Below are 144,179 nucleotides of genomic sequence, written 5' to 3'. Positions count from 1 at the left end.
GAGCAATGGAGGGCTTCCTTCCTTCCACCACTAGGACCGTATGTCTGCTATCTAAGTCGAGTTTTTGGGCACTTGGTCTCACCACCATCAACACAAAACCACCGATGCGTGAGGGGAAAATGTTTCTCACCACTCAATCTTCCAACCATGGCGCACTACGCCACCAGGACAAGATTACCCTAGATGAAGAACTAGTGAGGGCACCAAGAATAGAGTCTCTCCATGCCCGAACACGCACCTCCCTACCATAATTTCTCGGTATAAGAATTCCCCACCCTCTATTGAACCACCATTGCTCCAAGATAAATGAATTATCCCATCAGCTACTCCGACCCACTAAATGTATGTGCAGGCTTAACCAATACTTCACTAGGATATACCCTCGTGGGAGATGGAAGGACCGTCAATGGTAAATCCGCTACCTTTCCCCCGCTAGTCACACTCACGACTTAGCATTTTCCCTCTCCAACCTCACACATTAGGAGTCGTAATAACACCATTCACCATGCATGATTTCGAAATTTAGCCAAGCCTTGTCCGAGCTATAACGAGCCTCCTCGCTGACCATGAACACTCCCCTAACGCCACCACTTGCAACGTACCCTTCGAGCGAATGTTTCACACACTCAAGGTTTAGTGCCCCCGATCTCAAGATACTTGGAGAAGGCCTCGGGGCAGGCCTTCGTACCTACATCCACATGTCCATCATCAATCCCCACGAAATCCTTTAGGGCTTGCAATCACGTTGTTCAAAACCCCCATCGGGGAAATTTTCCAAACCTATTTATTTATTATAAACATCTTAAATACAAATTTACAATCATTCATTATCAATAATAAAGTATTGATAATTAAATTCTTCATATGTCTTTCAAACATTAAACATTCCAAAATGGAAAACACATATACAATTAATTACCTAAAAACCTCAAGTTAGGGCATGTCATAACAAAAGTGGTTCAAAATGTCTAACAATTGGATTTTTGTCATGGAACAATATATCGTAACTTTCTTCAAATAAATTTAAATTAAAATGCAAATAGATTTCCGTTCTTGTCTTTGTTCAGAGACTTATCAGAATTTTTAGTTAATTTAATAACAATTGTATACAAAATATGTCCCCCCATAGCCCTTGTTATTCCACAATCATAGAATTTGAAGCTAATTTTGTCATCCTTTCCAAATAAACATTTGGACTATTTATACCATGCATCTCTATCAATTCATCTATGTTCAATTCATGTTGAGAAGATAATATTGCTTCAACGTTCCATCCATAAAAACAATTTCTGAAATGTTTAATCATTCCTTCTCATAATTCTATTGATGTGTATCTAAAATGCAATAGAATTCACATATCATCAAATAGACAATCTCTTACAACATATGCAAAATTGTTTAAACAAAATAGATTATGCTGGCATAGAATTGCATTTGTATGCTCTCTTTTTATAGCAAACAAATGCTTTTCCATTGATGCCTTAGCAATCACACTTCAAATATGTTCTAAATTTACTATGAGCTATTGTTCCACAATAAGAACAACATAAAAAACAATTAGGGAAATGAACAACACAATATAACTATACATGATAAAGCCATAAGATAACAAAGAATATACACATTAATAGCATATGCATATATCCACATTGATGATGCAAATTTACTTGGAAAACAGTGGTAAAACTCTTTTGTAACAACCATATTTGGAAGTTAATTGTAACAAACTAAGTCACGGATCTAGTCAACCCACTTACTCTTATGTATATTGTGGAAATGCTCTAAGGGCTTGCATTCAAAATAAAGGAACCACAACATACCTAATAAATATATTGTAGAGTTTGTCCCTTTCTTTGAAAACAACTTCTCTACACATTTCTTATGCTAATAACCAAAGCACACAACACTACTTACAACTCATTCTACCAACTAGCAAAATAACAACCTAATAGAGCACGTAATAAAGCACTTTGGAGAAAACCATTCGTAATAAGCCCCCTCGAGAATTAATCAAGCATGCATTGGTAATGTGCATGCCAAAAAATGCATGATGAACACCTGGCCAATGCAATTATGAACACATTACTTTTTGAAATTTCGTTGGGTTCTCTATGCTAATTTGGATTTATGTTCATCCATAAATATAGTTGGATGTTATAGCAATCATAAGTATAGTTGTTGATACATTTTGCAGAGTGGTGAAGTTGCGAAGGAAGAAAACTTCATAAAACTTAGATTTCTTTGAGCATTCGTGAATTGAACATGTAATTGTCCAATATTAAATGAAAAGTGCTTTTAATCCACGTGAGAAAGAAGTGTTTTGCGGGAGAATAAGTCTTCGAAACAAGAAACACAATCTTTCTCCCACAATGTTTTGCACTTCCACATGCATTCTCCCTCTACACTATTATTCTCCCTCTACACAGTTATTATATTTGAAAATCATATTGTTCCCAGTTTTAAAAGGATCAAAGCCATCGAACATAGTTTTGAAAATCACATATCGGATCATTGACAAAGCATAAACGCCACAACTCCTTTGCATCTCGATATCAAATAAAATGAGCCCGCCCTTATTTCACACCCAATACACCCCTGAGCAAAGAGAAACGAAAGCAAAGCCAACTTTTACTATTTTCATTATCAAATCTTTGTAGTTCCTTTTACTATAAATTTTGTAACACATTATATATATTAATTTTTTAAAGTCATGCGAAGTGTCGAGGTACAGAACAAGCTTTCATTTTCTTTTGTTTGTACCTCCACACAAAAAGCCACTAAACATAATTTTGAGAACTAGACATTGGACCACCCACAAAGCAATCTTTCCATAGCTCTTTTGTATCCTGATATCAAATATAATGTGCAAAGTTGCTATAAAGTTTGAAAGATGTTATATGTTTTAATCATTTAAAGTTATGTGGAGTGAATAGGTGCAAAAGAATATTTTATTGTGCTTCCTTTGTACCTGTGCTCAATTACACCTCTGAATGCATAGCCACTTGAAAAATAATGTCTAAGCACAATTTATTGCCCACCCTCTTCTTGAAAGAACTGTGTGGGGGAGGGAGGATGGACTTATGCAAAGGTCCAAACATTGCGGATTCAAGTTTTTGTTGTTTATTTCACATACTCGTTCTCCCGCACAACACTTCTTCCTCACATGCATTAAAAAGACACTTCATTTAATATTGGATAATAAGTACTTAATTCACAAATGTGAAATCACACTTAGTATTGGGGAAGCTCAATGAAACAACCCCACATAGACACAGTAGTGGTGACAGTTAATCGCCTACCCTCATCTTACACCTGATATACACGTAACCTAAACTTTTCATGCCTCAAACTTTTATGGTTCATTTTACTATAAAGATTGAAAGATGTTATATGTTTTAATCGTTCAAAGTTATGCATAGTGCAGGGGTGTGGAAGAAGCTTTCATTGTGCTTCTTTCACGCCCTACACTTAGAGCCACCTAACATAGTTTTGAGAACCAAACATCAAACTAAACAAAAAATTACATGCCCCAAACTTCAATACGCACCGATGCCCCTAAGTGAAGGGAAAGGAGAGTAGAGCCAACTTTTATTATTTTCATTATTGAAGCTTTGCATTTCTTTCTACCATGAGTGGGCATAATGGTTCCATCATCAAGGATTTTTTGTCATATGAATTATCCGAGAAATTTTCAATTATGTGATGTAAAAGGAGGTTTCCCCCTCGAAGAGGCTTATTTTCAAGTCGTTGATGTATTTTTTCTTTTGTTTTGTGATCTAGTTACATAGCATTTGGTATTAGGGCTTTGGATCTTAGGGTTTCACTGCTTCAAACATGGCATCTTGGGGCTTTCGCTATAACTTGTTTTCTATGAGGCTTCAAAAGCAAAACTTGTTACCACGTGGAGGCAAAATATCGATGAACATTTGGATACAATTTCAAACCTTGGTTCGTTGAATTTTCGGAGATATGGTCTAAGGAAGTTAGGGTTTTCGTGTGCTCCAGAATTCAACTCAAACAATTGTCTAAGGAAAATCATCATAACTTTCTCTTTGAGCATTGGATTTGAATTTCGTCAAAAGTGGTGGAAAGGCCACAGACCGTAGCATTTTGGGTATGGTTTTAGAGCCAAGTTTTACATACAATTGTCCATAAGTGCATAACGTGTTATAAGTATTAATATTTTAAATTTATGCAGAGTGTGGGGGTACAAAGCAAGATTTCATGTGCTTCACACGCCCCTGCGCACATAGAGTCATTGAACGTAGTTCTGAGAATAGGACATCAAACCACTCGCAAAGAAATTTTTCTAGACCTCTTTTGCATCCTGATATCAAATAAAAGAAGCCCATGTTAAAATAGTAGTGCTCACAATTTATCTCCCACCTTTATATCGAAAGAACTATGCGGGGGGTTATTTTGCACCCGATATACATATGACCCAAACTTTCCATGCCCCAAACTTTTATAGTTTTTTTTGCTATAAAGTTTGAAATATGTTATATGTTTTAATTGTCTAAAGTTCTGCGGAATGCAAAGGTGTAGAAGAATTTTTCATTGTGATTCTTATGTACCTGCTCACAACCACATCTCCGCACTCAAAGCCACCCACAAAGAGATTTCACCAGAGCTCATTTGCATCCTAATATCAAATAAAACACACCCACATCGACATAGCATTGTGCACAGTTCATCACTATTTCAAAGGTACAAACTTAATTCACAAATGTGAAATTACACTTAATATTTTAAAGTCTCAAATAAAATGAGCGACAGTTAATTGCCCACCCTTATGTCCCAATCTTTATTAAGCCAAAAACGTTAATTATTAATTGATTAATATGTGGTGTTGTATAGAGGGATGTATGAAAGAATGTTTGCAGAGATACAAAACATTACAGAACAATGTTTTTGTTCCTTACTCCGCATAACCGTTCTTCCGTACAAAAAAGACACTTCACTTAATATTACATAATAAGTATTTAATTCACAAATGTATGTGAAAATGTAGCAAATTGAAAATGAAAGCACCATATTTCCTCTCTTGCAAAACTTAGCTTCCATCCTTTAAGGTTGCGTATCTATTGTATGTGAAGTCTTGAATAGCTTTGCAAAACTTCAGTTCAAAAACAAGACGTATTCTCTGTGACAACACAGTTACCTTCACCTTTATAAATGTGGTAAATATTTTTGAAAGAAGAATATATGCACATGGGATAAGGAAAAGGGACGATTGATTCCAGGGTTGAGAAGATTTTTTTCTGCCTAATCATATTTTACCTATTTTGTGGAGGATGACATATGACAGGCAAAGGGGGAAAAAGGCCAAATGGCATGAGATTGATTGGCCTACAAAATTGATCAGTGGTGACAGGGCCAAATTACTACAAAAATCTAAGTAAAATGGACAGGTGGGACATTTTGGTTGATCTATAGGGTTGGGTCAGACTAGGGCCTAACTAACCTTAGGCAAAGTTTAGACAGTAGAAAATAAGGAGGAAATCGAGCTAGAAAAGAGAGAGAGAGAGAGAGAGACCAAGAAAAGAGAGTAGTATGCAAAGCGGGGGTCAAACAGAGAAATGTGGAAGTTGTTCGAAGAGTGAGACCGCAAATCAATTGGGAGATAGAAAGGAAAAATTTATGGGATCATGAGACTGTGGGAAAGTATTCTTGAACCTGACTATGTACCATGTTGTTACACAATATTTTGACACACCTCTTGTACTTCCCTGTGTCATACCTCGGAGTGCCAAAACCTTGACAACTATGTAGTGTACCCATCCTAATATGTAGTCCAAATCCTCCTAAAGAACTAATGAAAAGTTGCTTTGAGCCTTTCCTGAGAAAAATGAGCTCAAAACCCTAATTTCTGGGTTAGCACGACTGTGACACTGCCCTCTCGCGTTGATGGTAGGTTGCACCATATGAGCCTTGCGCTTCTAGCGCGGATTTTGCCTGGATACTCGTCTGAACCCTAAAAGGCAAGTTTTCCCAAAATGGAGGAGAAGCTTCGTGATCTAGAGGTTTCTAGAATGATGAGTTGGATGTTGTTTGTTGTGGATGTGGCCAAATTCTCCCAATATTGCCCTTTGATATTATCTCGATGAGCTTCCTCCTTGAGATGAGGACCTTCCCCTATCTTTGGTGAGATCCTAACTCCCTCTCCCTGCCTATATATTCATCCTTCTCCATTCCCAAATGGTTGGTCTCTAATTATTTGCACCCTTATGCTGCGACAATGCTTATATGTTATTCACTTTGGCTTGGAGAAGGAGTGCTTGTAGAGCTTAAGCTCAGACTTGGACATTCACTCAAGGAGGGCTACTAACATCAAGGCCTGGGTTGTATGCTTCCTCTTTTGTATATTAATATATACAACTGTTGGTTCACTTTCCATAAATGCTTGTGTCAATGCTTCATTTATCTTAAGGATCTGTTGATGCCTCAAAAATCGCTGCAACAACATTGGGGGATAACCACCCGGTCTGGACCTTAAAGCAGCTCCTTTTCCGTTTGGTGTGGTGGCTCCGACTGTTCAACTAGGTCCAGTTACCTTCTCCCTATTGCTATTGGTTTATAATATATCTTTAACTACCAATAGACAGGGACATCATATCACTTCTTCTTGCTGATCAGGCAAGAGAATGACCCTTAAGCTGATTTGGGTTCAGCCAAGCCACAACTAAAATTTTACCTCTTTGAGGAGAGGACTTAAAAGAATGTAGAATTTACTCTAAATGCAAGCTTATTCTATGATGCAAGCAAAAGAAACTAATCTAAATCCTATCTTAATTAGGCAGATATAGATCTAACCCAACTAAGAGCAAGATAATTAAAGTATTGAGATTTAAATATGTCTTGTTTATAATGAATATCAAGTTAATGAAGTAGTTCAATTAACTGATATTATGATTACCAAAACACATCCCATTGAGACCTCTTAACTGAAATAATAAACCAACAAAATTCAAGAAGTAGTTCATAAAAATGATATTAATTATCAAATCAGTAAATCCAATAATTGAATAATGATATGTGGAAATAGTTCACAACACATTACCATTCAATAAATCAGTTTTATAAGACAGATTTCTGAGTAAATAGTTACTTAGAAATCAGATTTTAATTCATAAGAACAGAGATACCTAATAACAAGATTGAGACAAATTACCCATATTGACAATAGTGTACAAACATGAATAAAATGAGACATTCATGTTACCATAAAAATGAAACTGATATTTAAAACAGTAGTATTAAAAATACCAATTTATTGCATCCATTTCTCTGATCTTGGTCTCCAACAGTCATTTACATTGCTTGAACTTCTGTCTTCAAAGCTAAAGCCGAAATAATGAAAACTCTGCCCCTCATACATAATTCAAGATACAAAGGAAAAATCCTCAATAATCCCCAGATCTGAGATTTTCTCTCCTCTCTCCTACAACTCTAAATTCCTATTACAGTAGTGCTTTTAGAAGTCTAGCATTGCAGAGGAGAGTCGCGCCTTTATTACATTCTGCAATCTATTACTTATACTATCTGTGAAGGAATTCTTGAGATGAAAGTTTGGTGAAGAGAAATCTGCTAAATCCAATTGCTGGAGCATTTTCATTGATTGAGATCCTTTTCTCCATATTTCTTCCACTGTTTTCCTGCAAAAAGAAATCAAAATAAATTAAAATGCAACAATAAAATCAACATGGCATTGCTGGCATTTAAATCAAATCCAATCAAATTCTATAAAATATAAATTCTCTATTGATGCCTGGGATGATTTAATTGGCCAAGAATATCATTGACGAGTGAATCTGCAATTAGAAGAGGCCTGGACCAATGAAAATAAAACTCAGAAAAATGATTTTGTTTTCAAAATTCGGAGCTTGATCTTCTGCCTGATTTTTGACCCAATAAATGACCAAATCTGTCAATGAAATCTCCTCAGAAATATTCTCCTTGATTTTCTCTTTCCAATGAGCCGTCCTGGGCCTCATTTGGCCAAGTAAAACTCATTCTATGAGCTTCCAAAGTTGATGAGTCAAATCTGGCATGAATCTGGAAATTTTGTTGCTGGGCTAAAATCAGAATTTGAATTAAAAATCTAATCCTAAATTAGTTTCTAATTTAATTGTTAATCATTAATCTAACTAAATAATATCTAATTAACTATTTATAAACAAATTTAATTTAATTAAAAACTAATTTTAAATGATATTTAAATCTAAATTAATCAAATTAATTAAATATCATAAATTAATTAATCTGATTAAATTAAAATTCATTAATTAATTAATATATATTAACTAATTTAAAATATTGAAAAATTAATTTAATATATTATATTATATCTTTAAACTAATATACCTACCTTATATTACTTACCTTTCCTCACTTCACTCATACGTATGAGTGATTCGAAAACTTGAAATCAAATACCAAAGTTTTAATGCGACTTGAGTTAATGCGTCATGCTCCATCGCATCGGCGAATCGGAGGATGGACGGGATATCGGGGGTCTATAAAATATGTTGCGAATAAAACTTGTGACCCGATATCGCATCGGGGGTGGCTTATGGGGTTTTTAAAATATGTTGCGAACCAAAACTTCCGATGCGATTAAAAGCCCCGATGCGATCGGAACAATTTTTATTATATATTTTTTTTTGTTTTAAATTTTAATTTAATTAAATTAATTATATAATATATTAATTAATTTAAAATTTAATTTTAAACTTAAATTTTTATTTTTGTTTTATTTTTATGAACATAAGTTTCTAAACTACAGCCACTTGGAAAATAAATGAAAAATAAACTGCAGCCACTTGAATGTTTAGATTTTTGAGATTAGGATTTGATTTGGAAATTGGAGTAAATTTCTTAAATCTCGATAATTAATGATTTTGTCGCATAACTAAAAATGAAAAATGTTAGTAAAAACTCGCTACAGGTTAATATTTAAAATGAATGTCTTATTGAACTAATTTATTTACAAAATGTAATATTGTACATTTTATGCATTTTTAACCCAGGCTAGATAAATGATGAGACTTCAAAGGAGTGTCATTTTCAAACCATTTGACCAAATGAGGCAAAACAAGCGTCAATGGGAAGCTTGTAAAAAATCGATTCTAAGAAAACAATCAAAACAAGAATCCAAAGAAAACTAAAAATTAACAAAAGCGTAGGGCAATCAACTAAAATAAAAATCCAAAAAGGTGTTTAGCCAAAAATTTTATAGAAAGGGTCCCCATTATTTGAAGTGAACACATCAATAATGGGGGGGTTGTGTTTTTACCACAACAATGGCGACACGCGGGAGAAGAACCAGTTATCTCTGTTATGAATGAGATTGTCCTAAAATTAAAGCAAAAATAATTAAAGAAGAGAAAATTATGCTTGAAATGCTTGACTAAGTTTATTAATCTGAATAAAAACAGGAATCATCTAATTGTAATTTTCCTCAAAATTTCTCATAAATTAAAATATTTCAAAACTCTATATCAGTCCTCAATTAGTTATAGAGATAAAGCAGGGGTCACTTTACTTCTTAGCTTTTAAAATATACTCCTTTGTCATAGGTAGAGCCGCTGCTGCCAACAAACATCTATAGTTTCGACAGGGTTACCTTTTAATCATAAATGATTCAGAATCCCATCTGTTTAAGAATTATTGATCTAGAGATAAATCCATTTATATATGTTTATTTTTTTTTTTTTTTTTTTTTTTTGTTATAAATCTTAAAAGCCATTGTCCTGGTTTGGTGGCCAGATAGTTGACAATGCCACTCACTGGCTATAATCGGACTGAACAAGCTGGCTCGTGATGAGACCCCTTGTCTTATAATTGTTTGCAATCATAAGCCATTACCCTGGTTTGTTTAGCAGTGTTGGTAATGTCAGCCTATTTTTCCCCTATGATCATGGTAAGCAGGCTCATGATGAGACCTCTTATCTTTTAAGGTTTTGAATATATTTTGGATTATACTCTAGAAAAATAAGACTCTTCGGGACAGGGAGAATCATTGACTCCTTAAGAGTTAAGAATGACAATTTCAGAGTTGAAGGTGCTTTGCTGTAAAGTGTCTTTACTTGGTTAAAATTACTTTTCTTGACTGATAATAGAATTTTGAAAGATCTTAATAAAATTTTGAAATCTCAAAATGATTATAATTTTGATGAAAAAGAAATTTCTCCAGATTTTATGATACTTTGCCAACTTCTCTTGATTGGTAATCTCTTCCTTAAGTATGTCTACCTCTATAATAAGAAAATCAAACTTCATTAAGAGATTTAAGAAAAGCTAATAGGTGACTATTAACAATTTTTTCCATGTATGCTGACCATTGTTAGGTAACAAGTAGGCCTTCCATATAAATCATGGCAAAGTTACCAAAATCAAAACTGAAAACCAAAGTAAAAGAATTCTTATGCTAAAATGAGAAGGAAATCAGCAAACAAAAATAAAAATGAAGAAATCTTAAAAATGGAAAGGAAAATCTCAGTTTCGAAAGATAAACTCAAACAAGAATGTTTATACCAATGTCTCAACAATATGAAGAAAAATAAAGTAATCACGTAATCATTTCTTCCTATGTCGAGATTTGGGCAAATCATACCTTGCAGGGTTGTGAGTATTTTAGGCTTTTTCCATAGCAGCGATGATAAAATTCAGACACAATGAAAACTTTTCTGTCTGATATTAATCTTCTTGTTTCAAAGCATCGTCTTAATCATTTTCTAATAAAAGGAATGCTTAAAGAAACAAACTAAAGGTTCAGAAACTTCCTGGTGTAGCTGTTTCAACGAAGATTATCGCTGCTTCATGAAATTAAGCCAGGAGAAGAGTATGGACTTCGAAAATATGATCTGGCAGAGGATTGAAAGCTTTAAATGGAGAACTGCAAAACAGATTTTTTATATCAGCAAAAACAAAACTGAAACTAAAGTAATGAAATGGAAATTAATGAAAGTGGGTACATGAATCTTACCATTGGATAGTTTCTTTTGATCTTACCTGAAAGGTATCAGTTTCTCCAAACTAGCTGACTTCTTATTTTAATTAACATTAAAAACATGAAGAAGTCAAACTAACCAAAATCATATAACCCAAGATCATTATTTATTTTATTTACACTAAAGCAAGCAGTCACATATAAAATGGAATGCTTAGTGTTCAAGAGAAAACAAATGCATCAGAAATAAGAATGAGAATTTGCAATAATGATTGTTTCTCAAAATATTATTAGTTTCATATACAAAATCAAGACCAAATCCAAGATGATAAAATTTAAATATGAAAATAGAGAGGTCTTGAATTCCGTTTTTAATTATGGACTTATATATTTGAAACTGAAATATATCAAAATGATTTAAATGTACTGCAAATTCGTCATTAACCGCTTTCTTACCATAATTATTACCCAAGCTTGCTTTTAAAATAACACATCGCCTCATCGGATGATCCACACAACATGTTTCTTCACCATGCTTGAATTTTAATTTGCAAAACTTCACTTTTATTGCTATGCCATATATTGATTAAATGTTAACGGCTTAGAGGCATGCATTGGAAGTTCTCGCATCAAAGGTTGCAATGGCGAATCGCCGATATGAAAATATGCGAAGAGAAGTTGTGCTATGAGATGGAGCGATCGCATCATTAAAGAAATATTATATCGGGGATTGGGGAATATTGACACTGTGCTTCCCACATCGCGCATCGCACATCGCAGAATCAGAGATTTGATGTAAGCATAAATAACAATGCGACGAAGCGATTGCGATATCGGCGATTGGCAAACTTTTGGTACCCGATGTAACACGATATGATTCTTGCGATGCCGATATGCGATGAATGACGTGGCTAGTCGGCGATCGGCAATTTTAAGCACATGGTGTAACAATATTTGATATGCCGATATGCGATGAAGAGCGGACCCGATAATTTTTTATGATGGGATTTTAATAACATATCGGATCCGAGACATCGGCCCCTTTTTAAAGTTATGCTCCTACCATTATTGCGATTGAGCGGACGCGATATTTTATGAATTTGATTTGAATTTCATATCGGGTCCAGAATTATGTGGTTATCGCAATGTCTGTAAAGTTGTTTATCGGAGATCAGTGATTCATGATCATGGAAGTATACTTCACTTGGAAAGCTCCGATATGCGAAATGCGATATGGCATATGAGTAAGATAATACATTGGAGGTATTTTATGAACAATTTGTTATCAAAAGAAATGCTAAGAACTACTTCCGATGAAATCTTATGATGCGAATGGTCTTATGATATTCCTTGAAATTTCAATTGTGTTTTCTAAGTGAATAAAAGCAAAATTAAAAATGCTTAAATTCTAATGCATCACAAATAAAATTTCCCTGAACCTATTGCAAATTTAAATTGGGTTTGCTGATTACTTCAAGTTTTGAAAACAAATGAAAACCTGCAAATAAAACCAAACACAAATCAAAAATAAACTAAGGAAAATATGAACTAATAATGGATGAGAATAAACTTGTAAATGCGTACCTGAAAGGAATTTGTCTGTAAATTTTTACCTTATGAATCTTCAAATTCTTCCTGTGATTTATCAAATTTTCCCTTCGTTTAAAATCATCTCATTATTTATTCTAAATCTAAGTGTGCAATCAGCCTGAATAAAATCTGTTTATTCATGTTCAGGAAATATAGAATTTACCAGAAATAAATTTGAAAATAGTCTTCCCTTTTAAATTGAAACAACAATTTATTACCTCTGCTCATTCCGAATTAGCTTGAAAAAAATCTGTATTGCTATAGTGACTGTTTAATAATGCCTTTAGTAAATAAATATGATGCGTATTGTAGCATCAAATAATAAACTAAAGATCAGAAAGGAATAAAGCCACTAATTGAGGCAAAATGTCAAAACAGATTTGAATGTGTGCATACAGCAGAATGAACATCCTTAACAAATTCCGAGAAAGATAATATGAACTTCATATGATTACCGTGAAAGGTTTGACTGACTAATAATGATTGAATTAGAATTAATCTTATCATAGACAGTCACACATTTCATGGGATAATGAGGTTATGAAGCTTTCTATCCTCAAATCCTTATCATATAAATTTCAAAAGAAAATCTTAGAAGGAAATCCCGAAATGAAGAAAAGTGGCTTTGAGGCAATCGATACCAAGTGCAACTTTAATTGAATTTAATCAAGACATTATTCAAAATAGGCATAGTAGAGGTATTGCTGTAAGAAATTTAAAAGAAAGCAAGAATTAAAATTTTCTGATAGGAAAAAATATTTTCACTGAACATGTATGAGAATGACTGATTGCTTTGTTTTATTTTTAATCTACAGAACTGTTAAAAATAAATTATCTATACAAAACAAACTAACTAAATTAATTCTACTCCTATTCTAACCATATACATGAAAATGACTAGGTATAGTCATATTTCCAGTGTAGCCATTTTCTCATTTTTATTCCCGCGTTTATGTACAGTTCAAATGTTAGTAATAAAAATACAAATTTGACTAAACTAAGGAAAATAAATATGAAATCAGAATGTACAGTTATTGTTAGGAACTTAATTAAAATCTCTCTCTCCTGAAATTTCCTTTCCAATTGACTACCTATTGGATCATAAAAATCTGGATGGATTTCTATTAAGGATTGAGAAATGTTCAAAGGAAGCGATAACATGCCAGATTGTGAAGATGAGCTTTTAGATTCTTTGACCTGAAAAAATTTGTTAGTGTTATGTACAAATATTTTTTACTTGAAGGAAAAATTTCCAAACAATTTTCAAATGAGTCAATGAAAAATGGATGGAAGCCTTTCAAATAAAATGGCAATTTATTAATTGAATTGAATTGCTGGCCAAATTGCAAAAATACATTCTCTTGTTGACATTGCCTTTGAAAAGATAGAAGCTTTTGATGAAACATTAGCATTGATATAAATTGGAATATTAATATCTTTCGATGTTGATGATTATAATATGAAACTTGAATTTCCCAATTGGGCAATGCATCAATTGAGTGTTTGATAATAAGGTATTCAATATGCCAGCTAAAAGTGTGAAAAATTTGAAAAATTAAATCTGATTTTATACAAAATAAGTGGGGAAATAAAAATAAAATGAAATTACTATTTTTACAACTAATGTTACAGCACATTTGGGATCGTTTTGAAATGATTTCATTTTCACAAGGAATGGCCAGAATTATGGAATTTGAATAATTTTGAATTCCAACTTGTGAAATAGAAAACGAATTATGATTATGAATAGGAATGGGAGTTTTATCCTCATATGAATCATAAATTGGAATGTTTTCTTGAATGGTGAAATCATGAAGATAATTTGCTGCTCTAAAATGAGGATTACTTGGAATAATTTCTAAATTGAAGCGTTCCTCATTCTCAGATGTTATTTGAATTTTATCATGAGGATTCTCTTGAGAAAAATTGAAATCAACATCCTCAATATCAGAGTAATCATCATAAATGACCTCACAAGACTCTCTAGAATTCCCTTCAATCTCATCCAATATATCCAAACAAGGAGGAACAAGAATTTCATGTTCATTAATGGCAAAAGAATGATCATTAATTGCTTCTCTATCTTGATAAAAACTTAATGGTAATTTATTTAAATCATCCTCTTTAATTTCTGAAATATCATTAATACCAGGAGGAAAAATATTACCATTATTGAAAATATCAGGATAAAGGGAAAAATGTGAACCTGAAACAATGCATTTAAAACTGTCTCTGTTTGAGAGCTCTTGTGCATTATGCTCATTGTAAATTTCAGATTGCAGATCATTCCTTTGCGTGCATATGCTTTCTTGAAGAACGCTGCTTTGCTTCTCTGATTTTGGCATTTGCTCATCATGGAGAAATTCATAAATTTGTACAGCAGTTTGCATTTTATTTACTTTGATTGCTGCTTGTACTTGCTGATTTGCGATTTGATTTTCCGAATTTACTTCAAAGTAGCTTTCAGATTTCAAGGCGGCTTTTTCTCCAAAATTGCTATTGTTGTCTTCTTGCATTTGAATGGAAATATTTTCCAAGCTTTGTGAAACCACTTCATCACCATTTATTTGCACATCCATATTGGAATTCTCATTTATATTAGAAGGGGATGAAACAAAACTTGAATTAATTTCATATGGATTGGGAATGGGTGGAAGAGAACAAATATATTCAAACCAATCTAATGATTATTCTTCCGTAGGCTTATCTTCATCTTTAAATTTTAAGCAATTCAAATGAAATCGAATATTAAAATTATTAACAGACTCATTTTCAAACCTACGTAGATATTCAATTTCTTCACATACCTGTTCATAATCATAGCTGTCGAATTTACAAATGAAAATTGTAACAAATTGATCCCAGCTGTGGATTGAAGCAACTGGAAGAGTTCTACACCAGCTTCTGGCTTTTGCCGCAAATGTGAGAGTAAAAATTATGCATAAAATGCCTTCATCAATCCCTTGAAAATCATATTTTAAAACATTTTGAAGAAACCGAAAGACATGGTTAAAAGCAGAAGAATTTCCCTTACAATTGAATTTTACCTAAGACAAGAGTCTTACCACTTCAGGTGGGGTATTGGAGGATGCACGTCCATGGATACAACTCCAAATTGGGAGCTTAAGAGGAGCCATAAACAAAATGTTAAAATTGAAAAGACTCCAATAGACAAATTTCTCAGGCCCTCCTTCTAGCGCCAAAAATGTTGATGCCTCGAAAATCGCTGCAACAACATTGGGGGATAACCACCCGGTCCGGACCTTAAAGCAGCTCTTTTTCCGTTTGGTGTGGTGGCTCCGACTGTTCAACTAGGTCCAGTTACCTTCTCCCTATTGCTATTGGTTTATAATGCATCTTTAACTACCAATAGACAGGGACATCAGATCACTTCTTCTTGCTGATCAGACAAGAGAATGACCCTTAAGCTGATTTGGGTTCAGCCAAGCCACAACTAAAATTTTACCTCTTTGAGGAGAGGACTTAAAAGAATGTAGAATTTACTCTAAATGCAAGCTTATTCTATGATGCAAGCAAAAGAAACTAATCTAAATCCTATCTTAATTAGGCAGATATAGATCTAACCCAACTAAGAGCAAGATAATTAAAGTATTGAGATTTAAATGTGTCTTGTTTATAATGAATATCAAGTTAATGAAGTAGTTCAATTAACTGATATTATAATTACCAAAACACATCCCATTGAGACCTCTTAACTGAAATAATAAACCAACAACATTCAAGAAGTAGTTCATAAAAATGATATTAATTATCAAATCAGTAAATCCAATAATTGAATAATGATATGTGGAAATAGTTCACAACACATTACCATTCAATAAATCAGTTTTATAAGACAGATTTCTGAGTAAATAGTTACTTAGAAATCAGATTTTAATTCATAAGAACAGAGATACCTAATAACAAGATTGAGACAAATTACCCATATTGACAATAGTGTACAAACATGAATAAAATGAGACATTCCTGTTACCATAAAAATGAAACTGATATTTAAAACAGTAGTATTAAAAATACCAATTTATTGCATCCATTTCTCTGATCTTGGTCTCCAACAGTCCTTTACATTGCTTGAACTTCTGTCTTCAAAGCTAAAGCCACAATAATGAAAACTCTGCCCCTCATACATAATTCAAGGTACAAAGGAAAAATCCTCAATAATCCCCAGATCTGAGATTTTCTCTCCTCTCTCCTACAACTCTAAATTCCTATTACAATAGTGCTTTTAGAAGTCTAGCATTGCAGAGGAGAGCAGCCCTTTATTACATTCTGCAATCTATTACTTATACCATCTGTGAAGGAATTCTTGAGAGGAAAGTTTGGTGAAGAGAAATCTGCTAAATCCAATTGCTGGAGCATTCTCATTGATTGAGATCCTTTTCTCCATATTTCTTCCATTGTTTTCCTGCAAAAAGAAATCAAAATAAATTAAAATGCAACAATAAAATCAACATGGCATTGCTGGCATTTAAATCAAATCCAATCAAATTCTATAAAATATAAATTCTCTATTGATGCCTGGGATGATTTAATTGGCCAAGAATATCATTGACGAGTGAATCTGCAATTAGAAGAGGCCTGGACCAATGAAAATAAAACTCAGAAAAATGATTTTGTTTTCAAAATTCGGAGCTTGATCTTCTGCCTGATTTTTGACCCAATAAATGACCAAATCTGTCAATGAAATCTCCTCAAAAATATTCTCCTTGATTTTCTCTTTCCAATGAGCCGTCCTGGGCCTCATTTGGCCAAGTAAAACTCATTCTATGAGCTTCCAAAGTTGATGAGTCAAATCTGGCATGAATCTGGAAATTTTGTTGCTGGGCTAAAATCAGAATTTGAATTAAAAATCTAATCCTAAATTAGTTTCTAATTTAATTGTTAATCATTAATCTAACTAACTAATATCTAATTAACTATTTATAAACAAATTTAATCTAATTAAAAACTAATTCTAAATGATATTTAAATCTAAATTAATCAAATTAATTAAATATCATAAATTATAATCTGATTAAATTAAAATTCATTAATTAATTAATATATATTAACTAATTTAAAATATTAAAAAATTAATTTAATATATTATATTATATCTTTAAACTAATATACCTACCTTATATTACTTACCTTTCCTCACTTCACTCATACGTATGAGTGATTCGAAAACTTGAAATCAAATACCAAAGTTTTAATGCGACTTGAGTTAATGCGTCATGCTCCATCGCATCGGCGAATCGGAGGATGGACGGGATATCGGGGTCTATAAAATATGTTGCGAATAAAACTTGCGACCCGATATCGCATCGGGGGTGGCTTATGGGGTTTTTAAAATATGTTGCGAACCAAAACTTCCGATGCGATTAAAAGCCCCGGTGGGATCGGAACAATTTTTATTATATATTTTTTTTGTTTTAAATTTTAATTTAATTAATTTAATTATATAATATATTAATTAATTTAAAATTTAATTTTAAACTTAAATTTTTATTTTTGTTTTATTTTTATGAACATAAGTTTCTAAACTACAGCCACTTGGAAAATAAATGAAAAATAAACTGCAGCCACTTGAATGTTTAGATTTTTGAGATTAGGATTTGATTTGGAAATTGGAGTAAATTTCTTAAATCTTGATAATTAATGATTTGGCCGCATAACTAAAAATGAAAAATGTTAGTAAAAACTCGCTACAGGTTAATATTTAAAATGAATGCCTTATTGAACTAATTTATTTACTAAATGCAATATTGTACATTTTATGCATTTTTAACCCAGGCTAGATAAATGATGAGACTTCAAAGGAGTGCCATTTTCAAACCAGTTGACCAAATGAGGCAAAACAAGCGTCAATGGGAAGCTTGTAAAAAATCGATTCTAAGAAAACAATCAAAACAAGAATCCAAAGAAAACTAAAAATTAATAAAAGCGTAGGGCAATCAACTAAAATAAAAATCCAAAAAGGTGTTTAGCCAAAAATTTTATAGAAAGGGTCCCCATTATTTGAAGTGAACACATCAATAATGGGGGGGGTTGTGTTTTTACCACAACAGGATCCTTGATATGTTAAGTGGATTACATTCGATTATGCTTGTTGCACTTTTATGCTTTGTTGTGTCTTTGGCCTCTTGTGCAAGTATTCAAATGCTGTGAGCAGTAAGGACTAAGCTTGAGGAGCAAGCGATCAAGATATTCAACAAAGGAGTGCATTATAACATCAAAACGAGGTAGGTCTCCTTCCTCTTCTCTCATTTCGATTGTAATTTAGGAAAGTGTCTTGTAGATTGTCTCGTTTGTTGCTAGACCCACTCATTGGGCTAGAGGGATCGTCTTTATCCGCAGAGAGGATTTACCTAGACAAAAAAATGGCGACTCCACTGGGGAAGCTATAACCTTTCCATCCATTCCTTCGATTTGATCCTCTGATGAGTTTGACCAACCGTCGATTTCTTGGCTTGTGTGCATCACTGTAGGTTTATACAGTCACTGGTTTTTTCTTGAGAGTGTTGAGTCTGGTCTGATTTTTGAAAAACTTTTAGTTTTTCCTTCTTTTCCTCGCCCAACGTGTTTTTCTGGTCTTACAGAAGTGCCGTCAGTGCTGATTTTGGATTAATAGTGGCGTTGACCCAAAAATTAAGGTTCTGAGCTCATTTTTCTTAGGAAAGGCTCAAAGCAACTTTTTATTAGTTATTCAGGAAGGTTTTGGACTGCATATTAGGATGGGTACATTGCATACTTGTCAAGGTTTTGGAACTTTGGGGTATGACACAGGGAAGTGCAAGAGGTGTGACAAAATATTGTGTAACAGATGCCCCCTAAAGCATGAAGGCAAAACAGGGAGTGATGGTTGAGATGCTTTACGAGCTAGTGCAAGGACTAGAACAAACACCGTTAGGAGACCTGCAAATCAAGGACGCATATACATATACATATCTGATACCTCTATCATATATATCAAAACATGAATCCACGGTATGGACGCAACCATCCAGATAGAAAGGACCATGTGAAAAGATCCACGATATGGGCGCAACCATCTGAATGAAAAAGGATCATCTGGAAGTCTAAGATCCATGGTATGGACGCAACCACCTGATATAGAAGGATCATCATCATCATAGATATAAGGTCCCACGGTATGGTCACAACCATTCGTATAGAGGAAACATGTATACAATCATGAATAATACATAACTCCACGCAACCTGAGTTATATCAAACAAAACTCAGGGTCTTGCGCTCCATCCCAACCCGATCAAAGTACAAATTCTAACATGCGAATGAATGTGTCAAAGTCGAACATGCTAGAAAACCACCTGATTACCAGCCAATGATGTGAATTGTTAACAAGCACGAGAGAAACCACCAATAATGACAATGGCTCTCAAGGTACGACAACACAATCTCTGAATGTGAAAATGAAGTTGAAGTCAAACACTCACAAAATCATCCGATCAAAGGCCAATGATGAAAACCTGTCGTAGAATGTGAAGAACTTGCCATTAAGGCAGGCAAGCTCCAAGGTACTAAAAGGGAGTTTGTAAGTCATCTTCCTGGATAATGGGCTGAAGTCGACAAGAAATGACCCGTCGAAGGAGGGCCATAATAATTCCCTCATCATCAACACGAAACAAGGAATAAAGTGGAATAAATGAGTATGATCTAGGATTGTGGTAAAAAGGCCAGACAATGTATAGGTAGTAAACTACAGATAGGACTTCTCTTGAACATATCGGCGACATGACTCTGGAGTGTGACAACATTTGACTCAACATAGGACCAAGGGTCATGACGACGAAGTGGAATAGTTAGATGAGAGGAAAAATGGATTACCCAAACCAAGAAGGACAAGTCACTGAGTGTAGATATCCCAAACCTGACACGAGAAACAGATGAGTGTCATGTTCAAGAGCGACATGTTGCGTATACAAGAGATGTTTCACTTTCACTTTTTCCCTACTATTTCTAATGAGTGCCCGAATTATTTTTAATCACAAGCTTGAAGGGGATATCATATTCTTGCCATATAAGTTCATTCTTCGAATGAATCCATCCTAGTAAGTTTTACGAGTCCTAGGAAGGAGAAACTCGGTCTTGTCATGGTGACAATTCTTTTGTCCTTTAATTTTTACGGGTCCGACAAAAGTGAAACTCGACATCTTTTTCATGTTTAGAGAGTTTGAAAAAGAGACAAAAAATAAAACTCCATCAAGTCCCTTTTCGTAATTTATCTCCCGAACTCAAAAAGGTAGAAAATATATTCGAGAGAACCTCTTACCCAAGTTTTACTAAGGTGTTCCTTTTTCGTACAATAGTCTATCTCAGTCTGGAAACGGGTTAAACTTATACTGAGCAGATGTCATTTCATTTACTTTTACGAGTTTGAAACAACAACCTTTTCATTTTTCGAGACTCAGAAAATGGATGAAAGAGGAATCGACCTGGAGGAACGAGTGCTATAAAAGGATAACAACTGGTTCTAGTCTTGATGGAACCATTCAACCATAAGGGATCCTTCCTAAGTTACCTATTACTTTGGGAGGAAAGATTGTCTATATAGACATGATGGTTGTCCAAGGCCCTTTAGGTTTTAATCTACTCCTTGGTCGTGACTATGTTTATGTCATGGGAGCACTTGTTTCTTTCCTCTTCCCAGTGATGTGTTTCCCACATGAAGGAAGCATTATGATCATTGATCATATTACATTCATTGGTCCTTAATCAACTCCCAATAAACCATCATCCCTAAATGGTTCTTATATGCAAGTGGTATCATCCTCGCCACAAGTTAATTACATGGCCACCTGTTCCATGCCCACATCTATTGATAATTTAATAAGTGATGTACTACACCATGTATTGGGGGCATTTGAGCCCAATTTTTCCATTGGATCCCTAGACATGTATCCCTTCCAGAGTGTTGTTCTCCCATCTGATGAGAACCTCTTGGAATCCATGGCCTCTTTTGGTCTGTGATCAAGGGTTTGGAGTAGAGTTCCTTGTCTTGTGTCAAGCTCATTAAAAAATGAAACAAGGGCCATGAGGATAGTTCTTTTACTATGTCAACCTCATTAAAAAATGAAATAGGTCCCATGAGGATAGTTCTTTTACTATGTCAACCTCGTTAAAAAATGAAATAGGTTATGAGCATGGTTCCTTTACTTGTGTCAAGCTCGATAAAAATGAAACAAGGTGTCATGAGCATGGTTCTTTTCCTGTGTCAAGCTCATTAAAAAATTAAACAAATCCCCTTCCAATTTGAGTCTTTGATTAGATCTCGTAAAATCCCATTCGAGTCTTTCACTTGATCTCGTAAGTGAAAATTCATTCCATCCACCTGTTAATAACCAGTATTTTACTTAGGTGAATGAAATGAAGCTTGGGGAGCATGTACCTCGAATTGAGTCATTATGCTGGGGGCATGCAAACTTATTTCAAGCATAGTTTATCTTTGTTTCAAGCTTGTGTAAAAATGAAACCAAATCTCAAGCATAGTTTGTCTCCATTTCAAGCTTGTGTAAAAATGAAACCAAATCTCAAGCATAGTTTGTCTCTGTTTCAAGCTTGTGTAAAAATGAATCCAAATCCAAGCTTCAAGCTTGTGAAAAAATGAAAGCATTTTCAAGTATCATCAAGCATAGTTTCCCATGTTTCAAGCTTGTGTAAAAATGAAACCATTCCCCCTTTACATCTCGTGATTTTCGTTTTTATCAACTGATTTTTGCCAGATGAGCCTTGGTTTGCCCATTCCATCACCACCATCTCTTTGGCCGATCATTCACTTTCACTTGGTTGTTTTACCCTTGCCCAGGGAACATCTACAATGAGTGGTCTTATTAGCTAGCCTCTTGACCCTTACATGTTTTGAGCAGTTCCATCACGACCGAAACCAGTTGCTATCCTTTTATACCACTCGTTCCTCCAGGTGGAGTCCTCTTTCAGCTCTTTTCTAACTCTCGAAAAATGAAAAGATTACCAAGTACTTATCATTTCGAACTCGTAAAAGTAAATGAAATGACATCTACTTAGTATAAGTTTAACCATTTTCTGGACTAAGATAGACTATTGTACGAAAAAGGAACACCTTAGTCGAACATGGCTAAGAGGTTCTCTCAAATATTGTTTTCTACCTTTTCAGGTTCGAGAGATAAATTACGAAAAGGGACTTGATGGGGTTTTATTTTTAACCTCTTTTTAAAACTCTCTAAACATGAAAAAGATGTCGAGTTTTGCTTTTGTCGGACTCGTAAAAATTAAACGACGAAAGACTTGTCACCATGATAAGACCGAGTTTCTCCTTCCTAGGGCTCGTAAAACTTACTAGGATGGATTCATTCGAAGAATGAACTTATATGGCAAGCATATGCTATCCCCTTCAAGCTTGTGATTAAAAATAATTGGGGTACTCACTAGAAATAGTGGGGAAAAAGTGAAAGTGAAACATCTCTTGTATAGGCAACATGTCGCTCTTGAACATGACACTCATCTGTTTCTCGTGTCGGGTTTGGGATATCCTCACTCAGTCACTTGTCCTTCCGGGTTTGGGTGATCCATTTTGCCTCTCATCTAACTATTCCACTTCGTCATCATGACCCTTGGTCCTATGTTGAGTCAAATGTTGCCACACTCCGGAGTCGTGTCGCCGATATGTTCAAGAGAAGTCTTATCTGCAATTTACTACCTATACATTGTCTGACCTTTTTCCACAATCTTGGATCATACTCGTTTATTCCACTTTATTCCTTGTTTCGTATCAATGATGAAGGAATTATTATGGCCCTCCTTCTACGAGTCATTTCCTGTCAACTTCAGCTCATTATCCGGGAATATGACTTAGAAACTCCCTTTCAGTACCTTGGACCTTGCATGCCTTAATGGCAAGTTCTTCACATTTGACGACATGTTTTCATCATTGGCCTTTGATCGGATGATTTCGCAAGTGTTCGACTTCAGCTTCATTTTCACATCCAGAGATTGTGTTGTCGTACCTTGAGAGCCATTTTCATTAATGGTTGTTTCTCTCATGCCTGTTAATGATTCACATCATTGGCTGGTAATTAGGTGGTTTTCTAGCATGTTCGACTTCAACACATTCATTCGCATGTTAGAATTCGTACTTTGATCGGGTTGGGATGGAGCACAAGACCCTGAGTTTTGTATGATATAACTCAAGCTGCGTGGAGTTATGTATTATTCGTGATTGTATACATGTTTCCTCTATACAAATGGTTGTGACCATACCGTGGGACCTTATATCTATGATGACGATGATCATTCTATATCGGGTGGTTGCATCCATACCATGGATCTTCAACTTCCAGATGATACTTCTCGTTTATTCCACTTTATTCCTTATTTTGTGTTGATGATGAGGGAATCATTATGGCCCTCCTTCGATGGGTCATTTCCTATCGACTTTTTCTCATTATCCAGGAAGATGATTTAGAAACTCCCTTTCAGTACCTTAGAGCTTGCATGCCTTAATGGAAAGTTCTTTGCATTCAACGACAAGTTTTCATCATTCGCCTTCAATCAAATGATTCCTCGAGTGTTTGACTTCAGCTTCATTTTTACATTCATGGATTGTGTTGTCGTACCTTGAGAGCCATTGTCATTATTAGTGATTTCTCTTGTGTTTGTTAAGGGTTCACATCATTGGCCGGTAATCAGGTGGTTTTATAGCATGTTCAACTTCGACACATTCATTCACATGCTAGAATTCGTACTTTGATCGGGTTGGGATGGAGTGCAAGAGCGTGAGTTTTTTTCTTTTTGATATAACTCAGGCTGCGTGGAGTTATGTATTATTCATGATTGTATACATGTTTCCTCTATATGGATGTTTGTGACCATACCGTGGGACCTTATATCTATGATGATGATGATCCTTTTATATTGGGTGGTTGTGTCCATACCATGGATCTTAGACTTCTAGACGATCCTTTTTCATTTGGATGTTTGCGCCTATACCGTGGATCTTTTCACATTGTCCTTTCTATCCGGATGGCTGCATCCATACCATGGATTCATGTTTCGATATATATGATAGAGGTATCAGATATGTATATGTATATGTATATGTGTCATTGATTTGTAGGTATCTTGACAATGTTTGTTCTAGTCCTTGCACTAGCTCGTAGAGCATCTCAGCCATCACTCCATTTTCTACCTTCATGCTTTAGGGGGCATCTGTTACACAATATTTTGTCACACCTCCTACACTTCCCATTGTCATACCCCGGAGTGCCAAAACCTTGACAACTATGCAGTGTACCCATCCCGATATGCAGTCCAGATCCACTTGAAGAACTAATGAAAAGTTGCTTTGAGCCTTTCCTGAAAAAAATGAGCTCAAAACCCTAATTTCTGGGTCAACACGACTATGACACTGCCCTCTTGTGCTGATGGCAAGTTGCACCATATGAGCCTCACACTGCTAGCGTGACTTTTGCCTGGATACTCGCACTGAACCCTGAAAGGCAAGTTTTCCCAAAGTGGAGGAGAAGCTTCATGATCTAGAGGCTTCCAGAATGGCGAGCTAATTGTTGTTCGTTGTGGATGTGGTCGAATTCTCCCAATATGGCCTTTTTGATCTTATCCCTATGATATTCCTCCTTGATATGAGGACCTTCCCCTATCTTTGGTGAGATCCTAATTCCCTCTCCCTGCTTATATATTCATCCTCCTCCATTCCCAAATGGTTGGTCTCTGATTATTTGCACCCTTATGCTGAGATAGTGCCTATATGCTATTCACTTTGGCTTGGAGAAGGAGTGCTTGGAGAGCTTGAGCTTGGACTTGGACATTCACTCAAGGAGGGTTACTAACATCAAGGCCTAGGTTGTATGCTTCCTCTTTTGTTTATTAATATATACAACTGTTGGTTCACTTTCCATAAATTCTTGTGTCAATGCTTCATTTATATTAATGCTCCTTGATCTATTAAGTTGATTACATTCGATTATGTTTGTTTCACTTTTATGCTTTGTTGTGTCTTTGGCCTCTTGTTCATGTATTCAAACGTTGTGAGCAGTAAGGACTAAGGACGAGGAGAAAGTGATCAAGATCTTCAACAAAGGAGTGCAATATAGCATTAGAACGAGGCAGGTCTCCTTCCTCTTCTCTCATTTCAATTGTAATTTAGGAAAGTGTCTTGTAGATTGTCTCGTTTGTTGCTAGACCCACTCATTAGGCTAAAGGGATCGTCTCTGTCTAGAGAGAGGATTTACCTAGACAACGCATGCACATTAAGAATGTAGGGTACACACGCATAACCTCCAAGAAGATCATTATAGAGGAAATAAATCGTGACCGAAGGCCAATGCAGACTTATACAACTACATGAGACTCCCTAGATAGAAGACTAATTCAAAAAATTGAATACCAACATAGAGGTGAACATTGTCCACAAGGACATTTGTCAGACTGGTTGAAAATTAATAATTGCTTCAAGAGATTCGTACCCAATTTCGTGATTGTTAATGAAGGTTTAACTAGAAGGTCATCGAGGTCATCCATTTAATTCTGGTATAAGAGTAATTGTACTAGCTTTCATCGTTGGTATTACAATAGGCTCTGGGAATTTCTTTTAAGTAGGATCATTGTGACAACAAATTGGGGTGGAGGTTAAACCTCTAGAGCCCCTAGTAATAATTGAGAGTGGAATTTCTTACTTTTGGAGTCCCTCATAGGCTGGTGGGTGGAGGTTGCATGCCTTTGGAGCCTTGACCTAGCCATTCTTGTTGGTATATCAATTTATAGTAGACTTTGGACTCCCTTCACTGGGTGGAGTTATTGTGGTAGCAACTTCAAGGTGGAGGAAATACCTCTAGATTCCCTGGTGTGGATTGAGGGTGGAGTTTATATCTTTGGATTCCCTCAATGGATGGTTGGTGGAGGTTGCATATCTCTAGAGCTCTGAACTAGAATGTGCTTGAATATTCTCTGCTTGAAGGTTGGAGGTAGGGTAAGCCTGTGAAATCCCTGGGACATCTGACAACTTGGTTCTTGAACAATCTTCTCTAGTCCTGGAATTAAGCTCAAGGGTGACAACTTCACGAGAAGTTGGGTTGCAAAAAGTCTATGATTGGGAGGTGAGTATTGTCCCAAGCTCAATTGCCCATGTGCATTTAAAGAAATAAAATCATGTGTACAATAAGTCCTTGCTAAATCTAATCATCCTGAATTAATATGGGTAATGAGATGCACAAGAATGACCATGCATAAATAACTGTGGATGCTGAAATTTTAGTTGCATATGAGGTATTATGCCTAGTTATGCATGCTTGCAAACACATGGCTATCATAGTATGATGTTGGTATAACATGGTGTATAGGTTAATAATATCTTATTTATAGTTACGTTAATGCAATATGGTGAAGACTAGTCCCAACCATAACTTGATATTGACCTATAGGAGGGACACACTCCTAGTTCCCAATCTATCACTTAGACCTTAACATATGATTGTCTAACATACATTTTGCTACTAGAAATCTCATACCATAAATAGACCAACAAATCAAATATGCATATTTTGTATGATGTCTGTTCCCCTGTTGGATTAGGCATAATCTAAGGATGTTGCTTCTAGACCCTCTTTCAGGAGACATATACCCCTGGACCTACATCATATACAATAGTGTACATTTGTTGTAGCAAAATAAGCAAACCTCAAAGTTTATGGAAGACAAATTGAGTTGATGTATTACGCCACCTACTCTTCTCCTTTAATGTCTCTAGTTATCACCACATATTGACTACATGCACAAATTTTGGGATTTGAAGAAAAACTATCCCTCATATTAGCTAGATACAAAAACAAACCTCACATATCCATCCTCTCCTGAAAAATTGAATGAAAATTGAAATGGAAAGAGGTAAGGCATTAATGGAAGTACCAAAGGAATCCATTGTGAAGTTGAAAAACAAGTTCAAGGAAATTGACAATGGATTCAAGGCATGGATGAGTAGGCAAATTGCATTAGTCTATGTGGTTGTGACCACTGCCACAAGTGCAATACATGGAGGATTTATTGGGACTATAATGGGTATTCTTACTTCAGATATATCATCCACTCTACCAACTCAACCCAATGGGGTTGATCCTCAAACTGTGGCTTCACTCAAGCAGGAGCATGTAGAGATCAAAACACCTTGTTTTCCTTATTGGGCATCGAGTGCTTTCCTTTTTCCTTGCATATTGATGGATTGTTTTCCATAGTTTATATATTTGTCTTATTTTGATGAATGGTGGATTCTGAGAAATTTCTTGTTAGATTAAAAGATAAGTTTTCTATCTTTATTTATTGCTTGAACTCAATTCCATTGAGAAATTGTTTTGAGATAAGACACAATAAATTCAACTAAAATATGCTTATATAACGCTACTGCTTAAGGTAGAAAAATGATTGATGAATTGTGGATTGATTCTAGTGGCTCAATATCTTCTCACAACAAGTTTTTTTTTATACATCTCAAATTTTATCGTTCTCTTTGAAGAAAGATTACTTGATTTATAACTTGATTGCAACTCAACGTAACATCTCAATTTTGCATCATTGCTTTTTGATGTATTCATTTGATTAATGGTTGGCAAAATACTCAAATCATTGACATAATGTAGAGCCAATGCATTGAGTGAATGTGATACAAACATATTAGGCAAAACATTTTCATTAGAAGAGAGCTAAAATGGAATACAAACCACATATCCAGAGCATTATAATATACTTATCCGATGAAAAATAATCCTAATTGGAGGTGTTATAAAAATCAAACATTCATGTAGGAAGATATTCTAAGTTGATCGTGTTTTCAACTACTATTGCTCCCAAGCACGATGAAACATAAAGAGTTTGGTTCATGAACAAATTTGTTGGAAAAGGAATGCTTGAATAATGTAATGAATGAATATATGCAATTTGGGACTTATTAATTTCAGCATCTTCCTCTTCTTTATGCGAGCATGCATTCCTCGATTTTCACTATTGGTTCACTAGTGTGGACCTCTCATGCCACAGAGAGAACATAGGCACTATACACAATTTTGCTTGGAAGAGGCACGACTCAAAATCAAAATAAAGTATTTAGCTTTACCGTGGGGTGCAATGGTATCGAGATTAATTAACTTGAAGAAATGTGGTCTGAAATATGACAATTATATGCCATATGATTGTCTAACTCATAAATTATAACTAAAACTTTCTATGCATGTATTGAGAATCTGGGATTTCTTGCAAATGGCTAGCTTGGACTTCGACATCGGTGATTAAATGATATACTCTTGCCTTCCACATTTGTGACTAAATATACACTCACTTGAGTTGTTTGATTTAGAAAGTCGTAATTTAAACATGAAATAGTCATATTAATGTAGAACAAAATGTTATGCCACTTTGATTTTTAGTAAGCTTGCAATTAAATAATAGTATCAATGTTTGTTGCATTATGTTTTATCTTTTAGATGCTAGTCCTTTTAAATGAGGGGATCTTGTGAATTTAGTCAATGCCCTATAATGTGTTTGGGTTAAGTCGAAAGTGAGATGGTAATACTGAATAACATGTGCTGACACACATTTATTATCATGACGTGATATGTATTATGCATATAAACAATTGATATGGTGTTTACATTAGAGAAAGAAAAAAAAACAATTTACGATCTATTGTGCTTGGTTGAGGATTTATATAGGTTTCCATACTTACTAACTTCCTTTGTATCATTAAAATTCGACACCTAATCATTTCATTTTCATGGTGTATGTAACTCTTTAGAGCCTTTTTGTTCTTTGAGCCGGAGTTAGTTGAGTGAAGGTGGCCAAGAGTTTCAACTTTTAGAAATTCACATTTGGGCCTAAAGTCTCACAGTAAATATGGAGAGTTATTTTTCTTCATTTTGATTCCTATCCTAAGGTCTCTTAAAGAGTTATCATATATAAATAATAGGTGATTTTTGTTTTCCTATGGCCACTTATAGACCTCACATAATTTATCACTCCGTTAACTGGTCCATAATACAAGTTAGCCCTTCAGATAACAAAATGAACAACAACAAAAAGGAGACAAAATATAAAAATAAAATATTCACCCCATTCTTGTTATTGTACCACGAGATTCAGGTGAATTAGTAACCTCCTCTGGCCAACAAGGGGGTGTGTTACAATCTCAGTGTCTCTTGAACAATTCTCCACAAGTACTTCATCCTTTGAAAGCCTTGCCACTCCAAAGGTTGCACCATCTCCTTCGAACCTGCTATATCTAGTTGCTCTACATATATCAAATAAAACATGGATTTCCTTATCTCTGCACATACCCCCTTTGTTGCACATTCTTCATTCTGCATAGATTTACTTGTTCTCCTGCACAACTAAATATGTAAAGGTTTAAGATGATTTTTTTTTAAATGAATTAAGAGGGAAATGCACTAGCAATACCTGTGATAGTGTCAGTGTCAATGTTAGTGTCAGAGCACTCATTGACGATGAAACACCTCCTTTTGCATACGTAAAGGACTTGCTTAGAGCATTGTGTAAATGTAAGTGTCAAAGCACACACCGACGAAATGACCGTCACAAAAATAATTTTTTTTCAATGATTTGTCAGACACTTACAAATACCAAAAACAAATCACACTCCACCAAGGGAATTATGTCATATCAAGGCTCACTTAGCTAATAAAAAGTGACAAATAAGATTTCTAAAAATTAGAAAATTATTTTTGTATTGCGGGAAAATAGAAATATTTAGCATTTTCCCGAAACTTTGATTTTTTATTTGTAAATATTAGTACTTTATATTCAATATCAGAAAAAAACAGAGGATTACACTGTCAGATCCATGTCGATATTCATACAAGGCAAAACCCTCAAAACCACATATCCAGAGCATTATAATATACTTATCCGATGAAAAATAATCCTAATTGGAGGTGTTATAAAAATCAAACATTTGTGTAGGAAGATATTCTAAGTTGATTGTGTTTTCAACTACTATTGCTCCCAAGCACGATGAAATATAAAGAGTTTGGTTCATGAACAAATTTGTTGGAAAAGGAATGCTTGAATAATGTAATGAATGAATTTATGCAATTTGGGACCTATTAATTTCAACATCTTCCTCTTCTTTATGCGAGCATGCATTCCTCGATCTTCACTATTGGTTCACTAGTGTGGACCTCTCATGCCATAGAGAGAACATAGGCACTATACACAATTATGCTTGGAAGAGGCACGACTCAAAACCAAAATAAAGTATTTAGCTTTACCATGGGGTGCAATGGTAATGAGATTAATTGACTTGAATAAATGTGATCTGAAATATGACAATTATATGCCATATGGTTGTCTAACTCATAAATTATAGCTAAAACTTTCTATGCATGTATTGAGAATCTGGGATTTCTTGCAAATGGCTAGCTTGGACTTCGACATTGGTGATTAAATGATATACACTTGCCTTCCACATTTGTGACTAAATATACACTCACTTGAGTTGTTTGATTTAGAAATTCGTAATTTAAACATGAAATAGTCATATTAATGTAGAACAAAATGTTATGCCACTTTGATTTTTAGTAAGCTTGCAATTAAATAATAGTATCAACGTTTGTTGCATTATGTTTTATCTTTTAGATGCTAGTCCTTTGAATGAGGGGATCTTGTGAATTTAGTCAATGCCCTACAATGTGTTTGGGTTAAGTCGAAACTGAGATGGTAATACTGAATAACATGTGCTGACACACATTTATTACCATGATGTGCTATGTATTATGCATATAAACAATTTGATATGGTGTTTACATTGGAGAAAGAAAAAAAAAACAATTTACGATCTATTGTGCTTGGTTGAGGATTTATATAGGTTTCCAAACTTACTAAATTCCTTTGTATCATTAAAATTCGACACCTAAGCATTTCATTTTCATGGTGTATGTAACTCTTTAGAGCCTTTTTGTTCTTTGAGCCGGAGTTAGTTGAGTGAAGGTGGCCAAGAGTTTCAACTTTTGGAAATTCACATTTGGGCCTAAAGTCTCACAGTAAATATGGAGAGTTATTTTTCTTCATTTTGATTCCTATCCTAAGGTCTCTTAAAGAGTTATCATACAGAAATAATAGGTGATTTTTGTTTTCCTATGGCCACTTATAGACCTCACATAATTTATCACTTTGTTAATTGGTCCACAATACAAGTTAGCCCTTCAGATAGCAAAATGAACAACAACAAAAAGGAGACAAAAGATAAAAATAAAAATATTCACCCCATTCTTGTTATTGTACCACGAGATTCAGGTGAATTAGTAACCTCCTCTGGCCAACAAGGGGGTGTGTTACAATCTCAGTGTCTCTTGAACAATTCTCCACAAGTACTTCATCCTTTGAAAGCCTTGCCACTCCAAAGGTTTCACCATCTCCTTCGAACCTGCTATATCTAGTTGCTCTACATATATCAAATAAATCATGGATTTCCTTATCTCTGCACATACCCCCTCTGTCGCACATTCTTCATTCTGCATAGATTTACTTGTTCTCCTGCACAACTAAATATGTAAAAGTTTAAGATGATTTTTTTTTTAAATGAATTAAGAGGGAAATGCACTAGCAATACCTGTGATAGTGTCAGTGTTAATGTTAGTGTCAGAGCACTCAACGATGAAACACCTCCCTTGCATACGTAAAGGACTTGCTTAGAGCACTGTGTAAATGTAAGTGTCAAAGCACACACTGACGAAATGATCGTCACAAAAATAGTTTTTTTTTAATGATTTGTCAGACACTCACAAATACCAAAAACAAATCACCCTCCACCAAGAAAATTATGTCATATCAAGGCTCACTTAGCTAATAAAAAGTGATAAATAAGATTTCTAAAAATAAGAAAATTATTTTTGAATTTGCGGGAAAATAGAAATATTTAGCTTTTTTCTGAAACTTTGATTTTTTATTCGTAAATATTATTACTTTATATTCAATATTAGAAAAAACAGAGGATTACACTATCAGATCCATGTCGATATCCATACAAGGCAAAACCCACAAAACCAATGTACTCTGTATCAATTTAAGTTCAGAGTTGAAGCTAGTTCATCCAAGTAGTAAACAATGCTACAAAGAATTACAAATCTTTTAAAACACGAAAGCACTGAACTAAAAAGCCATAAGTCTAGGCGAACTAAAACCATCAAAGAACTAAGCACTGGAGAGGACATAAACCACAGGAATTGAAAAAAGCGCTGCACCGTCCAATGACCAATATTGACATCAAATCTTTGTATCCCCATCTTCAGAGAAATACCGACACCCAGAGAAACAATCATGATACACACCAAAAAAAAGAGGAACCAACATGCCCTACGAATGTTGGAAGCAAGACACTTTCAAAGTCATGAGGAAGAGATACACAACACCGACCTCCAAAAAACAAGCACTCTAAAGTTGCGTTCAAGAGACACAGGTATGACCCATGATTTATAACTATGCCAACTAGTTGGAGGCCATACGCAATTCATAAATGCTCCAAAATACTTATCAAAACGAATTGTTGTCTCGTAAAAAAGAACTAAAGCCATTTCATCCATATTATGAACCATAATCACGAGCATATCAAAAGTCACTGAAACCTCATGACCCACTTCACTTGGAGGAGATGACAACACACTAAATATCCCCAAGCAATAGACTTCAGTCTGATTGTAACAAATAGACTACGCAGAATAAACTAGACCGGAAGAACACTTACAAAATTGATGACAAAATTACCCAAGATCATCGTTATAGTCATGGTCAGAGGAAATCAAAGTAGGTGTTTGGACACTATCAGCTAGAGGATTAGTGAGATCACCAAAGGCATAATCACTCACAAAGAAGCTTTCCACTCGAGCCAAGCAAGAGTCCACATTATCCAAACATAACCTTTGGTTGCAGATCATGTGTTTAATGTCCTCTAATGAAGAGAAAACATTATAATTTTCCACTTGTTTATCCTTAAAGATGAGATGCAAGAAAGTCGCCATTTGTTGATTTAATTCCAAAGAACTCATAAAATGAAGCCTCCTTTTCCTAAATCTACCACGAGATGGAACCCATTTTACATCCTCCCCCACCAATTAAGAGTGTAAATAATAAGCGTGATCCCCTGCCTCCTTATTTTCCAGCAATAGGATCTTGTTCCTCACCTCCAAAAGAACATCATCAAAGAAAGTAGCAATAGAAACATATGCAAAAGGAGAACCCTTTTGTGCCCAATGTTACCTCCAACACCTCTCCTACTACTCATTCCTCTGTCTAGGAAGCATGAGCATCGCTGCAAATGAACATTGAGGACAAAGACTAGAACTTCTACTTATAAAACATGAAGAAGGATGATAAGGAGAACCTTGAATTCCTGACCTGAATACAATTAAATCATTGCCTAATGACCACACCACTGGAGAAAAACCCAAAAGATTTTCAAACTCACCATATTTTAGGTGCATGACACAACCCAGAAAAAAACCCTTAAAACTCTCTATGACAAAGACTTGACATTAAGAAGCTATAGCAATGCCCAAAACTTTGAAACTCCCTAGAAAATAAGGAAATCAAGATGCCTAGAGCAAATTGTAATTGACAAAGTAAATTGAATTCCCAAGCTACAAACACCAATTTTAACGTCTTTAGAGGCAGAGAGTATGGATACCTCGCCTAAATAACCTCAATTACCCACAGAGATTGAGAATTTTTCTTCACACACTCAATTAAACAAGAAAACTGAGAAATTCCCCCCAAAGACCCAGACGAAGAAATGAACAGAGTAGACACACCAAATGTATGTCCTAAAACTAACAATAGAAAGTGTAAGCCCATGACAACCAAATTGAAACCCACCAAAACAAAGTGAAGCTCGACACATACTAGAAGAGGTACAAGTTGGAAATGCCACCACAAAATGCGAAAAACAAAATGAAATTCTGTCAAGAAGAAGCAGATAATGGAGGTTGAGGAACTTTCCTTGCCTCCTCTCACATTACGCTTATACCACCACTTGTCCATCCCCTTAACTTACACTTTAAAACAACAAGTCCACACACTTGCTAACACACACATATTAATTACCTCTTGCCACACCGATATGAGGAGAAACCAAGTGTAAGGATGACAACTTCATCGATGCAGCCTTGACGACCATATTAACACCCACCTTGGGGTTTCTAAAACTTGGTTAAAATTGCAAAAACACAACAAAATAATTAAGAGTCAACGATCTTTGACTACCCAAGCAAGGGCTATAGTCTCTCACAAGGCAAAGACTAATAAAAATAACATAAAAATGATAACATTATTACCATGTAGATTCACCAAGAGAATTGCTTATTTTGAAAATCACATTAATAAAACATTGAAAATTTTGATAAGTCAATGTAAATTTGCAAGATATCAACATAGGCGAGTAAAAGCATTGTATTGCCCATTAAGAATGTTTAGATGTGATATTAATACATGGACTGTAAGTTGAAAGCAATTAAATTAAACTAGTTTAATCTTGGAGTAAATTTTTTAGCCAATAGCCAATGACCGGTCGAAAGCCACGAGAGTGGGTAGACTCTTCGATAAGAGGCGAAAGTATTTCGAAGGAAGCACTTTGAAATGGTGACTAGTTCAGAGGGAAAAGACAAGAATGCTGATGTTAGTTGACAGCCGGTTATAAAAGAGCTCAACGTCGCATGAGGTATTTTTGTTCTTTACATGCTTTTGAGTATAGGAGTCTAATTCCAAAGCTGTCATGTGGCGGAAGGCATTCTTTTGATTTATGAATCTAATTGCCGAAACCATTTGTGTGAATCTTACCTACATGGATTAAATCTTTCGATTTTCTGTATTTTTGGATGCCCCTCTTCTATTTTTTGAGGAGGTTCCGTCCAGCCGATTTAATGGCAGCACTACCATTTTGTCTTTATGTAATTTTCTGAGAGTGAAATCCATTTCCCTTTTCCTGGATATGGATATGGCCTTTTAGTTGTATATATTCTAGGCCCCGCTTGATAGAAACAGAGTATGATCGTTTCATGCATTGCATTGCCTCATAGAAAACATGGAATGCGTCTCATGCCCTCTCTGATCAACGAATTAAAATCTGGATTAACAAGATCATCTGATTCGCAGCCAGTTAAACAGTCGCTAATAAACGATACCCGACCGGCAAAATGGAGATCCAGAGCCACCAAGACAATGGACAGGCAGAGGGTAATTGCCCTACTGACAGTGCCCTCATTGAAGACCTGCAAGGACTCGATATGAAGCTCATCCAGCTTTTGGACTCCACGGATGATTATATCAAACTTTACTATTCATTGTCTCAGACTATGCGCCAGGTATGCTGATTTAGCCCATTAATTTTAACTGTTTTTTAAGTATACTCACTGCAAAATGCAATAAACAAACAATTCTTCGTAATCCTTGACACTCACTATAAAATACTATTGGCCAATAAAGGATTCTGTTCTTTGGTGTCAGGGGACATTATTTGATTTCTCCATTGTTTGTTCATGGAATGTTGGAACAGCGTTACAGTGAAATTTTTTATTAACTTGACGCAGTTTAAACGGGGTTTAGGATTTCCCCGATGAAGGGAGAAAGTGTGGCCCAAAACGTCTGAACATTCTAACAACTCAACTTAGTTTAACCCCAAAATCCATGGATAACTCAATGAACTACGAAAGCCTACACATTTCAAGGTTTAGGGTTTATTGAGACCTCACTAGCTATCTATTTTTTAAAAAGCTTGGTATTGTTCAGTGATTTTTTTTTTCGTTTAAAATGCGAATAGTTATTTTCCACCGGGTGTCTGTTTGGGCCACTTCTCTTTCATGTCAAATTCACCTGGCCTCTGTGTTTTAGCGGCTCCTTCTCATGTCAAATTCCACCTGGCTTCTGTGTTTGAGTTGTTCCTTTCCCATGTCAAATTCCACCTGGTCTCTGTGTTTGGGCTGTTCCTCTCTCATGTCAAAAATCATCCACTGCATTTAGTGCGGACTGGAGATAAAGTTGCAATCACATGAAACAACACAAGGAGAACGGAGTATTTCTAGGAAGGATAACCGTCTGCAAATTTTAAATGTTTTGGTTGATCGGAAGACAGTCTCCTCAATCCATACAACGTGCACATAAGATAATACACATTTGATCGTTTCAAAGATGGTTACAGATCATTCTTGGATTGCCAACGGACAACATAACTGTCTCTGCAACTTGTGGTTACATGACTTTTCACTTTCACCGCTTGCATCTGTTCACGTGCCTGCGTCTGCAAGTGCACCAACACTTTTGCATGTACAAGCTTCTCTCCTTTGGAGAATAGCTGGAATCTGGAAACCATCTTTGTGGCACTCACAAACTTATGGTTTCACCATTTGCAAACCTGCTTGTTGCAATATTCTCAAATCTCCCTTTGTGAAATCCACAGCCTGAAAACACCCATTGCTGACTCCCAACCTTCTTTGCAGTACCAAGAAACTTGCTTTGCAGAATGGTAAACTCTTGCAAACTTCCTGCAAGTTTAGCTTTCGGCAACACAGAAAAATGCTTAAAGTGAGCATTGTAAATATCGACACTGCCAAACGGACAACATAACTGTCTCTGCAACTTCACGTGGTTACATCACTTTTCACTTTCACATCTTGCATATATTCACGTGCCTGCGTCTGCAAGTGCACCAACACTTTTGCATGTACAAGCTTCTCTCCCTTGGAGAATAGCTGGAATCTGGAAACCATCTTTGTGGCACTCACAAACTTATGGTTTCACCATTTGCAAACCTGCTTGTTGCAATATTTTCAAACCTCCCTTTATGAAATCCACAGCCTGAAAACACCCATTGCTGACTCCCAACCTTCTTTGCAGTACCCAGAAACTTGCTTTGCAGAATGGTGAATTCTTGCAAAGTTCCTGCAAGTTTAGCTTTCGGCAACACACAGAAAAATGCTTAATCTGAACATTGTAAATGGCGTTGTCTACTGACACCACAAATTCATCCGGACGGCAGATTTCTTGCCGGAATCCGGTATTTTTTTTTTCTTCAAAAAATCAGAATGCTGGAGTGTTTGAAGCATTTTGTTTGATGGTGGAAATGGATTCAGCACCATCAAGAACCCCTGGGGCACCCAAAATCCTGAAGTTTGACAGCTGTAACCCAGATTTTCAAAATTTTCTGCCGGATTTTGTCATAATCTTGCTGGAATTTCCATCATTTTCCGGGCTAATTTGTGGGTTTTTAGACTATGCTATTGTAAATATCCAGACTGCTCTATTTACAACATCTGGCTGCTGAATTCAAATGAAGCAATAAACTGTTTTTTTTGCCTTCCACACAAATCCATTTAAGATTCTGTTAAGAATAATTTCCAGTAAAGTCAATCAGGCTGTAAAGGATTTCTTTTGCTTGTACAGAAATAGTTCTGTAATTGTTGAAACCCAGTTAACCTAGACAAGTGTAGTTCACAGTCCATGTAAAGCAACTCTTAGCATACCATTGGCATTTGACCATGGACAGTTTTTGTTTGGTATACAGTCATTGGCACACAGGCTATTGGTAAAGCTATAACTGCCCATAAATCTGTTGGTTTGTGCATGATTACCAAGAAATTTTTCATCCAAAACGTATTGGGGTGCTTTATTTTCAGTACCATTCTTCATTTCTTCTGTTTTTTGTCTAACCGGATGATAATAAGTTTATTGAATAAATTGCAGTGCTTTTAATAAAGTTGCTATACGACTTGATATTTCTGTTATCAGATTCCCTCAAGTGAGATTATCTTCTTGAGTGGCTGCTGTAGTGTATGAGGTAATTGAATTATGTAATCACTGACATCCAGAGTATGCAGTGATAAGAGATTGATCTGTCACTAATCAAAAGGCCGAACATTCTGCTGGCATACATAGTGAAAAAGAGACAAAATACTAATTAAATTGGTTTTAATAGTCATCCTTCAGTGCTTATATATACCAGAAACTATTGAATGGAACACTGCTGCCCGTTGAAAACCTAGATTAATTTCTGACTGGAATTTGCATTAAATCAAAGTAAATATTTCCTCGCAGAAAAGACACGATTTTTCATCATTCTGAACTGGCTGGACTTCCTTGCAGAAAAAGACACGATTTGTCATCATTTTGAACTGGCTGGACTTCCTTGCAGAAAAGACACGAATTTTCATCATTCCGAACTGGCTGGACTTCCTTCCAGAAAAGACAATTTCTACCTCTTTGATTTAATGCAATTTCTAGTTAGAATTTACTAATTTAGTCAAGGTTTCAACAGGGAGTGGTGTTTCATTCAATAATTTTTGGTGCGTACATGATGGACAAAGGTCAGTCAACACTATCTAACTCTGTGGAAGCCCTGTGTTGTCCTTGTTAGTTTAACCTGATTTTTTGGTTACTTTTCTCCCTCACAGCAGCTTGGTGCACTTCCACCTGGATGTGTGAAGAGAGGTTTCCATGTGATGGCACAGCAGCATTTTTGTAGGCATCCTAGTGACAGAGGTGCATGCATGCTTGGGCATGTATGTGGCATCCCTATTTAGAAGTGCCTTTCCGGGTTTGCAAGTACTGGTTTTTCTTATTTTAGACTAGCTGTTAGTTCTAGTTAGTTGCCCTTCTATTTTTAGACTGGGTTCCTTGCATGAGAAGGTTCAGATTTAGATAGGGCACAGATCCTGATAAGGCCAGTGCAAGCTCAGTTGATGGCCCTTTATTCTAGGAAGTCACTCTTGCAGGACTGGGTGTGTTATTCTAGGCAGCTTTTCAGATACAGGCTGGTCACACTTTTCTAGGAAACTCAGGTTAGGTTTTTGGCACCCTAGTTGGTGTTTATACATTCATTGTATTTCCCTTTTTTCAGTTAATAAAACCAGACTTGTCAAAGGCACTTCGTGTTTAAGTACTTTTGCTGTGTAAATTTCTGTTTCTGGATTAATAGACAGATGATTTTCTGAGTGCGTGTTGCAATTTCTTATTACTTGCTGTTAGTACTTTTCAGTTAGCGTATATGTTTTCAGATCTGGCATATAGAAGTAGTTTTGAGAGCTACTTATGTTTTTCAGCTTTCTAGCAATAACGATTTGCAGGTCTGCTTACCATATAATGAAATTTTATTAGTCCTTGGGTTTTGCAGTCTCCAAATCAAATATTCTGCAAGGCCTCATGCCAGCTATGTTTGGTTGTTTCCACCCTCTTGTGATCAGAGTTCATTCTCAGTCACACGATGAGCTTCTTGTAACTCGTGTGAATTGGATATGTGAAACATTATCTGGATTCTGGTTTGTGAATGCTGTCTTATTTTTTAGTTACCTATTCTGTTAGATTACTGATTTTTTTTGTTACTAATTCTTATTTTTATTTTTTTTGGGCTGGGGTACAGTCAAAGTTATGTTTTTCCAAAGCAGTTAAAGCACTGAGACGTGGTATGATGTTGCTGGGGAAGATGAGAATTAGATGAACATAGATCATGATGATCAGATGCTAGCATCAAGCAAACCTGCAACTAACTCAGAATCCCTCAACTGGATCTGAACCCGAATGGTCATTTGGAAAATATTGCTGTATACTTGGGATTGGGTGTTGTCATGAACTAGGGTTTTGGGTTGTAAGATGGATGAAAATATGAACTAGAGTTTTTGGGTTGATTAGTCGAACTTGGAGGAAGCATGTCACAGCTGAATGCAGTCTTCTCCATGGAAGCCTGACTGCAAGACAAGTGTAATATGTTTCATGTTTGCAAATCTTCAGCTAACCAGCAATGAAGAATTTGATTCAAGTGAGTTTGAGCTTTCACAGAGGATCCAATTTTCCCTGATTGTGAGTGGGGTGAACGCTAGTAGTGATTGTGAGTGGGGTGAACGCTAGTAGTTAGGGTTCCATCGGCTGTTATTAGGGATTCATATGAACCATTATTTGCATTGAAGCAAGCTGTTAGGGTTTTGACATTTTGAGCCATTTTTCAAGTTATTGAGGATTGGTTTGGACTCTGGTGTCTTTAACCAGGCTCATGTAGACATGATTTGGGCTGGTGTTCAATTATTCAATTATCTAAAGCAGCGAGACAAATCTATACACCAAATCTTTGGATGAGATTCAAGAGATAAGGATCAAGGAATGGAGGTGTTTGTGACATTATTCTATTTGTTTAATATGTTAAAACATTAGAGATTTGTATAAATTTGTTCCAAGCTGATTATCAGATGGAACATGGATCCCTATAATAAAGATGTACAATTAGTTGATTATTTGGAAGATCCAATTGATTGAGGGCATTCCTATTTTCGAATATACAAGTTTAGTTCCAATTTTTTTTTGCTAGAGTATGATAATGGCTCACTTTTGGACTGTTAAAGAAAGGGTGGAGGGGAGCTGTTAGGTAGTTTGCAGAGCCAATGATTGTTTTGTAGCAGAGGCAACTGAGCATCCATTGTCTAAAGTGGGGGGATTCAATGTGCTTGACACTTCCTGTGGAGAAATTAGGACTAATACTTGTGCAGAATTTGTTGCTAAAGAATTGCTGGATAAGAGTGTTAGACGAAAGAAGCTTGTGAACAGGCTTAGGGTTTTTGGCTTTTTGTTTAACAATGAGGGAGGTCAGTGTTGTAGAGGAGAATGAGGTTGGTGCCAGGTGGGGGTGGTTGTAGGTGGAAAACTAGATGTGGGATGTTTAACGGGTTGTAGGGATTTTGTTTAGTAGGAGCTTGTGTCTTAAGGTGTGAATATTTAGAGAAAACATAGGAGGGTACTTCAGAAGAAAGAGGGAGGTGTTAGGATGTTGGTTGGAGTTGATATCTGTGTGGATCAGATCCTGGCTTACTCTAGAATGACCCTAGTTAGAAAATTTTAGGGGAGGTAGATGGTTGGGATGCCTTGAATGACTAGTTACAAGCCAAATGGGAATTGGTGGTTGGCTATGGTTCAAACTTCATCTTTTCATCTCCTTACTGGGGGTTGGATTCTTTTTGCGTTTTGCTCATAGGTAGATGCTGAAGCGATTCTTAAAGGATTTTGGTTCTAAGGTCCGTTGTTTTTTGACCCTTAGACCTTGGTAGCCATCTTTTGATTCTAGATCATATATGGTTTTGGTTATCCCTATAGGGGGCCAAATTCCTAGGATTCACAATGGAATTTTGGATTAATGAGGTGCTTTGTGCAGGAATTGACGTGGCAAGATTCTTTTGGTTGACCGATCATACAAAATTGATTGTAGGCAGTTGGTTGCTAGAGCTTTGGTGGAAATCTATACTTTAGAAGATCCATTCGAGAGTTTGGATCAATGTTGCACGAAGCGGGAGCGAAGCGGAAGCACGGAGCGCGGAAGCGTCATTTTCCAAAAATCTAGGAAGCGAAGCGTCCGCGGAAGCGTCTGCTATATATATATATTTTTTTATATTTTTTTGCATTTATACTCAAACCAAACATCCCAAATACCAAATTAATTGTAGAAGACATGAAAACATGCATATTTTTGCATAAATCAAGATAGATATGGCATCCATGATTCCATTGTAGTTACTAGTATGTACAACAATCATCTATATTCTAGCTATTACAAACATACATCAAATTTTTAAGCATATTATAAAACATAAAACATTTAAGCATATTATAAAACATAAAACATAGAGCATATTATGATTTATCTAGCAAGTGAGCAACTGTCAACATTTGTCATGTCCAAAATTCAAATAATAATGTTTACAAAATATGTCACTTGGTCACCGCCAAGCCAAAAAGGTTCAAAATTCAAATTCACAAGTCTACAAGTCTAATGAGTAATCTATGACAAAAAGAAGTAGATTGTGAATATATCTACTAATCTCTCCTCCTTCCACCACGAATAGAACGTGATGGCGGGCCTCCACGTGGTGGCAATGAAGAAGATGGTCCCTGTGTAAGTCGTGGCACTGGAACTGATGAAGAAGAACCCCCTGCCGTTGGTGTTGAACCATGGAACCTAGAAACCAAGGGACCAGATGGGGGTGGGGGTGGTGGCATATCAACACCCGTGTCATCATCCTAGAATCGCTCAAAAAATTCATGCAAAAAAAAAACACTAGTTAACAAAAAAATTAAAAACATGAATTAGAGAAATGCTTTATAAGGGAAAATTGGAAAATTCATACCACAATGGACATACCTGGATAAGAGAATCCTCTAATTGCTCTAGTCGCAACACTCCATCCTCCAAATTGGGCTCCTCTGGATTCTTGTCCCAAGTCAACAAGTCTTTATTAGACTTTGCATCTTCACAGTAATGGGACAACAATCGCAAGTTGTAATGAACATAAACCAAGCTCTCTGCCCGGTCTAAATTCAACCTGTTCCTTTTAACACTGTGGATGAAAGAATAAGAGCTCCAACACCTCTCTGCAGAAGAAGTGTTTACCACCTGTGATAGCACCCGCAATGCCAAACTCTGTAGAAGTGGAGTAGGCCCTCCATGCATGTTCCACCACTCAAGAGCAGAAAAATGCTCTCGATCTTGAATTGCATGCATGCTCCCAAATGGACCAGTGTTGCTCGTATAGTTGCTCACCTGTCTCCGTACCAATGCAGCCTCCTCATTATCAGGGATTAATCTACTCAATGCAGCCATATATTTTTCGTGAACCTCTTTATCTTGGTGTGGTTTTTTCCTGACTCCCCCCCCAGGTGCTGGTTTTGAAAGCCATGATGGATGATAGTATTTAGGTGTCAAAACATATGCTAATGCATGCAATGGAACATTTAGCATATCCCATCGTTTTTCCACCTCTTCACGAATATAATTGTACAAGGTGGTATCTCTAGGCTCAACAATGTCTTTAATCTGCCCCAACATGCTATCCATTTGCTCATACACCTCCCCAATTACTGGTCGATCTGAATCTGCAAACTTGATCATGTAATAAATTGGTTTGGTGAATTGCAAAACATATTTAACCTGTGACCAAAAGTAACTGTCAAGAACAGTGTCCTTGACTTCATTAGCACCATCTGTGTCAGTGTTAATTTCATCCCATGTTTCAGCACACACCAGATTAGTTAAAGCTTGTCTCACCCTCACTAGCCGCCTAAAGGTGAGGTAATAACTAGCAAATCTTGTCTTTGCAATTTTAAGCAATTGCAACTTGGAGTAAGTGCCATAGAAGTAGTTTACCCTTGTATGCCCTGTGATGAATTTAATGAGCTGCTTCCCTTTCCTGTAAACCTCAGCAATCCACCCACAATCTTTGTGTTTCACAATATCATGCATCAAAAGGTTCAATGTGTGAACCAGGCACCCAGACCAAAAGATGTGTGGATGAGTACGCTCAATAATTTTTCCTGCTAACTTACAATTTGCTGCATTATCTGTGATCACTTGAACCACATTATTTGGACCAACATCTTTGATTGATTTCAATAGGAGATCTGCAATGTTTGGTGCAGTTGCACTGATGGAGGAGGAGTCATGAGATGCAATAAATACTGCACCACTAGAAGAAACACCAAGAACATTTATCAAATGTTGGTTTCTAATATTTGTCCACCCATCTGATACAATGGATACCCCAGAATCCACCCACTCATGTGTAAAACGTGTCAAAGCTCTTTGAACCTTAGCTTTTTCTCTTTCTAATAACACTGTTCTAGCTTTCTCATAGTTGGGGGCCTTGTATCCTTTTGGGGCTTCATTGATGGCCTTTACCATTTCATGCCAATAGGGAGAGCGAAGCACATTGAATGGTACACCGCAAGCACAAAGAAAACGGACTATCTTTCCATCCACATCATCCCTCCCAGCAACATTAAGGAAATCCCCTATTGTTTTTCTACCTCCAGAGGTTGCAAAAGTACCATGAGGAGATGGGCAACTACCAAATTTAGAGGTTGCACTTGATTCAGAATGAGTTTTTTGTTTCTTGTTTTTTCGTTGTGCAGCCATCTCTATTTTGATGTATTTTTGTCTTTGTTCACTTGAAATGTTTGGGCAAATGGTTACCCCCACAGAACCCTTTTTTTCATCACTGTCTAGCACCCCACAAAGATGCCTCCTCAGACGGGTATATGAACCCGTATATGGTTTTCCTCCATGACAACCATGAGGGCACATCCATTTGTAAGATCCACCACCCTTTCCCCCTTCAAGTTTGGTCACATAGTTCCACAAGGGATTTGATGTACCTTTCCCATCTTGTGCTTCAGTGTCCTCTTCAAGTTCATCCCCTTCCTCTTCAAACCCTTCCTCCTCATCATACATTGGGTCACTACTATTAGGACCAAGTTCATCCCCTTCCTCTTCCCCTCTATTCCTCACCCTTGCCATCATTAAAACCAAGAGTGGAATGATACATAGAAGCCAAAAGAACACCATCTTGGAATATGGATATAGGTGGTGGACAACCTGTAAATAAAGGAGCAAGTAGAAACAATGGGAAAGAGTAGGAGAGGGAGGAGAAAAATACATTTTTTTTTTCAAAAAAACAAGGGAGTTTGGGGTTTGAACTTACCTCTTTAGCTCTTGTAGATGAAGTCCTCCAAGCTCTTGCTCCAAGCTCCTCCTCCTTCTCCTAGCTCCTCCTTCTTCACTCCTCCAAGCTCTCCTCTCTTCTCCTCTCCTTTCCTCTCTTCTCTTCTCCTCTCCTCTCTTCTCTTCTCCAACTCTCATAAACTCAAAGTGAGAAAATGAGAAGAGAATGGGGGCTTTATTCTTTTCTAAAGTCACCCTAAACTCACCCTAACCCACCCCCTCATGCTAGTTAAGTTAAATTTTAAAAGAAATTAAAAAAAAAATATGTTTAATTCGCTGCCTCCGCGGGTTGCGTGCGGGTTGCGCCTGGGTGGCGTGCGGGTGGCGTGCGCTTCCTGGCAGGTTGCGTGGCGCCACCCCTTGCCCGAATCGCCTCCCGAACCGCGATTCCGGGGGGCCGCAACCTCAAATGGCAGGAATCGTTTTTTTAACCCGGAATCGCGCCACCTCAAAAACGGAATCGCGCTTCCTGTGGGGATTCCGGATCGATTCCGTACGATTCGCGATTCTGCCTTTGGATCCGGGGGGGGGGGGGGCGATTCCTGCAACACTGGTTTGGATATCAGTTTTGGTGAGAGAGTTTATACACAAATATTGGATTATTCAAATGCGTTGTTCAAATGTATTCATAATCTTCAATACAGTCATTTAGCATAGGACTACCCTCAACCCTTTAGGAAGTTCATTTGGAGGAAGAAGTTGACTTTGAATTTCGAAGATCTAGCGACAAAGGCACCACAAAATGAGCTTGCGGGAGGGGTTTATTCATACAAGGGTGCATAGGCTATTGGAGCCTCTAGGTTAGAGGACTATGGAGGGGAATGGGTCCCTGATATTCCTCCCAACCTAAGGGCTCTACTTGGCTAGCTATTGTTGACACCTTGGTATTCCGGTCTTGATTTGTCAGTTCATAATTTGTCGACCATGATAACCACTTTGGGCAAATTCCCCTGTTATATACATTGTAAATATTTCATGAATTTTGATTATAAATTAAAAAAGATCTGAGAATTGAGACACGAATTCTAGAGTTTGAGGAAGGAGATTGCTTGGGATTTGAAGGACCCTTGACTAGTTTCATGACAACCATTGAAGGGTTGGCAGGTGTTCCTTAAATGGACTGGTGTTACAAATTAATTAAGCAGGAAAGAAGGACAACAAATGCCATGACTACCTTGGATAATTCCACAAGGAAGAGAGGACAAAAAATTAAGAAGGATGGGTTGTGCTGGTAAAAGGGACAGTTGAAGTCAACTAATAGGAGAGTGGGGCAGGGAGTTGACACAACAACATCCCCACCACCACTCAGAAAAGACAGAGCCACCTTGGCCAAGAAGAAGTCAGAGGCGACAAAGAATGTATGCTCACACAACCAAAAATGGTTGCAACTACAATTTCTTAGTTTTAGTAGCTTGTGGAGGTTTCCTTGTAAGTTTTTCAAAGGAATGAGAAGGTGATTTGAAGGAGTAATTTCTTGTGTGAAATTGTTTTCATGCTTTCGCTATTCAACTTCCACCAATTTTGTGATTGCTATTGTGGCCTTAAATTTATTTCTGCATTAATTAAATCCAACAACTGCTTGCTTAATTGAGATCATAAGGACATTAGTCACATAGGGCTTAGAATTTTTACATTTGATATCTAGCCCACCTTTGTCCTTGGATGATGTGACCATTTTCCAATTAACCAAGTGGAATTTTCTTGGTATTGATTTTCCCCTTTGCCATAGAGACTTGTGGAGCTCCTAGGCTATATGTTGGATAATGTTGGATGGGGCAAGCATAGCTAAATATTGGTTAGTAGGGAGGGCTGAGATGATTGACTTAAGAAGCACAATCTTCCCCTCTAGGTCATTGGGGCCCCCATTGATAAAATTTATTCTTAATCTTGTTGATTAGATCTTCTTAGATTGTTGTCATTGGATTGCTAAGAGAAACTGGCATTCCAAGATATTTGAAATTCCTGAATTCTTCTATATATGGGAATTGCAAGGTTCTAGAAATGGATTGAGGGAGATGGGTATTGATATTCTAGTTGAAAACTTTGACTTTTTCCATTGTTGACCTTCTCACTCATGCATTGAGAAAATGATCTAGGATGTCTTGGAACTGTTTTTCTATCATAGGCGATGCCCCCTTGAGGAGAATAGTGTTGTCCATGAATTGTGAATGGTTCATAGGCTCCACCCCTTTGGTAAAACAAATCCCACAGAGGTTGCCAAATATCCTTTCTGCTTCTAGCTTGCTACTTGTTACAACAAAATCGAGTACTCCACGTGATGTAAAGTCCCAAGCATCAAAGGACTAGTTTGTGGAATTAAGGAAGGCTACCCACTGTCACCTCAATGACTCTTCCTCTCTCTTTAGGTTCACCCTTCTCCAACTCTAGGGGGGCTTCCCTAAAAGGTAGGATTTCTCGGTTGTAGTATGGGAGATGTTGTTGCCCAAAGTGTACACCTAAGGCGCAATACTCAGAGCAGGGGTTGTCACCTATTCCCTACTCACTCTGTTTAAGCTCTCTCCTAGACAAGCTAAGGGGGGTAGTTTCTAATGGAAGGAAAATTAAAGGAAAATTTGTTGGAACAACAAGTTCTAGAAGACTGAGGGCAAGGCAATTACTTCTCTAAACAACTTGATTTAAAGTTAATTGGCAAGTGTGATTATTAATGAGCAATGTAAGTGTTGAAGATAGATTTAATTAGATCAATATGACACTTCGTGAGATAAACAATGAGAGATCAGTGCCTTAATAATAATGCTCAAGATCAATGTTACACGTAGCGGGGACGTTTTTTGGAAGCGGGGACGTCGAAGCGTCATTTTCCAAAAATCTAGGAAGCGAAGCGTCTGCTATATATATATATTTATATTTTTTTGCATTTATACTCAAAACAAACATCCCAAATAGCAAATTAGTTGTAGAAGACATGAAAACATGCATATTTTTGCATAAATCAAGATAGATATAACATCCATTGTACATTAATGATTAATTATTCGAGCATCAACCATTTAGATGCATCAACCATCTAGAATCTAGATTCTGTCTAGCCTTTGCCTCTACCTCGATTGTCTAGGGATATTAGTCAACATTGCCCAATTTTGATCAAACTACCTAATTCAAGACTTAAAATATGGTAGAAAAAGCTTAACATGCTTGATCGATGATTTTGACTTGATTGAAAGGTAATTTTTTGCTAAGGGCGTGTCGCATGACAAAGGAGTTCAACAACTAACACCACCAACACTAGGGTACATATAGGGCTTGGTGCTCTTGATTAAATGCGAATCGCATACCTTCATACTTGATATAATCTAATGAAATGCCACAATCCCATTGATCTTGAATTCCTGAAAATTGTTAAGTCTGTTGAATTTTGAATAGGATATGAAATTCTATTTTCTCCATATGAAGTCCAATGAGGGTGGAACCACTCTCAAACATCCTGAGTCATTTCAAGTGACATTCTCCTTTATTTTTCATTTTCATCCTTTTACTTTAAGAATTTAACATTACCATGAGGGAATCTGCTATATATATATATATTTTTATAGATTTTTTGCCTTCATTCCTCACCCTAACCCAAGGTGGACCCACCCCCAACAAGCAAACCCACCTAAAATTAAAAAAAATTGAAAAAAAGACGATTTTCTAAACGCTTTTCCGGAATCGTACGGGAAAGCGTACGCTTCTCCCTCCGAAGTGCCATACTTCGTACTGCCAAAGCGTCGTACGAAGCGCGCTTCCGAGCCACGCTTCAGAAAATTCCAGGAAGCGGCAAAATCAAGCGGAAGTGCGCTTCCGCCGAAGCTTCCTAGACGCTTCTGCACGGGACGTGCTTTCGGGCTTGGAACCAGGGGGGGCGCTTCGTGCAACATTGCTTAAGATGTGAATTAAAGTACTTGCAGAATAATAAATGATATCTCAAGTTATAAGATAAGCAATGTTGCAAGACAAGGTTAGTACAAGAGATCAAGAGATTAAAACAATTAGATATATGAGCAATAAGAGATAAGCTTGCAATATAAATAAGACTTGTACTTCAAGTAAAGATGATATTCAAGAGACAATAAACTTGAAAATGACAAGTACAACAATGTAAGACTTGCAAGTATGAAATGAGCTCACAATCCCAATTACAATAATCAATTGAAATGCAAGATGAATGAATGCAAGATCTACCTATGTGTGATGCAAGATCTTGGTTAATTTTAATTATATGCCTATTCTAAGGTGAAGGCCTTCTCCTCAATTATTGAAGCAAGTCTTAGAACAAGGTTATTGGGAGAAGTGTTGGGGAAGGAGGCTAAGGCCTCATTAACGATACCTACCTAAATAGCGAGGTAAAAGAATCGAGAAATTAGAATGGATTCGAACCAATGGAATTGGAGAAGATAGATCAATCCGTTCGGGAACGAACCTGGGTGGGGATAGAGGGACTTGAACCCTCACGGTCTATAAAACCAACGGATTTTCCTCCTACTGCAATTTGCATTGTTGTTTACATTGACATGTAGAATTTGACTCTATCTTTATCCTCGTCCAACCATTTATTCCAAAAAAGAATTCAATTCTCCATCTAGAGTAGATAAGTTCATAATTGGATTACTTAATGTCAAATCAGTACTTCAACTCGAATCTGGCATCTATCTTATGAATAAAATGCTTGGAACGATTCAAGTTCTGATCGCCAGTTTTGTCTGATGTTATATAACATCTCTCTCCATTTTTGAGGTGTAAATAGATCGTTCTATAACTACAGTATTGGACCAAATGAGATTCATTCGTTAGAATAGCTTCCATTGAGTCTCTGCACCTATCCCCTTCCTATCTTATAAGGGCTTGGCCACAAGAGAATTGCAAGGTTACTCTTTTTAATTGTTGTTCAAGGGTCAAGCTTCTCAAATTGGATATGAAGAAGGTTGTCCTATATTAATGATACCTCCCCTGGAGTTCTAACCACCCGATGCCTCTGGCGCTACAGAGATTGTGGCTTTGACGACTGCAAGGTCACCATGTTAACCACAAGTGAGGGTCTAAACTTCGCAAGCTGGGTGAGAGAGGTGGTCCTATTGTCTTTCAACCAAGCTTATGCTTGGAGGTAAGTTAATTAATGCAAGGCTAATCCTAAAATGCAAGTGCAAGATGAGTGATTATCTTTAAGTGAGATTGTTGAACGTTTTAAGTACTTTGAGGTAAATTATCAAGAAATATTCTATTAAAGCAATGAAGAAAAGTACTTAACGATTACAAAGACAATCTTCACCAAAAGAAGTGCTCAATAAACCAATTGGATTATTCAATGACAAGAGATCTCAATTGGACAATTGCTTATGACAATAAATGCACAAATCCAATGCTTCTCTTAACAATGTAGATGTGCCAATTAAACAATACTAATATTCAACAAGATATCACAATTTGCAACTCAAGAGATTATTTAGATGCCAAAATTACTCTTATCACAATATGATAATCAATTAGGTGCTTTAAGAGTGAGTTGATTTGCAAGATTATGAACTTAGATGTGATGCTCACTTGCAAAACACAATGTTAGTACACTTGTTTACAATGAAAATACAATGTAACCAATTACCCAATAGCTTAGCAATGATAATAGTGACAAGTAAAAAGAATTCCTTTAAAGACCAATGTAACAACAATGCTAGCTATATCAATGCTTTTAAACGTGTAAAAGTACTTGCAATTAGTACTTGGCAATTTAGAGAATAATGATATGCTTCTAGCTTGATGTTAAGAGAACAATAACAACTAATGAGGGCAACAAGCTTATCTCATGCAACAATTGCCAATTCAATGAAGAATGCCAATCAACCTTTAGAGTAATTATCTTCTTTTCCTCTTTGTTAGGAAAATGAGAGCACTTATACCTGTTTAATTAGATGAGGATGCAAACAATGAACTACTTATGCATGTAAAGATGCAAGAGGTGGACGCCCAATGCAATGAGATGACTATCAACAACTTTTCATACCACTGTCATGCTTATGATAAGACCTTATAATGCATATATCAAACCTCCAATTTCACTTATATGACACCAATGCAATCACAAGACCAATGTTTATTGCCTTAGGTGAATGATTAATGAGTTTAGGAGTGCTTTAGGTGTGCTTATGCTATAGATATACCACTGTAAACAATGTATTCAGAGGCTGCAAATGAATCAACGATGAAGAGAAGAGAGTTATAGGACAAACTACTAGGCCTTATGGCCTTGAATGATGGCCAGTGAGACCTCTAAGAGTCCTCCAATGAACTTGACCACTCGCAACCACAATGTTAGCTCCAAAACCAATTGAGATGCCTGCAAAACAAATTGTTAGAGACAACAAACCAATGCAAACCCAATTAATGACTGAATGAGGGGTAGAAGAAGCCAACGCTAGGTTTGGAAAGGACAACGATGAGGGTAAAATGATAGAAGAGGGGCAACGAAGGGGATTAGAGGCTAGGAGAGGGTAGCAGCCAAGGGAAAGAGGCCTTATAGGCCTGCGGTTAGGGCAGAGAAGGCCTAATGAGGCCACGACAGGAAGGAAAAGAGGCCTTTAGGCCCGCGACACTCCAAAATAACCCTCTTAGGGCTGCCGTCCAAGGGAAAGGAGGTTGTCGAGAAGGATTCAAGGCCTTAAGGGCCCACGACACAAGAGGTCAAGGCCAAAAATGTCCTGCAACTGCTAGAGGAGCCCTAAAATAGGGCTACCGCAGGGGAAACAAGGGCAACGACTCACCAAAGGGAAGATAAGGAACTATGACAAGGGTAATGGAAGCTCCAGCTAGGCCCTAAAGGCCTCAAAAAGAAATCGAACCCTTGCTAAACCCTCAAACATTAGCTGAAACACCAAAAATTTACCATAAGAAATACCAAAATCACCTCTTTAAGGTTAGCGACTCCCTTCCTTGCTTCTGCGTTGAGCTTGGAGGAGGGCTAGAGTCTACATCTTGCCTTCCTATGCCTAGATCTACTTCAAAACTGCAATGATTTAGCTCAAGAAGGCTAGACATCTTACTTGGAGGAGAGAAACCCTTCAAACCCTAGCATTTAGGGCTAGTTCCTCCACAAAATAATTTGATTTCTTTGAGGGCTTGAAGATTCACTTGCACAAATGAATAGAAAGAATTCCCAAAACCCCAATATATACAAAAAATAAAAAAATCCCAAAACCCCAAGTGCTACAAAATTAAAACAAGGGTTAGATTTATTTACAAATATATAATATTTACAAAATACAAATATTAGCTCTCATTAGCAAATTAAATCTTTGTAGCCCAAGATTAAATAATTTTTTTTGAGAATTTTTTGAATAAATGTTATGGATGAATAATTTCGAAAAATATAATTGGCCAAAACCCTCATGCAAAATAATTTGTCACAATGAAAGCTCAGAACTCAAACAAAGTTAGTCCTTCCCCACAATCTATGAACTTGGAGCCCAAGGGTTAAGGTACTTGTAAATCTGTATTCAATCTTAAGAATAACTGGTAGATCATATGGTGAATCCGATCAACTAAGATAACTCGTACAAATAGAATGTTCTTATCTCTAACAAATGAAATAACAGTTGTAATATTTGGCACAATATAAAGCATAAACAAATAAACTAGCACATACCAAATTTTCTTAAATTATCCATTTTTCCATTGGTGGAGGACCTCCAAAAATTGACTTCCTTTTGACCAATGGATTTTTGATTATTTTGCACTTCGAGAGAAATTAGTATCTCTATAATTATTTTTTGACTCTAAATTAATTAATTTTTTGGCTTAGGATTTTCTATTTAATTTTGTCAGAAAGTTTTAATTAATTGACTCTAGAGGGAATGAATTATTTTTTCCACCCTCAAATATTTTAGCCATGGTGTCCATCTATGAGGGACCGCGCACTAAAATATTTTTTACATCAAGATATTACAATATCAACCCTTCGAGGGGGAAATACACATTTAGACAAGACCGTCAAGACATTACCCAATTCTGCGACACAATATGATCTAGTGTGAAACCAAATGTGCTTATAATAAAATAATTTAGCCATGGTGTTCTAATTATGAGGAACCATGCACTAAAATTATTTCTAAACACACTTTTACAATAGAATTGATAAACACTAGGACTCACCTAAGACCTTTTCGACGAATTCCACCCTAGCTTTGGGGTTTTAGCTGGAAGAAAAACTTTGTCGTTTATGCGTGTTTACAAACACACATAATTCAGGGAGGTTAAAAAACTTCGTAAGATGAAATACTTTGATAAATCAGAGGCTTACCTAGGTGTTGTTACATAATTAAATGGTCATACTAGCATCATTTACAATAGACCTTGCAGACATTTGGTTTACAATGATGAATTCATGCTGACTGATGACTTTGATCTTTGAAAAAATTTCTCCACTTCCTTGTACACTGCTTTCTCTGATTGTTGACAAAGTGTGGTCAACAGTGTTGGAAAATCAAAGTAGTTATATTGGGGTTTGATTCTCCTTTCTTGAAAATTACTTGTGAGTGTGTTGGCTTCTTTTACTTATTTATTATCTTATCTCTCATCAAGTAATTACCATATTATGTGTGTATGAAGATCACAAAACAGGAGACACAATATATATGCACTATGCCAGGGCAAAACCCCCCTCGAGGGGAAAACCCAGTCAAGATAATTCTTCCTTTCAATGGTAATCTTTGAGACTCTTCACCTTGGACCAAGACCAGACCTTCCCTCCACACCAAATCAACCTTCCAGATCTTCGACCCCTTCCAGCAACTTCGACTAGGTAGTAGCTTCCTGCAACAACGAAACTTAGGATACTTCGATCTCCCAATCCAAAACACGAAACAGAGAGAGAGATGCACCAAAAGTTCAATTTTCTTCCTCTCCTTAGACTTCCCCAAACTCGCACTTCTTTTGATCTCCTGGCAACAGACTTCGCACTTCTCTAGCTACTCTTGAGATATCGAACTAGCTTGAGAGTTGATGCTCCAAATGACTTCGACTAGCTTGTATTTATAGGCTTCTTGTGGGTCGAATTAGGGTCCTTTAGGCCGATTTGATCTCTCTTAGGCTGACTTGATGTGGAGGATACATAAATCATATTTGACTTAATCCTTTCTACTTGATTCAAAAGCCCAAGAAGGGTCTCTTTGAATGTACAATGACTCTATAAACTCAATATTAATCCTAGGAGTCCATAATGGGGACTTTGACTAATATAATAATAACCCAAGCATGAAACCCATGCTTTAATAAGTCATTGCTACAGTGATATTTTTTTTCTTTATTCTTTTGACAAGTACATTAATGAAGACTGAACATAGTTACATTTTCCAACACTCCCTCTTAACTAGGGAGGTATTCATAATGTACAAATACAATGGAAGATCTCAAACTATATGAACCAGTGTTACTTGGGAGCGGGAGCGGGAGCGGAAGCGGGAGCGGGAGCGACCATTTTCAGAAGCTCCCGGTTTGGGAGCGAATCGGGGAGCGATTTTTTAAAAATATATATATTTTTTATATTTTTTAATTTTTGATACATATATGTCAACAAAAACATGTAGAATGATGAAATAGACATAAAAAACATAAAAAAACATAAATTGATCATTGAACCATATCACATCAATCATCTAGAAATTATAATCGTCATCAACCTTAGTAAAATAATAAATTAAAATAACATTCAATTCAATAACATTTATCATCATTGATCACCAAAGTAACAAGTTGTACTTGTAAGCCAAGTTTAACCATTACAAGAAGTAATATCGAAGATATTTCTAAGTCCTAACTTCTAACTGTTAACATGATATGAAATGTTAAAAATTTATAAAATGAAACATGAATAATGAGATGAAATGAAACAACTTTAGTCTTTCACAAAGCATCATATTCATAATTCACAATCATTACCAATGAGTTATAATTGCCAAGGCCCAACTTCAAACTTCAAATTTTCATTGTCACAGTCACCAGTGATATAATGTTTACAAAAAATATCATAATGTCATAATGATATGAAAGAGTCAAGAGTCAAGAGTCAAGGACTCAAAACTCAACACTGAACAGTTATGAAAACTAAAGTGACAAGTCACAAGTCTAATAGAAACTAAAAAAGACAAGTAAACTGTAAATCTACAAGTGGCCCTTGCCACGAGAGTCTCCAGGAGTATAAGTAGGTCTTGGCGGTCTTCTAGGAGTCTCCCGCCCAGACCGACGACCAGAACTAGAGCCTCCACGCGAGGGTGTCGATGGAGGTGGCGACAGCAATGGAACAAGACTCGGGCCCCGAGAACTGGATGGTGGAGGTGGAGGTGGCATGGCTGCTGCAGCTGCTTCAGCTTCATCCCGTACAAGCTCATCTTCTAGTTCTTCCATATGTACAATGCCATCTTCCAAATTGTCGTCCTCAGGGTGATTGTCCCAAATTTTATATGTGGGATCTTCATTAGCCCGATCACAGTAATGGCTCAACAACCTCAAATTGTAGTGCACATAAACCAAGCTTTCTGCTCGGTTTTCGTTGAGCCTGTTTCTTTTCACATTATGTATATAACTGTAGGTGCTCCAACACCTCTCTGCAGAAGAAGAATTTACAACCTGTGCAAGAACTTTCAATGCCAATTTTCGCAAAAGTCCGTCGCCGCCATATGTTTCCCACCATGTGAGAGAATCAAATTTATCTTTGTCGTCCATTGCATGGAAGTTACCATACAAACCACTGCCAGTGAAGTATCTGCCTATTTCAAGGCGCACAGCTGCACATTCCTCCCTGTCAGGCACCAACTTTTCTAATGCATCCAGATATCCTTTAGTTACCTCTCGATCTAAATGGGGTTTGGTCCTAACACCACCCCCTGCTGCAGGTTTGCCCAACCAAGAATCTGAGTAGTATTTTGGCGTAAGGATATACGCCAAGCAATGTAGTGGAAGGTTAAGCCTTTTCCACCGTTGACACACACAATCGTGAATCAGATTGTACAAGTCGGGATCTCTGTTATTAACAATGTCTTTTATTTCCCCCAACATGGTATCCATTTGCTCATACACCTCACCAATCACTGGTTTGTCTGTATCTGCAAACCGAATCATGTTATAAATTGGCTTGGTGAAATCCAATACCTGTCTCACAGTTGTCCAAAACTGCCCATCAAGAGCGGCCTCCTCCACCGTTTCAAAACCTGCAATGTCAGCTACATTTGTAGCCCTTTCCTTTAACACCTGCCAATTTGGACTTGATACCATGCTAGCTAAACCCTCTCTTACCTTCAAAAGGCGCCTGAAGGTGAGGTAATAGCTACCAAATCTAGTCCTCGCAATCTTCAGCAACTCCAATCTCGAGTGACTGCGGAAAAGGCCATGGGTATTGCTATGATTTGTAATAAATTTTATCATTTTTTTTCCTTTCTTGTACAAATCACCAATCCATTGGTATTGTTCATTTTTGTTTTTGACAATATCATGCAACAGAAGGTTCAATGTGTGAACCAAACATCCAGACCAAAATATGTTCGGGTATCTATCCTCAATAATTGCTCCCGCTGCCTTACAATTAGGAGCATTATCAGTGATGACTTGGATGACATTGTATGGGCCAATACGCTCAATTGTTTCAAGCAATGCTTCTGCAATGTTGATAGCGGTCTTGAACTTGTCTGAGTAATCATGTGCAGCTAGAAAAATGGGACCACTTCGGGACACAGCGAGAACACTTATCAATGGCTTGCCTTTTACATTTGTCCATCCATCAGATACAATGGACACCCCATTGTCAGTCCAAGAACTTGTCATTTTATTCAAAGAATGTGATATTTTTGCTTTTTCATGATCAAGGCCAACTGTTCTTGCCTTGTCATACCCAGGGCTCTTGTATCCTTTAGGGGCATCATTTATGGCAGAAACCATTTCGTGCCAATAAGGTGAGCGTAGAACATTGAATGGTATCCCATTTGCATAGAGGAACCTGTAAATTTTTGAATCCACATCATTCCTACACCCCTCATCAAGGAAATCTGATATGGTTCTACGGCGTAAAGATGATGACCCTGAGCCTCCATGTCCATATCCACTGCCTTGGGAGGATGCTGAAGGAGTTCTTTGTGAGCTTTCAAAGAAACCCCTTGATCTTTTTGCTTTGTATTGGGCGTCCTCCTCTTCCTTTATGTATTTGGCTCTATCTTCTGTTGACACCTTGTCGCAAGTTTTGATTCCTATTTGTTTCTCTCCATCCCATGCCCTTTTCCTGCAAAGGTGTCTTCTCAAACGGGTGTATGAGCCTGTGAAATCAGAATTGCAATGGGGGCAATGAAATTTAGTGGTTCCACCCCCTCTCCCTGCTTCAGGCCTCTGAACATATTTCCACAATGGAGTTTGGTCTTGTTTAGTTTTTTGACCCTCATGTTCACCCTCCTCCACATCCTCCTCACTGGGGTTTTCACCTATTTGACTTCCTCCGGCTTCTTCATCCACCTCTTCAGTTTCAGGCCCCCTCCGTTTCCTACTCTCCACCACCATAATAACCAGAAAAGGGACCAGGAAGAGGAAAATGCCAATAAAAATCCCCAGGTCCATCGTGTTTGATGTTTGTAGGGTTTGAGTCTTGAATCTGCAAATTAATTTAGTTTATTGGGATTAATTCATTTAATTTATTAATTTAATTTAAATTAATGATCTTTAAACTCAAACAGGTAAATTAAACTAACCAAACTAACCACCTAACCAGCTAAACTAACTAAATGATTAAGTTACTTACCTCTGCAAGCTTGCTCCTCGCTCCTTGGCACTTGCTCCTCGCTCCTCAGCTCTGGCTCCTTGCTCCTCAGCTCTTGCTCCTTGCTCCTTTGCTCTCAAACTCAAGCTCAATCTCATTGAAATGATTTTGTTTTGGCCCATTGGGCTTATAAATCCAAAAAAATAAGTTAAATTTTTTGTTTTTTTTCGGGTCCGCGGAATTTTTTTCCGCCGAATCGCTCCCGAATTTTTAAAATTCGCTCCCGGAGCGTTTTTTAATGCCCGGGAGCGATCAGGGAGCGATCGCTCCCCGATCGCTCCCGGGCATTAAAAAGCGCTCCGGGAGCGCGGGAGCGATCGCTCCCTGAAGCGCTCCCTCACAGACCAGGGAGCGCAAATTTTTTTACGGGAGTGCGCTCCCGAAAATCGCTCCCGTCCGGGAGCGATTTGGGGAGCGCGCTCCCGACCCGCTCCCGAGCCACTCCCGCCCGGAGCGCGCTTCGGGAGCGGGTTCGAAGGGGGGGGGGGCGCTCCCCCGCATCACTGATATGAACCATGAAGAACTTTAGGCATCGCAATGCCATGGACTAGATTCTTAACCAGGGCAATCTATCCATTAGTTTCTCAACAATTTAGGCACCATAATGCCATGGACTAGATTCCTGGCCAAGGCAATCTATCAAAGTGGGAATAAGGTGGACTCAAGCTTTCAGCCTCTCTAGTAACCACCAACCCAAATATCAAGGTGTGTATCCAAAACAGAGCTCAATAACCAACACCACCTTTCCAACTTCGGGACCCAGACATCAACACAAAGTGCCAGCCATATGTCTTCCGAGGCAATGCTTCACTCGCAAAGCCTCATCAAATTTCTTCCAAACTCTTATCATCAATATAATCAGCGATATCTACCAAACCAAGCAGGTTCCTTAGATATTCAAACTTTTTATTAGGAAGAGCCTTTGTCAGTATGTCTGCTACCTGTTCATTTGTCGAGACATACTCCAACTTCACGATCCCATCCTGCACCAAGTTCCTAATAAAGTGGAACTTATTATTGATATGTTTTGTCCTCGAATGAAACACGGGATCTCCAGACATCTTGATACAACTTTGATTGTCACAATTAATCACAGTAGGACCCAAAGACTTCTCGAACAAATCTGTCAGAAGCTTCCTTAACCAAACAACCTCTTTTCCTACTTCACATGCAACCACATATTCTGCCTCGACACTACTCAATGCAACAAGATCTTGCTTCCTAATTATCCATGAGATCATAGCAGTTCCGAGACTAAAGCATCCGCCAACAGTGCTCCTTCCATCGGTCTCACTGCCACCCCAATCAGAGTCTGTGAAGCCAATCAACTTGACTTCCTTACTATCATACTTTAGGCATTGATGTATAGTGCCATGAAGATACCTCAATATATGTTTGGCAGCTATCAGTGATCATGACGAGGCTCCTACTAAAACTGACTAACAATGTTCAATGCAAAACATATATCTGGCCTAGTATTTACTAGATACATTAGGGAACCCACCAATTGTCGATATGAGGTAGGATCCACGAGACTAGAGTCAGAGCCCCTCAACTTCTTGAGGTTGGTGATCATAGGAGTAGTCATTGGCTTGGAATCCATCATCCCAAATTTTTGCAATAACTTGATGATGTACTTTCCTTGCCCCAAATATATCTCCCCAGGTCTCTGCCATACTTCTAGACCTAGGTAATAGTGCATCAATCCTAGATCCTTCATTTCAAATTCAGTTGCCAACATCTTCTTACATTCTTGAATTCTTTGCTCTACACCTGTGATGAATAGATCATCCACATATAGTAGAATAATGACGGGCTCATTATTCACGACCTTGATGTAGAGATTCAGATCAACAGAACTCTTCACGAACCCAATTCTAAGTAGATATGCATCCATCCTTGCATACCATGCCCTAAGTGCTTGCTTCAAACCATATAGGGCCTTCTTAAATTTGCAAACATGAGAGTCCTTGCTATTCACTTCAAAGCGATCAGGTTATTCGATGTACACTTCCTCATCAACGGTCTCATTCAGAAATGCGGCCTTAACATCCATTTGATGGATATTCCACCCCATTGTAGCGACCAATGAAACCCACGATCTAATGGTAGTGTACTTTGCTGTAGGTGCAAAGGTTTCTTCATAATCAATTCCTTCCTTTTGAGAGAAACCCCTTGTAATGAATCTTGCTTTGTACTTGTCTATACTTGCATCAACAACATGTTTGATCTTATAGATCCACCTAGATGTGACAACCGATTTGTCACTAGGTCTAGGAATGATCTCCCAAACCCCTTTTTTCATGATGGATTGATATTCTTCCCGCATAGCTTTCTTCCAAACCTCTTGATGTGCAACTTCCTTGAATGTAGATGGTTCGGCTTCAATTAACTTTGTCATATATGCAACATAGCCAGAATATCTCTTTGGTTTCTTACTTTCCTTGAAGGAACCTTTCGCAGCTTCATGTCCTTCAGCATCTTCTAATGTAGCTTTCAACCAATTTGGCCTCTTCCTTGTGGTTGGGATAACCACCGATTGAATAGGCTCACTTGGTCCTTCTTCTTTGAGATTTGTAGTAGAGTTTTCATGATGAACTTCTTCTTCTTCAAATATGGGAACTTCTTCATCATCAGAATCAATAGGAATATCCTTTGATTTCTTGTATGCTTGATTTTCATCGAATATGACATCCCTGCTTACTTCAATGTGTCTTCCTTCCTTTATGTAGATTCTATATGCTTTTGAGGAAAGACTATAACCAACGAATATTCCCTTGATACTTGTAGAGTCCAACTTCTTTCGCTTGTCTTTTGGAACATGGATATATGCTGGACTTCCAAAGATTCAGAGGTGATCCACACTCGGCTTCTTTCTTGTGAATACTTCTTCGGGTGTTGTATTATCAAGACTCTTATAAGGACTTCTATTTTGAATGTATACAACAATTATCGCTGCTTCTCCCCATAAGAACTTCGGTAGATCTTGATCAAGGAGCATAGTTTGAATATCTTCTTCAATGGACCTATTCTTCCTTTCGGCCAATCCATTTTGTTTGGAATAATAAGGAATAATGATCTCCCTCTTAATACCTGCTTCCTCACAATATGCAATCAATTCCTTCGAAGTGTATTCCCCACCATTGTCAGACCTCATAGTCTTTATCTTTCTTTTTGTTAGGGTTTCCACTTTTTCCCTAAACTCCTTGAACTTATCAAATACTTCATCTTTAGTTTTGAGGAGGTAGAGCCATGTCTTTCTAGAATGGTCATCAATGAATGTCACATAGTAGAGATGACCTCCAAGTGATTTGTCAGACATAGGCCAACACACATCGGATTGGATAAGGTCTAATATCTCGTTAGACCTAGATTCACTATTATGAAATGGCTTTCTAGTATGTTTTCCCAAAGAGCATCCCTTGCACACACCTTCATGATCTAACTTCATATTAGGAATACCATGAACTAGTTGACTAAGAGTAGGGATGACCTTATAATGTAGATGACCATACCTCCTATGCCATAGCTCAATAGGACTTATTTCCATATTAACCAGAGCTTGAGGAGGTGGTGTAATGACCCTATAAAGACTTCCTTCACGAACTCCAATAACCCTAGCTTTATCAATGTTAGAGTCTTTTCCCCAAACCAATACTTTTCCATCAACAAAAGCAACTCTTTCCCCTTTATCTTCTAAACAAGAAATAGAAGCAAATGCTTTTTCAAACCTAGAACAAATAGAATGTTGTTGAGATGCAACTTCAATCCATTATCCAGCTTCAACAATGTTGAACCCAAGCCTCTAACAACATAGCTTTTGTTGTCACCCAATTCCAATGCATGAGAAGATGGCTCCTTTGATAGTGTATGAAGTTGCTTACTTTCACCTGTCATGTGTCTTGATGCTCCACTATCAATGATCCATGAATTGTCATCAGTAAGAGAACCTGTAAGGGCAGCCAAGAATCCTTGACACTTGACCTTGTTGAACAAGTAGTAGATGACTTTCTCGGTCCAGCTTCCAGCAGTTTCGCAACCTATTCTTATGTAGTTCATTATAGAGGGAGAATCCATGCTAACAAAGTGATCTTCGACTCTTCTTGACCTTAGCTCTAACACCATGTTGGAAAATCAAATTAGTTATATTAGGGTTTGATTCTCCTTTCTTGATAATTACTTGTGAGTGTGTTGGCTTCTTTTACTTCTTTATTATCTTATCTTTCATCAAGCAATTAACATATTATGTGTGTATGAAGATCACAAAACAAGAGACACACGATATAAGCACTATACCAGGGCAAAAGCCCCCTCGAGGGGAAAACCAAATCAAGATAATTCTTCCTTTCGATAGTAATCTTTGAGACTCTTCACCCTAGACCAAGACCAGACCTTCCCTCCACACCAAGTCAGCCTTCCTGATCTTTGACCCCTTTCAGCAACTTCGACTAGGTAGCAACTTTTAGCAGTGAGCAGCTTCTGACAACAACGAAACTTAGGAGACTTCGATCTCCTAATCCAGAACACAAAACAGAGAGAGAGAGGCACCAAAAGTTCAATTTTCTTCCTCTCATTAGACTTCCCCAAACTCTCACTTCTTTCGACCTACCGACAACAAACTTCGCACTTCTCCAGCTACTCTTGAGATATTGAACTAGCTTGAGAGTTGATGCTCCAAATGGCTTCCACTAGCTTGTATTTATAGGTTTCTTGTGGGTCGAATTAGGGTCCTTTAGGCCGACTTGATCTCTCTTAGGCCGACTTGATGTGGTGGATACATAAATGATATTTGACTTAATAGATCTAAGAATTTTGTGATCCATAATTATTTTTGTAAAGGCATTCAGACAAATCACATAAGCAAGGATTCTTGCTCTTAAATCTCTTTTCTTATTTAATTTCTTACCTATTCAAAAATATGTTATAATTCCTTATATAATCGGTAATTTTATTGTTAGATTAATTTTTTATAATAAATTAAAAATTATTAATTATTAATTTATTCTTATTTAATAAATTCTTCCCCTTTGACTTAATGAATTAAATTTTCTTGACTAAAGACTAGCCGTTAATGTTAAAATTATATTATTTTCCTAACGGTTAGTTTTGGAACTTGATGCATTTCCCTGCTATTTAATCCTATTGATAGATTAGTTTTTTCATGTTGGTCGTGAAGATGAACCTCATTAGTAGGTTTGAAACGTATTTCTTTTTGTATGGCCATCAATCCTTGCTTATGTGATTTGTATGAAAGCTTTTACAAAAATTAATACTAAACCTTTTTACATTATTCAAAAGCCCAAGAAGGGTCTCTTTGAATGTACAATGACTCTATAAACTCAATATTTATCTTAGGAGTCCACAATGGGGACTTTGACTAATATAATGACAAACCAAGCATGAAACACATGCTTTAATAAGTCATTGTTACAATAATAAAAATTCTTTTCTTTATTCTTTTGACAAGTACATTACATGATGACTCAAGTACATTAATGAAGACCGAACATAGTTACATTTTCCAACAAACAGGACCACTGGAATATCTTCAAAAATATTTTTCTTGAAATTACCTCATTCAAAATAACCATCTGGACCAAAAAAATTGATTTTCTCTGAGAAATTATTTTCCTTTTGGCCCAAGGAATTTTTTGTGGGACTTTTCTGCTTTGGAAATGGAATTTCTCTCAACTTTCAATTTGATCCCTTTTTTAGAAAGTGCATATTATCCTTTTAATTATTTTTCCATGCGGATGTAATTTTATTTTCTCTCATTTTATTTTTTAACTAATTTCTAGCTAACTATTTTGCCATTTTTTGCCAAAAAATAAAAATAATGACTCTAGACACAACCAAATTCTGCGACACTTTAGACATGATCTAGTATGATAATTTACATGGACTCGATACACTAGGACTCACCTAAGACCTTACCATCAAGCCCCACTCTAGCTTTGGGGTATATTTGGGAGAAAAACTCTACTAATTATTTGTAGTTGAAAAACACAAATAATTAGTGGAGGAAAAAAACCCCTAGAGTGAAACTCTTTGGTAAAAATCATAGGCTTACCTAGATGTGTTACAAGGCTTTATAGACATACTAGAATCATTTTTACATAATGGCCCACAGGGCTGCAAAATTTGGATTACATTGAATGACCAAAAGCTGTATGCTGATGATGAATTCTTAAAAAAAATAGAATTTTAGTTGCTCTGACATGTAATCTGCTCATGGGGTGGTTGACATTGAGTAGTCAATGGGAGCACAAGGTGATTTAATGAAGAGTTAGCCTAAGTAAAATGGGTGGTCGTTGTAGTATATGAAATAGGATGTTAATGGAAATGGGATAAGGACAATATAGGAAAGTAAAAATGAATAGGAGGCATGACAATATATGGAAGGAAACCAGTGTCTTTCAGTCATGGGCTAGTAGAGTCACAAGGAATTGGTTAAATGGGAGAACTAGTGTGTAACAAACAACAATTTTGAAGTGGGTCATATGGTAGAGGAGGCTTGTTTACCATCTTCCACCAATTAGTAGATGAAGAAACTATGTCATACATTCATCTTTACAGTGTGTACTTAAGATAAAAATGGCATATTATGATACATTTGAACCTTAATTATTTGTTGGAAATATGTTATAGAAAACTAGTCTTGGAGGGCTAAGATTGCCACTCATCAACCAAATTATAAATATGTTGTTTGAGGGCTGTAATGTGCTTCCAAATCTGCAACTTAGTTGATAGAAGAAAGGAGAACAAGTGCAGAAATAAAACAACAAATAAAGCAAAAGGGAGAACCTCCTCAAATACTTTATGCCTAGATGAATAAATTCATTACTAAGCCTTTATAAAAGAATTACAACCTGATGAATCTACAATAACACGAACAACAAATTGAAGAGCATAAATAAACCACACATGAAAGTGGATCAATACCTCGATCTTGCATTGTTCTTCAAGAATGCTCATGCATAAGATCTCCATCAAGCTTCAATTCCTAAGCTTGATACTTCATCACTTCTCCAACTCCTAAGTCTCCAATTGCCAATTACAAATAAAATGTAGAGAAACTTCTCTTAATGTATAGTGTTAGTGAGTTGTCTCACATACAATAAAATATATTATCTTTCTAACTAACTCCATGACAAGTCAACCAATTGTAAAATATTGTTGGTATTATAGTATAACCAAACACACATGATCTATAAACCAAGCATATGTCTCTCATCTTCTTGATCTGGTGCGTAGTCTGCATTTGATGAAGCATGCCAACCCAGATCACAAGTCTTCTCTTCTGTCACTATATCTCTTACACTAGATCTATTTCGGGTTAGGGTTCTATCACCCCTAGATGCTTAATGTCGATTGACTTTGCTTTTGGAAAATAAAGGAGCGAAACCAAACCAAGTAGAAGGCCCATCCATGGTTGGAAATATCAAGACATGTGGATGCTAACCTCCTTAAGAGAGGTTGCCCTCATCCAAAATTAAGTATTGGTACCAAGTCAAACACTAATGGGTCCACATAGAGTTCGCTCTCCAAGAATGGATGCATGCAAAATATAATAAAACTCTTCAATCTAGGAGGATGTGCTCAAGGGTTCACTTAGAAGAGCTCACAGAGTGCATCCTCCAAGGTGCATGATAGATGCAACAATAATATATTCCTCCTAGGAGAATGCTTCATGACCAACCTAAATAGAAAGTGATCCACAAGATGCATGCAACCAATCTACATTCAGTTTCCAAGGCAACCAACTCCATGGATGAATGTGCAATATGAAGTAGTCAAACCCCAAAATAGTAAGTTGGCAACTTTTGACGAAACAAACGTAGGGAGATAAGGGCAAATAAGGGTTTTGACCATGCCAAAACTCATTGAATTAAATAAATACACACTCCTAAGAATAGCAATAAGTGTTTCCACAACCTCACCCTCCAAGGATATGCCCAAATATAGTATGATGACGAAGTGAATGCATGTAATGTTCCACAATTGTGGCTCTCCATGTATGCAACATGCCTCCCAATAAAAGGCCTCCATAACCACCTCCAACCAACCCCTTCAAGTGTGAAAAGGACAACCGCTCCATTTAAATCTGGTTGAGACTCGAGCCACTCGGGGTTACCAATAGCTGTTGTGGTTGGCAGTTGAGTCCCCCTCCATCTGGATCTTCCAGCGAAGAGGGGGAATCTTGCAAGGTGAAAAAATTTCTTGCACTTTTAAGAATGGAAGAGCTTCTATATATCCAAGGTTTAAAAGGTATGTTATCATGTCAGGTGAAAGTATAAGCTTGGGCATGCCTCAAATGAGGGCATGGATAATGACATGTAGAGAATGAGAATAGTCTTTGTAATACAGTTGCACTTTCTTAGGATTGTCCCTTCCGCAGGGGAAAATCAGTTACAAGAACATTTACTAGTTAGTACTCTGGGGAAAAGCATCTAGCTTTGAATTTGCTAGACAAGCAGTCATGGAATGGTTTGGAAACTTGAAACGACCTCCATCATGGGTTTTGGAAAACCCCAAAGGTTTATGCTGATTACTACCAGTAAAAGTGCTTAGTATCCACTAGTTATACCCAACCCATCTCAATGCTAAAATGTTTCCCATGTGACCATTTAGAGATGCTGTCAAGTAGTACCTGATGATTTTAATCCATAAGAATGCTAAAAATGTAGTTGGCATTCACCACCTGGTTTCAGGTAGTTCTTGTGGTTCCGCAATACTCAACTTCAAATTCTGTCCATGGTTTTTTGTAGTTATTTTAGCTTTTAGTCATGTGTTTGTTGGAATCTTGTGTGCTGTGATGAAAATTTTCACCTCACAAAATTGTCACAGGCTACTCACAACCTACACCCAAAAAAGTTTCATCCCTAAGCTGAATCTGCTTTTTCTGGCAATGTTATTCAAACTTCCAAATCTACAATAACAAATCATCATAGGCAACAGTAGACACTGCAAATACATAACACTAGATCTTGCCTTTTATAGGGCAAGATTTATCTTACAAATCAGATCTAGATTCTAGACATTACATTAGCATTCAACAGCTAAACCAGCAGTAAATACAGATCTGAAAATGGTAACTACACATTAGGCATGCTAAATGAGCTTAGCATTCAGCCCAGCTGCTCATTATATTAGCATAAAATCGACAGAAAATTCACCCAAAGCTCATATCTGCAACACAATTTAGAACAGCAAAAATACATCTCTTTCTATTTCACATGAAAGATGATTATATTACAACAAATGAGCTGATCCCAAGGTAGAACTGCAAAAACCTTTCAGCTCATCCCAAGCAAATCTTTACACCACAATAATTTAGCTCATCTCAAGTGTTGAGAAATGGTACCAAGGAAGTGTTTCCTAGTGCTTTGTGCCTAGCCTAGGAGAAGTGGTAAAGTGAACCCCTTGTAAAAAAGTGACTTAAAGTGATTTTATAAAGTTAGAAAGTGACTTTTTCTATTTAATTACTAAAAGTGACTTTATAAAGTTTGAGTGACTATGTTGCACGGGTTCGCGAACCTGGGGGTGGGGTTCTCGAACAAGTCTCGGGTTCTTGTCCCCAAGTACTGGATTCGGGTATGGGTGCTTCTGAGAAGAACCCATAAGAACCGGGTTTTCCATTAAAAATATTGGGTTCTTTTGTCTTCATGGGTATGATGAACACCGATGATGGGTACTTGGAACCCCAAAATCGGGTTCTTTGGGGTTCATTTTAGTTTTTATTTTTAAAATTTTAATTAATTTAATGGGCTTCCCCTAATATTCCAGGTAGCTAGTTCTTCATCTTGCGAGAGGAATTGGAGTCCTTATGCCTTTATCCATTCAGTAAAGAGAAATAGGTTGGGCTTAAAGAAGGCAAAGAACTTAGTGTACATTCATTGCACACTTCGTCTCATATTTCAAAAAGACCTAGGGTACGAGGAAGGTCCTTTCAAGAGATGGGACCAATACACAAATGATGCTATGTGTGTGGACGAGGAGATACAACCAGATGGCCTTATTGAGCTACCTCTAGTTGCTATGGATGAGCATGAGTCTCAAGATGAGAGTGATTCCTACCTAGAGAGCATGTTAACTGAAGATCTGAGTGATGCCATGGCTTGAGGAAGCCATTGTTCACTTTTAGCTATTTTTATTTTAGTATTTTAAAATTTCCTAGTTCATGTTTGGAGATGCCTTAAGGCAAATTTTGAATGTAGTATGACAATGGACATATATCATGATTCTTATTAATATGTGAACTCCAATTTGCACTTGATATCAAACTAGAAATTTTGAAATTTCAATGTGAATGTTCAATGTTCAATGATGTGCATGTTTAAATATTTAAAGTTTAAATCATAAATATTTTAGTTTTCTTGTTTAAAGTTGAAAAATGTACAAATTCAGATATATTATAACTTATAAAATATAATATTTATATTTATATATTATATATATAACTTATAATATACCCCCAAAGAACCTACGCACCTTGTTTCAAAAAATGACGTACCCATACTTGTCCCTGTTCCCGAACCCACTTTTCTTGGCAACATATGACTTAAGTGATTTTAGAAAGTGGCTTTTTCTAAAAGTGACTTAAGTCATCTTAATGAGAGATTAAGTCACAATTGTTGATCTTGAGATGACAAGATTTAATCTTGGCCATTGAGATCAAGGGTTAGTGGTTTTAGTAATTATGAGTTTATAAAAGGAGAAGGGGGAGTGAAGAGGTGGAATTTTTTCTTCATGAGATTTGGAGAAGTGAAGGAGAAGGAAAGGAAAGGAGAAAAGGAGGCTGAGAAAGCAAATCCCAGCACAGAAAGAAATGTACAGTAGCAAAACAATAGGAAAATCAGCACAGATCTCAAGGACAGTAGGAGGCATGCATATCGCGGCATCTTCTTGATCTGTTGACTGAGCTCCAATGCGATTTTTGAGACTGAGTAGGCTGAAATTAGTGGCTACCTGAGCGTGTTTTTCAAGGCAGTTTGAGCGGATTTTTCAGGGGACTGTCTGCTTGGACTTTGAGGTTGATTAAGTATGAATTTCAAGACTGGATAGGCGAAAATTCGAGTGACTGTCAGCATGAATTTCAAGGCAGACTTGGGCACAAAATTCAAGGGAGATAAGTATGTTTAACTGCTGTTAATTAATGCTGTAAAATTCTCTGATAAGAAATTAAATTATCTTTATCACTGGCTTTCCCTTCAGGGTTTTTCCAGGGTCAGTTTGGCCAAAAATATTGTCTAAATTCTATGCACGCATTTGTGATTTCTTAGAAAATGTGGATGTAGAGTGGATCTGTGTGTTTCATTTTGAAATTTTAAATTCAAGTTCAGATCAGCATTGAACTTGATGTGAAAAACAAACTTGAAACTGGGGAGGGATCTACAGGTGCTTTTTTTCTACATCAAGCTGGACATGCAAAACCCTTACAGCACATCCCAATCAAAGCTTCTCACAAGCATATCAACACCAGTTAGGGCACTGCATGCTAATCATTACCAAACCCTAGTTTGTGTTCATTATCCAAAAGCTACATCAAACCAATTGAAGAATCACAGAACAAGAGGTTAAATTTTCTCTATGTTTTTCCGTTTTATCTTGCTGCCAATAATAATGAAGTGATGTGCTCCTCGCTTTCATAGAGTAAGAGGAGTGAGTTACAAGTAAGGTAAAACTCTAAACCTAAATTACGTCCACAAATGGAGAATGAGTCCACAAGTGGAGCATTCTACATGTGCCAAGTAGATATGCATATGCCCACAAATGACGACTCACCCACTCTGCATATTTCTATGCACCCACAAATGCGAACTCATCCAACCTACATATTTATAATTTTTTATGCAACAAGGGCACCCTTTTAGTCGAAGTGGCAAAATGCCCTCATGAGTCTCTCTCACATGAGCATTCTCCCTCCAAGCAAAGTGCTTTTCACACACTAAGTACTGATACAGCTGAAGGAGAATAGAGAACATGATTGGAGCAACTAAAAGTAACAGTGTCTTCCAAGTACCATTTTGGAATTGATGTTGTCTTTTCACTGCTATTCTTGTTGTCACCTGTTTCTCTATCACGGTATCACCACTTGACTCTACTGTCTAGAACTCTACTTCCTGACTTGGACTGTTATCTTCAACTGTCTTGTTATTATTGTCTTCAATAGTTCATGACACTTCAAATTTGTGTAAATGGCTGTCTTTGTTCTTCATCAGGCATGACATCTCGTCTAACAGCTACTTTTTTATTGCATTCAAAAAACCTATATGCCTTATACTTTTAATTATAGTCCACAAAAGTACAATTCTTGTTTTTATCCTTCACCTTGTGTCTTCCACCCAGGATACCACAATCCACCTCCCTTCTGTCCAGTATCTCATAGACTGCCTCCCATGGATACTCCTGTTTCTTCAGATGACATTGCTAGGCTTCACATCAGCTTCTTCACAGTGATTTGTAGTGACAAGGGCTCTCATCCCTCTTCCCCTGTCCATATTTCCATCCATGATGTGGATATTATGTCAGGGCCTTGCTGTTGTATCTAGCCACTGTTCTTTTTTTCTTTTTCTTTTTCCTTTTGACATTACTTGTTTATGCTCTTTCATGCATTTTCCATGTGAGTTAGTATAGCTTACATTATGCTTTCAGAGTAGCCCTAGGCACTCCTGCAGATGTGTATTGTTGATTGTACTCCTTTCTTCACTCCCATTAAACTACTTTTATGCTCATTCGTTGGACATTAACATCTTTATCTTTATTTTAGCTTACCATCCCATGCTTCCTCTAGTGTGATGCTTCTGACTGATTTGGTTGAACTCTTTTCATCTCCATAGTCATTCTATTGTTCCTCTTTGCAGCACCATTCTGCTTAGGAGAATAAGATCAAGTTAGTTGTCTCTTTGCAACAAGTTTGCATGCAGTGTAGAAACCAGAAAGGAAACCATAATCACCCCAAGGATAACCTCAGATTACTTGAAGGAATTAAGGTCCTTCATCCACTGCCATACTAGGCTTTTGGACATAGCTAAAAAAAGATGAAGGATTCCTCTATGTTGTACAAGGGAAGAAACAAAGAAGGCCTTTTTGGGCTCAACCGGAGGATTCCTCTTTGTTGTACAAGGGTAGAAACGAAGAAGGCCTTTTTGGGCTCAACCGGAGCTTTTGTTTTCCTATTGCTGTTCACTTTTGTTTTCTTGAAAAGGAACTGGAAGGTTATATTGGATTACTGCATAAATGCTTTAGTTATTTATTTCTTTGCAGTAGATGTTAATACCCTGTTTATATCTTTCAATATTTGGTAGTTAATTATTTGCAAAGTGCAAATACACATGCTAAACTATAATAGCAAATTGAAATAACTCATTGCAGGGCTGGTTGGAAATAGCAGGTGCCCGCTATTCTATGGGTCCTTCACGCATAAGTGAAGCCTTGTTTAGTTTAAAACCTCATCCTGCATATACATTGATATCTGCGGAGCGCACTGATGATGTTGATGCAACAGGTACTAGTTGTGCCATAGTTATAGCCTTACGGAATATTCACCTATTGAGGAGTATGTAAAGCATAATTTGGTGAGATCAGTTTCTGTTTATTGCTATTGTACAGTGCTAGTTGCTTTTATATCTTTGTAGTGTTTTAATATTTTAACATGTACCTTGGTTGTAGATGAAAACTGTGCAGTTGAGAAGGCAGATGAAAAAATATCTATGCCCGGCGTAAAACAAGAAGCTTGCTTCATACTGCACAAATGGGAGAATAAAGAAGAAGTTGATTTCAAAGAGAGCAGGGAGAGATCTTCTTCACAGTTGCGGCATCGCCATCTTTCACATTCTGCTGGTGATTTATTTGCAAATGGATGGCATTTTTGTTTACAAATGTGCTCTCCCATATTCTATTTCTTGATTTCAATTTCTTGTAAAATAAATTTTCCATTCCTCTCAACTTGTTCATTTTTTCTGCAGATAAAGATAAGGGTGAATCAAAAGACAAGGGAAGCTCAGAGTCGAGCTCCAATGCAGCCGTTTCTCAGGTAGTCTATCGCCCTTTGCATTTATCTCAATGGGTGTTGAAAGTTTTTTCTGCCCTCCAGCAATAATACATACAAACCTTTCAAGAAGATTCACTTATAGCATGAGATAGAGCAAGATAGAGTCGGACAAGATAGAATTAGCGGCTTTATTTAGAAATGAACATGATGGACATTAGATTTTGGGGTGGCAGTATGGTAGTTCTTCGGGCGAAGGACAACATCCAACGCAGTGTTACTTGGGAGCGGGAGCGGGAGCGGGGAGCGGGAGCGGAAGCGGGAGCGGGAGCGACCATTTTCAGAAGCTCCCGGTTTGGGAGCGAATCGGGGAGCGATTTTTTAAAAATATATATATTTTTTATATTTTTTAATTTTTGATACATATATGTCAACAAAAACATGTAGAATGATGAAATAGACATAAAAAACATAAAAAAACATAAATTGATCATTGAACCATATCACATCAATCATCTAGAAATTATAATCGTCATCAACCTTAGTAAAATAATAAATTAAAATAACATTCAATTCAATAACATTTATCATCATTGATCACCAAAGTAACAAGTTGTACTTGTAAGCCAAGTTTAACCATTACAAGAAGTAATATCGAAGATATTTCTAAGTCCTAACTTCTAACTGTTAACATGATATGAAATGTTAAAAATTTATAAAATGAAACATGAATAATGAGATGAAATGAAACAACTTTAGTCTTTCACAAAGCATCATATTCATAATTCACAATCATTACCAATGAGTTATAATTGCCAAGGCCCAACTTCAAACTTCAAATTTTCATTGTCACAGTCACCAGTGATATAATGTTTACAAAAAATATCATAATGTCATAATGATATGAAAGAGTCAAGAGTCAAGAGTCAAGGACTCAAAACTCAACACTGAACAGTTATGAAAACTAAAGTGACAAGTCACAAGTCTAATAGAAACTAAAAAAGACAAGTAAACTGTAAATCTACAAGTGGCCCTTGCCACGAGAGTCTCCAGGAGTATAAGTAGGTCTTGGCGGTCTTCTAGGAGTCTCCCGCCCAGACCGACGACCAGAACTAGAGCCTCCACGCGAGGGTGTCGATGGAGGTGGCGACAGCAATGGAACAAGACTCGGGCCCCGAGAACTGGATGGTGGAGGTGGAGGTGGCATGGCTGCTGCAGCTGCTTCAGCTTCATCCCGTACAAGCTCATCTTCTAGTTCTTCCATATGTACAATGCCATCTTCCAAATTGTCGTCCTCAGGGTGATTGTCCCAAATTTTATATGTGGGATCTTCATTAGCCCGATCACAGTAATGGCTCAACAACCTCAAATTGTAGTGCACATAAACCAAGCTTTCTGCTCGGTTTTCGTTGAGCCTGTTTCTTTTCACATTATGTATATAACTGTAGGTGCTCCAACACCTCTCTGCAGAAGAAGAATTTACAACCTGTGCAAGAACTTTCAATGCCAATTTTCGCAAAAGTCCGTCGCCGCCATATGTTTCCCACCATGTGAGAGAATCAAATTTATCTTTGTCGTCCATTGCATGGAAGTTACCATACAAACCACTGCCAGTGAAGTATCTGCCTATTTCAAGGCGCACAGCTGCACATTCCTCCCTGTCAGGCACCAACTTTTCTAATGCATCCAGATATCCTTTAGTTACCTCTCGATCTAAATGGGGTTTGGTCCTAACACCACCCCCTGCTGCAGGTTTGCCCAACCAAGAATCTGAGTAGTATTTTGGCGTAAGGATATACGCCAAGCAATGTAGTGGAAGGTTAAGCCTTTTCCACCGTTGACACACACAATCGTGAATCAGATTGTACAAGTCGGGATCTCTGTTATTAACAATGTCTTTTATTTCCCCCAACATGGTATCCATTTGCTCATACACCTCACCAATCACTGGTTTGTCTGTATCTGCAAACCGAATCATGTTATAAATTGGCTTGGTGAAATCCAATACCTGTCTCACAGTTGTCCAAAACTGCCCATCAAGAGCGGCCTCCTCCACCGTTTCAAAACCTGCAATGTCAGCTACATTTGTAGCCCTTTCCTTTAACACCTGCCAATTTGGACTTGATACCATGCTAGCTAAACCCTCTCTTACCTTCAAAAGGCGCCTGAAGGTGAGGTAATAGCTACCAAATCTAGTCCTCGCAATCTTCAGCAACTCCAATCTCGAGTGACTGCGGAAAAGGCCATGGGTATTGCTATGATTTGTAATAAATTTTATCATTTTTTTTCCTTTCTTGTACAAATCACCAATCCATTGGTATTGTTCATTTTTGTTTTTGACAATATCATGCAACAGAAGGTTCAATGTGTGAACCAAACATCCAGACCAAAATATGTTCGGGTATCTATCCTCAATAATTGCTCCCGCTGCCTTACAATTAGGAGCATTATCAGTGATGACTTGGATGACATTGTATGGGCCAATACGCTCAATTGTTTCAAGCAATGCTTCTGCAATGTTGATAGCGGTCTTGAACTTGTCTGAGTAATGTGCAGCTAGAAAAATGGGACCACTTCGGGACACAGCGAGAACACTTATCAATGGCTTGCCTTTTACATTTGTCCATCCATCAGATACAATGGACACCCCATTGTCAGTCCAAGAACTTGTCATTTTATTCAAAGAATGTGATATTTTTGCTTTTTCATGATCAAGGCCAACTGTTCTTGCCTTGTCATACCCAGGGCTCTTGTATCCTTTAGGGGCATCATTTATGGCAGAAACCATTTCGTGCCAATAAGGTGAGCGTAGAACATTGAATGGTATCCCATTTGCATAGAGGAACCTGTAAATTTTTGAATCCACATCATTCCTACACCCCTCATCAAGGAAATCTGATATGGTTCTACGGCGTAAAGATGATGACCCTGAGCCTCCATGTCCATATCCACTGCCTTGGGAGGATGCTGAAGGAGTTCTTTGTGAGCTTTCAAAGAAACCCCTTGATCTTTTTGCTTTGTATTGGGCGTCCTCCTCTTCCTTTATGTATTTGGCTCTATCTTCTGTTGACACCTTGTCGCAAGTTCTGATTCCTATTTGTTTCTCTCCATCCCATGCCCTTTTCCCGCAAAGGTGTCTTCTCAAACGGGTGTATGAGCCTGTGAAATCAGAATTGCAATGGGGGCAATGAAATTTAGTGGTTCCACCCCCTCTCCCTGCTTCAGGCCTCTGAACATATTTCCACAATGGAGTTTGGTCTTGTTTAGTTTTTTGACCCTCATGTTCACCCTCCTCCACATCCTCCTCACTGGGGTTTTCACCTATTTGACTTCCTCCGGCTTCTTCATCCACCTCTTCAGTTTCAGGCCCCCTCCGTTTCCTACTCTCCACCACCATAATAACCAGAAAAGGGACCAGGAAGAGGAAAATGCCAATAAAAATCCCCAGGTCCATCGTGTTTGATGTTTGTAGGGTTTGAGTCTTGAATCTGCAAATTAATTTAGTTTATTGGGATTAATTCATTTAATTTATTAATTTAATTTAAATTAATGATCTTTAAACTCAAACAGGTAAATTAAACTAACCAAACTAACCACCTAACCAGCTAAACTAACTAAATGATTAAGTTACTTACCTCTGCAAGCTTGCTCCTCGCTCCTTGGCACTTGCTCCTCGCTCCTCAGCTCTGGCTCCTTGCTCCTCAGCTCTTGCTCCTTGCTCCTTTGCTCTCAAACTCAAGCTCAATCTCATTGAAATGATTTTGTTTTGGCCCATTGGGCTTATAAATCCAAAAAAATAAGTTAAATTTTTTGTTTTTTTCGGGTCCGCGGAATTTTTTTCCGCCGAATCGCTCCCGAATTTTTAAAATTCGCTCCCGGAGCGTTTTTTAATGCCCGGGAGCGATCAGGGAGCGATCGCTCCCCGATCGCTCCCGGGCATTAAAAAGCGCTCCGGGAGCGCGGGAGCGATCGCTCCCTGAAGCGCTCCCTCACAGACCAGGGAGCGCAAATTTTTTTACGGGAGCGATTTGGGGAGCGCGCTCCCGACCCGCTCCCGAGCCGCTCCCGCCCGGAGCGCGCTTCGGGAGCGGGTTCGAAGGGGGGGGGGGGCGCTCCCCCGCATCACTGATCCAACGGTAATCTCTTGTAACTGCTGTAGAAAATCCACGAACTTCTGATCTGCTAATATGAGCAATCTGAAATAAAATTTCTTCTCACATAAACACAGGATTTCTCTATTAAATGTAGTGGAATAGGAACAAAAATAAAAGCACAGTCACACAATTCAAAAACACAGAATTGTCTAGGGAACCCAACTGGGAAAACCCTCTGCTTGTTTGATAATTTTATTGATAGAGAAACTGAGCAATCGATCTCTTACAAAATACAACCGTTTCAATCTGAAAGACACATTTGTATTTTCTGCTTGTTCTAAGCTTGAAATCCTTCCAAGACTGCTGATCTCTGCTGCCCTCTACCAGCTTGTGCACAAGCTTCTCTTGCACACTTTTCCTCTCACAAGCTCCACGCACAAACTCATGCTTTGTTAAACTTTGAATTAACATGTTCTTAGATTGAGAGAGTTACTTCATTAGCTCATAATTTATTCCATTAAAGCATTAGCAATTACATTAATCATATGATAGTAACTGATGAAAGAACATTCAACATAGCTGCAGAAGACAAGTCAAGACAAGAGAACACATGAATTGGCTCAAGCCAGGGAAAAACCCCAAGATGGGGAAAACCCTTGATCAAATCTTCTTATTATAAATATCGAATGTTCAGCAGAGAGAGTACAATATCTTAAGGTCATAATGACTGTCCAATAAGAAAATCCAACCTCAAACAGGAAGGTAACAGTTCCTGCCTTTTGACAACTAAAGACTGTCATGGTCAAGTTAGAGCTTCTTACAGAATGCAACTTGACATGCTCAACTGATCCAAAACATCTCCTTTTAAGTGCGGCTTACCTTAGCATACCTGGAGCTGTCCTCACTGGTTCTTAGAGTGGATCTGGGCTAGATTCTGTCCTTGAAATTGTCACAAAAGATACTGGCTGTCTGTGGCTTGTCTGAGCAGTGAATTGACATAGGAATGATCTTCTTGAGGCCTACGGCCTTCCTGAAATAAGCATCTGAAGTTGCGGTCCATCAGTACAATAAGAACCCCATGCCAAATAGCATTAAACTTTGTTCATTTAATCCCCAGGCCTGTGGCAGTCCTTCTGCTGGATCTCAGTCTGCAATGGAGGTTAAATAATGGCCAAAACACATGATATTTCAGCCCAGACTTGCTACTGAATGCTTCAGCCTCCTGCCTAAGAAACCTGGCCCTGTTGGAGAAGGTGAACCCAAAACAGAATAGCCTCTCATCTTTCTTCTAGACTGCGGCAGCCTCAGACATGAAATGGAGCTCTTGGACGTGTCTAAAATGAGGGAGACTGCACTCTAATATATACAATTCGTTGGGGTTGAAGGGACGTGTTTTTTGGGCTTAATTAGCCGATATATAGGAGAGGCCGACCTTGATAATTGTTTGTGAGAAAACAAAAATTCAAAATCACACTTATACTTATCCAAATTTGACGATCTTTAGGTCGATTTTGGTCCTCTCGAAAAGAGAAATTCAATTCTGCAATTATCTTTCCCAAAGGAGCTGTCCAAAGATGAATTTGGCCCTAGTTGTCAATTTTAACACTCCCTCTTCTTATAGAGACTCCAATTGACGAATACCAAGACCAAGACCCTTGATCTATTTCACCTCTCCAAGACCAAGTCACAAGGTTTCCTTGATGAGTTCCTTTTTCCTTAAGTCAACAAAAGTCAAACTCCTTGCTTTTTCTTCCTTCTCGTCTCTCCTTCAGAATTTTGGTGCCTTGGAACATATCAACAACTTTTGGCCTGCTTAAAACCCTAACACGTGTTGTTGACTAACTTTCAACCTTGAATTTTCTGCACTTCAAGTGGAGACTTCTTCCTTTCAAATTCGGCTTGAGATTCACCTTGACTTCCTCCTAGATTTGACCTTCAAGTATGACTGTGATACTTCGGCTCTTTCTGCAGTTCAGACAACATAGATTCTTCGCGTGTGTGGAGGATTTCAGTCCTAAAAACAGACCCAAACAACTTTGCTTTCCCTTCCTTCTTCTCGCTGGCTATGAGGCTATCTTCCTTGACCTTTTCGCACTTCTTCCTTGCTTCAGACCTTGACCGAAAATCTGCTGTCCAAGTGAAGGCCGAGCTACCTATATATAGTGGTTTGCCCATGAGAAATAGGCTGACTTGACGGAGTTATAGGTCGACATGTCCTTTCTAGAATCCTCTTTAGGCTGACTTGAAGGAGGGTCTTGAGCTTGGTCTTGGAGGGTTTCTTAATGACTTATTTACATATGTAACATGCTCAACAAGGGTCTTCAAACTTTGACATTGACTCAATGAACTTTATGACTTGATGACCAACCCTAAAGGACAATGGGAGCCTTAACTAAAAATAAAATTCCTTGTTCATGAAACCCATGAGACAATCATTACAAAAATAATTTTATTTTCTTCTTTACATCAATTACACAAAATCATATTCACATATGTCATTATGAAGACCGAACCTAGTTAAACTTTTCAACACTCCCTCTTAACTAGGGAGGTATTCATAATCCATACAAAGTACTTGGACATTCTCAATTTGAAGAATTCTCATAGGAAGAGTCTGATTGGTAACCCATCTGTATAGCATCATATCAACCAGCGTTGTCACATAGTAAGGCCTTGACTAACAACTCTATCTCTCCACAAGATCAGAGCACAATGCTGGTGAGACCAAGGATGTATAGACACCCTCATCATTGTCTCTCTCAGAACATACACCACTCGGGTTCCCTTAGAGTATGTTCCATCAGGGCTATCCTTATCTTGGATTCCCAGTCCTCAAAGAATATCAGTCCTTTATGACTAGTCTTATCTTGGATGCCCTAACTCGTCCTCAAAGAGCATCGGATGCTAGATGTTTTCCCAATCCTTCATTATGTCTTCCTGAGTGAAGACAAGAATGATGTGTCTATTTGAAGAGAATACTTCATGATAAATAGAAAGATATATATAAATATTTTATTAAAAGATGAATTGATAGATGATGCTGTTTACAATGGGGTTTCCTGGCTTATATATTACCATGGGCACCCTTTGGGGAAAGGGCATGATCTTATGATTGTGCCCTTTCATCTAATTAATCCTAAAATTAAATAATAAACCTAAAATTAAAGACTAACTAATTTTTTACATAACATTGCCTTCCTCTCGAAAGAATGCTTTGTCCTCAAAGCATATGTAACGACGGATGTTGTTGACAAATGCTTCATTCTCCCAAGAATCGTCTTCTTCGGGTAAGTTCTTCCACTTGATCAGATATTCCAAGATGATCAAAGTCCCACACTTTAAAAGGTCTTGGATTAATCTCTCAATTTCCATTTTTTGGAGATGTGGATATTGGTATGGCTTGATGTTGACGGGGTCTGACCCTGCCTTGGCTTCTATTCTATGCTCAATCTCCCTATTAGGCGGCATCTTCATAGGTAGGTCTTGAAATACTTTTTCATGCTTCCGAATGAGATCTTGTATCTCTGGTGACTCTTCTCTGGTCATGTTTGCAGATAACATTTCTAACTGGTGACATTGTACTACATAAGCAGGTGCTCCTTTTCGACTCAACTTCATCATCTGAGATGATGATACAACTTGATTTTCTGGTGCTTGGAATCCGTGTAATTTGTACTTCTGACCTCCCCATTTGAATTTTATAAATTGTACTTGGTGGTTGGCGGCATAAGTACCTAAAGTTCGTAACCACTGAATACCTAAGACTACATCTACTCCTCCTAATGGTACTGTGAAAAATGGAGACTCTAAACTGAAGTCTTGAATCTGCAATTTAACCTTATGGCATTTCCCCATGTTTTTAATCTTCTTACCGTTAGCTACCATCACTTTCATGTTTGGTAAGGGAAATGAAAAGATATTGAGTCTCTTTGCCATGGTTGCATCTAAAAAATTGTGCGTGCTACCAGAGTCGATGAGAACCACCACGTTGTTCTTCTTTATGTGTCCTTTTAACTTTAAAGCTTGAGGTTGTGATATACCTGTGATAGCTGATAATGATACTTGTGGATTACTTCCGTCATCTAATTCTGGTGAGAATTCTGGGGCATCTTCTGTTTCTTCTATGTCAGAATCTTCACTGTTTGACTCATTGGTTGCTTCACAATTATATAGGTTCTTGGGTTCTTTTCCTTTAGCACACCTATGTTTGGGGTCCCACTTCTCACCACAGCGCTTGCATTTACCCTCTTTTATCCTTTGCATTTCCACATTAGATTTTTCATCTTCACGACGATGTGGTGGAACATATCTCGTATTATTTGAGTCCACATACTGGGGTATCCTTCGTCTTGAATATGCTTTTTCCGCTTTTGACCAAAATATTGGTTCGAATTTCTTTTCGGCTGTTTTCGCTTTTCGTCTTGCTACTTCTATTGATGTAATGTCGTGCATCTCAAGTTCTGCTTGTAAATGGGTTTTGAGTCCCGAGATGTATGACTGAATTAGACGAGATTCTGATAACCCAGGTACTTGTGTTACTAAATTCTCCCATTCTTGAGTGTATTCGCCAATACTTCCTTTTTGTCGGAATTTGATGAGTTTTGAAAAGAAATCTTCTTCCTTTACACCTTGGAATCTTTTAAAGAATGCATCTTTAAATTTCCTCCAGCTAATGACGTGTGTTGTCTTTTTCCACCACATATACCAGTTATATGCTTCTCCTTCCATTTTCATGGATGCATGCCTGAGCTTTTCGTCATTGTCATTGATGTCATATATCTCAAAGTATTCTTCTGCTTTATTTATCCATGCAACATTGTTTTTTCCATTTCCATCGAATTTAGGCATCTCGACTTTTGCCCTTCGCTGGTATGTTGCTAATGGTTGAGCGAAAAAAGGGTGTTGATTGGTAAAGTTATCCCAGAGTTGCTTGTTTGTAAACACTGTGTTACTCGCATCTTGGTGGGGTGTCGCTGATTTTCTTGGGGATTCAACTTTTTCATGAGAGTCTGTTGACTTTGTTGAATCTGATGAGATGTGTTCTTGATTCTCTTCATTTTCTTTTAGTAGTTGTTTGGGTGTACAATTCATCTTTTTACACAGAAGTTTCAGCATTGTTAAGGCATCTTTGATGTTTACTTCTGTTTGGACATGTTGATTTTCCATCTTTATTTCTATTCGATTTGTCGTATCGTGAAGATTTTTGATTTCGTCAGCTTGCTCCCCAAGCTTGATCTGGAATTCATTTAATCTTTTACTGACCTCGTCGTGGTTGTTATTTATCTTATGCTCCGAATCCAACAATTTTTTTTGAAAATCCGCCATTGTCATTGTCGACATCGAGCGGGTTTGCGGGGGCGTGTATTTATCTGCCAGCGTAAATAATATATATATATATATATATATATATATATATATATATATTTTAAATTAATTAATTAAAATATTATTTTAATTAATTAATATTATTCATATATATGTAATAATTTTTTTTTTGGTTAAACTCTATATAATTAAATTAATTACATATAATGTGATACGTAATTTTTTAATTAATCGAATGGAATGGATATCACGTCCAACGGAAAGGTCATGTTCCGTTTGACTGTTCACCCTTCCTCGTCCGAGAGGGATAATAACCACACAAAATCAGTGATTTCAGTATTATTTGATTTCAGTGATTTCAGTATTATACCGCAGATAAAATACCGTGAATAATACCGCAGTGAATAGTCCCTACGGCAGGCTTTCAGCGTATCTTTGCAGCGGACTTTCAGTCTTGTCACGACTAACCGCAGATATAAACAACACCGGAATCGTTGGTTCAGCGCAGACAAATGACGAAACTTTTATGAACCATTTCTTGCAGAGCCACGTAGTCGGACAGGAATACTAACTGCTGAAAAAAACGTGAAGAGCAAAGTCAATTGAGCGTATCTCTGTCCGCTGATTAATTATTGAGCGTATTTTTGTTCATGCTCTCTCCGCCAACGTGTAAGTCACCGCAAATAGACGGAACGCCGGAATTTAGCGTTATCACCACAGGTAGAAGAACAATGACACTCGAACTTGGGCTGGAAATCACAGCGCTTGGTTCAGCGTATCACTCCAGGTGAAATACGCACAACCCCACACGCTTGCTGTTATATGGAAGACCCATGGGGGCCAGATGGTCAACAAAATTTGTGGGTGTTACCAGTTTCGAGTTGGCTCTGATACCAGATGAAGAGAATACTTCTTGATAAACAGAAATATATATATATATATATATATATATATATTTAGAAGATGAATTGACAGATGATGCTGTTTACAATGGGGTTTCCTGGCTTATATACTGCCATGGGCACCTTTTGGGGAAAGGGCATGATCTTATGATCGTGCCCTTTCGTCTAATTAATCCTAAAATTAAATAATAATCCTAAAATTAAAGACTAACTAATTTTTTACATAACACTATCTCTCCCTCTTAATTAGGGAGGATATATCTATTCCAATGATCCTACGGAAGGAATGCACCTAAGCTCCCTCTTGGCTTAGGAATTTGCTTCCAAGTCTCTACCAAGTTAGAATCTTGTTTTCCAGGCTCCCTCTTAGCTAGGCTCCTTCTTAGGTGGAGGTGATGTGACAACCAATTGCTTGAAGAACTCCTCCTCACGATGTCATGAACTTCTTTTATTTATTTAGGAGTCTTCAGGTTTTTGGACTTTTTCGTAAGGCACATACCATCTATCACTTTCATCCATGAGTCAGTCATGTCATTATTCCTTTCATCAGAAAGTGATCCATCAATTCATATCTGGCCTTCCTTCATGCCATGCTGCTTTTTTATGCCATGTTTCCTTGAGGATCTTTCATCCTACTAGATGGACATTAGTGGTGGAAGATATCTATAGCTCTTTCGCTTGGCAACCTTGCATAAGCCCATCTAGATATCATTCAAAAATAAGGAATGAATATTAAATCAAAATTACCTTTGTGATGGTCTTTCTTCATGACATCTTCTAGTGCGCATCAACATCCTGCATATACATTGACACATCTCCAAACGATATATATACTGTCAAGGGTCTCTTTCAAAGTCTTCATATATTCCATGGAGATATCCTAGTCAAAATTCTCAGTCCTCAGATGTTGATTTCCTTTTCTATAGTTGCATATTTCATGATCTCTTCTTTTCTTTCTTCACACATTTCCTTCCAGGAACTTCCATTCATAGTTCCTTCAATTTTGTCAACCACCTCATATATAATATGAGGACATATTATGTTGATTTCATCTAGACAATGTGTGACCCATGCCTTCCTGCGTCCTTTCAAAGGAGGAGATCGTTTCTTATGCTCTCGAGATAGAGCATTTATCCATGTTACTTGCCACCATATGACATGACTCTATAATATCAAATACAAGCATACATACCTCATTTTTCTTTAGGTCATCTCAGACTTCCTTTCAACAGCTTCCTTGATTGAAAGAGCTTCAATCCCTTGATCTGCTTCAATCCCATGAATTCCACAAGTTGAAGTTCTTGATGAAACAATTGCTTCCTTTTGATTGGTGAACCTTCCGACGAAGATTCCAATAGAGGATCTTGAGTATCCTCATCCAACAAATGTTTCCTTTTCACTGATGTATGATGAGCTTTGTACTAGATGATTTCCCCATAAGTACCACTTATGTTTCTAATGAGGTTTCCAAGAGCTATATCTTTCCATGGGTGATTGCCATAGACTTCAGCTATCTTTCATGCTTTTCTATGATGATGTCACGAGCTCTTGCTTTTAATGCTTTTATGATGCCATGATGCATCCTATCATTTTCCTTAGTGATTCATGATAGCCATATCTTACAACAGAAAACTTGAAAACAAGAACTTGAAAAGAACTAGGTGAGGAAGATTATCTCAATCATAGTAGAGATCTCTTACTTCCTCTTTCTTGAACTTCTTCTTTTCAGCTTCCTCCACTTCTTCGGTGATATGGGCTTCTTCTCTACCTCTTTTGTTTCTTGAGCTTAGGACAATCTCTTTTGTAATGCCCATATTCTTGACATCCATAGCATTGAACCTTAGCCAAGTTCTTTTTCTTTTTCTGAGGACCAAATTTCCCAAACTTTCCTCCTCTCTTTGCCATAACAACATATGCTTGATTTTTCTCACTGGATCCTACATCAGTTGTTGCCTTCAGTCTAGTTTCTTCAATCTTGCATAGTGACCATCTATCCTGGAATGGAGTAGCCTCTTTCTTCCTGTTGCTGCACAAAGTTTCTAGGCACTGCGACAACGCTTAGAGTAAGGGCTGTCACTCTAATCTTTACTCATTCTGTTTAGACTCTCTCTTAGAAAGTCAAGAGGGGTAGTCTCTATGGTGAATGAATGAGGATAGCCTGTGAAACACAGGCTCTAGGAGACTTAAAGATGTACAACTTGACGAATGTAAATGAGTCATGGTTAACTGAGATGAATAGATCAAACACTAATACGACTAAGACACAACCACAAGATAGAAATGATTATAGACCAATGCCTTTATATTCAATTAACCATAGACTAAATAAAAACAAGTTATCCAGAGCAATTTATAAATGTGACGAATAGTGATGATCATGAATGATTAAATGTGAATGCTCAAAACTTTATCATGCAAGAGTTTCTAGCAATTAAATCCTGTGAAGAATTATGAAATTTAAATGCTAAGCAATGATTCCAGATTTAAAATGATTTTCATTAATAACCTAGATCTAGAATAATTTATCATTCTCCAATAGTCAATGATTTTAAAACATTAATCGCACCTGACAATAGAGAAATCACTACCACGAAAGGACACCAAGGAACTTTAGATTAACAATTTAATTATTCCTTAGGCAATTAATTTAATGTGGTAAATGAAGAAATTAAATTTTTAATGTGACAAAAGTAAAACAAATCAAAAGGGTTAATAAATTGAAATTTTAATGGGCCATAGGCCACATTAAAATTTTTAATGTGAAAGCGCAAATCCTCTTTTGATTTAATTCTTTTAGGAATTTTAAAGTCACATAAATGATTTTTTTTTTTAATTTTTAGATTTTTTTATGCTTTTTGATTTTTTTTTTTTTTTTAGATTTTAATTTTTTAAAACAAAATCAAAATCAAAACATGAAAAACCAAAGTCATAATTTTTTTTTTTAAACAAAAGAACAATATATATATATATATATATATATATATATAAAGGAAATGGACAAACAAAAAAACGAATTTAAAAGAAATCTAAGTCTAACCAAATTTTAAAAAAATCAAAAGGAAAGAAATTAAAATCCTAACCCCATCAACATAACACAAATAAATTAAAAAAAATATCGAATGTTTTGTGTTTGTGTTGTGCAGGTTTGGGCTGATAACGGAGGAAGATAAAGAATCAAGGGAGAGGAGTTGCGGGATGAGCAAAAGGCGAAGAATGGACATCGTAGGGAGACAGAGATATGCAGGTCGAAGGAGAAGGCAGAGGTAAAAACGCAAGTAGGGATGAGGAGAAAGGCAGTGCACAGGTCTGCGAGGAGGAGGGTTTGCGCAGAGGTAAAAGAAATCTGTGGGAGGAAAAGGAGGAAGGGACGAGGAGCGAGAAGCGACGAGGGAGCTTGTTTGCAAGTCAAAGCAGAGGGAGGAATAGCAATGAAAGGGCTAGATGCAAGTTGGGGCAGCTGACAAGGAAGAATGGGAAAGCTGGCAACAATGGAAAAGAGGGTTGCGGACAGGTAGCGAGGGGATAGGGTAAACAAGGAGCCATGGATGAAATGAAGCTCGAGGAAAGAGTTGTGAGGGTGAGATGCAAAGGAAGAAAACACAGGTACAACAACTAGGGAGTGGAGGAGAGGAAAGTCGAAAAATGTGCGCAGCAATAGAAAAAGGCAGACGGAGAAAGGAGTAAACCCAAAAATGCAGGCAGAGAGGATCAAATTTTTTCTAGAAAGGAGAAAACGCAGCAACAGAAGAGAGGCTGCTCAATACGGCAACAAACATGATAAAAATGGTAGCCAAAAAACCTAAGAAAATTTCCTAGAAATTTCTAATTAAAATGATATATTATTTTGCTTAAAATTTCCATGAAACCCTTATAAATATTTCCAGATTTAAAATTTTCAAACCTTTGGACTGCAAAAAAATAAAATTTGAATAATATCTATGCAAAATTATGTTGATAAACCCCAGAGATCCAGATCTTACCCTTCAAGGCCTAGCTTTGGACTCTAGAAAAATTCCTCTTCAGATTTGTAGCTGCATGACAACAAGAAAACATTCAAACGATATATACAATGATAAAAAAACTAAAACCCAGAAAAACACATGTTAGTAAAAAATTACAAAATTTACAAACTGCACTCTAATCAACTAGATCTATCATTATGCTGCACAAAAAAAAAATAAAATAAAATTTTTAAATTTTAAAGGAGATGCCAACTCGAAACCCTTCGTGTATCACCAACAAAAAACCTTATGATAAGCCGGAGCTAATTTAGCTATGCTCTTCCCGGAACACAGATCGGGAGTCTTCTGGTCCAACTGAAAACTTCCTCTAATGCCTGAGGATCTAAAATCAAGATTTCCTTGCAAAACTCGATCCAACCATTAAAAATAGAGCGAAAAATAATAATAAAATTCAGACAAATAGAGATACCTGCTATTACGTTTAAAATTTAGATTATTATTCAAACCCCAACGACTGAGCAAGAAAACAACACATCTTACAGTATTCCCATGAAGAGTAACACCAACAGAACTTAACCCCAAAGTCTTTCTTTATTATCCAGAAAAAGATTACACAAGAGCTTCTTGCTAAGCACACGACTCAAAGGTTGGATAATTCGACTGACAAATGCCCCCTATTTAAAGATAGATCCTCCAACAGCTAGTTCGAGTGATCCTCGTCAAAGCAATCTCAACCATTGATGAAGATTAAAATTTCTTTAATCTCATCCATCGAAATATTTAAATATTTGGGGAAATTCGAAATTTTCAATTAAATGCATTTTAATTAATTCAAAAATTAAAATTTTGAGTTAATTTCCTCAAAATTTTGACTTTGACTTAACCCCCAGGGATCAAAGGCTTAAAATTTATCAAAATAATTAATTTACCTTAGTCCCGGAACCTTCTAAAATTTAATTTTTGAGGACCGACGAATTTTGTGTTTAGAGAATTTAGATTTACCTAGGACCTAGAATTAATTAAATTTTAGCTTTGGATTTTAATTAATTCTTGGCCAAAAAATTTAATTAATTAACCTATGAGGGGATAAATTATTTTTCCAACCCTCAAGGCACTTACATCGTGATTTTCATATTTTTTTACATCATAAGGGGGAAACCCATTTGTAATAGACTCTCACAGACCACCCATTTCTGCAAAACAAATATAATCCAACAGACCAAACAATTTGTAATAAAATAACCTAACCAAATGGATTATTCCCAAATTACTTTACATAGACTCGATATAGAACACTAGGACTCGCCTAAGATTCTAGCGATAAAATCCATTCCATCTTTGGGGTAAGACTGGAGAAAAACTTTGTCGACCATCCGAGAATAGATCGGTGAGACAAAAAACCTCCTAGAATGGAGATTGTCACTAAAAAAGTAGGTTTACCTAGGTCATTACATACATGACACGGATTTGCTGAGATTATTTACATTATACATATGCAGAAAAGATTTACATAACATTTTTGAAGTCAAGCTGATGATGATAGTTGGACGGCACAGACACATCGATCAAGTGCTATCCCTTTAGCGAAAAAAGGGGGTGTACTGTTATGGGTCATTGACACGTAGTGGTCAACATTTGGCTCTACTTGGGGACATGTTGTTGCACCGGAGGAATGTGAGAATCTAGAATCTACATCCACGCAACACACAATATAACATAAGTAGCGTCCATCCAAAAATCATCATATAACATTACGCATAGGAAAGATATAAGCTCTTCATTTATTAACTATCCTAATAACATGAAAAACACAAATCTAACTACAAAATGAAATACTGAAATAATAGGGTATAAGGTTAGAAATACAATACAAAGATGCCCCATGGCATCAGATGCGTTCAATATAGTGCATACTGAGCATTTGCCTGCTTTCAGGCAAATCTGTTGGCTGTTTCTCGGATGTGCCATGTCCAATCCTGCACACGGTAGGACTTTTTCCTATCCGAAAATCAAGCTGCTTGCGGCCATCAGATGGATCAAACTGCTTTCTCATTCTCTTTCTCTTGCGCTTTTTTTTATGGCAGACTGCGATGTTGATGATGATGTGGTCGGCACACAACTTCCTTCTTGATCCGAAAAGTGCTCATATGGAAAATTTGGAATGTTCAAGACTTCTGTGACCTGCGCTTCTTTATGAACTTGATCTGTTATGACTAGTGGATCAACCATGTAAGCATCGACCTGATTCTTATCAATTTCCATTTTATCCGGGCCACATTCAATTAGCCACTTTTCAATGGAACAAATGACCTCCTCATAATAAGATGGAGCTTGTTGCAGCAGACAGGGAGGCTTATGATTTGTTGACGTTTTCTTGTTTCGTTCATCCTTTGACCAATGCTGAAATTTCTGTACTTGTATCTTTTCCATTGTTATGGCATCCATCTGGTTAGAGTGTTCAACCTTCATAGCATTGATTTCCTTGGCATGGTTTTCCTCCATGGTCAATAACCTATTCTGAAGACATATCTGATCAATTTCCATGTCCTTTATAATTTTATCATTCTTTGCTTTCATGCCCATGAAGCAATTTTGCATATAGTTTATCTCTTTCTTATGATTTGCTTGCATGGTAGCTAACTGATTATTATAATCGAATTTGATGATGGTCATTTCTTCATGATAACTTGCTTTCATGGCATTCACTTGGCTTTGCATAGAATTAATTTCTCTGGCATGATTAGCTATTAATCTTGCTTGATTATGTTCCACATCTTTAATAAGTTGAGCCTGATTAACTTCTGCATTCTTGATTTCTTGAGCCTGATTTAACTATATGTCTTTAACCATTTGAATTAACTCCTTGAATTTATTTTCAACTTCTATAGTTTCTTTTACTTCAACTTTCGCTTCGACCTTTTCTTTATCACCATATCTATCTTCAAAGGCATCAATGATTGATTGTAGAGAATCAAAAGTGTTATCAAGGAAATTAACAAACCAATCTAAAGCATCTCTAGATAAGGTGAGAACGAAAACCTTCATCTTCACATTTTCATATTTAGAATATGGGCGACACTTGTTTATACATAGTCTCGATAGTAAAAGCATTGTTACCTTGAAAAGGAGGAAATTCATCGATGGCTTCACCCAAAACCATGTGGAGCTCCTTGAATGATGACCTGTCTAACAGGAAAAAGATGGCAAAATGGATACCAGAGAGAGAGAGATCCTTGCTCAAGAAAAACATCTACAAGAAGCGAGCTTTTAGCAGAAATTCTTGCAAGAAATGATAGAAGTGGAGTCACCACTTGAGCATGAATCTCTGACAAAGTTTCCAAAGGTTGAAACTGAAAAGTTAGGGGATGGAGGTAGATGGATATTCAGGGAGGGTTCCTTGTCTGAGATTAAATGAATGAATAAGTGGAGTCGCCACCCAAACAAGAAACCATTCGGAATGTCTAGGTGCAGAAAGTGAAGATGAAAGGATTAGATGAGAGATGACGAGAGTTAGGATGGTGAGAAATGAAGAGATGAAATGATGCCAGAAAAATGAGATGAAATGCCGTAAAGCCAAGGTCTAATAAATTGGTCCTTGGTGGCAATGCCAAGAAGTGTTGGCTTTGCCGACTTGAATGAGAGATGAGAAATGAGAAGAATGATGAGGAAATGTTGTTGAAATGCCAAGAATAAAATATCTCTGGCAACGATGCCAAAAAATGTTGTGTCGCTTGACGGGCTAATAAATGGCAAAAAATATGAGATGATTAGAAAAATGTCGTGAGGACCAAGGATAGAAAAACTCTATCCTCGACAACGGCGCCAAAAAATGTTGTCACACAAAGTGTCTAGGCACCGCGACAATGCTCAGAGTGAGGGCTGTCACGTTAATCTTTACTCACTCCGTTTAGACTCTCTCCTAGACAAGTCAAGGGAGGTAGTCCCTATGGTGAATGAATGAGGATAGCCTGTGAAACATAGACTCTAGGAGACTTAAAGATGGACAGCTTGACGAATGTAAACTAGTCCTGGTTAACTATGATGAATAGATCAAACACTAATACGACCAAGACACAACCACAAGAAGAAATGATTATAGACTAGTGCCTTTATATTCAATTAACCATAGACTAAATAAAAGCAAGTTATCAATAGTAATCTATAAATGTGACGAATAGTGACGATCATGAATGATTAAATGTGAATGCTCAAAACTTTATCATGCAAGAGCTTCAAGCAATTAAATCTTCTGAAAAATTATGAAATTTAAATGCTAAGCAATGATGCCAAATTTAAAATGTTTTTCATTAATAACTCAGATCTAGAATAATTTATCTTTCTCCAATAATCAATGATTTTAAAACATTAATCGCACCTAACAATAGAGAAATCACTACCATGAAAGGACACCAAGGAACTTTAGATTAACAATTTAATGATTCCTTAGGCAATCGATTTAATGTGGTAAATGAAGAAATGAAATTTTTAATGTGATCAAAGTAAAACAAATCAAAAGGGTTAATAAATTGAAATTTAGAATTTTTAATGTGAAAGCGCAAATTCTTTTTTGATCTAATTCTTTTAGGAATTTTAAAGTCACATAAATGAATTTTTTTAATTTTTAGATTTTTTGATGCTTTTTGAATTTTTTTAGATTTTTAAATTTTTAAAACAAAATTAAAATCAAAACATGAAAAACCAAAGTCATAAAAAAAATTTAAAACAAAAGAACAAAAAAAAAATATATAAATAACAAGGAAATTTAGAAACCAAAAAAAACGAATTTAAAATAAATCTAAGTCTAACCAAAGTTAAAAAAATCAAATCAAAAAAAATCAAAAGGGAAGAAATTACAACCCTAACTGCATAAACATAATACAAATAAATTAAAAAAAATATTGAATGTTTTGTGTTTGTGTTCTGCAGGTTTGGGCCAACGATGGAGGAAGACAAAGAATTGAGGGAGAGGAGCTGCGGGATGAGCAGAAGGCGAAGAATGGACAATGTAGGGAGACGAAGATATGTAGGTTGAAGGAGAAGGAAGAGGTAAAAAAGCAGGCAGGGATGAGGAGAAAGGCAATGTGTAGGTCTGTGAGGAGGAGGGTTTGGGTAGAGGAAAAATAAATCTGTGGGAGGAAAAGAAGGAAGGGACGAGGAGCGAGGAGCGATGAGGGAGCTTGTTTGTAGGTCAAAGCAGAGGGAAACCGGCAAGGAAGAATGGGAAAGATGGCAACAACAGAAAGGAGGGTTGTGGACAGGCAGCGAGGGGATAGGGTAAACAAGGAACCACAGATGAAATGAAGCTCAAGGAAGGAGCTGCGAGTGAGGGTGAAATGCAAAGGAAGAAAACACAGGTACATCAGCTAGGGAGCAGAGGAGAGGTAAGTTGAAAAATGTGGGCAACAACAAAAAAACGCAGAGAGAGAAAGGAGTAAACCCAAAAATGCACGCAGAGATGATCAAAATTTTTCCAGAAAGGAGAAACCGTGGTAGTAGAAGAGAGAGGCTCAATACGACAACAGACAGGAGAAAAATGGTAGCCAAAAACCTAAGAAAATTTCCCAGAAATTTCTGATTAAAATGATATATTCTTCTGCTTACAATTTCCTTGAAACCTTTATAAATATTTCTAGATTTAAAATTTTCAAACCCTTGGACTACAAAAAAAATAAAATTTGAATAATATCCCTACAAAATTACGTTGATAAGCCCCAGAGATCCAGATCTTACCCTCCAGGGCCTAGATCTGGACCTCCTCAAATTTGTAGCTGCACGACAACAAGAAAACACCAAAACGATATATACAATGATAAAAAACTAAAACCTAGAAAAACCCACGTTAGAAAAATAATTACAAAATTTACAAATTGCAGACTCTAATCAGCCAAATCTATCATTATGCCATAATTTTTTTTTAAATTTTTAAATTTTAAAGGAGGTGCTAACTCGAAACTCTTCGTGCATCACCAACAAAAAATCTTATGATAAGCCCGAAGCTAATTTAGCTGGGCTCTTCTGGGAACATAGATCGGGAGTTGGCTGGTCCAGCGGAAAACTTCCCTTGACGCCTAAGGATCTAAAATCAAGATTTCCCAGCAAAACTCGATCCAACCATTAAAAATAGAGTGATAAATAATAATGAAACTAAGACAAATAGAGATACTTGCTATTACGTTCAAAATTTAGATTATTATTCAAACCCCAGTGACTGAGCAAGATATCTGTACTCAAATTACTCTTTAGGAACTATCATCAATGGCTTTAGAAAAAATTATGCATGAAAACAACACATCTTACAGTATTCCCATGAAGAGTAACACCAACAGAACTTAACCCCAAAGTCTTTCTTTATTATCCAGAAAAAGATTACATAAGAGCTTCTTGCTAAGCACACGACTCAAAGGTTGGATAATTCTATTGACGAATGACTTCCTATTTAAAGATAAATTCTCCAACGGCTAGTTCAGGTAATCCTCGTTAAAGCAATCTTGACTGTTGATGAAGATTAACATTTCTTTTAATCTCATCCGTCAAAATATTTAAATATTTGGGGAAATTTGAAAATTTCAATTAAATGCATTTTACTTAATTCAAAAATTAAATTTTTGAGTTAATTCCCCATAATTTTGACTTTGACTTAACCCCCAAGTATCAAAAGTTTAAAATTTATCAAAATAATTAATTTACCTTAGTCTTGGGACCTTTTAAAATTTAATTTTTGAGGATCGACGAATTTTGCCTTCGAAGATTTTAAATTTACCTAGGACCTAGAATTAATTAATTTTTTGGCTTAAGATTTTAATTAATTTTTAGCTAGAAAATTTAATTAATTAACCTATGAGGGAATAAATTATTTTTCAACCTTCAAGACACTTTACATCATGATTTTCATATTTTTTGCATCATAAGGGGGAAAACCCATTTGTAATAGACCCTCACAGACTACCCATTTATGTGACGCAAATATAATCCAGCAGACCAAACAATTTGTAATAAAATAACTTAACAAAATAGTTAGGATTATTCCCAAATTACTTTTACATAGACTTGATCTAGAACACTAGGACTTGCCTAAGATCCTAGTGATAAAATCCATTCCAGCTTTGGGGTAACACTGGAGGAAAACTCTGCCGACCATCCGAGAATGGATCAGTGAGACAAAAAACCTCCCAGAATGGAGATCGTCACTAGAAAAGTAGGTTTACCTAGGTCATTACATACATGACACAGATCTGCTGAGATTATTTACATTATACACATGTAGAAAGGGTTTACATAACATCTTGGAAGTCAAGCTGATGATGATAGCTGGACAACACAAACACATCGTTTAAGTGCTATCCCTTTTGCGGAAAAAGAGGGCGTACTGCTATGGGTCATTGACACATAGTGGTCAACACTTCCCATAAATACTTGAAGTAAAGTTACCCCATTCCTCTGGTAGTGCATTTAGTACTACAGTGGTCATCTCCTTGTTAGACATTACTTCTCCCAAATCTTGAAGTTGATCCCTTATCTCAGGTATCCTCATAAAGTATGAGGCTATTCCTTCTTCTTTCGATATCCTTAGCTTGTAGAGTTGTTGCCTTAGAGAGATAACTTGTCCTGTAGTGCTTACAGAAAACAACTCTACCAATTTGTCATATATTTCTTTTGAGGTGTCGAGTTTAGATACATATGGAATGAGAGGATCCTTGATGGACTCTACGAGAATCCTTTGAGCACTCACTTCTCTTTTCATAAACTTTGCAAGTGCTTGAGCATCTTCTTTCGCTGGTTTGGTGATATATCCTTTGACATGACCCATAACCTCATTTTCAATGAGATTTAGATTTGTGCTCTTCTTCCATGCAAGATAGTTTGAAGCCCTAACCAATTTGTTGCTTTCCTTGCAAAAAGACATTTTGACAGATTCAAACATAAAGATTCTTACTTGTGAAGATGCTTCTTCCACTCGCTGCCTCCTTGAATTTGATGATAATATAGATGATAGAGAACTTCTCCTTGATGAAGATAGATCTCTTCAAGAGTGATCCTTGACTCCACAAAGAAGGAGATCACTTTAGATCCTTTGATTGTGTTGTCCTTGTTGATAATGATGACTTCTTGATGATGTCTTGATGCTTCTTGGATGATCTTCTTCAATGGTAGTGCCCTTGCTTCAACGAGAGGAAATTGCCTTAGAACTTCAGAGATGATGACAATGTCCTTGATCTTGCTTCTCTAGTAAGAAACGTGATTTAGAAGTCCCTTCATTTTGAGTAGATTCCTTGTGGCCCTTTTGATGACTTGAGGATCCCAAGACTTCTACTTGTGTAGACTTCTTCTTCGATCTAGGGTTTTGATACTTCTTTGTAGATCTTGACTCGAAGATGATCTTCTTAGATTTGCTTTGATGTCTTTTCTTGAGATTTGATCCTTGAGTGTCCCTTGATAAGATGCCCTTGCTTGACTTTGTCACCTATGCTCTGATACCATGTTGAGAAATCTAGCGCATTAAGATTAGGTGATTTCTCTTCATATGATAACTTCTTATGAATGCTTTTTACTTCTTTAGATTAGGATATTCTCTTTACTTAGATTATTATTGTGTTCTTCATCAAACAACTACCAATGCATAAACAATAAAGAGACGAGACACAAAATGTAGGCGATCAGCTAGGGCCAAAACCTCTCCCATTTGAGAGGAAAACCCAAACAAATTCTTCTTTTTATAGAGACTCCAATTGACGAATACCAAGACCAAGACCCTTGACCTATTTCACCTCGACCTATTTCACCTCTCCAAGACCAAGTCACAAGGTTTCCTTGATGAGTTCTTTCTTCCTTAAGTTAATGAAAGTCAAACTCCTTGCTTCTTCCTCCTTCTCGGCTCTCCTTCAAAATTTTGGTCCTTTGGAACAAATCTTCAACTTTTGGCCTGCTTCATAAACCCTAACACGTGTTGTTGACTAACTTTCAACCTTGAATTTTCTGCGCTTCAAGTGGAGACTTCTTCCTTTCAAACTCGGCTTGAGATTCACCTTGACTTCCTCCTAGATTTGACCTTCAAGTGTGACTGTGATACTTAGGCTCTTTCTGCAGTTCAAACAACATAGATTCTTCACATGTGTGGAGGATTTCAGCCCTAAAAATAGACCCAAACAACTTCGCTTTCCCTTCCTTCTTCTTGTTGGCTATGAGGCTATCTTCCTTGACCTTTTCACACTTCTTCCTCGCTTCAGACCTTGACCGAAAATCTGATCTCCAAGTGAAGGCTCGCTGCCTATATAGTGGTTTTCCCATGAGAAATACGCTGACTTGACTGAGTTATAGGCCGACATGTCCTTTCTAGAATCTTCTTTAGGCCGACTTGAAGGAGGGTCCTGAGGTTGATCTTGGAGGGTTTCTTAATGACTTATTTACATATGTAACATGCCCAACAAGGGTCTTCAAACTTTGACATTGACTCAACGAACTTTATGACTTGATGACCAACCCTAAAGCTTCACAATGGGAGCCTTAACAAAAAATAAAATTCCTTGCTCATGAAACCCATGAGACAAGAAGCATTACAAAATTAATTTTATTTTCTTTACGTTAATTACATAAAATCATAATTACATATGTCATTAAGAAGATTGAACCTAGTTACACTTTTCAACAAAAAAGTCAAACGCTCTTAGCCATTCGTGGAAAATGGTGGGCCCAGGTTGACGGCAAGGAGGGAAAAGGGCGTAGACTCAACTCATTATGCACTAGAGACTTGGTGGCAGAGAGGAGCAAGAAGAGAACTCTTCAAGCTAGAGTTTCAGCGAATTAGTGGCTTCAAATCAACACAGATATGGGGAGAAAGAGAGGTTGTTACAACATTAGACCTTTCCAGCCAGCACAAACTTTAGCTAGGTTGTATTCATTGCACAAAGGAGGCCATGTTCAGGCCGTACGAAGTTGTACGAGTTTGTATAGTGTGCAGGCTGATTGGGGCGAGAGGCTGTGAGAGGGTGTATTAGTGTATTGAGGTATTTGCAGAAACAAGGGAAGTTTTCCCTTCATTGTAAAAGTTTTCTAGAGCAATATTTTTGCTGAAACAACCTAATAAAAGCCACCAAGTTTGTAGGTTTTCCCTAGTTGGGGTTTCCTGGGTAAATCAATGTTTACTGTTTTTATTGTGTGCTTGTCTTCATCTATTCCTTTTGTTTTCCGTTGCATGCAAGTTAGAAAACTCAACATATTTGTGGGTTAGAAGTTAAAGTTCAAATTTTTGTTCTTTGCTTGGTTAAAATTCACAGATTAGTTAGTTGGGTTTTAGAAAGCTAACAATTATCATTCAACTCAAGTGGGGTGGGTGTTGGAATTATCACTCAATTTTAGTTGAGGTTGTTGGAAATATCATTCATCTTAGGGGGTGGTGGTTGTTGGAATTATTGGTGTAATTTGTACATGTGGCCACAACCCATTCATATGTATCATATTTTCCTTGCACGTATGGTGAAGGCCATATTTCATTTCATATATTGTATACTAGATTTATGGTTAAGCTTGACCTAGTTAGTCTTGATATGTAGGCTCATTAACCTTCTTGGAGTGCGTGCCCTTGTTTTGTAGGCCATAACCCCCTTTTGAAGGGCCACCTCCCTTGAGTTGTATAAGTACATAACTTGAGATCTAATTTGTATCATGTTGTCTTGCGATCATCTTGATCTAGAATACCAGGTTTTATAACTATACAAACACTTAATTTGGCATTTTTCTCTTATGATTGACAATTTTTTATTGGGCGCACTTGCATATTTTTGTTTTTAGCACTTGTGCTTGGCTTTGTCACTGGCTTTACTAGTGCACTAGAATCATCACTTTATATTGCAGTTTTGAGGAGTTTGGTTCAGAATTTTGTTGAGGTTTGGTTCCATCGATTCCACTGTTGATCCTTATAAATCTCCACACACAGATATGGTTCCATTGATTAATAAGGATCAATAGAAGAATAGTTGGAACCAAATCTTACCCAAATTTTGAAATATACATGTATATATTTGATGGTGCTTTCAACAAGCATAAAGTTGGGCCTAAAAAATTAGAAGAAATAAGAGATATTTCCAACACTAACGATGATGCTTTCAATTTGAAGTTGGATCTAATTAAACATGGACAATTAACAACCTAAGATTTTGGGAAAATTCTCAAAATCTCGGAAGAATTAGATAATATAATTTTATTAATGTACAACAAATGACCACAAATAGGTCAATTGGACTACTAAGTACGTTTTTGAGAATACAAAGTGGGAATGCTAAGGCAACACTCAGAAGATCATGATATACCCAAATCTATCTTATGCTAAGAAGAATCTAAAACCTTAGTCCTAATAACAGGGATAAGTGAAACAAAGCGATGGTGAGATAGAGGCAAGTGTGGTGGAGAATTGGAGGCCAAGAACAATTGGCCCTCTAGGGGGTACGTCTCACCTGAGGGGCAATCAACATCCCCTGATGCCCTCTCGCATAAATTTTGATGCCAAAGGAGATGAACTCCTAGTGATTGATCAAATGATTTGGAAGAGGCAGGAGATAAGGTATGACATATGCCTCTTTGTCTAGATACAAATGCTTATGACTGAGATGTGGATACAGTACCTTGATTACTAGTATAGTAAGTGCTCTCTTGGGGATTAAGGTGACATGATTGCAAGGGTCTAGTTGGTGGAGCATCGATGGCCTCCTAGGTTCACATAGATTTGATGTTTGATGTGTGTTGCTATCTACTTACTTTTTAGTGCCTTTTTCCCCAAGGAAAAATTGTAATTTTATTCATAATGAGCAAAATTACATGTTGTAGATGCTAATAAGCATATGCATAATAATCATGTCCTGATTTCTCAGGATCTATAGATAATCTAGAAGACTAATCTATTCTTTTCTACCTTTCTTTTTTTCCACTTTTCGCCAACCACCAGTGTTGGGTGTGGATGTAACAATAGACATTTGTGTCTCTTTGGTAATTGATGGGAGTTCTTTGTCAGAATCAGAGCCTTCTGATCCATGTGTTCTTTTGCTGCCACTAACTTCTTTCCCAGGGGTGTGCTATTCACTTTGCTGCTGTGGGATGGATGACCTTGGAATTAAAGCGGTGCAGTTCTTGATCTCGTCCTTCTGTGAATTGTTCTGGGTGGTTTGTTTGTTGATTTTTGTGGAGTTTCCAGGGAGTTCTGCTTCTTGAGATTTGTTGTTGGAGGTGTTTTCTGTAGGTTCTTCCTCTTCTGGATCAACTGCCTGTGTATCAGAAAACTGCCATCCTTTTGGCTTTTGTGGTTGTCTTTTTTTCCTGTCTTTTTTGTTTTGTGGACAGGCACTTTGTAGATGACCAGTTTGTAGACATATGCGGCATCTGAAGGCTGTATTCTCATAGTCCAGGGGCTGGGACCATTGTTGATTGTTATGATATAATAGCATGCGATCTGGTAATCCTTGACTAAGGTCTACCTCCACACAGATTCTGGCAAAGGTGAAGATATCCTTAGTGAGTCGATCTCCATCTGCTTTTAAGAATTTACCAAGAGCATTTCCAATGCTTGCTAATACTTTGTGGTGCCAAAAATGCAGAGGTAAGTTATATAGCCGTACCCACATTGGCATTTTGGAAACCACCATGGTATTTGTGTCAAAATTTGGAAACCATGGTGTTATGAAGAGACCTGCATTACCCCAAAACCATGGTCCTTCATGCAGTGCATATTCCTTGTCTTTAGCTGTGTCGAACTTAACAATGAAGAAGCCTTTTGAGCATAAGTGTATGTCACAGTTTTCTGTCCATATGGAGAAAATCCATTGTCTTAGGGCTTCTGGTTTGGGCCAGAATCCATTAAATCTACAGATCACAGCTTTAGAGATAAAATCATTATGGAGCTCATTTACCTCAGGCAGAGTAATTGTTAAGGCTAGGATTTGAGTCATCTGCTCCACAATGTAGGGACCAGGAGTGGTGGTTCGCTGTTCTGTTTGTTTTTGTGGCTCCGTCTTTCCTTTGACTGCATCTTTGAAGGTGGCTGGTCCTTTAGAGCTTGTCCTAGGACATCCTCCTAGAAGTCTTGTATTGAGGAAGATGGTTGAGTCGCAACCGATGTTATAATTTTGTAGCTTGAGTTCCTCCTGCAGTGCTTTCCCTGCATAGATCAGGAGTTGCAGGCTAGCTGGTATACCCATCTTTTCTTGAATCCTGTGTTTAAGAGTTTTTATCTCCTCCCAGCAACCGATCTTTATACAGACAGTTTTCCCTTCGAGGGTTTTGATAAAGAGATTGCTTTGTGTTCCTTCATGTGGTTCTGTCGTGGGGTCTTCAAGATCCGGCCGAAGATTGTTGACTGCAGGGCAACGTTCTCGCCCAGCCCTTGGTGCTTGCTTGAGATCTGAGTCATTGTGTACTCTGTCTCGCGGCGCCCACAAGCTAAAGCTATGTGTAGTCCCAAGCTCTTGCTGCAGCGAATGATTCTCTGCATTGATCTGGAGGTGCCGCCATTAGGGAATTTGAATCTGATTTGCTAAGTGGGGGTTTTCCATTTGCGAGCATAGATCTTGTATCTAGTGTGCGTGAGGCAAATCTGTTGGTATACATTGCGATTGATGATCTTTTTGAAGTGGAAAGAATAGAACCATAGATATTCTCTACCCGTAGCTTCAATGCGACCCCAATTCTTCCGTCGACTAGGTGTTTGAGGCAGTGCATGTCAGATTTGCATCGATTGCCCTGATCCGATCTCCATTTACAAATTTCCGACAACGTTTCGACCATATCATAATTAGAGTAGGGATTCGTGGAGCGAACGATCAGTTGTTCTGTAGATATAGCAAAATGCCGTGTATCCCAATCAACTGGCGTCGTTGCCCAGTTCTTCAAATGAGATCTCCCACTGAGGGTTATCTGTGTTCCATTGAGGGCCACGCCAATTTGTTAAAATTGGCAACTAGGGCCAAACTCCACATGGGTCATATTATTTATGACAACTGATATTTTTCTTAGATTCCTCTCTCCGAGATCTAAAGATCATTCGATTCTGACATGTACAAATGAAGTTATGAATTTATTTTGATTATGGTCAAATTGTCAAGGTCGGCCAACAAACTTATGTAGGCTCAGAAGCCCAACAGTCACGTCTATTCATCCTCAACGTTGCATATAAATAGAAGGTGACTTAGCCTCATTTGGACACTCATCTTCACACTTCTCTCTCTCTCTCCTCATTGATTGGGTATGGATTTCTGGGCCTCTCTCTCTCCACGTTCGAAATTTCAAGAGGCCGAAATTTCAAGAGAGCGAAATTTCAGAGGCCGAAATTTTAGGAGACCGAATTTCTGGCAATTTGACCAAGCATTGACCAACATGTGTTAACCTCCTTTGACTGCGTTTTTGTGAGGGCTATCTCTGTTTGGGCAGGCTGCATTTCTAGGCACTGAAATCGAGGCTAAATGTTGACTGTTGACCAGCATTGACAACAGCTAGGGCTGTTTGACCAGACTTTGACTGGGCTGAATTTGATTGTTTTGAGGGCTGTTTTATCTTGCTGTTTGGAGGTCGAAGTTGACTAAAGTTGACCGATTCGCTGAGGGTCAAATCTGCCATGTTGACTAGTGTTGACTTTTCTGGTTAGGGCTCTTTTGCTGCTGTTATAAATGATCAGATTTGTAAATTGTACAATCTCTCTCTGCTGAACTATTGAAGACTAAAAGAAGATTTGATCAAGGGTTTCCCCACATTGGGGTTTGTCTCTGGCTGGGGCTACATCTTGTGTCTTCTTGTCTTGGCTTGTCTTCTACTATTTATGTTTATGTTCTATTTGCGTTTTACTATCATGTTGATGTGATTGCTAATCTGAATATTGATACTGGGCTAATAAATAAATTGAAGTAAAATTGCTCTAAAGCATAGAACATAGCATTGTTGCCTAAAATTAACACAATTAGAGTTAGGGCTTCTAGATTTGGCCAGAGTGGTGGCTGATCTACAAAACGGATGGCTGGATTGGAAAGCCCATGACCCAATCCATGCAATATGCCTCGACTCAAGGGGGATGACGCCCGTTCAGGGCACAATGGAGGCCACTTGAACATATGGGGGGTGTTATCTGCACCATAGTGAAATAGATCGGATAACAGACTTGCAGAAAATATGCATGTATCTTCATACCTTCGGCGGAGGCGCCGATCGTCTATCCTATGTTCTCCATTGTTGATCTAGACGGTACCATCACAGAGGTCATACTCAGAAACCGTCGCCATTGATCCTCAAAATGTCTTCACCTTTTAGTGCCTTTGTCTACTAGAAGCATAGAAAAAAATATGTAATCGGTCGAACTAGGTTTGGGCGAGGCTCAAAAGGGTAGACTAAGTGAGATTTGAAACCAAGGGCTTCGCTCATGTATGATGCCAAGAATCTTTTGTTTGGGAATCAAAAGAACCTGGGTAGAGAGCTTAAAGAGTCCCTAAGTAGGAAAACCATCCTCTAATCCTGTAATATATAGGGCACTTGAAGATGAGTGCTCCTCTATATGGGTGTCATGAAGATGGCAAAGTTGGCATATTTTCGTCCTTTAGGTGATGTGGCAGTGAATTTTGACCCAAAGATGATGAGAGCCAACTCAAAATTCCCCAACGGGGGTTCAGAGAGCATGCATTCACTATCAAAGTGTGTTAGGGGGAGAGGGTTTGGTGAGGTGAAAGGTCTTTGTGTATAATGCCATCTTGGGGCTTAGCCCACCTAGAGGATCAATCCATGTAACCCAAATAAACTATTTGATGATGTCCTCTTTGGTGATCCTATTTAACTCCTACTTATTCAACAACAATCCACTGCGCGCATCAAGAGTGTCTAAATAGGGGGAGGTAGTTGATCAAGATACAAATCAATCGAAGTAAACAAGAGCCATATGCAAACTAGCGACAAGCTCAACTAGAGGTACTAGAAGTGGCTATGGGGTCTAAAGAGATATTCACAACATGATATGTCTATGTGTATTTTTTCCCAAGGAAATCATCCTGGGGAATCACAAGGGATGCTTCCCCAAATTCATAGATGGCATCCCTAGTAACCTTGTTGGTGTACTAGTGTGCCCCTAAGGGTGATTCTCAATGGCATGGAACTAGGCAAATGTCCACTTTCCTTCTGCCTAGGCCCAATTCCTAATGACATCTGTTACTATGAGGGCGAGGGCTTTAGCTTGCTCCCTGACCTATACCCTTCGGCCTGCCCTCCATCCCATTTGATTTTTTCTTTGGCGACACACGATAATCTTGTTAACCCAAGATGGAGCATCCAGTCAAGTTGAGAAATGAGGTGAGGAATAATTACTCACAGGACTTGGGAGGGTGAGGAAGAGAGGCATTTTGTGGTTTGTTTCTTCCGAGAAATCATTCAGGTCTTCTATGCCCTCCTTCGAGTTCTCAGACTTGGTGGGGATATGTTTAAAGCTCTCCACTTTGGTTTTCCACTCTGCAGGCAAGTTGTGCATATATATATAAAGAGAGAGGGAAAGGATGCTTCTGATTTACAACTGCAGCACGCACACCCTTCTCTATTATGGGAATATTACAATGAACTACAGCTTCTTACGATAGAGACATCTAACATTCTCCACACTTGAAATCACTTCAGCTACGACACCACCATTGGGAGTATCCGTCCTGCCAAATTCACCCATGGTTTGCACCTCACCCCATTCACAAGAAATGGTCTGCTTATGTAAGCTAGACGGTCTACTTTAAAAGGTGAGATGGCCTGTGATGGACTAACATGTTTCTGTGCATTTTGAACGTTGGTGGAGAGTATGAAACACCTCTGCTATACCATTGAACTAAGACCTTGTTATCCTACAACTTATATACTTTATTATCTATAACTGTTCATCGTAATCCATCCACCCAACAAACTAATGATATTATCTGCATTCTCTAGTAATAGTTAAAAATCACATCGTAATTTTATGAAAATGCTATATAACTTTCCTGATTTTATAAGCTCAGTTTTGTCAATCAAATAATGATGCTTGGTTGAAAATGTTAATTGAATTTCTGGTTAATGTGTTTTTGACTAGCAACAGGTTCAAAAGAGGAAGTCTGAAGCTCTGTCCTTATTTGGTACTCTAGTTTCCCCGCAACTCCGATCTGCGCAAATTTCATTTGAAAAGGGTTAGTGACTGAAATCCTGCATTCATTTTAACTTTTAAGATGAACTCATGTATATTTTAATGCACACTAATGCAAATCTCTTTCTAAGTAGGAAATACTGGTTAGGAAGCAAATACAAATTTATTCTAACAGTGTTTCCTACTATCTTGCAGTACTTGAAACTCTTGTGGAAATTGCAAATGTAAGGAATACAATATTGTCTGTTTTAGCTCAAATATCAAAGGAAAAGGGAAATGATATTTATGACAGGGATTGAAATCTAATGCAGTTCTTCTGTAATATTCTCCTATGAGAACCAAGGACCGATGGGAAGAAAATGAGAATTTTATTGGCTTCTAAGAGGTATTTCAAAACAGGTTCATTACACTTACAAGGTAACATCAATATGATGGTCTGAGGACCAGAAAGAGATGCTTGCAGAACACCATTCTGATGCAGACAAAAACTATAATGTTACATAATCTGTTTAATAGAAAATTGCAAGCTAGATTGATATTCACAATCTGTTTTGAAATTCTTATCTTGTTGAACTTACAGAGTTAAAAATGTCTGTTTGTTGATTCATCCGTACTGTCCTACTTTTTTTTTTCAAGAAGATCCATTGCCAACTATCTACCCATTGTCCTGATTCCATGCATAGGTTCTCAATTTATTTTCTTCAAGTTGATCAAGCAATAAGGTTTGTACATTAATCAAGAGTTTTGTATTATATTTTTATGATGTCAGAAATTGCTGTTCAAAATATAGGCATGTCCAGATAACAAGTCTCAAAATATGCTAGCTTGGACTAGCAATCAAGTTTACCTTTATAATAAAGTAATCAAAGCATATGTCAGGTACAGCTTGCTTACCTAAGCTGCAGTTGATGTATAAAACCAGTGGACCATCTAATCAATGCTCACATGACATACTGTGCATTATAATAGATATGCATAGAGGTACGCAGATATTTACCCATCTCTTCACTTGGTGTTCCTGCTGTAACAAACTGCATCAATACTAGATACTTCCACTCAACCATGTGAGTGGCACCATCCTCAATATGGGATCTATTGCCAGGACTTGCACCTGGCCTCAGCTGCATGAATACACTCTGTTGCATGGATGAGATGGACCATGAGGAATTGAGCATGTCACCTGGGGGACTTTGGTGGGGGCAATCACAGTTCCGTTCCTCACTTTACCGATCCAGGTTTAGTTTGTGGTTAGTATTTTGTTACTTTAATAATAATTTGTTCTGGACAATATGTAATTATATTTTACAGTATTCTTTGAGCACATCATTACATTATTTTCATCTCAAACCTTTATGGTGATGTGATCAAACTGGATTTATAATTTTTATTATTTACAAAATAACAGTGGTTTAAACAGAAAAAATGATCCAGGAAATAAATTTTCTATTGGTTTCCTCTGATTGAATACAATTAATATGAGACAACAGTTTCTGGTGAGAAATACTCATTAGGAGCTGAACATGTCACATGCAGGAACTGAATTTAGGTGGGGAGAATAACAACATTTCTTCTATCCACTTGAGCTTAAATCTAATTGACAGGGAGGCTTTGTATACTTACATTAAGTCAACTAACTTTTATTTTTACACCAGTGTTTTTTTTAATAATAAAAGGTTATGCATATCACTTCAACACAACAAACACAAGCTACACATGTAATGGCGAGAAGGAAAAAACCTAACCAAAACTGAAAACCTCATTCACTTAAGCCAAGGGCAGTTTTTGGCAGATATCATGGCTACTCTAGGGAGAGAACTTTCTTTGGATGTAAAATTCCCTCCTAGAAAGGATCTAAAAATGCCAGTGTTTTTCTGGGATATTGGAGTTTCCTCAATGAAATGTTTTGTCAAACAATTTAATGACAAACTGCTGTAGCTGCTATTTTTCATCATAAAACCCAAAGTAAAGAGTACAGTATCACATCCACTTCATGAAATCATTTCAGTTCGACAAATGTTCTGATATTAAGTTTAGGGGTAAGGTAAATGCCAAATATATAAATGCATTCAGCAAGAGAGGACTATTATAATCACAAATAGCAGCATATATTTTATAAACAATAAACAGTGTAGCATGAAGTCATGAAACAAATCTGGAATATTATGGCATGAATGACATTGACAAACAGTGGCACGCTTCAGCAGATGATCCTTGCTGATATTAATGGCTTGAATTTGTATCTACAGGAGCAACAAGTCCATCTCTTCCCAGTGTGACTCGGCCTTCTAGAATGCAGCAGGTCTGATTCTTTAACCCTTATTTAAACTGACCATTTTCTGATATGAATGTCGATGCCCAGACTTGTAGTACGCAGCTAGTTTAGAAGGGAAGCTTCACTCTTTGCTTAACTACATTCAACAAGTAGGAAACGCGTCCTCTAGGAACAATATGACTCTCTTTCAGCACTTTGACTCTTTGATTAGGGACTGAACTGAACCCTCTGTCAACTCAAGTACGCACCAGTAGAGAGAGAGATGACGACCAGCATTAGCTGAGGGCAGCTCGACCCTTTAAACTATGAGAAACTCAGCCTTTAGTGAAGCTCAGAAATATGGCTCTCCAAAGCAAGATAAACTTGCCCTCCTTTCTGCAAAAAGACTCAAGAAACTCAACCTCAGTAGATGATGAAGCTCGACCAACTGAATGATCAAATAACTCGTCCTCTTTGGAAGATCTCATTCCAAGAATTTATCGCTGAAATTGGCTCTTCTTCCTTAAAAGAGGATATATGAAAAAAACATTGAAAAGATAAAATCAATTGATAACACTTCTTTGCCTCTTTTATCTTCTTCTTCGCGATGACACAATGGTGAAATCTGAGTGATTCCACTTTCTGAACCAACTAGGGTGTATAGTTCAACACTGAAGCTAACAATGATAGCTAGAGTTTGTGTATGATTTCAGCACCGACGCTAACAATGACAACTAGAGTTTCTCACACCTTAAGCTTCTCTCCAAAAACTCTCAAAGAGCTCATTTTTTCAAAATGCAAGTCATAGAATGATGAAAAACTCTTCACTTTTTTATTTTTATAACTAAGTGGCCACTTTTGCTATCATTTTACCTTTTTAATTTTATTAAGTCACTTTATGAACTTTTCACTTTATAAAATGAAAGTGACTTTTCAGTAAACTAGAATATGTTCCCCTTTCTACCCAGTAGAAAGTTATAATGTTTCCCTAGGTGAATTATGTTCTCTTATTAAAATTTTCCTTGCTTTAGCCTATGGGAAATTCATTAGGGTAGCGGAACCTTGCTTTAAATCTCCTAAGAAGGTGGGGAAATTATAGTCCTTCTCACTTGAGTTTGCTTGCCCTCAAGCAACTTCAACTCTGGATGCTTGAGTACCTGTTCGTGTTAATTTGGCAACTCAGGGACAAATTCCCTCCGTTGGACAACCTTCCTCATCTAGAGAAGACTTCTTTTTTCCCTTTGGAAGAATTTAATTTGGCCAGGAAAAATATATTTTTAATGTGAAAACCTAAATGTGCACAAAAATATAGGCAGACTTTGAAGACAAATTAGGACTCTAAGGAAGCATATAAATACCACACAATGGCACCTCATTTGGACACACATCACACATCTCTCTCTCCTCTCTTGATTTGTGTGTACATTTGAAATTGCAGGGTCTTCTCACACGTGCGAAGGGTTTAAAGGCAAATTTGAAATTCTGCATTGACTTGTGTTTGGCACAGTTTGACCAACTCGTTGACCAACTTTGACTTGATTTGATCTGTTTTTGATTTGTTCTTGGAGGCCACATTCTTTGCCACAAAAATTGAGGATTTATGGGCAGTTTCACTTCTGTTGACCACAAAATTTGATAGCAAATTTTCACAATCGACTCTCTGTTGACCAAGTTTGACTGAGTTGTTTGGGGCGACTTTGATTGAGGTTTGACTTGCTTGGATGGACGAATATTTTGACCTTTGACCAAGCTCGTTTAGACGATGTTTGAACATTGACTTATGATTGGCTAGGGCATCTTTGATTATTGTTGATTACTGTTGACTTTGACCAAATTTGACAATTTCACCAGATTTGACTTTGGGGCTCATCTCTTAGGTTGTTGGATATTGATTTGTTGGAAAGTCAATGTTGGAAATAATACTGAGAGGGTGGGGGTGAATCAGTGTTATCAAATCAATATAATTTTTTTCATTTCCATATTAAGATTCATATACGCTACTTCAGTTAAGGCAAATCGCGTGTATACGCAACTGTGTTTAATGCAACAAGCGTATATCCAGTAAACTTATGATTTAGTGAGTTGATCCTTAATGAGTGCATCATAACATTATTAACCATATGAACAGTAAACATGAGCAGTAAAACAGAACATATCACACACGAGAAGCACACATGAACACCATGATATAAGGTGGAAACCCAATGTGGGTGAAAACCACCTGCTACAAGTCGTCTTTATCTTCTTTTAATAATATAACTTCTTTTTACAATATTTCTGTATTGGTGTAGTCTTATATCAGTACACAGGCTTCTACCTATAGAAGGCTACAACCTTCTCTCGTTCTCTAGCTTCTCCTGGAAGGGAGATACAACCCCCTTAGCTCTTGTACTAGTCGCTCTTTTTACTAGTACGTAGGTGCCAGCCTACTAAATGCTCCAACCTTCACTTGTTCTCCAGCTACAACTGAAAGGGAGCTACGACCCCCTTAGCTCTTGTACTAGCTGATGTACTAGTACGTAGGTGCCGACCTACAGAAGGCTACAACCTTTTCTTTCTTCCTCCAGGTACCACGTTTCATAAATTTTCAAACTGGATACTCTTGAAGCACAACACCATAATCTGAAGGCCACGTTTCATCCAATTTTCATACTGGACCTATCAATATCATTGAAGCACACAATCAATCGATATTAGCATAAAAAATCTCTGAATCACCCAATACTGAATCACTGAAACCCTGTCAACAAACTGCAATCACTAAAGCATAGAGCAGAACACAGAGCTCTGCAACAATGTTCAGATCTAACTGTATCATCAAAAATCATGCACCAAATTGCATACGCTACTTGGAAGAGTCGAACCAGCGTATATGTCATTAATTACTTACTTATGTCTTTGCTGCACTTCCTAACTTTAGACATAACCAGATCATTACATATACAAGGATAATACGCATGTTAGCAACCAGATCTAGTCCATCAGATCACATAAAGATAAGTCATTATGATCCTGATCCATTATAGATCTCATCCAACAACACTGAAGCTAAACATAATCAACCAATCTGAATGTGCAGAATACTGACACCAGTAAACAGTCACCAGAACTCAGACTTTGCATCAACTACCAGAACCACCTGTAACTTCAAATATGATAGTGTATATGGTATATGCTACTTAGATGTATATAACCTGCGTATGTACGCGCTTTTATCAAAGTCAACCAGCATATACATCTGTAAATATTCATTCATGAGTTGCAGCTATTTCAAACTTAAGTTATACCCAGATCAGAACATTACATGCGTCAGTATACAGATCTAGAATAAGCATAATCAAACCATATAGAGATGATTCATTCCAAACCATTTGATCTCGATCTATCCTTAGATCTTGTTCTCCATCAACCGATGAGATTCCTCCTTAGTGCAGATCAAGCAAAGCATCATGAACCCATAACCTGCATACTAGATCTTATACTTCATTAGATATTCAAGATTTTCTGAATGCCTTTGCCTAATGATCTCCTTCCCCTTTTATAGTCTTAGGCCTTACTCAATACCATGGTCCAAAACCATTTAGAACCAATATTAGGGACCCAATACCTGGGTTCAACACTTTGGACGCAATACCAAGGTCCAAAACCATAGGTTTAAATACCACGGACCCAAAAAAAGCTTTCCCACATGTACGTGCTTTTCCGTGCATGAAAGTGCGTGCATACGCATATGCGACTTTTGATCAGCAATCACGCGTGTATACACGCCTTTGTATATAGTGAACCTGCGTGTATACACTACTTGGTATATAACGAACCTGCATATATACGCGACTTGGTATATAGTGAACTTGCGTGTGTACACGACTTGGTATATAGTGAACCTGCATATATACTTTTCTTTCTTCATTCTTTGTAGTATGATCATCAATTCTTTGCTACTGACCTGCTGCACTATGATTTGTCATTTGTGTGAGTTGCCATCAAGGACAACACTTGTATCATAATGCCAACAATCTCCCCCTTTGGACTTGATGGCAAAGCTAACTTGCCATACTGAGAACTGTCATCTTAATGAGTTGTCATTGTTCATTACATCTGAACTGATTCCTTTGAGCTGTCCTGCATCCCATGTATTCTGTCACATTTGATATCTCTTCTGTAGATTCATCTAGTTATATATAAGTGAGTTGTTCTTCTACAAGGGGTTGCCATCAAGTACAATACATGCATCATAATGCCAACAATCTCCCCTTTTGGACTTGATGGCAACAATCATACCAAGTCACTCTCCCCCTTTGACATCAAGGGCAAAGGGTGAACCAAGATATTGTTAGGATATTCCGACACATAGGAAATAGTTAAGTTCAACTTGGTCTAGTATAGAGTTAGGTATAGAGTTAGGTAAAGTGTGTTTCTTTACCGTTGTACATTTTGTAACTTACAATCCGACGGTCACGATATGTAGTGATCCGACGGTTTACTCTCTCCTCGGTATTACCGACACTTGATCCGTGGCTTGACACCCGATTGGTCCATGAGTTCTATTTAAAGCGCATGGAGGGTCATTGTTCGGGTAATCCGTGCATGAGAGAAGCTTATGTAAATTTTCATTCTTTGATTAATAAATTGCCTGAAGTGGCTGCGTTGGCTCAGGCCGTGGACTGTTTCCCTCTTTGAGGGTTTTAACCACGTCAAAAATACTGGTGTATTGATTTGAGATCTGGTTGTGAGCGGTGTCCTTTTGGTGTTCTTTCTGAGGAACTTACCCTGTAAATTCCTACATGGTATCAGAGCTATTTGAGGGCCACGTCCGTTGGTGATCCAAATCTGAAGCCGGTAGAACTGCATGCGGCTGTCGTTTCGTAGATCTACTGTTTCTGACTGCTTTCGGGCCGAGAGGACTGCTCTGTTGTGTTCGGAGCATCTGTTCCAGTGAGAAACCCCTTTCGTTTCATGCGAAAAGGTTTCCGGTAGCCCTATCTGCGTCATTTTTAAGATCTGGAGGTATACAGTGTTTATCTGCAGTTTACTGTTATTTTCTCTCTGGTTATTTCGGTTTCTGTTTATTTAGCTTTTTTTAATTACGGGATCTATACCTTTTATTTCTGCGTATGCTCTTTGCCCTGCGACTCTGTGCGATTTGGGCAAATCAGAAACAGAAAAGAAGTTTTTTTTTCTCATGCGTATGCTCTTTTCCCTGCACCTTAGTGTGATCTTGGAAAATCAGAAACATTGAGAAAAATATTTAGTTTCCGGCTAAAGCTAACTTCGAGCCGTAAGGTTCGTTTTTCTTTGCATATTCGTGTTGGGTTTTGTGTTTTTGTTTTGCAGGAAAAAAGAGCTTTCTCAAGGCAAGCACGCAACCCAAGGCCCCCCCCCTCTCTCTTTCAAATTTTTTGTATAGCTCAATTGGTTCAAAGCTATTTTAAGAGAGTAGAGGTCTTGGGTTCAAATCTCCATTTTGTGGGGGCGTTTTTTTTCATTCCCGCACATTCGCGCACTTTGCCGGCAACTTCAACAAATTTTTTTCAAAAAGCCATAACTTCTTCATTCGGAAGCCTTTTTCAGAGCTGTTTTTTTTAAAACAACCTAATTTTTCGAGATCTATCCATTGGAACACTTACTTTTAGCATCTTCAGCTTCAGTTTTTTCTAAAAATGGAAAATCCATGCCAAGTCATTCTTGACAGCACTAACTACTTCCAATGGATATCCTACATGGAAGATTTACTTAGAAGTAAAGGTCTCTACAGAATAGCCACAGGCGAAGAGAAGAAACCAAAAGATGAAGACAAGGCTGCAAAATGGAAAAATAGACAAGATCAAGCACGTGGTTTGATAGGGATGTCTATTTCTCCTGATCTTAGATTCCATATTGCAGAACTTGATACTCCTCATGAAGCATTGGAACAAATCACTAAAGTTTTTGGGATTAAAAATGAAATTAGAGCCTATCAACTTGAAAATGAGTTGCTTACATTGGATCCTAATAATTTTTCTTGCATTGAAGATTTCTTGTCCAAATTCAAGACCCTTAGATATCTCTTGGAAGGTGTTAAGGTTAAGAAAGAAGATAGTAACCTTATTTATTCCATCATTTCTAAGTTGGGACCAGCCTACTCTGTATTTGTTTCCACCTTCCATTCTACAAGGGAAGCTTTCATTTGTCAAGGAAAAGACTACAAGGCCCCTTCCTTTGACTCTTTTTGTGATTCTTTAATAAGAGAACAAGAAAAACTCTTACACCTTGGTCTTCTTAATCTTGGAAACTCTTCCAAGAAAGCGTTAGCCGCCCAGCAGCAACCAAATTCAAAGAATCTTAAGAAGTCATATCCTAAAAAGAATGGTCCTAAACCAAACAAGGGTCCTAAGCAAACTCACCCTCAAAATGAAAGATCATTTCAGCGAAATGATAAGACCAATAAAAACAAATGGAAGAAGACTGATAAACATTGTAACTTTTGTAATCGAGATGGCCACTTAGAATCTAAATGCTTTAAGAAGATGGAAGCCTTGGAAGCCGCAATGAAGAAACATAACATCCATGTGGAGCATTCTTCAACTTCAACTTCAACTTCAACTTCATCTTCAGGAATGGCACTTTCTGCATGTCGTTGTCAATCATCTCAGTCTGGTTATGCATTAAATGTATCTTCTTCTTCTCATTCTCATGAATGGCTCATTGATTCTGGAGCCTCTTATCACATGGCCAAAAACAAAGCCACGTTTTCTTCTTTAAATGATTGTAACACCAAAAATATATATGTTGGTGATGATAGATCTCTTAATGTTGTAGGGACTGGAACTGTTCATCTAGACAATGGTCAGTTTAATGATGTATTATGTGTTCCAACCTTATCCTGCAACCTTCTATCTGTATATCAGATAACTCATTCAGGTGAAGGTAAAATTGTTGAATTTTCACCTCATGATGTTGTAATCAAGGATCTAAGAGATCCTAAACAGATTCTAGCTACTGGTATTGCTGATGATTCCACAAGGTTGTATAAGTTTCACAACTTTGGGTCATCAAATCTTCCCTCAGTATTTGTTGCTCATAATGATGAAGTGAGCAAACTTTGGCATGAGCGATTTGGTCACTTAAACTATCGCTCCCTTCAACATCTATGTAAAGAAAATATGGTGACAGGTCTTCCTATGGTATCTTGCAGAGATGGTGTTTGTTCCGGATGTGTACTCGGAAAACATCATCGTGACAGTTTTGAAAAACGTGCCTCTTGGCACGCCTCAGCCTCTTTACAGCTTGTGCACAGTGATTTATGTGGTCCACTTCCTGTTGCTTCATTCTCTGGCTGCAAGTATTTCTTAACTTTCATTGATGATTTCTCCAGACGCACTTGGGTATACTTCTTAAAACTCAAGAGTGAAGTATTTAACACTTTTTTGGCCTTCAAAGCCTTTGTTGAAAAACAATCTGGACATCAAATTCTTAAGCTAAGAACTAATAATGGTGGAGAATATGTTAAAAACACATTCATCAACTTTTGCACCGAAAATGGAATTCAAATGCAACATACTGTTCCATACACTCCACAACAAAATGGTGTAGCTGAAAGGAAAAATCACACCTTAAAGGAAATGGCTAATTGTATGCTGCAATCTAAAGGACTCAGTCTTAGTTTTTGGGCCGAAGCAATTAATTGTGCAAATTATATAATAAATTGCACTCCTACTAAGGTTCTAAAGAATATCACTCCAGAAGAATCTTGGAGTTCCATTAAACCAGATGTAAGTCACTTTCGTGTTTTTGGAAGTGAAGCATGGGCCCATATTCCAGATGAAAAGCATAAAGCTTTAGAACCTAAGAGTGAGAAATGTACTTTTGTTGGATATTCTGAAGATGTAAAGGTTATAGACTTATTCCATTTAAGTCCAAAAATGTTATCATTAGAAGATATGTAAAATTTGATGAAAATAAATCGGCCTGCGAGCCTAGTCCGGCGGATGTGCCACCTCTTCCTATCTCTTCTACTTTTGAAAACATTTCTTCTTCAGATGATGAAAGTGAGGATGACAATCCTCCCCCACCTTCTCAGGATCCTCAACTTCCAAGATGGGTCCGTGCTACTCGGGATGCAGCAGGTGATTTTGCCGGTGATCCTACAGATCAATGACGTACACGTTCTCAGTTTGAAAGAGCCTCTTCTTTACTGGCTCAAGCTCCAGTAAATCATGATCCCGACACTTTTGCAGAAGCTTCAGGCCATCCACATTGGGAAGCAGCTATGAATGAAGAATATCATTCATTGTTGGCAAATGATACATGGGATCTTGTTCCTCTACCAAAGGGACACAAACTTGTTAGATGTAAATGGGTTTACAGAACCAAGTATGGACCAGATGGGAAAGTTGATAAACATAAAGCTCGTCTTGTTGCTAAGGGCTTTTCACATGTTGAAGGCATTGACTACACTGAAACCTTCTCCCCTGTTGCCAAAATGAACTCTATCCGCCTTGTTCTTTCCCTTGCTGCCTCTTTAAAATGGGAAGTCCATCAGATGGATGTTAAATCTGCCTTCTTGCATGGGGACTTGCATGAAGAAATCTATATGGAACAACCCATTGGCTTCATCCAAACAGACTCCAGCCTTGTATGTCGACTTAAGAAATCTCTTTATGGTCTCAAGCAAGCTCCTCGGGCTTGGTATGCCAAAATGGATAGCTTTCTTTTAGAATCTGGCTTTTCTAGGTGTTATTCTGACAACACTGTCTACACCAAGAAAGTGGGCAACTCTCTTATCATCCTTGTTCTTTATGTTGATGATCTTATTCTTACTGGTAGTGATCCCAACCTTATAAACCATGTGAAGTCCAGCCTTAAAAAGAAATTTGAAATGACAGACTTAGGACACTTACACTATTTTCTCGGTCTTCAAGTCTTGCAATCCAAGGAGGGTATTTCCCTTTCCCAGTCCAAGTATGCTTGTGATATTCTTCGTCATTTTCACATGGAAGACTGTAAGCCAGCCCCTTCTCCCTTTCAGTCTGGAGTCAAACTTTCAGTCTCTTGTACTTCTCCTGAAGTTGATGCTACCTTATACCGTCAACTTGTAGGAAAACTCTTGTATTTAACCCATACTCGTCCTGACCTTTCCTTTGCTGTTGGCCTTGTTGCTCGTTTTATGCAAAACCCCCGTGAAAGTCATTGGAAAGCAGCTAAAAGAATACTTCGTTATGTTCGAGGTATAGTACAGTTTGGGATTCATTACAGTGCCAAAGCAGCTCCTCTATTAGTTGGTTTCACTGATTCTGATTGGGCTGGTGACCCTGATGATCGGAAGTCTACTGCCGGTTATGTCTTCACTCTTGGTTCAGGACCTATTACATGGGCTTGTAAGAAACAGGCTGCCATTTCTCTTTCGTCAGCAGAAGCAGAGTATCGTGGTGCCGTGGAAGCTAGTAAGGAAGCCTTGTGGCTTCGTCAGATCCTATCAGAGTTTGGCTTTGAGCAGCAACATCCAACCACACTTTGGTGTGATAATCAAAGTGCCATTCAGCTATGCAAAGATTCAGTCCAGCATCAGCGCAGCAAATACATTGAACTACACAGGCACTTCATCAGAAAGCTCATTCATGACCATGTTCTTGAAGTGCAATATTGTTCAACAGATGATCAGGTTGCAGACATCTTCACAAAGGCTCTCACAGAGGCGAAGTTCACTAAACTTCGATATATGCTTGGAGTTCAGGAAGTTGTCACTAAGGGGGGATAGGCTCTAGTGCCTCCTTCCTTCTCCTATTGTGTCATATTTGTAAATCCTTCAATCCTATCCCAAGTTGTTCTTAAGGGGGGATGTTAGGATATTCCGACACATAGGAAATAGTTAAGTTCAACTTGGTCTAGTATAGAGTTAGGTAAAGTGTGTTTCTTTACGTTGTACATTTTGTAACTTACAATCCGACGGTCACGATATGTAATGATCCGACGGTTCACTCTCTCCTCGGTATTACCGACACTTGATCCGTGGCTTGACACCCGATTGGTCCATGAGTTCTATTTAAAGCGCATGGAGGGTCATTGTTCGGGTAATCCGTGCATGAGAGAAGCTTATGTAAATTTTCATTCTTTGATTAATAAATTGCTTGAAGTGGCCGTGTTGGCTCAGGTCGTGGACTGTTTCCCTCTTTGAGGGTTTTAACCACGTCAAAAATACTGGTGTATTGATTTGAGATCTGGTTGTGAGCGGTGTCCTTTTGGTGTTCTTTCTGAGGAACTTACCCTGTAAATTCCTACAGATATTCTCTTCCTTGATATACATTCCACTGTCCATACTCCCCTTGAGTACCTGCTGAAATCTCTGATTGAGCTCCCCCTTTGTATATGCCAAGGTGTACCAATCTGTCCATGCTCCCTCTGAGTACACGTTGAAATCTCTGCTCTACTGAAGTGTGTTGTTCATGCTCCCCTTGACTGTAAGCAAGGTCTGCAAAAAGATGTTCTACAAAAAGAACATGAATCTATACATCATAAATGACCTTCCTATCACCAAAGACTCATACATACATCCATATCCCAACCAAATGGGGATATACCAATATTGACTCATCCACCCAACCAAGTGGTGATACACCAGATACCAATACATGACTGAAATATTACATCATCCTTCCCATGCATAGTGGGGGTACAAATTACATCTTATGACCAAAAGGGATTTATCAAGTGACTACAATAGATAGAGACAAACTATTACATCATGAGTCTTGATATGACCTTTACATTGAATGATATACATGACATTTATAACAGAGACCAAACATCTAAATAAGACCGTGATAGTCACAATGTATGATCTACTCCATAAGCATCTGTCAACAACATCTAGACCAGCAATCGAATCATTCACATTATATCATATGTGAAAAACGCCATAGCCATCTCATCAACATCAAGATCTGTATGATCTTATATATCATCCAAGTATCATCACTTGGGAACATCTGCATCAATCAACATATGTAAGTATCAACCTATCATCATATAGGTAAGAAATCATCATCATCATGTCTCCAACAATGCAACTTTGAGTAATCATCCATGTATCCAGCATATTGTATATAGCACTATGTAACAGCAGCAATCCTCATCCATGTGAGCGCCAAAGACTATAGGAATCCAGCATCATAACTGTATTATATGTCGACAACAGTATATGACTCATCATTAAGTGTATTCAATCTTTGTACTTCTCCTTATCCTTATGAAGATCACCATGTAAGCACCATATATGCATCATCAACCACAAATATGATCTGAACACCAACTATGTAATCCCAAGAATCATATGAGATTTTGTCATGGACAACTCATAATCATAACAAGATGTATCATCTAGCCATATAAGCATCATCACCAAGGACTACTAACCATAATGCCAACAATGCATTATTAAAGGCATATGCTTCCCCTGAACCTGTGCCATCTTGCTTACTGTCAGATCTGATCATGCATATATTAGCAAGAAGTATCAAGGCATCATCATCATTAGGATCAAAAACACTTTTAAACATCTTACAAGTATCAAGACATTTCCACACATCATCAGCAGATTGTAACCATTATCAAACAGAGCAAATAATGGACTGAATCATATCAAACCCTTTTTCCTGAGTCTGTCCCACTGCTTTTCCTCAAACTAACATATATGCGACTGTGCAGTGTCTAACTCGCGTATATACACGACTTTTCTTCATGAAACTTGCGTATGAGATTTAGAACACTGAAGTTTCACACTTTCAGTTCCCTCTGAGTCTGTTATGTCTGTACATTGTGCTGTGCCACATTTTCCTGACTGTACTTCCTTCTTCTTCCATATCTTCAAGTGTGATGATGTTTTCTCCTTTTGGTATGGTGCCCGTACTTTGTTCCTGCATTCCTTTGCTGTATGTCCAAGCTTGTTACATGCATAACATTTTACATGTTTCATATTCCTTCTATAGCAATCAACAACTTTGTGACCAAACATATTGCAAGTAAAGCAATATCCCTTAAAGTACCTGGAACGTGATGATCTTTCTGTGTGATGGTCTTGAACCATTCTTCTTCTGCATCTGGCTGCAACATGTCCAAGATTATGACATACATAACATTCAACATTATCCATCGGAGGAGTAAAAGATTTTCTTTCCTTGGTTGTTGATGAGTTTGTCCTCTCATCTCCTTGTTGATTATTTTAGATTTCTCATTAGAGTTCCTTGCCTCTTCTTGTGAGCTAGATTCATCTTCAACAGATTCATAAAAACCAAGGCCAGTTTTGATAGCAGGAGACCTTTGACTACTAAGAATATCATCCAGGATCTTAGTACTATCTTGAAAGCGTAAGAGATTATCTTTTTCTTCTAAGTTATCTTTTAGAATATTTACCTCACCCTGATGTTGCTCCTCCTTTTCATGATACTGCTTCTTCATGTTTTCTTCAACGTTTCTTCCTTCTTCCAACTGATGTCTTAGTTCAAGAACTTCGTTTTCTTGTTTTTCAAGAGCTTGGAGCAGTTCTTTATTCTATTTATTTGATTCTTCAAGATCTTCTTTTAGCGAGAGGATCGTAGCTTCAAGACTTTCCTAGTAACTGGATCTATCTATGAGTTTTTTGATTGTTGTGCTCCTTTCATTGACTTCATTTCTTAATGATGTCACTTCATCCTGCAACTTCTGACATTGATCTTCCTTGTCCTTGAATAACTTCCTTACCTTGTTTCCTTCTAGTTGAGCTTTTAGTTTGGTAGCTTCTTCTTTGAAGGGACATTCCCTTTTGTTCAATAGATCTTGTTGATCTCTAATTTTGTTTGTAAGCCTTATAAATTCTGCCTCCATTTGATATCTTTCTTGCTCACCCATAAGAGCAAATTCAGTGGTTTCGCTATCACTTTCATCATCTTCAAATGGATGGATAAATGTATTACCAGAGGATAACAAATTCAGACCCGATAGTTCTTTTGCTGGTTCATCTTCATTCTGAAGTGATTCTAAATCTGAAGTGCTTCTTCCACATATTCCCCAATCGATTCTCCCACTACCATAGCTCTTCTGACATGTCTTCTTCTTCTTAGGCGCTTTCTTCTTAAGCTTCTTTGCCATTGATCTACGGATCTCCTTCAAGCGATCAAGCTTCTACCAAAGGACCTACTTTGATACCAATTGTTGGAAATAACACTAAGAAGGGGGGTGAATCAGTATTATCAAATCAATATAACTTTTTTCATTTCCATATTAAGATTCATATATGCTACTCTAAGGTAAATCGCATGTATACGCAACTGTGTTTAATGCAACAAGAGTATATCCAGTAAAATTATGATTCAGTTAGTTGATCCTTAATGAGTGCATCAGAACATTATTAACCATATGAACAGTAAACATGAGCAGTAAAACAGAGCAGATCATCACACACAAGAAGCACACATGAACACCATGATATAAGGTGGAAACCCAATGCGGGTGAAAACCACCTGCTGCAAGTCGTCTCTATCCTCTTTTAATAAGAAAACTTCTTTTTACAATATTTCTGTACTGGTGCAGTGTTATATCAGTACATAGGCTTCTACCTGCAGAACGCTACAACCTTCTCTCGTTCTCCAGCTTCTCCTGGATGGGAGCTACAACCCCCTTAGCTCTTGTACTAGCCGATCCTTTTACTAGTACGTAGGTGCCGACCTACTGAATGCTCCAACCTTCACTCGTTTTCCAGCTGCTACTAGAAGGGAGCTACCACCCCCTTAGCTCTTGTACTCGCTGATGTACTATTACGTAAGTGTCGACCTACAAAACGCTACAACCTTCTCTTTCTTCCTCTACGTACCACGTTTCATAAATTTTCAGACTGGATACTCCTGAAGCACAACACCATAATCTGAAGGCCATGTTTCATCCAATTTTCATACTGGACCCATCAATATCATTGAAGCACACAATCAATCAACATTAGCATCATCAATCTCTGAATCACCCAATACTGAATCACTGAAACCCTGTCAACAAACTGCAATCACCAGAGCACAGAGCAGAACACAGAGCTCTGCAACAATGTTCAGATCTAACTGTATCATCAAAAATCATGCATCAGAGTGCATACGCTACTTGGAAGAGCCAAACCAGCGTGTATACACAACTTCACCAAAGCGAACCAGCGTATATGTCATTAATTACTTATGTCTTTATTGCAGTTCCTGACTTTAGACATAACCAGATCATTACATATACAAGGATAATACGCATGATAGCAACTAGAACTAGTCCATCAAATCACATAAAGATAAGTCATTATGATCCTGATCCATTATAGATCTCATCCAACAACGCTGAAGCTAAACATAATCAACCAATCTGAATGTGCAGAATACTGACACCAGTAAACAGTCACCAGAACTCAGACTTTGCATCAACTACCAGAACCACTTGTAACTTCAAATATGATAGTGTATATGGTATGCGCTATTTAGATGTATATAACCTGCGTATGTACGCGCTTTTATCAAATTCAACCAGCGTATACATCTGTAAATATTCATTCATGAATTGCATCTATTTCAAACTTAAGTTATACCCAGATCAGAACATTACATGCGTTAGTATACAGATCTAGAATTAGCATAATCAAACCATATAGAGATGATTCATTCCAAACCATTTGATCCTGATCTATCCTTAGATCTTGTTCTCCATCAACCGGTGAGATTCCTCCTTAGCTCAGATCAAGCAAAGCATCATGAACCCATAACCTGCATACTAGATCTCATACTTCATCAGATATTCAAGATTTTCTGAATGCCTTTGCATAATGATCTCGTTCCCTTTTTATAGTCTTAGGCCTTACTCAATACCATGGTCCAAAACCATTTAGAACCAATACTAGAGATCCAATACCTGGGTTCAACACTTTGGACACAATACCAAGGTCCAAAACCATAGGTCTAAATATCACGGACCCAAAAATAAGCTTTCCCACATGTACACGCTTTTCCGTGCATGAAAGTGCGTGCATACGCATACGCGACTTTTGATCAGCAATCCCGCGTGTATACACGCCTTTGTATATAGTGAACCTGCGTGTATACACTACTTGGTATATAGCGAACCTGCGTATATACGCGACTTGGTATATAGTGAACCTGCATGTGTACATGACTTGGTATATAGTGAACCTGCGTATATACTTTTCTTTCTTCATTCTTTGTAGTCTGATCATCAATTCTTTGCTACTGACTTGCTGCACTATGATTTGTCATCTGTGTGAGTTGCCATCAAGGACAACACTTGTATCATAATTCCAACAAATGTTGTTGACTTTTGACTCTCTCTGTTGAACATTTTATGACAATCTAATAAGAAGAAGAATTTGAAAGGGTTTTCCCCCTTATAGGGTTTTTCTTTGGTCTTTGACCAAATTTGGTGTCTCTTGTTATTGCTCTTAATTGTCTTCTATTGTATATTGCATTTACTGTTCTATCTACAATTACTATTTGTTACTGGAAAGATCGATGCTCGAAGTGGCTCAAAGTGTTTGTTAGTGAAGATGATTACCAATATCAGTGAAGTTAGGTCGATTTGAGCATGTACTCGTGTTCTGCATAGGCATTGTGGAATACACTGGTTTACCTAAGAGAAAGATCATGCATTAATTTCATTGAACTAATGATATTGCCAAGTTGCAAAAAAAGGTGTAGTACAAGTTTCAATGTTGAAAATGCTAACCAATAAAATGTGGGATGCCGCCTTTGTAAGAGTCAAACATTGATGGGTGTTTAAGTTGATTATGTTCTAGCCATATATAGATCTCAGTCAAGCATTGTCTTTTGCTTTTGTTCTTCAGTCCCCTAGGTCCAACTTATTTAGTATCATTTCAAACATTTGTACAAACTTTGTCAGTGGATAGGACCTTACTCCAATAAGAAATTGAGCACAACAAAAACACTTACAGATTCAACATGTACAATTAGAAAAGTTTGCATGAGTCCTTCCTATTATCACATTTTACTTCTTTTGATGCATGTGAAAGAACCGTTTAGGTTGACCCTAAGTACCACTAGTAGCAATATTGAATTTAAGCCATATGAAAATACTGAACACTCTTAATGGCAAAATAATTGCCTCATTTATTATTCGAAGCATCCATTGTATCTATACACTGTTCATAAACATCAAAATTTTAAGAATGATAGTGAAAAAACATCTTTCACAAAGAAATAATTAGATCATACTATCAAGACAAGAACCTTCAAATTATTAATGACACCATTGTGCAGAGATGCAGATAATGGGCATTTAACACATGCCTCAATCTTGCCAAAATATAAAATTTTGAGTGATTGGTTTCTTGTAAATGTACTCCACAACATGCTATAATGTGATATGTGTATGCACATATTTTCTCAAGCTCCACACAGGAGAAGGTTTGAGAACTAAGAAATAATATTTATGATGTTACTTGTTTACAAATTTGAGAAAGGCTCAAGGTTTACAGTCAAAATCTGGAAATTCTATTTCTTGGTGGAATGTGAGACATGCTTGGATTTGTATAACACTTCAATGCTTGTTTAGGATCTAGGTAAGTGTGAATGAATAAAAGCTTTATGCCATTGTTCTACATTGAATTCCCATTCTTTCTAAGCTATAAAGGGCAAGTTAAAACCTGATTATACTAAGGGACAACATGTTCCATTGCCAAACTTTAACTTTACGGGGAAGTCCACTACACTTGTTTGATACTTCCACATATTTTGAGGGCATGCCAATAGAAATGTCAATGTTGTTGGATACACTGACGTTGGTTAGTTTTAGAAAAGTTCTCTTTTTCAAATATGTTGTTTTCATGAAGTAATATTTCCAACCAAGAAGATAAAGACTTGGCGTGCCTAGGACATATAGTGGTGTTATTTATTGCATGTATTTGTGATTTATTAGTATTCCACCACTAATTAACTTCATTATGGAACTCTTTGTTCAGTAGCATATTACAACAATGATTTATTAAATGAAAAGGATTCCAGTTTGTTTGAACGCCATAAATGGAAAGGAAATTTAACTTTGAATTAGAAAAATGGAATATATTCTGAAAAATATGTTTTCTGATCAAATATAGGTCTATTTCCTGATCATTAAAAAAAAAGCAGTCATGACAATAAGCAATGATTTTGGACACGATGAATTACAAAACTCTCTAGCTCAAAACAAGTTAGCATATTCGATTTTGTATGCATTAGAGAAAAATGAATGAGTAACATTAGTTTATTTTGAATATTTGTAAAATCATGCCAAAGACTCTAAATGGAAATTGCATGTGCTAATCTTTCTCAATTAATTATAGGGAAACGAAGGGGCATACATAATTTGTTGGTTTATAGGAATTGGATTCCTTTTCCTGTGGATAGTACGCTGACAATTGAAGATTACTATATTAACGCTATATTCCCGGTTAATATCACAATTTACAAAGTCTTGTCTTATTTTTTTTTTAGTTTCTTGTAATCTTGTGTTAGCAATACTTTGCTCCACCCATTAGATTTCCACTAAGTAGTTTTATTGTTGAAGTGTCACTGCTTCTTAGAGGTAACTATAGGAAACAATACAACTACAAAAGTGGAGCATGAGACATTCTTAGTAGAAACTACTAGTTCTGTTGTGTTTATTTGCTTTGTTTGTACATGTCATCTGGGCACAAGGTGGCCACTATTGCACAACTGAAAAAAACTTGTTCAAGTATCTTGCTTTTGTGGGGAAAAGTAACATTAACAATATTGCTGATGTTGAGGTATAAATCATATAAATCTTTTATAGTCTACTTTAGTTTATATTCCAACGTTAATCGAATTTCATGTCTTATACTCTGCATTGTATCTTTTTTTGGTTCAGAAAATGACTCAATATTGATGGTAAGAAGCAGGGATTGAAGAAAGAGGAGAACAATAACACTAGAGCGACAAAATGCAAATTAAAGAGAGAGAAGAGAACTGGTCTAGTGGTACCCATAGAGTCAATATCCCTCATAAGACACACACATAGAGATTGATGGTCAAGTCTTCAGAGTTGGTGAATTCACTTGCAATGCCTTGGCAACACAATGATTATGTTTTGAAGTGATGAAACAATATTTCATGTGTAAATTGTACTCCAACAAATATTAAGTTGGAAACTCATATTGTAATACTTGACATTTTATATAATATAATTTGTGGTTGGAATTATTTATAGTTGCATTTGATATTACTTAGTCTTGTAATTAACATATGTAACTTTGTGTTCTCATATTAAATGAACATGTACATTGTGTTATTTTTTTTTAAATTTAGTTGCAAAATCATACTAATTAATTTATGTTGATTAATAATGAACACATAAAATCAATCTAAAACTACTAAATTAGTAGTTTATGTTTATTAATGATGAACACAAATAAAATGAATATACAACTAAATTAGTTGTTTATAACGATCATTAATGAAAGTAAATGAAATGAATATAAACTATTAGACTAGCCATTTATATAATGAATATAAACTACCATAAAAAGATAAATGACTACTGCAAATTATAAATTTGTGATTACAAATGACGACTAAGTTTTGCATATATACGACTATTAGTAGCTAATTTACAATATCTTATAACACGACCAAAATTTAGTCACATTTCTTTTGTCATTAATTGGTTTCAAACGATGACTAAAATTTGCATATATATGACTATTTGTAGCTAATTTACAATATCTTATAACACGACCAACATTTTGGTCATTAATTGGTTTTCTTGGCTGATTATTTAATAATATATTTTGTTGTATATTTGGCCAATAATTGTGGCAATCAATGACCAAATCAATGACTAAATTAATGACCAAATATACTATTAGACAACATAATTGAGACAACCAATTAATGACTAAGCTAAAAACGACTAAAAGTTGGTTGTGTTATAAGATATTGTAAATTAGCTACTATTGGTCACCAACCGAAAAATAGTTGTTTATATGCAAATTTTAGTCATTTTTTTAGTACCTAATTAGCCATTTTGTACTAGTCTCTAGGCATCCTAATAAGTATGTGCACCAACTACAACCATAATCTGTTTCCCCTCATTATTGATATACTATCTTCATTTATGCACTAATTGAAATGTTCCTACCAAATTTTGATTCTTCCATGAATTTGTGATTTATGTTACAACCTGTTCACTATAGAAACACATTTATATGCCAAATAACCTATGAAATCTAAATATATTTCCTTATTCCACCCATGGCTTGAAAATGTGCCATATTCAATATCTTAAGCATCTACCATTGTCACTATTCCTTTGAATCTAAGGATTCAAAATATAGGTCATTCTACATTTTGTGTTCTCCATTAATACCTTGTAGAGGGTCCTCCCCTATTTTAATTTTTTGGCCATTTCCTAATTTCTATGCAAGACATTGACTTATAGGAAGGATGGATAGGGTTGGAGTTTTCCATATGAGAGAAGTTCCTATGATAATTTTTATCCTAGATCTTATCCAGTGTTCAAGTGAAAGTGGATAAATGTACTTTGATTTCATTACATCCTTCCACAAACCTAAATGTTTTATGATTCTCCAAAGACTCTTGGCAACCAATGCTTTCCCAAAATGATGAATATTCTTTAGTATCCAACTCCTCATGATTTTTGGTTTGGAAACCCATTTCCATTTTACTATAGGGATGCCTCCTTCGCTCTTTCTTTCCTTCTTGATAAAATGAAAGCATTTTTTCTAATATTTCCCAAGATACCAACAAGAATATAAGCTATCCTAATGCCAATATCCTAGTATGGACTCTGCTAAGGTTAATGTGCCACCTAAGAATAACTATATTGTGATTATTTTTTCCACATTTTGATATGGAATTAAGGAATCTCCATTCCTATAGTCGTTAAACATTAGCATAAATCCCAAGTATTTGAAATGGGTGCACGACCTGGTTGATTTCTCTTTCTAACATATCTTTCAAATAATTGGAATAGATGGTAGACTTGTGTAGGTTTACTTCTATGATCAATGCAACCCCAGTTCAGTTTAGAGCTCTAATGAGGCTTCACATACTAGGCCATTTTACTATAGCTTGCACGAAATAGAATAACATCATCCACCAATAGAAGGTGTCCAAAAAATAGCATATGTAAATGTGTGAGTGATCAAAATAGTATCATTAGTTAATGCATTATAAACTTCCTCTCATTTCCTACTCGAATTGTTAAGGTCCCCATTAATAATAGGAAATATTAAAGGAGATTAGTGGCAAACTTGCATCATAGTCTCCTAGATGACTTGGAAAATCTAAAGCTTGACCCAATTGATAATTACATATAAATATGATGAGCATAGGAAAACTTCAATCCAATTGACAAACTCTAAATTTAAACTAGAGTTAAGAATAATGAGCATCAAGTACATCTAATTTTCCCTATCAAAGGCCTTAGACAAATTGGGCTTTATAATTGTAGCAAGGATTTTCATAGTTTTCATGGTGTTGTTGAAAGGTTTGTCATTGATGTCAAAGAAAGGATTAGTCATGCTGAAAGATAAACATGGCGCTACACCTATTGAAGAGAGAAGAAAATTGGAATTTGTAGGTGAATACTACTTTGGAGATTTTGTTAATCTATTTAGGCATGGATATCTTGTTACGTGTCTACCATATTCAAAAACTAGTCATGGAGTTGGTTGTTGATTCCATGTATCTTCTGAATGGATTAGCCTCCATATCTTTCCATATGACGCCACACGTACGACCAAGTAATTTCTTTTTTTTATCATACTAGTTAAATAATAATAATATAATAATAAATAAATAACTATTGTCGTAATTTATTCTCTCTCTACACACACACACACACACACACACATATAGATAATCTGGTTTATTATAAGTCGTAGATGTTGCATCCCCAAGTCACAGCTCCTGCAACCCCAAGCCACATTTGTTGCAACTTTAACACACAATTACTGTAACCAGATACAAGAAATTGTTTTATGGAACAGTTACTGCAACTGAATATAAGAAAATGTTTATGGAATCACTACTGAAGCCTTAAGTTATAGTTTTTGTTTCCTTACTCGAATAAAATAATTCTTGTATAAAGATTGTTGCCATGTATTTATGCCTCAGATTAAATATTGTCAAGGACTTGTCAAGTATAATGATCTTTTAATATATATAATTTATTTTATATAAATATATTTTATTCTAAGTCGCAGATGTTACATCCCCAAGTCATAGTTCCTGTAACCTCAAGCCACATCTGCTTCCACTTTAACACACATTTACTGCAACTAGATACAAGCAATTGTTTTATGGAACCACTGTTGCATCCTCAAGTTACAGTTGTTGTTCTCTTACTCAAATAAAAGAATTTTCATTTAAAGGTTGTTGTTGTGTATCTTTTCCTTAGCTTCAATATTGACAGGGAATTATTAGGTATACTGATCTCTTAAATCCTCATTATTTTCAAAGTGACTATGATTGATTGTAAAGCCCACCCTTTTCCTCTCACCATACATTCCACTAGCTTAGAAATCAGTTGGTAGGAAGGGATTTTGTCATTCTTTGAACTTCCAACTTTTATGGGGTAAATTTTATAATCATGAATCATTTTGTCTGAGTTAGCCCTTTAAAATATCTTTTTCTAGCAATTTGTGTAAATCCTTCAAAAAAAAATTGCAGTAGTGGCATAACTTTCTCTGGAGGACCATTCTTATAAATATTTCCATAAACATTAACAACAACACTAGCATTAATGACTATATAGGACCTTGGTTTTATTCTCTAAAATGCTCCATTCCACTACACATTAGATGATATTTTTGAACTAGATTTAGTCTTATATTTGTTTGAGTTAACAAAGAGTTTTCTTTAGGGCCTCCGATTATATATATGGAAGCTCATTCATTTTTTTTTTTAAAATTGCCAACGATGTTGGTTTTTAACATTGGTTCCGTCTAAATGCCATCGATCTTACGACAACCTGATGTCAGTCTTCTAACACCTATTATGACGGCAAAAATATCGCAACTATGGCAAGTTCATCGCAATTTTTTTTTTCAAATTCCTGATGCCATCAGTCTTTCTACCCCGTTCTGACAAAATAAATGTCGTAACTATGGAAAGTTCGTTATATTATCTTTTTGAAAAATTGTGACATCGTTTGTCTTTCAATGCATGTTCTAATAGCACAAACGTCATAATGATGGAAAATTTTTCAGAATTTTTTTTTGTAAAATTCTCACTAACGTTGTTGTTCCGATGTTAGAAGAAGCTAATTTTCGGCCAGTCAAAATTATTTGGCATGTCAAGTTGGAATATTGACGTATCAACGTTTTATGATTTTCAAGAGGCTATACCATGCAAAATTATTGATATTTCGATACTCTGGTATACACATCAACATTGCGACATGGAAAATGATGGGTCAACGTTGTACACATGTCATATTATGATTGTATGACAAAGTCAAGTTGGTAGGATAAGTTATCTAGTTGTCTCGATCTATTAGGAAATTGAGGTTTTCATCGTTATAGAAATATTTTCGATTTTACACTACTATGCTATTGATTTGTTATGCAAACTTGAAGGTGATGGAAAAATTTGCAAGTAAAATTTTATGTATTTTAGGCAATGGATCACTTTGCAAAACACATAAAATAATGGTTTAAAACTTATTTAACAACATAAAACAAAGACAAATATACCATATCAGAAACACATGACAACAAAAATAATAAATGATTTCACCTCTCTCCTCGGTTACATCTCCTAGTCAAGCTTCCAATGTTGGGCCTCTTTAATTAAGTGCTAAAATTTGTGTTTACATAGATTTACAGTGCTCAAAATGTAAAAATTATGTCTCCAATGGCTTCAGAATAGTCAAAAACCTCTAGCTGGGCTCTTGTTGGGCTCAATTTGGCCAAAAACTGAAGAAGTTATGCTCTCTAGAAGTTTTTCTGCTAACTGCTCTACAAACTGTATTGTACTGCTAAGTGTTCTACGAATTCCGCATTTCCAAGGCACACCAAGGGCCAATTTTTATCGGTGCCGACGAGATTTCTGTTGGTTCGGGTGCATTTTTTTCTTCGTTTAAATGCCCAACAAGGCCTATGGCAGAAAACTTGGGTTACATGGGGCTATGCGTGTTGGACACAGATTGTCATTGATGTCAATATGGCAATATTCGAGGAGCAGACAGAGCCAAGAGGAGCAGAACTCAGATATATATATATATATATATATATATATATATATAAACAATGTTCGGGGACCATATATGCCAAAATAGAGCTATCGGAGCTACAAAGGAGCCATATATATATATATATATATATATATATGCCAAAGTACAGGAGCAAACAGAGCCAACAAAGGACACAGACAACCATTGGAGCAACAGAGGAATAAGCAAAGCTATGGGTGCATGTATATTATCGTGAGCTATCGGGCCATAAAAGAACTATATGCATGCAGATACAGGCGAAGGAGCATATATCATACATATGTGTTTTTACACTATCGAGGGCATAGAACATTATACATATACATTTATGCGATCGGGCCTGTAAAACCCATGTATGCATGTTTTAACACTATCGGCAGACAAAAAGCCCATATACATAGGCTAAACACTAACGAAGGCAGAAGACTTGGCTTTAGGGCAATTACACTATTGGAGGCAGATTGCAGACTTAAAATTATATACATGGGAGTGTTGAGTTGTATCGGGTCTGGCACATCGCATCGCTATGAGGGGTCTACGTTAACGTCAAGCCTTGACCCTGTGCGACTTGTGATCGCCGATAGCGATATAGCATCGGACCTTCGCCAGGGGCAACTCCCGACTGCGATGCATATCCACGCAGACCTGCCACACGTTGCAATATAAGTTAATATATTATCGCATCTGTCACAATTGCATATGTTATGAAGCCTTGCCACACCCAAGCGCCGATTGCGATGAACGTTGCGGACCCGATCCGACATCATAACTTGACTTAATATAATATTGCACCTAGTGGTGGATCGGCCATCGGCCATCAACGATGTCATGGGCCCGACATATAAAGGACCGTCGGGAGTCGCGAATTTCTGATTGTGATTTAAGCTGCGGACCTGATACAGTTTAGATGCGGGTGTAATATTGCTTGAAGTCCGCCCCTTAGTCTTTTGACTAGTTTTTCTCATATACTCTATGTATGAAATATTTGGCTTGCGCGGGGTGTTTTAGGTCGAAAGGCATATGATAGTTGTTTCCGATGGTTTAGAAGGTTGAACGTCAATTAAAAGGGGTGAATCATGGTGATTATGATTGCGATATGGACACAACATCTCTGTTAAACTAGTGAAAAAAAACTCTGTGTATGCCTGCAATCATTGCCAAAATGAGCACTATTACGGTAAATCGGGAAAATGTGTTCTCCGTGGATTTGTTAGGCCCTTATACTATTAGTGTAACCTCTTATTGTTATTAGTACAACCCCCTTATTATATTGTTTTACCCATGTAGTCCCCATATTGTTATTATTGTGCCCCCATAGAAAGCCCACTATTGTTATTATTGTGCCCTTACATTATTATTGTTATGTCGGCTCTGATTATATTATGACCCCTTAGACTCCTATATATAGAAAGGAGGTCTTGTCATTTGTATCATCCAAGAATTGTTCATTTGTGTAATGTAAAGGAGGTTTCTCCCTCGAAGAGGCTGAATTATAAGGCGTTGATCTATCTTTTCTATCTTTTTGTGAGCTGGTTTCATAACATTTGGTATCAGAGCTGTGGATTCTAGGGTTTCGCTGCTCCAAACAGGTCATCGTGGAATTTTCGCTATAATTTTTTTTTTTTTTTTTTTTGTGATGTTTCAGACGCTAAAAAAAAAACCCATCTGGGCTGAAATTGTTCTAAACCTCGGGTCTGAATTTCAGAGATTTTCACGCTATATTTGCGGAGATATGATCTGAGGAAGTTGGCCTTTTTGTAGACTCCCGAATTACATTCTAAACAGGTGACCTGGGGAAAATAGTCATAACTTTTGTTTTGAGCATCAGATTGAAATTTCGTAAGAAGTTACAGAAAGAGGACGAACTTCAGTTTCCTGTATATATCTTTTAGATCCTAAGGTCAAAACAGTGACACGTGGCACTTCATAAAAGTTCGCTCTTTTGAAAAGGTATATAATTAGGTCATATTGGAAGATTGTGAATAACTCTTTCTTGGAGAATCTAAATTCGATCAGATTGGTGGCATTGGAAAGAAGACATAGAGGGCTACTGTAGGTTGCAATTTCAGAACTGGAAGATCCGAAGTTACAGAGATACATCAGATTCAATATCGAGTGCCTACAAAGTGAAAAAAGGTGTGTATTTTTTTATATATTTGCATAAGCTTGGTTTGAAAAATTATTTTGAAGGAATTCAAAGGGCATAATGAAGCAGTATTATCGGTAATTAATGCCCTGAAGAAAGAAAATGGAAACACCTAGTAAACAACCTGAAAGCTCTAGCATGACTCATGAAGAAGAGGAAGAAATACTACATGATATATCAAAATTACAAGACCAAGTGAAACAAATGTCACTCTCACAAAAGCTAACAAAAGCTAAGATAAATGGCGTGGAATCTAAGATGAATGGCATGGAAGCTAAGATGGATGGCGTGGAAACTAAGATGGACGGCATGGAAGCTAAGATGGATGGTATGAAAACATTGTTACTAGAAAGGCTTCCTAATGGAAAAAGGTAGGAGAGGAAACTCATAATGAGAACAAAAGGAATGTTAATCATGATTTGAAGAATGACAAGATGGAAGATTTGAAGAAAGACATTGAAGGATTGAAGGAAGGTTTGAAAAAGTTGCTACAAGAAAGGCTTCTTAATGGCGAAAATGTTGTAGAGGAAACTCATGATGATAACAAAAGAAATGTTAATCATGATTTCATAGACTCTAACATTGGAACAAAGACCCACCATGTTCCAAAGATTGATATGAGGAAGTTTGATGGCAAGGATCCCGTAACATGGATACTACAGATGGAGCAATTTTTCGATCTCCATTATGTGCAAAACACACAAAAGGTACGCATTGCAACTTTATATTTGGAACCAAACCACTTTGTATGGTATCAATAGCTTTGCTCTCGTAAACAAATTGTGAATTGGGCAATTTTTACGGAAGAAATGACAGCACATTATGAGGATACAAAAAAACAACATTTTTTTAGCCAATTAATAAACCTCAAACAAAAGGGTTCAATGAGGGAGCACATTGAGGACTTAAAAAAATTGAATATAAGGGTAAAAAATATTCCAGAGGAGCATGCGATTGATATGTTCATGGGGACTTTAAAGGATAACATCCAATATGAGGTTCACCTTTGGGAACCTGACTCATTGGAGAAGGCATTTAGGTTAGTAAGAAAAATGGAAAGAAAAATTATGGCAACAAGGAAGCCTACCACTCACAAATATAAGGATGTAAGTGATGTTTCCCTCAGCCATTCACAACCTACAAGGTTGACACCCCAACAATGGGAAGAAAAAAAAGCAAAAGGGCTTTGTTATAATTGTGATAGAAAATACACTAAAATTCATAAGTGTGCTGAGAAGAAATTATTTTACATAGATTGTGAAGAGGAGGAAGAAAAGGAACAAGAAACACCAAAAGAAGAGGATATACACCAAGTACAAACCCTAGAGAAAGAAGAAATGCATCCAACCATATCCTGTAATGCATTGGATGGAATTACCACTCCTCAAACTATCAAGATAGAAGGACATATCAAGAAGAAAAAGGTAATAGTGTTGGTTGATTAGGGAAATACCCATAATTTTATTCATTGTAAGATGGCCAAGGAATCGAATTGCTTCTTATATCCAGCACTAGAGTGTCAAGTGATGGTTGCAAGTGGAGGAACCATAAATTGCTCTGGAAAGTGCCATAATATCAAAATATCCATGGGAGAATATGTATTGAATAGACCAATGCTTTCCATTCCAATGAGTGGTGCTGATGTTGTACTAGGAGTCCAATGGCTACAATCCTTGGGTGCAATAGCTTTTAATTCTCAAAAACGTTTTATGAAATTTTCTTCGGAAGGAAAGGAAGTTGAATTAAGGGGTATCACAGGGAAACCAGGAAAGATAATCAACTCTGATGGAATGATAAAGCTCTAAAGAAAGAACAACAAGGTGTAATTGCACAACTATGTTCGCTAACTGTTCGCACATCGAAATCATGTATTTCTCCATATCTCCAAAACGTCTTGGACAATCATTCCAAGGTATTTGAGACTCCCAAAGGTCTTCCACGTATTCGTGATCATGATAATGCTATTCATTTTATTCCAGGATGTGTTCCTCCAAACTTCAAGCCTTATACATATCCATATGCCCAAAGGAGTGAAATTGAATATATGGTTGCAAAAATGGTAGAGGTTGGTACAATTATCCAACCAAATTTGAAAAACAAAGGAAGGTATGAATGGAAGAATGGCGAAGCAGGGTGGGAACTCATTCAAAAGTTTCCTGATATCCCAGTTCCAACAATATTGCTAGAACTTGACAAGGAAGGAAAAAGCATATTGGAACCTGAAGCATTTACAAAACCGAGAAGTCGACAGCTACGAAATCGATCAATTTCAAAGCATCTCATCAAGTGGAAGAACTTACCTGTTGAAGATTTCACATGGAAGGACAAGAATTTTATACAATAGCATCAACAACTACTCAAGCGTTGAGGACAAAACTTTTTGAAGGAGAGGGGCATGTTAGGCGCCTATACTACTAGTGTAATCCCTTATTGTTATTAGTATAACCCCCTTATTATATTGTTTTACCCAAGTCGTCCCCATATTGTTATTATTGTGCCCCATAAAAGCCCACTATTGTTATTATTGTGCCCTTACATTATTATTGTTATGTCGGCTCTGATTATATTATGACCCCTTAGACTCCTATATATAGAAAGAAGGTCCTTTCATTTGTATCATCCAAGAATTATTCATTTGTGTAATGTAAAGGAGGTTGCCCCCTCGAAGAGGCTGAATTATAAGGCGTTGATCTATCTTTTCTATCTTTTTGTGAGCTGGTTTCATAACAGGATTGTTTGGACTTGTCAAATGAATCTACGTGTCCCCAGAGAGTCAATGAACTTGCACAATGCAGAGGAAGCTGCAGCGATGAGGAGGAAGCCTAAGAGGTGGTGTAAGCAGAAATGAATGGACAAAGGCATGGGGAATGAATAAAACATGAAAACAAATAACTGTGGTGGGTGCAATGGTGGTGAATAACCATAGTGAGAGGCAACAGAGGCAGGAGAGTAGGAGTGAAGGAGAACCTTAGCAGAACAGAGATCAGTAGTATACCTGTTTATACCAGGTTTGGGTTGGAGCCCAAGATGTTAGAGCCTCAGAACTGAACAAGACTGACATTCTTAGGGGTTGGTGCTCCTAAGTGCAAAACCATTGCAAAAACAGAGTTGGTGCTCTGGAGGTTGGAGCCTCACTGAAGTCCAAGTTGGAGCTTGGAAACTAATCACAACTAGATATATACTTATATTGTATTTACTTCATTGCACTATTTTGTGTTAATAAAAGCATTAATTCCAACTGTCAATTTATGTGTTCTATATATATACATATATATGCTTTTGGTAATAACTAAAACAATTAATAAGAAATACTGATTCACCCCTCCCCCCCAAGTATTCCCAACAATTGGTATCAGAGCAAGCTTCTTCATACTAGCCTAACAACTTGAAGAATGATCCGCAGCCATGATGAGAAATCGCGAAGCATCAGGAAGACCTCCTCTGTTTGATGGCACTAACTTTGGTTTCTGGAAAAAGAGAATGACCTACTATTTAATGTCCCTTGGACCTAAAGTCTGGAATTTTGTTCAAAATGAGTATCATATTCCTACCACTCTTCCAATGGATCAAGACGAGAGGAAAGCCTACATTGCAAATGCAAAGGCCTTAAACTCCATCACTAGTGGAATCACTGATCCCAAGTTCACAAAAGTTATGAATTGTGACTTTGCCAAAGAAATGTGGGACAATCTAGTTGGCTTATACAATGAAGACTCAAAAGTCAAGAAGGCAAAACTTCAAACTCACAGAAGACACTTTGAAAGCCTGAGGATGGAAGATGAAGAAGATATTGCAGCATACCTCCTCCGAGTAGTTGAAGTTGTCAACTCCCTTAAAGGATTGGATGAAAAAATTGAAGAAAGTACCATTGTTTAAAAAATATTAAGATCTCTTCCAGACAGATTTGACTCCAAAATAAGCACCATAGAAGAAGCAAAGGATCTAGATACCCTCAATATGGATGAACTCCATGGAATCCTCACTGCCTATGAGATGAGGAAAGGTGGCCCAAGCCCCAAAGATGCAGCATTCAAGGCTTCAAAGTTAAAGAAGGGGAAAGAAAGGAATGATTGTAGTGATGAGTCCGATGTGGAATCCGAATTGGCTCAATTTGTACGAAAGCTGAAGAAAGGATCTAAGCTTAAAGGCAAGTACCCTCTTATCTATTTTAAGTGTGAAAAAATAGGTCATTATGCAACAAAATGTCCTCATAAACATGATAGTGATGATGAAAAAAATTCTAAAAGAATGGCACACAAAAAAAAGGGTTCAATAAGAAGCACTTCTTCTCTAAGTAGGATGAGTCTGAAGAGGATGAGTTTATGGTCATCAAAAGAAATCAAATGAGGAAAGTGACCATGATGAAAGCCAAGAAACATTATTCATGGCATTCACAAATGATGATGACTCAGGGTTGGAAGGAAATGTAGATGAACTGTTAATTAGTGCCATTGAAGAAAATGGAAAACTACAGAATAAAATCATCTCTCTCAAGGTGGAAAACGAGGAAACAAGGAGAGAAGATATCCTGGAAGCAAAGCTAAAAGAAAAAGAAGAGATGTGTGAAGAACGTGAGGTCGAAATAGTGTTTCTGAGGAAGGAGTTGGAGCAAATTAAAAAGGGCTGTAAAAGCTCTCAAATACTTGAGACTATTCTAAAAAGTAAAAAACCCCAACATGACAAGTCTGGAATAGGTTTCAAAGGAGAATCCTCAAGCACTAAGAATAGTGCGAAAAGCTATGCCGATGCACTTTCTTGCAATCCAAAAGAATAAAAAGTATGTTATCGAAAGCCCATCCCAGATCCGAAGAATGAAGAGAGAATTACTCCAAAGAAGAATGTGGAGTTGAATCACGGATACTACAGAAAATATAAACCTGTACTCCACCAAGGGCCCATTTCAAATCCAGAGAATGAGGCAGGAGTAATTCCTAGGAAGAAAATTGACTCAAACTATGGCTACTTCAACAGGTACAAAACCATCTTTCTTTGACAATGTTTTCACTGTAAAAATTTCGGTCATCAAGCCACACATTGCATGGCCTTGCAGAAGTGAAACGCCTAAGCTAAAGGACCAAATAATCAATTCATATACCCCTAAAAGGCAGGGACAAATCAAAACCTTCAATTCATTTGATCCCTTGACCAAATTCGATCTGATTTTCTCATTCTGCTACAATAATGGACACTATGAACAAAACTGCCCACTCAAAGGAAAAAAGACGAGTAGTAAGAATTCCAACATGGATAAATGCGGCCTGGATCTATATGCTAAAAATAATGGAAATCATTGGCTTGTGGACAGTGGGTGTTCCAGACACATGACAGGAGACAAAAGGAAGTTTGTCTCATTGAGAAAAAGGGAAGGAAATGTGTCTTTTGGAAGTGGATTTGCCAAAATTGCGAGAAAAGGAACTGTTACTCTGATCAATGGAAAAGGAAAATCTCAAGGTGCTATGCTAGTAGATGGGCTCAAACACAATCTCCTGAGTGTCAGCCAAATCTGTGATCAAGGACATAAGGTTGTCTTCAACACCAAAGACTGGGGCTCAAATACAATCTCCTGAGTGTTAGCGAAATCTGTGATCAAAGACATAAGGTTGTCTTCAGCACCAAAGACTGTGAAATAAGGAACTCTTCCTCGGGGGGAATTGTGGCGAAAGGGGTTATAACACCAGACAACATTTACATTCTGAACAAGATTCAGGAAAATAAATGCTACTTGAGTGAGACAGATGAAAATTGGCTGTGGCACAAGCGACTTGGACATACAAGCTTTGAAAATTTGGTCAATATCAATGAGAGTAGAGCTGTACGAGACATCCCAAGGCCATTCAAACCAAATCAAGGAGTATGTGGTCCATGTCAACATGGAAAGAAAACTAGAACCAAACACAAGACAAAGGAGCTCTCTACATCAAAGCCCTTGGAGATCATCCATGCTGATCTATGTGGACCAACTAGAAATCAGGCACTCCATGGAGAAAGGTACTTTGTGTTATTTGTTGATGACTATACTAGAATGTTGTGGATATATTTTATAAAGTATAAATATGAAACTTTTGAATGTTTTAAGAATCTAAAAGCCCTTGTAGAAAATGAAAAATATTCAAAAATTAAGTGCCTCAGAACAGATATAGGGGGAGAATTCACATCAAACAAGTTTAGTAATTTCTGTAATATTCATGGAATTAAAAGGGAATTCTCTGTTGCCAAAACACCTCAGAAAAATGGGGTAGTTGAAAGAAGAAACCGAGCAGTCCAAGAAATGGCAAGAACAATGTTACTAGTAGCAGACTTGTAGCCAAAATTCTGGAGAGAAGCAGTAGGGATAGTTGTCTATACATTAAATCGAACTCAATTAAGCCCAAACTGTGAAAAAACACCTTATGAGTTATGGAAAGGAAGACCAGCTTCACTAATGTACTTCAAGATCTTTGGAAGCAAGTGCTTCATAAAAATCAATGATGGCTCACTAGGAGAGTTTGATTCTCGTGTTGATGAAGGGATATTTCTTGGATACTCTACAAGGAGACAGGCATACAAGTGCTACAATTTTTGATTGAAGAAAATAGTGGAAAGCATTGATGTAAAGGTTGATGAAGGACTTCCAAAAAAAGAAATTGAAGAATATGAAGATGATATTTTCATTAAAGAAGAAGGACCTAAAGAAGAAGAACCTGAAGAACAAGAAATAGATGAGGGAGAAGAAGAGGAGAAAGAACCTCCTCATACCCATTCAAAGATGAAGTTTATCTAGAAATATCATCCAGAAGAGTAAATTATTGGCAATAGAGATGAAGGGATGGTATACCAAAGAGAAATGTTATTGCTCTTCTATCTATGATAGAACCGAAAACAATTCCAGAAGCAAGTAAGGATCCTCATTGGGTAAAAGACATGCAAGAAGAAATGTCCCAAATTGAGAAGAACAAGACATGGGAGCTGGTATCTCATCCAAAGGACAAAAACATAATAGGAACCAAATGGGTGTTCAAAAATAAAATGAATGAGGAAGGACATGTTATCAGAAACAAGGCAAGGCTTGTCTGCAAAGGCTATTCACAGATTGAAGGAATTGACTTTGAAGAGACATTTGCACCAGTAGCCCGTATGGAAGCTATCAGGATGTTCTTGGCTTTTGCTTGCTCAAAAGGATTCAAAATATATCAAATGGACGTGAAATCAACATTTCTAAATGGGGAACTCAAAGAAGAAGTCTGCATGGAGCAGCCAGAAGGGTTTGATCTAATAGAAGGAAAGGATTTAGTCTGTAAGTTGAAAAAAGCTTTATATGGGTTGAAACAAGCTCCTAGAGCTTGGCATGCAAGAATGGATCACTATCTACAACAACAAGGCTTCAAAAAGGGAGTGGCTGGAAGTAATTTATACATAAATATGGATGAAGGTAAGTTACTAGTTACTCTTGTTTATGTCGATGATCTGATTTTTGCTAGTAATAATAATGAAATGAGCCATGAATTTTCTCAAAACATGTCAAAATAGTTTGAGATGTCAATGATAGGAGAGTTGTCTCACTTCCTTGGACTTCAAGTATCTCAAACCAGAGCAGGATTGTGTATATCTCAAACCAAATATCTAAAAGACATGCTCAAAAAATATGGAATGGAGGACTGTGCACCCATGAGCACACCTATGACCACAAATTGCAAATTGAGAAAAGATGATGATTACCCTCTAGTAGATGCAACTCATTACAGGCCAATTATTGGATCCCTTCTATACTTAAAAACTACAAGACCAGACATAATGCAGGCAATAAGAATGGTGGGAAGATTTCAATCTGCTCCCAAACAATCCCATTTATTAGCTGTAAAAAGAATTCTCAGATATCTGAAAGGAACTTCTAATTTCGGTCTTTGGTACCCAAAGAGCTCAACACTGATTGTAACTTCATACACCGATGCTGACTGGGCTGGAAGTATAGATGATCGGAAAAGTACTAGTGGAAATGCGTTCTTCCTAGGAGACTGTTTAGTATCCTGGCTTACCAAAAAACAATCATCCATATCATTATCCACAGCCAAAGCCGAGTATATTACTGCAACAGACTGTTGTACTCAGATAATATGGATGAAGGAAGCTCTAAAATATGTCGACATATGTACAGATCAACCGATTACTGTCTATTGTGACAACACAAGTGCTATTAGTCTCAACAAAAATTCAGTGATGCACTCAAGAACCAAACACATACCAATCAAGTATCATTTCCTCCGTGAGCAAGTAGCTGAATGAAACATCGTCCTGGAATATATCAGTACTAAGGAGCAGATAACTGATATTTTCACTAAAACTCTTCCTCGAGAAGCATTCAAACATCTGCGTCAAAAGATGGGGGTTATCTCTTTATCATCACTCAAGTTCATTCATAAAGATGTAGCAGGACAGGGGGAGCAGTTTGATAGGGGGAGTCTGTATGCATTCCTTTGCCATTGATGTCAAAGGGGGAGAGCAGAAGAATATTGCCATCAATAACAAAGGGGGAGATTGTTGGACACAGATTGTCATTGATGTCAATATGGCAATATTCGAGGAGCAGACGGAGCCAAGAGGAGCAGAAATCAGACATATCTATATATCTATATATATATTCATGCATTTAAACAACGTTTGGGGACCATATATGCTAAAATAGAGCTATCGGAGCTACAAAGGAGCCATATATATATACCATACCTATATGTCAAAGTATAGGAGCAAACATAGCCAACAGAGGACGCAGACAGCCATTGGAGCAACAGAGGAACAAGCAGAGCTATGGGTGCATGTATATTATCGGGAGCTATCGGGCCACAAAAGAACTATATGCATGCAGATACAGGCGGAGGAGCATATATCATACATATGTGTTTTTACACTATCGGGGGCACAGAACCTTATACATATACATTTATGCTATCGGGCCCGTAAAACCCATGTATGCATGTTTTAACACTATCGGCGGACAAAAAGCCCATATACATAGGCTAAACACTAACGGAGGCGGAAGACTTGGCTCTAGGGCAATTACAGTATCAGAGGCAGATTGCGGACTTAAAAATCTATACATGGGAGTGTGAGTTGTATCGGGTCCGGCACATTGCATTGCTATGAGGGGTCTACGTTAACGTCGAGCCTTGACCCTGTGCGACTTGTGATCGTTGATAGCGATATCGCATTGGACTTCCGCTAGGGGCAACTCCCGACTGCAATGCATATCCACGCGGACCCGCCACACATTGCAATATAAGTTAATCTATTATCACATCCGTCACAATTGCATATGTTATGAAGCCTTGCCACACCCAAGCGCCGATTGCGATGAAGGTTGCGGACCCGATGCGACATCACAACTTGGCTTAATATAATATCGCATCTAGTGGTGGATCGACCGTTGGCCATTAGCGGTGTCATGGGCCTGACATATAAAGGATTGCCAGGAGTTGCGAATTACTGATTGTGATTTAAGCTGTGGACCCGATATAGTTTAGATGCAGGTGTGATATTGCTTGAAGTCCGCCCCTTAGTCTTTTGACTGGTTTTTCTCATATACTCTGTGTAATGAAATATTTGGCTTGTGCGGGGTGTTTTAGGCCGAAAGGCTTACGGTAGCTATTTCCGATGGTTCAAAAGGATGAACATCAGTTAAAAGGGGTGAATCATGGCGATTATGATTGCGATCGAGACATAACATATCCGTTAAACTAGTGAAAAAAAAACTGTGTATGCCTGCAATCATTGCCAAAAGGAGCACTGTTATGGTAAACCGGGAAGATGTGTTCTCTGTGGATTGTTTGGACCTGTCAAATGAATCTACATGTCCCCAGAGAGTCAGTGAACTCGCACAGCGCAGAGGAAGCCACAGCGACGAGGAGGAAGCCTAAGAGGTGGTGTAAGCGGAAACGAATGGACAGAGGCATGGGGAATGAATAAAACAGGAAAACAAAGAACTGTGGTGGGTGTAGTGGTGGTGAATAACCAGAGTGAGAGGCAGCAGAGGCAGGAGAGTAGGAGTGAAGGAGAACCTCAGCAGAACAGAGATCAGCAACATACATGTTTATACCAGGTTTGGGTTGGAGCCTCATAACTGAACAGGACTGACATTCTTAGGGGTTGGTATTCCTAAGTGCAGAACCATTGCAAAAACAGAGTTGGTGCTCTGGAGGTTGGAGCCTCATTGAAGTCCAAGTTGGAGCTTGGCAACTAATCACAACCAGATATATACTTATATTGTATTTACTTCATTGCACTGTTTTGTGCTAATAAAAGTATTAATTCCAGTTGTCGATTTATGTGTTCTATATATATACATATATATGCTTATGGTAATAACTAGAACAATTATAAGAAATACTAATTCACCCCCCTCTCAGTATTTCCAGTAATGCACCCGGGGGTTGGGGCTAACCGCCCGCCCCCGTCGGCATAGCTCCTAGCCTCTCGGTAATGGTTATGTGTCTGCCATATAACTGAGACCGTTCCCCAAAAATTAGTGCCTATCCAAACTCCCCACCAGCTCTCCTCTGCGAATGTAGTTGGTCATATGTGCAAGGGCTAAACCGTGGGCTGGGATTATCCACTAGCCCCCTCGATTGTTGCGCTATGGTCCTGTGGTAAAGTGTTATGGGTTCCAGAACCTTGGGCTAGGGCTAAGACCAAGCACTTGGATCCCAAATTCTTGCAGTCTCATGGGCGATAAGGTGACTGGGCACTAGGGCTTAGCCCTGGCATTGTCCCCCAAGAACAATAATGTTGAAACTTTAAATAGATGTTTGCCACTATAGATGTTAAGGTCGACTCAACAACAGAGTGGTAAGGATTTATGTTACCACTCCATAGGTCTCAAATTTAATTCACCCGGAGGCCCATTTGTCCATAACAAAATTTTGCAAGCCCATTGGGAGGCCACATGGCTACCCACCATTGGCACATGGTTCCCATCCATTGGGCCAACAAACCATAAATTTGACCAATCAAAAACACAACAAATTCGACCAATGTGGTGAGGCCACTTGGCAGCCTACCATTGGCCTAAGAAACACAGTAAACCTACCTAGTCACCCTTCCTAGTTAGCATACAGACTACCCAGTCAGTAGTCCTGCATCCAACCTACAAATTTTTACCTATTTGGGAAAATGATCAAAATGTGATATCAGGAGCGTACGATATCGATTTTGGTCGATTCAAGTTGCGTTGGATTGGTAGTCTATGCTTTTTATAGGTTTATAACACTTTTGAACACTTTGAATTTTGAGCACTTTACTGATCCCTTGGATCACTCCTCCCCACTGGAAGCTTTTGGACCTCCAAAATACTATTTTCAGTCAATAAACAGATGAGGGTATAGTTCCCTCACCCTTCCAATCTCAATCCATTTGGATTTTCTTGGATTTGTACCTTTGATTCGCACAAAAAGGTACTTCACGTTCCCTCTTTTTGAAGTTCTTGTTTTTCTTTCAAGGATACTGTCTTGTTGCAATTATTTAAGAAATTTAGGAGAGAAATCTTCTATTGAAGGAATCTGAACATGCTCTCCTTAACATTCAATCAAATGAGGCTCATAAAATATCAAATTATCAACATTAACAACTGCATACATTTTCATATATGGACACAAATCCAACCGGAAGGCATTATTACCAATCTTTTCTAAAATCTTAAAAGGTCCATACCTTATTGGTTTCAGTTTTTTACCTTGTTCTTTAAGCCTCTCCTTGCTAATGTAAAACCAAACTTCATCTCCAACCTAAAAATTGTGGTCAACACAATTCTTATCGTGCCTTTTGTTTTACTTGGCTTGGCTCTTTTCCAACTGTTCTTGAACCATATGATGCACCAATTGAATTTATTCAATAAATGGCTTGGCATTATCAATGCCACTATGACCATAAATAGCAACATATTTCCCAAAGATAAAATCTAAAGGATATTTTGGTAAGTATCTAAAGCATGCCTCAAATGGATATGTTTGAGTCGATGAATGTTTTTCCTGGTTGTAAACATTCTAAATCTAGTGTGAGTGTTCATCCCAAAGCTTAGGATGTTTGTTACAACAGCCACGAAGAAGATGTACTACTTTTCTGTTCACCACTTTTATATGACCATCGGTTTGTGGATGGAATGTTGTACTCTTTTTCAACTTGGTTTCCATGAGTCCCCATAAGATTGACCAAAATTTCCTGACAGATCGAGAATATCAATAAGAAATAATGGATTTGGGAAACCGAAAATGTACCCATACATTTTGAAAGAACATTTGTATAGTTTGATTAGCTGTAACCTACTACTTACAAGGCATCAAAATACACATCTTGGTGAAATTATCCACCACAACATAAAGATAATCATGATTTTTCCTAGACATAGGAAACCCTCCTACAAAGTCCATAGAAACACTTTCCCAAGGATGGGAAGGAACTTGAAGTGGAGTATACAATCCTAAATTTCTATTGCTAGGCTTACTAGTAGCACATAAAGAACATCCTCTTACATATCGTGACACACTTTCATTCATACGAGGCCAATAACAATAACCTTTGTAATTATGCCACCGCCTTGGTTACACCAAAATGGCTAGCAATAAGTGAAGTATGCGATTCCCTTACGACGTTGATTCTTTCACCCTATGGAATGCATAGCTTTCCAAGATGATACACAAATTTATCATGATCATGGTAATCTAATTCCTCTACTTGGTTTCCTTTACACAAAGTTGCATACAAATCTTTAAATTTGTCATCTAAAGCATATTGTTCAACATAGCTCTCATGTGTGAGAGAATTATGCTTAAGAATAATTGAAGCACTAACAATTGGTTTAGAAATCATTTCAGCAAATTTTTTATAGATACATTTCTTATACCTTATCACCAATTGGAATTTCTGCAAGAAACCCATCCATTTGAAATTCCTCGATTGTTGTAGCTTGGCTTTTTATTGCAAGTATTGCAATGGTTGATGATTAGTGCGAATGATAGTTTCCTTTCCCATCAAATAGTGTTTCCATTTTTTCACACATTTCACCAATTCATACAATTCTTTGTCATATGTAGGATAGTTAACTACTGCACCATTAAAAGTTTCATAATGGTAACAAATGGGCTTACCATGTTGCATCAAGACTGCTCCCATGGCATAGTCACTTGCATAATTTTGTATCTCAAATAGTCATCTTAAATTAGGAGGTGCAAGTAGTGGAGTTGTACTAATTCTCTCTTCTAATGCATTGAAGGATTTCTGCTTCTTTCCTCCCCACTGAAAAACCCGTTTCACACTTGTCAAGGCATGTAATGGAGCTACAATTAAT

The 144,179-nt window shown here is 37.3% G+C and overlaps 1 protein-coding gene across 2 annotated transcripts; it reads left to right on the top strand.

Moving 5' to 3' along the window:
- Nucleotides 1-35,207: 35,207 nt before the first annotated feature.
- Nucleotides 35,208-103,993, top strand: LOC149237766 (uncharacterized). 2 transcript variants are annotated; one of them, XM_089372791.1, is made up of 6 exons: nucleotides 35,208-35,907; nucleotides 71,224-71,356; nucleotides 71,521-71,691; nucleotides 71,817-71,884; nucleotides 103,185-103,278; nucleotides 103,431-103,993. In XM_089372791.1, the coding sequence occupies exons 1-6, from the start codon at nucleotides 35,740-35,742 to the stop codon at nucleotides 103,532-103,534; spliced, it is 738 nt and encodes a 245-aa protein (XP_089228917.1). In that variant the 5' UTR covers nucleotides 35,208-35,739; the 3' UTR covers nucleotides 103,535-103,993. The 2 variants fall into 2 exon arrangements, with proteins under 2 accessions (XP_089228917.1, XP_089228918.1); XM_089372792.1 differs by having other exon boundaries at nucleotides 35,210-35,907; nucleotides 103,191-103,278.
- The last annotated feature ends 40,186 nt before the right edge of the window (nucleotides 103,994-144,179 follow it).

This window comes from Pinus tabuliformis, chromosome 8 (genome assembly GCF_031772625.1).
Source record: "Pinus tabuliformis cultivar Carrire ecotype Pingquan chromosome 8, CPIR1, whole genome shotgun sequence".
Classification (NCBI taxonomy): Eukaryota; Viridiplantae; Streptophyta; class Pinopsida; order Pinales; family Pinaceae; genus Pinus; species Pinus tabuliformis.
This window is presented reverse-complemented; position numbering and strand designations above follow the sequence as displayed.

Bases quoted from the DNA above. Each gene is read 5' to 3' on its own strand.
- LOC149237766 (XM_089372791.1), top strand. From the start codon at position 35,740: ATGGAGATCCAGAGCCACCAAGACAATGGACAGGCAGAGGGTAATTGC. The intron at 35,908-71,223 runs GTATGCTGATTT...AACTCATTGCAG, and splicing joins TGTCTCAGACTATGCGCCAG to GGCTGGTTGGAAATAGCAGG. The intron at 71,692-71,816 runs GTGATTTATTTG...TTTTTTCTGCAG, and splicing joins CCATCTTTCACATTCTGCTG to ATAAAGATAAGGGTGAATCA.